Raw genomic sequence first — 144,179 nt, 5'->3', positions numbered from 1 at the left:
CCAGAGTGGTTTTATTTATAAGTAATTGACATCAGCGATGAAGTGTTGGTGCCTTGGTACGTGTTATGTTGATTGGATACTAATGCTGCTCCAAATTCAAAGCCATTCCTTTCTTAATAATATGTACTGGAGAATATCAGTCTAAGGTTCTGAAGCGCTAATGTAATTGTAGTTTAAGAGATTCTTCAGGAAATGCTGTGCAGATTATTGCATAGCCTACTTAACCTCAATATTCCACCATATTGTTTCGATCCCCACTGACCGCTAGAGCATATTGACAAACGATTCACTTTTATACCCTCGTTACCATCACCAACTATCGACGGTTAGCAGATTGTAAAGACCACATCGCACTCAGCCATCAGTAAGCAAGAAGTTATCGTCATCCCTACCGCCACCATCTGAAATAGAAATGTTTATCACGCCCTCTCCGAGCATAAAGTTTTCCAATAAAAAAAGAAACCAACGACACTGTTCTTGGTCGTGTGCTGTTTGTCATAAGGCTGCAGTCGCCATGATTGTCCAGATCCAGGCGAATAATGCTACAAAAATTCGTAAACAGGTCACCCAACAGCCGGTGATGTAGGCACACAGCCTGCCTCCCCCGCTAGCCCCAACAGCTCCAAATATTACGAGCAGTTTTTGTTCTGTTTTCCGAACTTTTTTATTTACTTCAGAAATATGCTTCTGCTTTACCGACCCCACAAACACCCGCTAAATGCGCATAGTTTACAAGTTGCGTCCCTTTTTCGAGGGCGACCCGTCTGCTTAACAGCAACAGCTACAGCAGCAGCACCATCGAGGGTGAAGAGGATCATTATAAAACTTTTCCAATTTAATCCACACATCTACACAGCGCGTTCGGGCGACGGTTCGATCGACGGTTATTACGAATGCTATGGAGGCATATGATGTACGGTGTTTCTTCGTCACTCCTCCTCCCGACTCCTCAGATAGCACCAGATGGAGACACGTTGCACGTTTTCAAGTAGTTTGAGAAGCCATCATTTCGGAAGGGACAATAAAAACCGTACCACCCGAACACTCAATTTTTTGGGGAACGTGCTTGTAAGGTGCCGTCGTTAAAATGTCGCACATTTCAGCCCCAGCAGCATTACAGAGTGGGATAAAAATCTCATCAAATTCACATCGCAATCGACAATCGGTATCGGAAGGTGCACAGCACAGCGTCGAATTCTGACCAGCAGCAGCGACGGTACAAAAGCCACCCCGACGGAACGGTTTTGAATGGATTGAATCTTTATGTTTGGCGTTAAAAAAGGACACGCGAATTGCGGAGGATGGCGTGAGACACCATAAAATAAAGTAATTCCATCCATCCGATCGAGACACATTGCAGGGATCGAAGGGATAATCGGAAGCTAGTAAACGAAAGCATTTTGCAAACTCTCAACACCTTATCAAGGGTTTATAAAATCGATTCGGGTTCTTTTTTCGGGTGTACTCCAGGGGTGGTATAGCATAGCTTGCATATTTGCAAGTGTAGGACGCGTATCAATGGCGATCAAAATTCTTCCCTTTTGAAGGTGCTGGTGTCCAGGCTTTTATGATGTTGCCAGGTATAAAATTTGACGCAAACAGGGGCCCCTTTCTTTAATTGTACGCTATTAAAACAAGAGCAAAGGTTGACTTGTTTCACGTTCCTACTGCTGTTCGATCTGATTTAAACACTTTATAGCAAAAAGGATAGCGAAAAAATACGGATGTTTGTTGAAGAAAACTTTAATTTCAAACTACCTGTCGTAAACTGTGCTGTTTTACCCTTGTGCATCCTTCGCTCTGCCGGCACTCAAAAGTACTCAGGTTCAAAGGGATTCAGTTCCGTGTGGTTGGTGCATAAGGCTGCTCTCGCTCTTTCTCCTAGCACAACGATCGCAGGTATTGGAGCGAATGTGTCGATTTGTTTGCCACTTTTCTGACTTTCCTCCCCCGGCAGCATTACGACCGCGGGAACTCTGGAAAGTCATAAATTTATCGTATAAAATTCGCCATTCACCAAAGGGTGTAACAGGGTCTCGAACGAGTGGTAGTAGCAAAAAAAAGAAAGGGTAACACAAGAACACGTACTCTCTGCGCGTTACTGTGGCGGTGTAAAGTTTATGGGGAGCGTAGGACAAACAATAAGGCAAGAAAACGGAAAAACAACGGCGAACGGGTGTGCGGAGTCGTTCGGGAAGTAAATAAATTTTATTAGAATGAATCCTCTCACGGGCATCAATGGCTTCCGATGGGTTGGCTCGTTGGAAATGCAAATACTTGCCGGTGAACTTTGTCAGCCATCGAGACCGAGTGGTATCGGTGTAGGAGGTCGGTTAAATCAGGCACGTTTGCGTATCTTTGCATCGCCCGCCTGCCCGGGGAGTATCGTTATCGCAGTGTGCCTCGTGTCTATCTACGGGCTACAGGTTGTTATAAAAAAGACGCCCAGCTCATGTGGTGGCATGTGAAATCAGAAACTGTGTGTTACTTTTACAACGAGTTTTGATGCTGTGCTTAAAGGTGGCTTGAAAGTGTCAACAAGGGTTTAGAGTTGTAAAGTTGTTTTTCAATATTTTGACACGAATATTATTTTAAATTGTTTCACTCAAAGTCAGATTTTTTTAAAGTATCAAGAACTTGTTACAAATATCTCCAAATATAGCCGACAAAGTATCATCCTTCATAAAGTTGGTAATTTAGATTTTTTTAAGTCCTATTACTTTAAGATCGATTTAAAAAAGACTTAAAACTCAGCAAGGTAAACTGAACATTTTACTTATTTAGTTCAATAACTGTGTCCTCTCTTCAACCTTTGGAACTATTTATTTATTTTTATTCATATATTAATCAAAAGACCTCATTTCTTTTTCTCTAAAACTACGTTGTTACGAAATAAGCAATTAAGCTGCAGATACAAATTTGTTTTGAATTTTTACCCATTATAAACATCAAAAGCAAAAAAAAAGTAAAGTACGTGGATGTTCTACAAACTTGTGAGCATGATGGTTACCACTGACACTTTTACACTTCAGACCTTCTCCATTGCTACAGTTAAAGTAGTTTTAATTAAAACTATTCTAGAGCAATTGCAAATATAAAGTTTTTGAAATATGTAGCCATTCTTATAAAAACAACAGTTAGACAGGTCTAGGTAAAGCAATAGACTTCTTTTTCATCTCCACCAAGCTTTCAATATTGCTTAAGACATAAAATTATGTCTTCAAAGCTCTTCAAAAATGGCATCCTAAGAATAATCTTGATCGATTTAAGCTATTTTTAACATCACATAAAATATAAATTATAAGATAAGACGCTTAATGTTTTAGACAAAGCTCAACCTTAAGAACAATTTATAACAGTCACCGTGCTATAATATCTGTATTAAATCGATCAATTTGGGATGCTCATCTAAGCGCCTATCTCGTGCGATCCATATTTGAAACTCTTCTGGGCAGTGCATAATGACCTAATGGACATCAAGTTTGGTCATTGTGACATCACATGCACATTTAAGCAGAGGCTTGGATACACATGAAAGTTTCTTTAGCGTTAATAACCAAACTAAGATGAGTTAGTGTAAATGGATATCTAAATCTGCCCTTGCTTCTTCAAATACGGTAAATGCTATAGAATAACTCAAGCCAACTTATTCCCTTAAAAGTGTTTCTGAACATTCAATCACATTTATAAATGTCTCTTTGCCATACGCCCAAATAATAACAACCAGCTGTGAGCCAACTATTGGAGTCACCTTGCCACCAACAACCACCCAGACAGTTTATGGAACTGATTTTCCTATCATATACCTATCATCATCTGCAACTGCATAGCAAGCAGAGGTTACCAAGGTCGTTATCATCTACTTCATCATCGGCGCTGATTGCTATAGTTATGATTATCGCTCGTATTCATCGATTTCGATGGTCGTTTGTTTCTTCATACGGGGGCCTGGTATACGGGGGACACATCTTTCTATAACTACAATACCAGGGCAGGCCAGGAAAAAGAATAGAAGAGACAATCTCTTTGAAGATGCTCATAAATGTCCCCCGGACACTTCTCGCGTAAACGACCGAGATTAGCAGCTGGGGAGTATGTGCTTAAAACCGGCTTTCTTCAGCAGTGTAGGCTCTCGCACAGAGCCGGAGGTAGTGGAGCAATGTCTGGAGATGCCATTTACCTTTAACGGTTCAACCACCAAGGGCAACCGTTGTCCAGTCAGCCCGCCACTGTCACTCTCTAGTTGACCTAATGTGCCTGTCGGAGCGTATAGCCCAAGGGGGAGGGACGCTGTATTGTCCATCGTGCTAAATTGTCAAGACAAAATGTTTATTGTTTGTGTGCCCCAGCTTCGGAAAGCCTCACCAGGTGTGTATCATCGATACATTCTTTTTTAGTTACGGGTGAATGGTGGAGAGCTTTTCCCCCCCTCAGAGCTTCGCCCTGTGTCCACTTGTTTTGTGAAGACTCCGTTTGAAGTCTCGCACGTCGGCTAGACCATCGACCGGTCTCCCACCGGTCCACCGTGTTCCACACTATGCCACTTATTTATGGTTATTGCAAAGGACCTGCGACCCAAGTCATTTACGCTCGACTTCAATCCAAGTGGCTCTTTACCGATCATCATCATCATCACCGGTTGCCACCGGTCGCTCGGAATTGGCTGCGACGAGGGAAGGGTGGGCCGTTGTGGCCGTTGTCTAACACATCGACCGCCATTGACATCGGGCTTCCAAGCTCGCGGTAGCGGTTGTTTGAAGAGGTTCCTGCGAACGTGCCCGTGTGTGTGTCTTGTTGGAAGTTGTTGCATACTTTGGCCCAAGCCGTCTTTCGAACGCACTCGAGAATATCGAACGTGGCGCGAAGAAGTGAAAATAAACAGCTAAACTACCTGAAAATGAGAGTGCTCTTGTGGCCTTGCTGTGCCATTTAAGGAAGCAACTCCTTTTAAAGTATTCCGCGTGCTTGTGCGCTTTGCTCAGGGCTCCGGGATGATGATGATGCCGTACGGTGGCGGCGTTCTAGTTTTATACCATAGCGATTAATAATTAGGTACGGTAGAGGGTATTGCGGATGGAAGTTACCTCCGAAGCTGGTTTTTGGTAGGGTTTGGATGCAAAATTTAAAGCAAGATTAAGGAAAGGACAGCTTAGAGATGGTCTGGGTGAATGGGACTGTTATTATCATTGAAAACATGGCAGCATTTTGACTTTTTGTTTATGGAACTAAGGGTTATATATACAATACAATTCAAAAAATTGTATGTGCTATACACAATATAACAATACAGTCATTTAAGTGTAACATATCAGTCAAGTTCCCAAAAATTCTTACAAATTAGGCTGAAGGTTAGGCTCTTAGATGTATGTTGTAAAGTAAATAATTTACGTTGCTCATCAAATGCTTATTAAACACTTGGTCTATGGCTAGGATCTTCCAGGAATTCTAGTGGATATTGGTACTGGTACTGCTAAAGATACAGACCTCTTAAAGGGTTATGCGTAGTTTTCAGGGTACTTTTAACAGTCATCTCAATAGGAAAACACACAATTGTCGTAAACAGACTGACTTTTGGTACGATATGTACCTCGTGCAGATTAGCTGTCGTAGTAATTATAAAAACAACGGGCTGTTTTTGGCTTATTTTTATAGAGATTTCGAGCCAATTGACCTTATTTGCCTGTTTAAAACAACGAGCTGTTGAATACATCTCGAATAGATACAGAAGATAACACCAGATAATGCCAGGAACAGAGAAAAGGATAAAATGATATCCCAAATGCGAGATAACTGGCTGATCCAAAAATAGGGCCAATTAGGAACAAGTTCGCGTAAGGTCACGAAATAGGATCAAAAGAGTTCAAGACGGGCCAGTTGATCGCCCAAATCGAGCCAGATAAAAAAGTTTTGTGCAACAAATATTCAATATAAACGAAAGTCAGTTCTAAAAATATCTATCAAGCTACTCAACAAATTGTTATTAGGCGTAACAACAGGGATAGAACTATGGATAATAATTTGTATAATATATATGACATCCAATATGAATATGAATATGAATATAAGCACCGAGACTTACCGAGGAAATATAAATAAAATCTGAAACAATCAGGCCATTACAGCAACTTATAATCACGATTATACATCGGTTCGGAACAGCTCATTAAATCTAAAACACAAAAACATGATCTTACAGATGAATGAAGACGCTATACAAATCTTATAAATATCAGGTGGATAGAGTTCTCACGCATTCGATTTTGCTGAGACGACATTCTGTACAAGATAAGAGCATCAACAAGCACTTTGTATGATACAGATACAGAAGGTGAACATTTGCATCCATTTCATTATAAAATCAAAACAAGACTATACATTTTTGTGGTTCTTTTAACGCATTCTAATCCCCCTAAGTATGGTCAAAATGTTCACAAGGAACAAGGAAAAACATTAATCTTTCAATCGTATTCCTCGAGCGAGCCGGTGATATACCAACAGCAAACATCTCATATGCAAATGTAGTTCGGCCTGATTTATGCACCGTCTTCTTGTTCAAAACGCCAGTCCATCATATCATATACCTTTGCTGCCAATACTGTTTCGACACGCGGGTGGGAGAACAAGTGTTCTAGAACCTACTTCTAGAGAACAAGTGTTCTACGACAGCGCAAGGAAAGGGAAGAATCTGTTGAATTGTTTTTAATGTCAGATGCTTTCTGACACGAAAGTGATTGCAAATTTCTACACCCTGCCACATAGGTCCATTTGCGAGTGTACCATCCATCGGCGCTCAAGAATTCAGAAACTTCACCAATATGACGTCCAAAGGGGATATAGTCTTTCGACACAATTTTTCATCACACACACACACGCGCTGCATGCGGTCCGGGTGCAATGGTTTTCGTTCATATGCAGATTTTCTTTCCTTGCGGTTTGCAAGACATCCATTTGGCTTGACGGTACAATCTATGACAGCAACGAAACGACAACAGGAACAAGCGCACACACAAAAAAGGCTGGAGCCACAGTATCGATGTACATCGAAAGAACATATCTTCTCCGTCGACATACATACACACAGTCCCATGATGGGGTCCAACATTCTGTGCAGACCTGCTCCGGGACACCAAAAGGTGAAACCCGAGCTTCTCCAGTACAAATATGTATATTTTATTCGGCAAATATTGTCTTGCTGAGAGTCGTCCGCATGTCGTCCGCAACGAGGACGCAAAAGCAAGCAGAATTGGTGGGTTTGAGGGGGGGCGAGGTTTGACATTCTGCTCACTTGCCAAAGACTAAAAGGTTTCGATTATTCTCTCCAAGCTTCGAGTGGAAAGCTTGGCAGCTTTTGGGAAGGAGTGGAGCTAGGAGGGTTTTTAACACACACAAAAAAGCGTTCTCCTATTGGAACTGTCAGCATGTGAAATGGATATTTGCATCAAGTCCGTTGAGCCTGTGGAGGATGTTAGTATAGTACTGAAGGCTTTTTAAATTTTTTCGTCCTAGAACCAGCAAGGGGAAGAAAAAACGGACACGTCCGGGGAAGTGGAACATAAAATAGGCGTTCCAATAATGATTGCATAGCAACTAGAGAGCACAACTAACCACACACACACACACACCGAATAAGGTCGACATCTTGCTTTTGCAGCATGGCGTTGCTACTTGCCGACAGTCTTAGATATCCTTCCTTTTTTATTTGGTATCGCAATTTTATAGACAAATTTTCCTCAAACTCATTCTCCGTGCAGGAAGTATGATGGCAATTTTATGCCCCGGCATGGGTCACTACAGTTTGGTTGGGTGTGCGCTTGTGTACGTACCACATTTTCGGGCGATAAGGGAAATAAAGGCGACCGTTTGCAGCTACCAAGAGCGTATAAGCAATTATCATTCGGTGAATGTATGGGAGGAAGCTTTATTGGGTGAATGTTTCGGTCAATTAAAAATTTAATTAACATTCTGCTTTCGGCACAATTTGCCGTAAATAGATAAGAGCGAAAGGGCTTGTTTCAATCAAGATGCAATTTCAGAATTAGCATGTTTGGAGGACCCATTTTTTGTCTCTGCTATTTTAAATTCCTAATGGTCATTATGAGACATATGAACTGTTTTAAGTTGAAGTTTATAGCTAATTTTGCTACCAACATCAAAAAAACCCTCAAAATAACCTTTAAATTACCCTATGCAGTGCAGTTTAACCTCAATTCGTTTCACACGACCCGCCAAACAGCATCACCAAAGGTAGCAAGGTGAAGTGTTAGCATTGACTTTGACAGCCACAGCCAGCTTGTACCGTATCATTATCATTTGTTGGGAGGTTAGTTTTTTTTTCTCAGGGGAAGTTACTTGCCCAAACACGGTACCGTCCATCAGCAGTGATTGTTGTGCGCTTGGACAGCTTCTCGCCTCGAGGCACCTGGAGGCAGTTTTGGATGTCCAATGCGTTTGTGTACTGGTTGACGGTCTGCTAACTAGCGCTCAAAGCTGCACATCTAGCGGTGTGATATTTAACCAAAGGTTCCGATTCAGATTAGGATATCCTTTTGTTGTGAAATTAATAGGCATAAGACAAACGGCTCAAGAGCAGTCCGAAAGGGCACGGTGTCAAATCGAATTACCGAGAAGATCATTAAGGTCATTTGCATTATTTGGAGGCTGTCCGTGCGTGCGTGTGTGTGTCTTGCTTATCAACAAAAGGGCACAGTACTGTGATGTCTAAACTCTGTAAAGGTACTTCTCAAATATTGACAACTTTAGATCGTATTTCATACAGTCTTTATACTATAATCATATGCTTAAAATACACACAAGTGACTGGCTGAATAATAGCGCTAAAGCCAAGCCTCAAAAGGCAGCACATGAATGGAGTGGAACATGCTCCATTCAACCATCAAATTTCTTCACTGGCCGGTCGAGTTTTCACCTTTGCCAAACCCGCAGTGTAGCCGGTTACGTTACCCGGGAACGCTATAATTACTAGTTTGATGATTTATAGAAGCCTTTGCCGTGCTATTTGATGCTTGTTTCTAACCCGTTCCGGTCAGTTAGGTTGCACATCTCCCATCTGGCTTGACGCTTGACACATAATTGAATGCTCAAGCTGTCCCGGGTGCCCGGTGCCGGAAGAGGATACCTGTCCAAGGTACAGCGTTGCGTCCGCAGAACGCCAACTCCCCTGATGGATGGCGTAGCGAGAGGGAGTTTTTATTGATCCCGGGATGGTGAACTATGGCGGCTCACCTGGGGCAGTTGCAGGTTTATAATTAATATCGCACGAAGCGTACACACATGTACGGTGGAGATACGATCGGTAGAAAGGTGAAAGATGGCCTAAGAGCAAAAAATAAAAAGGAGATATCTAGGAGGAAACGGCGCTAGGGACGATGCTGTTGACCCACATAAAAGTGGATAAGGTAATGTGTGAGCTTTGCACGTCGCTTGGAGCGTGCAAGACAAATTGACTTATTTGTATTTAATTGGCTAGGTTGGTGTTTATATCTTTAGTAACGAATGAACGAGTTGGAAACTATTCGGAAACAAAATCATGAGGTTAATTTAAGACGAGTTCAATTAAATATTGGAGCAACAAACTGAGTTAGTTTAATACGCTTCAAATGCTAAGATTAGTTGATTTAGCTGAGAAATTCGGCATTATGTATTTGGACATTCGTTTTCATACATTGGGACATTCACTGTTTGTTCTTAGTATAATCAAATTGGTTAAATATGTAAAATAGAGCTTTCTTGATTGATTGGGCTTATTATTTGTAAGTCCAGCATCAGTTCAGTAAGTTCATGACAACCAAAACTAACCTTTACATTTGAAAATGGACAAAAATTGTCAAATTTTCAAAGAATTATCTTCATCCACACTTAGGTACCTCTATCAATAAAACTTTAGCCATGATGGCCAAAAACGTGAAACAACTTCGTTTAGAACCTTGCGCCACCAAAGAATAGCACTCCGTATCGCCTAAACCGGACTCGATGCGACAGTTTGTGGACGACATGTAAGCCTGTTCCGGAATCTATAACATCTTGGCACAATTAGACAACGATCGGAGCATCGACAGAAATCCCAGTTCCAAATGGCTGACAAACCCGGGCGATTTGAGGTTGAGGAAAGGAAGCTGAAAATGAAGACATAGGGACAAGTGGCTACATTGCTGCGTTTGCTTGGCCGGCAGGTTGATACAACCGGCCAAGTAGTGAAACCTTGGAAACAAGAACAATCATATCAGGAAGCAGATCTCGCGTCCACTGGCTTCGCAGCGGCAAGCATTGACGACAATACTCAATGTGATCATTTCAGGCGAATTTTGGCTAAATTTCAATATGACAGCTTAGTCCGCGAACTGGTCCAACATCCCCCAGCTGTGTCACCTCAATTTTTTCGGGACTAACATAATGCAAAAGCTCTACACCCACATTTTTGTCGCGAAAACTGAGGAGGGATTAATAAAAATTGAAGATTGATTTTGAAACAAGCCTAAACGCATGTCTTCGTTCGCCATAGCGAATATTTCGGATGACGGACGAAAAACAGTAATTCTTCTTCTTCTTCTTTGGCTCAACAACCGATGTCGGTCAAGGCCTGCCTGTACCCACTTGTGGGCTTGGCTTTCAGTTACTAATTGATGCCCCCCCTTAGCAGGATAGTCAGTCCTACGTATGGCGGCACGGTCTATTTGGGGCTTGAACCCATGACGGGCATGTTGTTAAGTCGTGCGAGTTGACGACTGTACTACGACTAAAAAACAGTAATTATCTTTCTTAATTTTCTTCTACAGTCAGCCGAAAAAAAATCTATTTTCAATACAAACTTTACTTTGAAGTTTGCTTCTAGGAACAAGAGGATCGATGGTGTCATATAATAGTATGCGGCCTACTGCTTCAAAGGACGTGCGATCAAACCTGGACTGGAGCGGATTATCATTAGCCAAGTTTTCCAGTTTTTGCCAAGGTAATTGCTACATAAGGTATTTTAAAACACATAGAAAAGGAGAACAAAAATGAAACGGAGGAAAAACATTGAAATACATAAGTATAGTAACGTTTCTTTCGAACATTAAAAAAATAACTCCAGTTTTGGTCACATATATATTAGCATAAGTTAAACGATTGCACTACACAAACAATACCACCAACCTTTTTATCTACCTTAATCCTTACCGTTTATCATGTTTGTTTTAATGAAATGTTTGCACATTGATTGCATGGTTGCGCGCACCGGCTTAAAGCCACGCGAATCAATTATCACGCACACAGGGTCCTTTCCTTTTTATTCCCTCTCTCAATACTGCATCTTTTTCTTTCACTCTGGTAAGCATGATCCTTAACAAAAAAAATAAACCTGTTTAAAAGTGTTACCTTTTGTTATCCGCTGTTGCGAGGCGTTGTGGTGGCGCGCCGAGTAAGCGTACGAGCAAATAATTATGTTCCCACGAGGGAATGCACAACCCCCTTACATCCCTGTCAGAAGGAGAGAGGGAGGGGGGGGGGGCAAAAACCCACCCAGCAACCCCAAAAAAAGCTTTCCATTCTTTGGTTGCTGCGAAACGGCGCCAAAGCATAAAATTGTCGCGTTGTGTCAATCGCGGACTCTCTGGAAGCACCCGCAGCTCGCGCCATGAATGAATGAAAGCCAAAACAAAGGCTCAAACTTCCCTTGGATGGATTTATTTATAGATCGGGGAAGGGCAGCACAACACGCACGCATGTACGCATGCCGACACAGGGCGGTGGGGCTGTGGTGTTGGGAAAACATTAAAGTGAGCGCCGAAGGAAGAACGCGGACAACAGCAGTTGAAAAGCAACAACAACAAAAACGCACCCTTACGCCGTATGATCAAACAGCATCAGCCGGCCCGGTCCCGCTGGTGATGGTTTGCGGTCAAGCCACATCACGTGCGGTTTTTGAAAATGAGCTCGTTATCGTTATGCTGCCCGCATGCTGAAAATAATACTTTGCGCTTTCGGGAATGCTTTGTGTGGTTTTTTCCTGCTCCTTTTTGTTGTTGCTGTTTTGTCATAATGCGTGATTAGTAACGTGATATGTTTTAAATGTTCAAGCACGACGGGCCAGCTATGTGTGTGTGCGTGTGTGTGGTATTATGTATTGCGCGGTTGGTTCGCGAAATGTTGCAATAATTCGCTAATAATGGCGCCGGATCATTAGAAGCAAATTGCAGCGCGGCTTCTAATTCAAACGGTATAATGAGTGTGCGGTGAGCTCGTATGCTGTTTGCTGTGGAATAATGTGAGTGATTCTTATGTTCTGTTTAAATTTTAATTGCAATACCTCATTTGTAGCATAATATTCTACTGAATTAATTTTCAGGACATTTTTGCGGCCATTGGATTCATGTTTAAGGCGAGATTTCCGAAGACATCTCTAGGAAAATCAATCTAAAGCTTGGATCATTTACAAAACTGGTCCTTAGGAATGTTTGTATGTATATTGCTTTTTATACCAATTGATATTGTTACTAGTGGCTGAAGTACAGATGATATAAACATAAACTTAAGGTAATTTGATTTGAACTAATTCTGGGATATTTTAGATATGTTGTGTTATGATATTCACGAACTAATAATGCACGAACGAACCAAACAAATAAAAAGAAATTTTAAGCCAACAATGTTGTCCATGTGCAAGTAAAACGTTAAGCTCTGGTCCAAAGTCAATCCTAAATCACACACACGTTGCCGACGAAGTAAAGTCCTACCTGCGAGAGAATAATCGAATTCAATGAGGTGTTTTAATCTTTGAAGGATGTTATTATATTATAATACATGTAGCTTTTGTCAATTGCGAGTTCTAGAGCATTATTTAGGCACCAAGGATTAAAAGAGTCTATGTACTGTTGTACTAAATAATAATCATCCTGAGTTTTAACAGGCAAAAACAGTTTCACATCATCAGCATACATCAGGTAAGCATTGAGTGTAAAACAAATGGTAAAATCGTTGATAAACAACAAGAACAACAACGTCCCTAAGTTACTACCTTGGGGTACTCCAAATAAACTAACGAACTCGTCAAACACAACATTATCAATTTTTATTCTGTATCGACGATATGATAGGTATGAATTAATCGATGAACAGTATCATATGAGAAACGTATGTGGAGATGTTTCTTTTCAAGTAGTTTACATATGATTCACACTATCAAAGGTAGCTTTAAAATCGGTATATAATGCATCTATGTGATATCTTTGGTTAAAGAAAAGCGTAAACGTTGAAATAAATTCAAGTAGATTGGTATGTTAGTAGTCCCAAATAACCAGCTCGAACTCCATAGCTGAATTTGAGGCAGATTAACGAAAAATCGTTCCGATGTCGTACTTTGTGGGTGATTAAGAGATGAAACGGTACTTGGTGTAACCATAAGGCTTTTAACAAGCACACGATACTCTTTGGAGCTTTGCGGCTGACTAGTACTATCTGTAGGGTTGACGATGGAACTTTAAGGCTTTTTAAGAATGTGTACCGAACTTGGTGGAACTTTCGATACAAGGTGGATCTTGTCAAAGTGTCAAAGACAGACACCGTCAATCATGTCATTGCTGCTGTACAAGTTAGATAAGTTGATTGAAGAAATTATTTTGAGTGAAGTGATTGTGGTTGTACAGTAAATTGTGTGAAATTTTGTGTATTTCATGAATGTTAAGGATTTAAAAATAATCACATGTACTTAAACAAAACAAATATTGTTGTAAATCGACAATTATTTCATCGATGACGCTTGCTTGAAAATAAAACACAAAGAAAAATAATAGGCACTGCGGCATAAGGAAGCTGCTTAGGCGCTATTTAGTATGACCTCCTGGAACTTCCACGCTGTTTATCTACTGCAAAAGGCGAATTCAAGCAGCGATCTTTAGCATGCCAAAATTAGCTGCTTAAGCAATTTTGGCTATTTGGGAGTGGAGCGTCAGGGAACATATCTACGTTGGCAGAATGCGATGTAGGGACTGCACTAATGCATGATAGTTCTTTGTACAGTCAGTTCGAAAATATAGCTCCAACACACACATAAGTAATGCCACGATAGTTACCGATTATGCCTTTATCACCCTTCTTGTGCCGGTACTCCATCAGGACCCATTATTGTCCACGATTTAGTTGAATCATGGTCATGGATTTGATCCACAAGTTTTAATAGTTCTTCAATCTGATTACTATACTTTGCGATTGCTCTCTTCATCTTCAATTTTCATAATTCATCAATCTCTCTTCATAATCCATCTATTTATATGAAATTGTGGGCTGTAAGACAGCCTTACTGTACTGGCAATTTGATTGAATTTGAGCCTTTTTTATTCATCAATTTACGTTAATTTTGCAATGAAAAATATTGATCGTTAACAATGTTTTTTATAATATGCAATCATTTTATCCAGACGTTTGATTTGCACCACAAAAGTAAGAACACAAATTTTTGGTCAGCGCACTTCATGTATTGTACTCAAACATAACAATTGCCACTTGAAAGCTTTTACACCTTTCACTACCCTCTTTTTTACACTGCTAAATTCGAAGAATTAAAAATACAACATTCTAAGGCGTGCGAGAAATTAATTGTTTTGTGCAATTGCAGCATTGTCTCTTGTTTCTTGTACCCGCACCTTCATGAAGCTTTTTGATAAAAGAAAAAAGCCACACATTCTTAGTGCCGTCTTGACAGCCGTAACAAAAAGTAAAAAATTAACGAGTCAAAAGATGGCTACAAGATTGGTGTATGGTGGTTTTTATTTCGCTGGTAAAGCTCTCGTTACCGCCCTAAAGGCCCTATCCCCAGCGCCCACAGCATTCGTGCCGTGGGCAGCAGCGGCAGACGGGCGACACTTACGGGGCCGGCGGGTCATTCGCAGCAGAAAAGTGCGTACCAAGAGCAAGCGTATCGCTTTACCTTGCCAAAGCCCTTGGGGCTAGGGACTATAAGGGAAGCAGGTAGAGAAAAAAAGACCCTTCCCCAGATGGAAATAGGTGTTGGGGGGGTTTTGTCTCAACCAACGCAAGCACCACCACGCCATGGCTCGTGATAGCTCGTGATCGACAATGTGATGGGCGTTTGGTGTAAAAAAAAATTAGCATTGAATCGTAGTGTCGTAGTTTGTTGTAGTGGGTTAAGTGTTTATTGTTTCTTCTGGAAAGGTGTACACATGGTTTGATTGTTTCAATAAAGAGCGTAAAAATAACCTTAACAGGCGACATAACCAGATGAAACTTAGTGGAGTGAATGAAAGAATAAGGCATGCAATCGATGTTTAGTATGAAATTGACCATTATGTTAAATACTCATCATGAAATTTTGCTCAAAAAAGCATAATTCAACCCATTCGAAGGCACAGATGAACATCATGTTATCAATTCAATTTTAAATGAAATTAAAACCTTAAAAACCCCTCACACACGTTGGCTGAACTTTCAATCACAACCTCGAATTATCTTTCCTCGATTGTCAAAAATGGGTGTAATTACGATAAAAAATATGAGCCCAAAGTATACAACAAATAGCAAATATAAAAATCAATTTTGCTCGATTATTATTTGCCCAAAACAACCACCACGAGATGGAAACCCTTTTTGCAACAGCAAACAGCAACACGCGGAAGAAGAACCCAGCCTGCATGGGCGTTTCGAGTTCGAACTTCCCGAACTGGAAGCGTCAGTTGCGAAACCGAACTACCCGCGCAAATGGTTCAATGAAGGGGCAATAAATATCAAATGATTGGACCACGCGCGTCTGGCCTTTTTTGTGTGTGTGCATTATTTCTGTTATTATTTTTGCGCCAGCCTCGCTCCCTATACTCTGTTGTAACTGAACCTTTTTTATCCCCGCTCAACTGGGAGTTTTAAGTTTCGGCAGGTATCGCGGTACAAGCTTTTTTGTTTATCGTGTGGCGCGTGATTTTGCGTGTCTGTTATGCAGTGTAAGCAATGCAAAAATGGGAATTTCGAACGTAATTTTAGTGTTGTAAATTTCGCGGTTTGATATGGAATGATATCAAGCAAGAAATGTGTGGGAGATACTATCGTTTTACGCTATTATGTTGAAGATGAATGTAGAACTGAAAAGAGCTTGCTTGCCTGCATAAAATAAGGTAAAAGTCGTTTAAATGTATTATTTTACATAATGGTGCTATATTTCACAATTATTTATGTTATAGAATGTTGAAAATATGTCAATAACATCGTATCAAAACCAATGGATGGCAAGATATTGAATAATGGATGACAAGAACCAAGAATATTGTCATTAGGAGTAGAACTCATTCCAAAGGAATTCTGGAATAAAAGGAAAATTCTTGAAAAACATTTTTTGAGTATCATAAATTACAAAAAATGTAAGATTAAAGGTACCTCCTTGTAAAATATCTTAAATGTTGGATTCAGTTTAAATAACCCAGAAAGGCGAAAAGGTGCGAACTATCTTTACGCCTGTATTTATTTGGCAAACAATCTCATTGCACTTTACGCCAAAGGGACGCCTGTTTTGAGTCCGTCAACACCAACGTAAGGGTGGCCCCAATATCCATCTCCTCCCTTCACACCTTCAACCGTTCCCTCCTACCTTCTCTAATCGTGTGTCGGCCATCTCGGCCATGTGCCAAGTTTCACATGCGGTCTGTTTGAGACTGGCCGGTTCGTTTTTTTTAGCTTTTTTTTGCTACCCAATCTGTCGAAACATAACTAATTAGTTCCTTCAGTCTCGCGACCCGTGCAACGATAACGACAACCTGTCGTCGTCGTCATCTGTGGTCGTCCGCACGGTCCCGCAGGAACCGCGAGGGCGAAAAACCTTGAGCGGGCGATGCGTTGTCGCACAATTCAATTCGAGGAAGTCCGGGACCGCGGGTCGTTGTCGATCGGCGTCTTGCCATGCCCACGGATGCCAGCCCACCGACACCGGGCACTGCAAACACCTTTCGGGTCGGGGTGCCCTCTTGGCCAGAGAAAGTTGAACGATCGGCAAATGGTGGTGGCGCGCCCGCGGAAAAAAAATGCTGTCAAGAGTTGTAGTTGGCGCCCCGAGTGTGTAGCTGGTTGGGGCCACATGGCCGAGGGAGCAATCGAGATCAAGAGCGTGGACCACGACGACTTGGTTCGACAGCGTTCGAAAGAAAGCCCACGCGACGCTGGCGAGCCTTCTCGCCTTCTGGCTGACAGGGTAGCCCGTTGGATAATGGAATTTTTGTGCCGCAAAAATGCTTGCCTTTATAATTTGCACCAGTTTTCTAGCGGCGACCGAGCGCACCAGCGGCTCGTGAGGTAGGTGTTGCATTGCAAATGCAAATATGCTGTACCCCGTGTGTTTCTTTTTTTCTTCTGCTCTGTAGCGAGGACAGATCAAGTGGTTGTTACATTAAGATGTTGTTGAACTAGAGCATTACTTACGCGCTGCCAAGATAAATGAAGACAAACTTGACTTTGACTGAAGTGATCGTTCTTATTTAGGTCTTGTGAGGCAGAGAGAAACATAGATAAAAACATAATGCTTTTCCGAAAAGGAAATATTAAATATGTATGTTGTTAATTTGTTCCTGCAATTGAAATCAATTGAATCACAATTATGTACATGCCTAGGACTTAGAGTGAAATAAATAATGTACTCAAAGGACCAAGCAGCTTGAGTTTGATTTGAAACGCAAAATGCAAAAGTGCAAATTACAACCATTAATTTTGGTTGGTCGTTAAAGACTTCCACAATTTAGTATTTCAAACCCTAAATATACATGGAAAAATTACATAATATTGAGTAAGGACCTAAACAGTAAAGAGATAGCCTAAACAGTAAAGAGATTCATATAACCAGTCTGTGCTGAGTTGAATCTGTACATTGATTTCGAGGATTCAATTCCACTTACTTACTTTTACTCGGTATGCAGATCTGTAGTAGTGAAGAAACTAAACTTAAAAAACCCACAAAGGCAATACAAATAATTCTTCCAAAAGCTTCAAAAAATGTTTCAATTTTCCTTCGTTATTTGCAACAACGCAACTTCGACAATACTGTTCTTAATGAATACGTCAATTTAGAAGTCATACAAGGAGATTTACACTAGATTGTGCCAATAAAAGTAGAGTAGAGATTGTGGGGTTTATTATTTTTATTTTTTTCTTTCGCTTACATATCATGTTAGTTCATAAAACAAAGTCATAAATTTGACGGAATTTATAATTTGAAGTTAGATACGAAAAACACTTTTTGTATAATTTCGATTTTTACTTTTCGTGAATTTATCATAACATATTATGAGCTTGTAGCAATAGTATTGTATTCTTAAATTTCATAGATTTTCAGGTACATATGCGGTTCGTCAAATTGACGGGTGGATTTCAAATTTCAAACCACCTGTTATCATAAAATTTTGACTAAAGCGGCCCAAACCGAAATTGCTTATTCACTTACTACTCTGGTTTTAGAAACTCCTGCCAACATCGGTCAAAACGTGGCATCGAAATTATATCGGCTCATATATTCGGTGAAACAATAACAAATATTACAATAAATTAGCATTATGCAGATAAATTTATTTGGAAACCAAAACTTTTTAAATGTTCCATTATTTTAAAGAAATATATTTTTTCATGATTTTAATGAATGTAAACAGGTATTTATATCCATCCGTCAAATTGACTGGGTTTCGTAGAGATAGGTATAACGCCAGGACTCCACAGAGCATAACACGGAGCGCAACATAACAACTGACAGCTGCCAAACGCTTCAGAAAACGCTTCTATGCTGGTAACATATTTTGAATATCCTTAGTAGGCGGCTCATTGCTCGTAGAAAAGCTACCAACCTACTGCGATGACCGACAGTTAATGAAACGCTTTACTTCCTTTCCCAAGCGTTTTGTGAAGCGTTTGGCAGCTGTCAGTTGTTATGTTGCGCTCCTTGTTATGTTCTGTGGAGTCCTGGCGTAAGAGAACCGCTCATAAACCTAGTGTTAATAGTTTTGTGGTGGATTGCTTATAGCAATGTCTTAGTTGTAATCAAGTAGCCATTGGTTACAGCAACCGTGGTTACACTGAATATCGAATAAATGTAGTTAGTCTTAGTTCACTCTTAGAACGGTTTACATCGTCTTTTAATCGCTCCCACATTGGTGACCCCGACGTGATCTCCGGATTGTTATTAGTTCTCCTAATTTGAAAATTTGTGAACGAACATGTCTACCGAAAACGTTTCTAACGAAGAAACTTCCCCTGCTACTGCAGCCGTTTCGGTTAAACTTCCGGAATTCTGGAAGAACGATCCATCGTTGTGGTTTTCGCAAGCTGAAATTCAGTTTTTGTTGGCCGGCGTTCATAAGGATGAAACAAAATTTTATCATATTGTCGCTAAACTCGAACAATCAGTGCTTTGTCATATCGCCGATTATGTAAAACAGCCTCCTGCGACAGGAAAATATGAAGCCGTTAAGCAGCGCCTCATATCTCGATTCGAGCTCACGGAACAAGCCAAAATGGATCAGCTACTTGGATCGTACGATTTTGGAGACCTTCGTCCTACGCATCTTTTAACGAAGATGCAGGAACTTGCTGCCGGATTGAATGTGAATGATTCCTTGTTAAAAAGACTATTCCTGCAAAAACTTCCAGCTAATATACGTGCAATACTTAGCATCCACGATGGAAGTCTTTCGAAGCTAGCGGAGATGGCAGATAAAATGATAGAAATGGCTCCTCAAACATCAGTTATCCATGCTTCTGTGCAAAAAGAAACGACGGAAAATTTAGCAGAAGAAGTTGCTGCCATGAAAGTAGAGCTACGCCAAATGAAAGCACGGCAACCTGAGCGCGGTCGATTGCGTTCCACTTCTCAAAATCGTACCAATGAAAACATCTGTTGGTATCACCGGAAGTATGGAAATCGAGCTACGCGATGTCGAAGCCCTTGCCAGTATCATCAGTCAAAAAACTAGATTTCCGCCCATCCGAAATCGGCGAGGTGGGCGGATTAAGAATCAGTCGCCGTCTGCAAATCTTCGACAAATCTTCAGGTATTCGGTTCTTAATCGACACGGGATCGGATGTATCGATAATACCTGCATCCAAGATAGAGAAGACTCGAGAACCATCGCCGTTTTTACTCCATGCAGCAAACGGAACGAAAATACGAACGTATGGGAGCAAGTTTGTTTCAGTGGATCTCGGACTACGCCGAAAGTTTTCGTGGAATTTTTTGCAAGCCGACGTTACTTCAGCAATTATTGGTGCCGATTTCCTCGCGCATTTTGGTCTTCTTGTAGATCTTGGAAACAGAAAACTTATTGATGGTGGTACGAAATTACACACTGTTTGTAAATTATCGAAATCTTCGGTTTACGGTGTAACAACTATAGCAAAAGATCATCCTTTTCGAGACTTGTTGGTCGAATTTCGAGAAATCACCGCCCCGCCGACAATGCGCACTGAGGTAAGACATAATGTAACCCATCATATTCAAACCACTGGACCTCCAGTTGCATCCAAACCTCGTAGAATGCCGCCAGACAAACTTCAAGCCGCTAAAAAAGAATTTGAGACCATGATGGAGCTCGGGATTTGTCGCCCTTCCAAAAGCAGTTGGGCATGTCCACTTCATTGCGTACCGAAAAAGAATGGTCAATGGCGCTTTGTTGGAGATTACAGGAGTTTAAACCGGATAACTGTGCCAGATCGTTATCCTGTGCCACATATTCACGATTTGCTAAACAATTTCTTAGGTAAGAATTGTTTTACCACTCTAGATTTGGTACGAGCATATCATTTTGTTCCGGTCGAGGAAAGCGACGTTCCAAAGACTGCTGTAATCACTCCGTTCGGGCTCTTTGAATTTACCAAGATGCAATTTGGATTATGCAACGCGAGCCAGACATTTCAGCGCTTTATGCATCATGTCTTCGGTGATTTGGATTTTGTGGTGGTGTTTGTCGATGATATATGCATTGCATCGTCTAATGAGGAGGAACACCTATCGCACGTGCGAACTGTCTTTGAGCGTCTCAAATCAAACGGCTTGGTACTGAACTTGGACAAATGCAAGTTTGTCCAAAAAGAAGTCAACTTTTTGGGGTATCACATCAATGCATCTGGTATCAAACCTCAAGCTAATCGCGTTCAAGCCGTTGTTGATTACAGTCGTCCGATTACGGTGAAGGATCTTCGACGATTTTTGGCATTGCTGAATGGTTACAAACGCTTCATCCGGAATGCTGTCTCATTGCAACAACCATTGCAAGCACTCATTATTGGGAATCGAAAAAACGATACAAGAAAACTTCAATGGACGATCGAAGCAGACGAAGCTTTCGTGAAATGCAAGGAAAGTTTAGCAAACGCAGCTTTATTGTCCTATCCTGACTCGTCAAAACGAATGGGACTGATGATTGATGCTTCGGATACAGCGGCAGGAGCTACTCTACAACAAAATGTCGCTGGCGCATGGCAACCGCTGGGGTTCTTCTCGCAGAAATTTTCCCCTTCACAGAAAAAGTATTCTGTCTTCGGTCGCGAGTTAACAGCCATGAAATTAGCGGTGCAGTATTTTCGACATCTAGTGGAAGGGAGAGAATTCACTATTTATACTGATCATCGTCCGCTCACGTATGCTCTGAATTCTAATTCAAATCATCTTCCTCATGAAGAACGATATTTGCAGTACATTTCGAGTTTTACAAAAGATATTCGGCACATTAGTGGCAAAGACAATTCTGCTGCAGACGCATTATCCAGAGTCAACACCATCTCAGCTCCTTCAACAGTGGATTTTGAATTATTATCGAAAGCGCAGCATGACGATCCAGAACTACAGAAATTACTTGCTGATCGAACTACATCAATGAACTTGCAGTTAAGATCATCTGTTTCAACTAATCAATTGCTGTATTGTGATGTGTCGGATAATGTACATGTCAGACCGTATGTACCAGAGAAGTTACGGTTAGAAGTTCTTCGCAACATCCATTGCCTTTCTCATCCCGGTGTTCGAGCAACGAGAAAAATGGTTGCGCGAAGGTTTGTTTGGCCCTCAATGAATCGAGACGTCGCCCGCTTCGTCAGATCTTGTATTGATTGTCAACGATCGAAAATCCATCGGCATACATCTGCGGCGCTCAACGAATTCGAGCTTCCAAAAAGTCGTTTCCGCCATGTTCATATCGATTTGGTTGGACCACTTCCGACGTCGAACGGAAAGCGGTATTTATTAACGATGATCGACCGGTTTAGTCGTTGGCCGGAAGCAGTTCCTTTGCCAGATATATTAGCTGAAACAGTCGCTAAAGCATTTTGCGAATGTTGGATTTCTCGGTTTGGTGTTCCAGAAACAATCACGACCGATCAAGGACGACAATTTGAATCCGAATTGTTCACGGAATTGACGCGGCTTCTTGGGGCTCTCCGTATTCGTACTACAGCGTATCATCCCGAAGCTAACGGTCTTATCGAGCGTTTTCATCGAACGTTAAAAACTTCGCTCACTTGTGTCGATTCGAAACGTTGGTGCGATAAACTGCCGTTGGTCCTGCTCGGTTTGCGAACTGCTATCAGGGAAGATATCGATTGTTCTGTTGCCGAGATGACATACGGACAGCCACTGCGAATTCCTGGCGATTTTTTGGAACCCTCGAAGACGGAAATATGTCGCTCAGAGTTTGCCAAACTGCTTTGCCGGACCATGCAACAAATTGGACCAATCAGAAACTCGCATCATGACAAACGATCGGTATTTGTTCCGAAGGACTTGCAAAGTTGCAAAAGCGTTTTTGTTCGAATCGATTCAGTCAAGCGGCCTCTTACACACCCATACGAGGGACCTTTTCAAATAATCGAAAGGCATGAAAAGTATATGGACTTAAATATGAACGGTGAGAAACGAAGGATTTCGATTGATCGTATTAAACCAGCATATATTTGCGAAAAGGATTCGAATGAAGATAACGAAAGAACAAAAGTTACGCCATCCGGTCACCGTGTTCGGTTCTTGGCGTAACTGAGGGGGACTCTGTGGTGGATTGCTTATAGCAATGTCTTAGTTGTAATCAAGTAGCCATTGGTTACAGCAACCGTGGTTACACTGAATATCGAATAAATGTAGTTAGTCTTAGTTCACTCTTAGAACGGTTTACATCGTCTTTTAATCGCTCCCACAGTTTCAAAGGTATTGTCAAAGGTAGTAGGTACTAATGTCTTAAGAAATTATGCATTTATATTCACACAATTATCAACCTCTGTCTTCGAAACCATGTGTCGAGTTTGATGGATTTGGAATTTCCCATGTAGGGGAAAGCGGGGCAAAATGGGCATGTTAAGCAGTTTACTGAATATTCCTTTGAATATGCCACAAAACACAATTTTTCTTTCATTATTGTATGCCTCCACCATTTATCTATGGATTAAAATTGCCACATAGAATGAAAACAACTTAAAAACAATAAAATAATGTAAAATAAAAGTTGATGTTTTACGAGAAGCTATTTTGACACACGGGGTAAAATGGGCATAGCCCTGGGGCAAAGTGGGCATATGTAAACAAACTGTGAAACGTCAAAACACTGGGGCAATATGGGCCACAACAACTGCGCTTAGGTAATGGTCTATGCTTTTGCGCACGTTTCGTGAAATGTATTTTTCGTTCTTTCTTTTGATTTGCTGGTCAGAAAAGCCCTTAAAATTCTTCCAAAAATATGTTATCAAAATTATAACAGTTTTTACACGTTTAAATCTACAAAATCGAATGTTTTGAAGCTGTGCCTGTTATCATTATTGAGGCGACAAATACAACACCATAGCCTCACCAAGCGCCGTATGTCAAAAGCATCTGCCCATTTTGCCCCAAGAGTAACTGCCCATTTTGCCCCACGTGTAGCATTTTTGTATTTTTTGTTATATTAGTAAAAATACGAATTCAATCGCCTTGATTGCTTCCGACAAATTGTAAAGAAATATCATATCTTTAAAAATATATCATTAAAAACTTCAACGCATCCCTGTGACACACGTTTATGCTTATTTTCGAAGTGGCAAAAATTACATCAATATGCTGCTAAACCTTATTTTGCATTTTTCTTAGTTATTTGTTATGTAAGGGTTATGAAACTTACATGGTGTTCATAGAACACTCTAATGAATACATTTTGAGCATTGGAAAGTATCTTTGTAGTCAAATAATGCTTAAATAGAGGGTGCCCATTTTGCCCCACATGCCCATTTTGCCCCGCTTTCCCCTACAGTTTTTTTCCCAAGCTAGGAAATATAAGCGTTCCGGTGACATTTTTCTTTTTTTATGTATTGTTGTTTGCTTCGCGTAACTGCGTAAACCTGATTTTTGCGTAATCAATGTCAACCAAAATTTAGTTGATAAATTTAGCGTTAATTTGCTCAATTACACATTTAATAGAATGCATATTAAAAATCTGGTTGATAATGACCTTTTCGCGATTCTACACGATTAAATTTTTTTTTTTTTTTTTTGGCATTTGAAAATTTTTGGACAAAATAACTCCTTGGCGATAAACTGAACATTAAATAAAATCCGGGTTTTAGTCCGGCATCATTCGTTACACTCATTACAACATTCAACTACATTTACTGGAAACGATTCAAGGCACACATAGTCGCAACGAATCCAAACTAATCGATTTATTAATTGATTTCTAGAGTAATAACTCTTTCCAACACCTTCCAGTAGATTTGTAACGCGTTACGCTTTTCCCTGGGTAACGCATCACTTTCTTCCCCGCTGGATGCGACATTCGCTGTGTGCTCTCCATGCATTTTTTTACTCTCCTGACGAACCCTGCTACCCAAAAAACGCACAAAAGAGAACAAACACGACACAAAGAAAAAAAAGAATTCCAGCGAGAGCAAAACTGTCCCCAAACACGAGAGAGAGAGTGAGCGCAACAACGCGAGCAAAGTTTCGTTAAGCTCGTGTTGTTTACGATTTTTATTTGCTTCTCTCTCGCTCTCGCTCTTTCAAACCGAACGATGGTTCGGGTCGCGCGAGGCTGGAAAACTGAACGAAAGCCGCTCCAACGCAGCGGCGACCGAAAACATTCGTTTAGTTTCTTCCCTTCGGTGTGTGCGGAAGCGTGTGGTGCTGTCGAAGGTTTGTTGCCGGTTCAGCGCGCGCGTGTGTGAATAGTGTGCGCGGTGTGCAGGCTCGGAAAACAATACGCGGCGTGTTTTGTGCGAAATTTGCCACAATACCAACCGGACACCACCCGGGGGTCAACGTTCAACGCGGAATCATTCCGTTTGTGTTGCGTGCAGGTAAAAGAGATGTTTTTGCGTCAGAATTGTGTGTATTGTGTGGTGTGCCGATATAAAAACCACGTTTGAAGCAGTTTGCTTAATCCCTAACCTCATCGATAGTGTGTGGCTAATGCGGCCGGGAGTTCTAAAATTAATCCTTGATCGTTCATGTTCCATTAGTGTTCAGGTGCTGATGCGCTCCTCTTCCTTTTGTATGCAAAAACGTCGATCGTTGTGAGGTTAAAAAGTGCTGAAAACTGGGCAAAACTCCGAAAAAAGTGGTTCCGTATGGTACTGCCAGTGCCTACTTTTCACCATCAATATGGACGACGGAGGCGAGGATTCGATCGACGGTTGCAATAAAATGCATTTTACGACACCGCGGCGATGTGCGTGCGGCCGGTGCAATCCCCCCCCCCCCCCCTCCTTTGCCCTTACCACCGTAATCTGCCCCAAAAGGGAGCAAGGGAGAGTTATTAATAGTCACATTTTCACCCAGGAAGCAACTCTCGCGGCAGAATGTGCTCTGTTGTGCCCTCCCAAGTATGAGATGATGAGACCCACGGGGGAATGGTTTTTATTAGAGAAAAGGAAACCGTGTGCGTACCGAATGCGTGTCAGTGTGTGAGCACGTGTGTGTGTGTGTGTGTGTGTGTAGAGTGTGTGTATGCTAATGATTTAATTGCTGCAGAAGATTAGTGCAATAAGCAATTTGGCGAGTGCCGGGTGTGTAAGGGGCAAGAAACGTGAAGGCAAAATTCAGATCGTTCAGAAATTTATTAAAAGGGCAAACTGTGCGTGTTCTTGAAGCAATCGTGAGGGAGAATCTGGTGGTGTAGTTGTTGGTGCCTTTTTGACGTTTTGCGCTTTTGACAGCACCGCGAATTTACTGCACCGGCTCGTGCTCTAATCGAAGTTGGCAACGGTACGCGCGTTCGTCGTCTGCTAAGCGCGAGCAGAAGGATTTCGTTAGTGCCGTGTGGTGGTTCAGTAGCTCCCAAGATAAATGGCGGAAGTGTGGTGTTCAAAAAGCGGCCGGTAGCGAGATGGAATTTTTGGTGAATCTTTTTTAATTACAGCAGAAATAATGTTGCGAACAAGTAGACAACGAACCCGCAGTTTTTTTTTGCGAAGAATTCATTGGATCCTGTGATACTGAAATAGCGGTGCTGAAAGGTGTTTTCACACAAGGGATTGCATTCCAAGGAATACTTGCGGAACGATCTGCGTTATATCCATAACCTCTCTTTTATTTCCCTCCGTGTGTGTCTGTGCGTACCTACGCTCAATTTATTTGAATTATGTGTGTTCTTGCAGTGTTTCAAACGAAGATTTATTTCCACATTACACGTTTGTGTTCCGTCGGAATGAAACGATAAGCAATGGCGGAATATCATCCTGTAGGTTGGCTCCACCGCCTACTACCACACAAATACGCGTATCGTCAACGATCGTTAGGAGAGGAGGAGACCCCAGGGTTAACCTTCCTTTATTTCCATAAATCAAAGGATTTATCAGACGGTGTCCGTCCGTGCCGCGTCTCTCTCTTCCTGATATGTGTTTCCCTCCATCCACACAGCCCCATGGTGGTGTGGTAAGGACGTGTCAAACGTCACACAAATCGTTAAATCATGGCTTTCTTCTTTTTGAGGCTTTCTGCGCTTAGTTCCACGCTGTTGCCTTGTTTTTTCGCTGACACACTGAAATGTCCTCCTGCACGTGCTTCTTTTGTGGGAAATTTGATTTTTTCCAGTGAAATGATTACAAAAGGCAGTCGTGTGGCGGACGTGTGTGGTGCTGCTCGCTTGAGCTATTTTTCGCCTTTTATCGGCATGCGCTTTTGGGCCATTTTAACCAAACACAAAAGAGGAGATTGCATACCCGAAGGTGTGTGCTGCTGCTACAATGTGGTATCACTTTAGGCCATTAACCTCACTCCTTGCCCGGGCAAGCGGATTTAAGAGGTTCGCCGTCTAGCGCGAGAAGGACGGTTTTTGGTAGTGTTTTGCATTTTTTTTCGTTAGAAAAAACACTGCTACGATACAGAGACAGACCAAAACACAAAAAAGGGAAATCCGTGAAGGGGAAACGGAAGGGAAAGGGAAACGCAATACACGCATGCACACGCACTGCGAAAGCGAAATGCTTTTATGTGTTAGGGCCATTTATTATTATTGATGGCGATTTATGGGACTCCGGGTTGTGTTTTCTGGTGTAAAACGGTGTCATACGGTTTTTGTTTTTGATTTTGCTTTTTTTTTCGACGGGATTTTTATTTCTCGGGCATTGTTTTGGCTGGCAGGGAAGAAAATTGATGATGCGTGTGTGTGCGTGTGGTGATGGAATGGCCAACGCTGTATTGTTGTATTATTTTCTTCCCTTTCTTTATTCTGAGCAACAATGAGCAACAATCAGAGTGTTGGTTTGTCCACGTGCCATACATTTGGTTTTCCGAGATATCCATGATGGACGACCTTGTTGATGATGTCTCGGCAAAAACACCTATAGCTTGAGGTGGACACGAGTCACAAAAGCAAAAATAATAATAATAATCATAAAAAAATGATTAAAGTGGATTTTTTTGCCAAAGATAATAAGTAATTTAAAAAAAAAATCGATTTTATTACAGCAAGTGAATGTATGTGCAGTTCTTGTGCTAGTTGCTGAAAGTATGTGAAATAATGTTAAACGTAAATTGAAGAAAACAGAAGAAAATGGCATAAAAGAAGTGCAAAAAATAATGAAAAATGTAATACAAGCTGCTGCGTGAAGGCGAGAAGTGCGTGAAGTATAAAGCAACGTTTTTTGTGTTAAAAAGGGAAATAATTTCATGGTAAAAAGAATTTCCCTTTCTAAAGATCATGAAATATAACAATCGAATAGAGTCCAGCTGATGAAAGAATAGTAAAACCGCAATCGAGATATAGGAACCTGCTCCATCTTCAAAAGATATTCAAAACATCGAAAAATGGTAAGCGAAATGAGTGTGATTTTACGATCTGTTTATTTAGCACTTAAGTTTAATCAAAATATTATGCTCGGCTTTTAGCTCCAATGCAAAATTCCCAGAAGAAAGAGCCCATTGATTCCCAAAATTACTTCTCATCCAAGTCGAGAGCAATCGGGAGGCTTTCAAATGGAAAAGCGATTGAAAGCCCTTTAGATCTGGCATCATCGGACGGTTGTTGTTGAATGTTGATTATTTGCCTTTCTATCTCGCATTGAATATATTGAATTTATTAGAGTAAGAGTGTAGTTTTGGTGCAAATCAACTCTGTGCGCCTGCTGTGTGTTGTGTGCCAAAGCGGTCGAATTTGGCTTTTCTGCTGTTCACAACGGTGCACAACCTATAATTTAGATAACCTCACTCCGCTCTGCTCCGTTAGGAAAGAGAAAACGTAAAAAATGCGAAGAAAATATGCTTCAATTTTGGCAGCGTGTGTAAAGGGTTGGTTTGATTTGATTGGTGATAATTTATGAGTGCGAGTCAAAACGTAACAATTTACCGCTCTTTCGATGCGCGTGTCTGATGAGGGGGGTTAAGCGATTTTAAACTAAATTTTTGCTCTTCAATTTTGATATCCCCCCAAGCGCTCCTGTCTGTGCTGGTAGCACTCATCTCACATTTCAATAATGATAATAAAATGGCATCTGTGTGAGTGCAAAAAACCAGGGGAACATCTTTCGAAAATCGTTAACAATTTCAAGCACAAACCCCACACACTAATGCAAACATCGTTACGAATGTATCTTTCTTACACTATATCCCACTGTCTGGTCTGCGCCCGCCAGACGCGGAAGCTCGCATTTGCAACGTGCAACGAAACATTTAAAGGTTCCTTTCCTACAACTTCCCAAAGATCCTGCTGTGCTTGCTGTGCAAGGCCTCACAAGACATAAATGTGGTATCGATGGTGTGGAGCAGCATGAGGGCAGGTTTTGCGGGTGGTGGATTCCTTGCCAAACTTTACGATTCCCGCTGGTTCTGATGATGCTGCTACTGCATGTCTGGAAGAGCTGGTGGCAGTAAGAACCTGGGGAGAGCACATTAAAAAAGGAAACCACAACCACCACCCTGAAAGCCAGCGAGGACCATTAAAAATATCTGACTCGGCCGAGAGAGGCGGCGGCTAAAGCACACAGACGATTCACAGACGTCTCACCAGAGTGCAATTCGATGCTGTTAGAAGTTGTTCATTAAAATGGCATAACTGAAGTAACGCTTTTTGGGGGAGGGGAAGTAACATCAGTTTCCTTTTCGGAGTTGAAATTGACCGGAGATGCTGGGATGCCTTCTTGCAGGATGCGCTCTCGCGTACACACCGAGGTGAATGTCTGAAGGTTCAATAGTTCCAAACATCTCATTACGATGGAGTTGTATGATGTACACACGGGATGTATATATATTATTCTACAATTTAAACTGGAATAGTATGCCCGAACATCCACATCCATGGAGGCACACTATTCTTCAATGCACACTCTCTCTCGTCGTTAATGTAAAGCAATATATCCGGTGTGTCCTTCCATTTCCTGAGGAATGCAGCTGAATAAAATATGCACCATTTGTGGTTGTGTGTGTATATGTGTGTCTTTTTGGCCTCTGGATATGTTGTATTTGGTTTACCAAAATGTACACGCTCTCTAATGTTATACACCTTCGCCCAGCACTATTTCCCCCATTTTGCCCGGAGATGTTTCTCCGCAACCGCAACGATGAATCCGTTGGGATTTGTGTACCATGCGGTGGCCGTGGAAATTCATCGACCGAAAACCACGATTCAGCAGCAACAACCGCCTCCGGCGCGCGCTACCAGTGACTTTCATTTCCCAAGTCCACAACCAAGAGTGCAGCGGTGGAAAACTGGCCAGTAAGGAAAAACTTTTTACACCACCGAAAACGGGGAATTATTCGCCCTCGCCCGAAAATTCTAGGCGGCGTCACATCCAAATTGAGCTCATGTTTGGTCGTCGGGTGTGTCTGGGTGAGAGATGGGGAGAAATCGGGATGGGAAGGATATCTTAGTGCGCTTGGAAAGGGAATAAAGTGTATATTAAGTCCGGTGTGTGGATTAACCGCACAAACCATTACTGGTACAACAGCAACAACACCAACAACCGGAACCGGAGCTGTGTCTGGAAAGGGAGTTTTATTTCTCCGAGGCACGTCCCGCGGGACCTAACAGTGGTGGAGCGCCATGTTTGGCTCTAAGTGTTTGACGATACCACATACACACACACAGGACTCGCCTTTAAATTTGGTTCCTGTGAGTTTGTGTTTCTTTTTCGGTTTTTGGGGGAATCTTTATAATGCTGGAAGCGGTGTTCTTCAAGCGGTGTGTCCTGCAGGCGAAATAAAAGTAAGCGCGCCCCGGGGGGAACAAGGAGAATTGCTTGCAATCTTCGTCTGGAGGGAGCGGACGCAGTCGTCGTTGTTTGGTATAGGTTTCCGATGGGCAACATCTTTCATGGATGCCATGTGGGTTTGGTGAGGGAACACTGAGAAGGGTGGAAGAGAATCGTTTAAGGGTTCGGAGGGAAGAGGTGTTTTATATGCTTCCTGGTTTAGTTGGGGGATCAGTAATGTTATCCTAAACTAGTGCAGTATTTTATTTCCGTTATTTACTGGCATGAAGAATTGCTTGTTGTGTTGGTTTTGGTGTTATACTTAAGATTTTATTCCTGTTCGTGTATTCTTCGAAGTAGTTCAAGAATTAGTATAAAAAAGAAATGAATATCATTTGATCATTTCTTGATGACCAAATGCAGAAATACTTCAATTACCTAGAATCAATATTTTCGTATCCGTAATCGTTTTCTGCTAAACCACGGATCCTGAGGTAATTTTAAAATCTCCAGAGATTTGTTTATATTCATAATTAAGACTACCAATCATTCTTCTCACACCTGAACTAAGCTAATGGAAACTACCGCTTAAATTTTGAGATTGTCAGATTTTAGGGTCTTACATTCTGAAGAATACCTCTTTCTTATGTTGTCAATATTGTGTACTACGTATGTGTACCGTTGATGTGCTCTCTGGAGCGCAACCACGCTTCTGACCCGATTCCGACTCCGGGTGACTTCGACTCTGGACGACTCCAATTCCGGGCGACTCCGACTTTGGACTACTTTGACTACGACTCCAAATGACTCCGGCTCGGTCTTTAGACTTCTCTGACACTGACTCCAGACGACTTCGACTCCGACTCCAAAAGATTGTTTCATAAATTTTTGGAATCGGATCGGAGAGTATTTCTTTACTCATCACTAGTAACGTTCATTATTTATTGATTTTTAGTGTTGGCCCCCTTTAGTATTTGCCGAGGCTACTTTAAAAAAATATGTCAAATGAAGTTTCTAATAATCCTGTACACTGCTCAATGTATTGCCTAACAACGTGAAGTAATTGTCCCATCAATCCATCAGACAAATATACAAAGCCAATTTGAACATCTTGCTCAATCATATTCCTTCAGCATCGTTCGTTTCTCTTGAGAAACCCATCGACTCCTCGCAACCTCCTCGCAGACACCTCGCACCCCCTACACACTCTCACATATCAATTAGTCCTCAACACCTTTTAGCGTATCGGGCACGCTCGCGCTCACATCACAATCAATTTACACTTTTTGTGTTCGGGGGCATATCATCATGTGCCGCCGGTGTGGTGTGTGTGTTGGGCGCGCGAGAGCGGTTCGCATCGCTTTCCGTTACCGATATGGTTTGGTCACGTTTTTCCCGTCAAGCCACGCGCCGGAAAAATGACACACTGCTGGATAAATGTCGGAGAGAAGAAGTGACTCCTCTCGGCTGTGTGACATCGTCTGGGCGAGTGGGAGATGTCTGCGACAGACGACAACGCGCTCGGTAATTGACACATCGTCCCCGTTTTGTGTGCAGCAGAGGAATACCCGTGCGGAGTAAGCAGCGAACCGTTAAATGAGGCTGAGATTTAGCATTTCTTTGTAAACGGTTCCTTTGCAGTGTGTGTCGGTGACGTTTATTTTCCAATAGCGTCAATTTTCGGTTGCTTGTGTCTGCCGGAGACACATGCATTTAATGCCCAATTTGAAACCTTGGTGAAAAGCATATTTATGGGGGGAAAATAATTAAGGAACCAATTGGATGACGTTTATTTGCCGGCAAAATGACAACTTCAGATTGAACCAGATCTTCTTTTGTTGAAAGATGATTGGTATGACATATAGATTTAGGGGGTAAAAAATGAGAATATGTGGAGTTGGTTTATTCCCTCTCTTCTTGGGACAAACTCAACCGTTAATTCTATTATAATTCTAAATGTCGTCTATCTCTCAAGCCAAAGATCCACAGTGACTAACAAATTACGATGCCAAAGATCCACAGTGACTAACAAATTACGATGATTAAGCAATACGGCCTTTTTGGACCGTTACTCCTTAATAAAAAAAAAAAAAAAAACAAATTACGATGCTCTTTTTCTGAATTTCATACCTTGTCTTGTTGTCCCGAAAATTCAAGTTCAATGACATCAAGAAATCCCGTCAAAATACGCCAATGAACCTGGAACCTGAGCAGAGGAAATTTGAGAATGGTATTTTTTGTTCCTTCCCTATTACTTACTATCCATCGGCTTTAACCCTCCGTAGGTACACGAGATATATGCCCCGTGATGGTGATTTTCGTGGTGGTGCCCCCTTTGGTCTTTTGTTGTACAAATGCACGATCGTAAAACATGAAACTCTGGCCCTCGGCCTCAGCGTATAGCGCATCGTAACCTTGCTCCTGCTGCCGTTTCTACCAAGTTCCCCTAAGTTTTGACTCCGAAAAGAAGAAGGTCGATAGCAGGAGGGTGTACTGCGCGGGGAATAAACCACTACCCTGATGTACGTACAATCGTGGCGTGCGCACGGACTAATGAAGGAATTAAAGATTACCGCATGGGCTTTTTTTCGGGGCCTGGAAACACGAAACTTTTTATATATCGGTGGCTCCCCGTTGTCTGACAATGATGACGATTTGATATCTTAGTCACCAGAAAAATCGCGCCTCCTTCCAGGGTGGATTGGGTAGGGGTTTCCCTCTTGCACAATCCCCGGTGGTGGCTTTTCGGGCCACGGATTCCGGTGTTGTAAATGATGCCTACTTTTGGTGTGTTGGGGTGGTGGTGGTATAGGCGTGAAAGGAAGAAGCAATGATGAAAAGCATTAAAAAGTATTATCGAAGAGAGTTGGTGGTGTTGGGTGGCCCTTGGTGTGGTGGTCGATAATCTGTTTTTTGTTGGGCCAAGTTCAAGTGGTAAGAGAATGGTTAAGGCGGGACATCGAAATGAGGGCTTGATTTGAGATAATCTGTAAAAGTTACTAACTGTTTGTTTCGAGTGCGACCTCTTGGTGAGGCGTGATAAATGATACATTAATTATAATATCGTGGATTGCGGAAGTGAGAGGTAGATTTTGGGTTTCGGGAGCTATTTTTTTGTGCATTTTACAATGCATTTAAAGGCATGAAGTAGCTTAATTTACTTACGGATGGTTTGGATAATTATGAATATAAATTTAACTTCGAAAATGTGACCAGCATGAATTTGACATTTTATTTATTGCGAATAGGGTAGAAGCTTTATTTATAATCTGTGGCATGACATACATTCGTTATTTGCTTTTTTCACATCACTATGGGTCGAGTGCCTGCTGTTTAAGATAAACTTATAAATCATCATAACGAGTCGAGATCGATTGTTGTCTACTTGAAATGAACATAGAAACCACCACTGCGATCCAAGTTAGAGTGCCACTTGCTTAAGATATATGAAGAATTCATCATGACGAGTCGAGATACTGTGCCACATGCTCGAGATAAACCCATACATCATGTTAAATTGGTTTAAACATTATAGATCCAGTTTTGAAGCAGTTCAATTGTGTTAATAGATTGAGTTTTGTACATTATAGGCGATATTTAAGATTGTATTTGTTTAACAGACATAGTAAATTAAATATGAAATTTTTTTCAATTTACTCTTGATGAGTAGTGATACTTGGCCCTAAGTTCGTCTTTTAAACAGGTTTAGATGTATATTCGACTTTTTTTGGATTCATTTGAGTTATAAAAGTATTGAACTAACAATATATGTAACTAACTATGCATGTAGATAAGGTTTCCCGTTTTGCTAAGAAGCTAATCCCAAGTCGCCTCCGATTACCGTCAAAGGCTGCAATGTTTACATTAGAAACATCAGAATCTAAGCGCAATATCTATTTAAATCTAGCACTGTCGCGTACTTGTTTGTGCACACGGCTTCTCAATTATCGACCAATTCCCCCCCAGCACTGTCGCATCAGCTAACTGTGTCTTCCAGCCGTGGCTGGCATCGACAGTAGCATCTCGCATTTTTCTGTGTTTCTTTCCGGAACGCTTCCATCCTGGCAGCAAATGATGCTGGGCTCATCTAGCATCAACTCCTCCTTACATGGCTGGTGTGGTGCAGCAGCTGTTATTACATCCATGATTTTTCCATCCAGGGCACACTTACACACGCCACCAATAGTGAGGGAGAAACAGAGTGTAGAAGCAGAAACAAGAAGGAAAGGGCCCCGTGCAACATTCCGAGACCACGGCGTGTTGCCGCGTGCGCACTATGGGTTGCTTGTTGTGTGCGTTTGTGTGTGTGCGTGTGTATGTATGTCATCCTGACTTTGGGCTGGAACAGCGGAACATATGTGCGCTTTGTCGTCAGCGAGACCAATTCCTCCTCGCATTTCGAGTTTCCTCCTCCTCCAGCCTGTTTGTGTCATTGAATTGCCGCTGTTGTCCCGCGTTAACGCTTTCTGTGCGACCCTAGGCCACAGAAGCGGGCACACATTACAGGAAATTCGATGCCTTTGAATTGGAAAATCAAAGGTGCTGCTCCGGGTCCCCGGTGCTCGATGAAATCCCCTGGAGAGAGACGAAGGGCTGCTGCAACTACTACTACTACCGTGCCCGAAAAGAAGGGTCTCGATATTTCTGGGTGTCCCAAAACTCTGGTAGCCTTTGCCTGACGGTGATGCTGATGGTGTGCGTTACACACCAAAATGCAGTTGATGCTGTGTGTCGATCCTTGTGGGACAGGGTGAAGCGACGAACGCATCGAAAAGTGTGATCAACTGTGACGCTTTGGGACGTCGGAGGGTCCTCGGGACACAGAATCCCGTAGGATCTTTATGCCACACGGCTCCGATCGATCCCTTGTTGTGGGCTTAACTGGGGTTTTGGTGTGTGTGTGTGTGTTTTTTTTATTTTCCTCTTTCACTTAGCTGTGTGCGTGTTATTTTAACTCCCTTCGCTTCACAGATTCTTCAACCCTCATCATAATAAGCTGCATTTTGTTGTGCGCGCCCATCCTTCAATTGCAGGCCATCGTGCCGAGAGAAGATGAAAAGAAAGCAAGCACACACAGAGAAGGGACAAACAAACCCCGAAAAAACTCTCTCTAATTGATTGCCATTTATACCAAACGTATTATTTTACCCGTCTATCAGCTGAGAGCTGCTGCAGTGAGGGAACACAACCACTACTACTGTCAGCTGGAGAGGAAAATTTGCGTGAAATTACTGCATTTGGATTTGGGTTTTTTTAGGGGGCCCCTTCCGATATGATATCGGCAAAGCTTCAAAGAAAAAGTTGGGCTCGCGGAAGCTTTGAAAATATGGATTTGCTTCACACAAGATAAAAGGCGCTCTGTCGGATTATCCACGCTTTTTGTTCACTGTGTGTGTGTGCGCCAGGTAGGGTATTATTTAAAGGTAAGAGGGGCACGCTTTTTGTACCCGTTGCTATCAGGGGTAATAATTCTCTTTAACCGATGATTTGACGACAGGAGGCTGAATTTTTGCGTTTTCCCTTTTTTATCTAAATACGTAGCTGTTGGGTGGTCTCTACTTTGGGGTATGTATTTTTTATGTTTTTGATGCATTTACACAGCTGGTTATGGTTGCAAAACTGTCATTTTAATTCATTTTTTAAAATTTTGTTTAGACAAGTTTTCTAGTTTAGACAAACAAGCAAGGTCTCAAGTGTTAATACTTATTTAAGTATTTTCTGTTGTTTCATTATTAGTTTTGATTTTTGTAATTTATTCCTTGATTATCTATAATTAAATAAAGGTTTTTCAGTTAGTTTAGTTACCATTGATTAAGTAGGCTCGAACTCATGTCCTTTGTGTTGTTTTATCCGAGCACTCTGTCCTCTCCTACCGGGTCGTCGCCGAGTGATGAAGTTAATTGTCGATCTGTTGATTCACGCAATATGAAGGTTCTTTCTTGTCAAAATGGTCTTACATAGTGTTCACATTTACCTTTACTAAAAGGACAAACTTCAGGAGAGTTTTGAGCAAATTTATTGTGCTGCTTGTCACGTACTTTTTTTATTCGTTCAGTGTAAATATGCCTTAAGGCATTGATTACAACAGTCAGACCATCCACATTTTATCTCCACCCTTCGGATAAGCATTTTTCTCCCCAAGGGCAGAAACCAGCGCGCAAAACCACGTAAAATGGCGCCTGGATGGTGAAAGGAAAACACATTCTCCTTCAGCACACACACATACAGAATGTCACCGTTCGTGTGCGCATGCAAAAGAAAGGTCCCCGGCTATATGCGTGCGTGCGTGTACTTACAAACCTCGGTAATAAATTTTCTGCACGCTCCCAAAGTCATACACATACACACAAAGGGAGACCAGAACACGCTGCAGTAAGTCGAGCGTCGCAAAAGTGAGATGTTATCAATTATCAAATATTTTAATAGGGATTTGCGCCTCAGGGGGAAACGCAGCAGCACACGTTCCGCATTTAATCGTGGTTTGTTTGGTAAAACTGTTTTTTCGTCATGGTTTCGTCACCTTTCCCTGGCGGGCATATATAGGCGGCAATCCCCTCGGAGCGGGCGAGAGGCCAACGCACAAACGGCACCGAATGCTAATCTGAATGCTAGAAGCGTTTTTTTTTTATTTTGGAGAAAGAAAAAACGTGTATGAACTGTTGTTTCTCGTCGTTCGCTGGAGGGTGGCGCTCCCATTTAGTTTTCCTGCTGCTAATCACTCCACTTCTTGCTAACAAATTGCCAGACCGGTCGGAAATTGAGCGTGGTGTGGGGATGATGCACCTTACTTGTAATGCTTGAAGGATCTTGTGCATAATTTAATTCGCTTGTGCGTTACTATTCGTGAAAATAACATGCCCGTTCTTGTGCTGCTCTGCTTTTGAAGTTTTCTACGTTTTTTTCTTCTTCTTTTGTTTGACCATCCAATAACAGTCATTCCATCACGGTGTAATTATTTTATCCAGCCGATTGAAATGGAGGCAATTTGTTTTTCTGTTTCTCTCCCATCTGCAACAAACTTTACCGGAGCGTGGAGTAAGAACATTAATTAAACTGAACCAGAAACAAACTTTGCCCAAGAAGAAACTAGTATATTGGGCAAAGAGCATTTTCTTAACTCAAATCTTTTCCCGTGTTTGTTGCTAAGCGAATCATTGTCCTTCTGCGTTTTTGGCCGTAGGGTGATGAGATGGCAAACATCGATAGTAAACTTTGCTAAACGATTTATGTTTGCCAAGAGCAGAGGAAACACGTGACACGTTTGGGTGGGAGTCGGTTGAAAGATAAAGAGATTCGTACAGCTTGCGGGGGACCCGGACCGGCAACGAAATTGTTGTCCATCAATAAAATAATATCAGATCAGTCCGGAGAAGAAGAGGAAAATTAAAGCAAAAAGGGACACGTGACGGTACAATTCCAACGCGCAGCAAAAGGGGTGTGTGGAGTGTGTATATAGGGCCGCCAGCGTTCGAGCAGAAGTGATAGGCATGCGATAGGATTAGGATGTAATTGGCCTTGCTGGGCCAATTACTTTAACTGGTCGGGCACGACGGTATTGATGTTTGTTGTCGCGTAGCATCTTTTCGCCCCTCGCAGATCGGTGCTCTAATTGGTTGATACGAATTAGTTCAGTTGGTATGATGAAGTGAAAGCATTCGTCATATCGAGGCTATAACGTATTAGAGATGGCGTTTGCAAGTTGTTGTTTGTTCTACAAATCTCGTCATGTTTCTTATTTTAAGTAGTAGATTACGTATTGTAGCCTCATTGTCTTCATTATAAAGACAAGAAGGATGTAGTTTTTCGTATCATTACGATGAAGTATTAATTGACTGACTACTCGCTATTTTCAACGAGTTGAATCAGAGCAAAAGAGTGACAACAGATATTTAAATCTTTTCATATTCATATTGCGTTTTACGAATCTTCTCATTACTCCTTTGCGAATCAAGTAACCCACTCTTAGTCTTCACTCTTTTGTGATTCAATACACTAACTCTCCAGGCTCAATAACCACTCGTTCTTTTTGTATGCTGCTTACAGAATCAGTGTCAATGTGCTCATTGATAACCAAGTTAAAAGTGCTGAGTTGAATCTTCGCAAGAGATGTGCTCCCTGAGTAAGAGTGAGCGAGTCAGTAGAATCCTGCAAGTGACGATTCGGATATAAATCAAAATATAAATCAATTTCAAAGAGTCAGTTGAGTGATTTAAACACGTTCAGCCCGGCGCTGATTTTCATAAACATTCCGTTTCGCCGGCATCTAGAACGCAAGCAGTGGATTATGAACCAAACATGCATGTAGCAAAAATGAGTTTTTTCGCTATAATTTCAACTCTACTCTGTTCATCAATACTGTTGTGTGTGGGATGAGGTATTTATCAACCGCAATAATTCCTAGAACACTATTCTTTTACTTGCCCGCTGCTGCTCCGAGTAGAGTACAGTTGTTCGCAATGTTTGTTGTTTCCCTAGCAAAAGACCAATGGCAGGCCCCAGGGCCTGCCACCGGCATAGGGGAAAGTTCACTGGGAGGCCCTGGGGCCTGCCACTGGGCTGAGCGTGTTAATCCCAAATGAGTCAGTGAATCAGTCGGAGAGTCCATGAGAATTTTCTTTTTGAATGAATCTCTATACTCAATCTTATTATTCTTCTTCTTTATCACAACAAGCGTTGTTGGTCAATGCCTGCCTATACCCACTAGTGGGCTTGTATTGCAGTGACTTTTTGATTACCTATCCATAGCAGGATAGTCCGTTCTACATATGGGGGCACGGACCATTCGGGGTTTGAACTCGCATACAGTCTCTTGTAGGATCCAACTCACTTACGCACACGCTCTTATTTACAGTGATCATCTCCAATCAAAAAAATATGAATTATATTATAAATTGCTAATAAATCATTAAGCTTTTATTCATATTTCATGTTTTAGCATTGCCTTTCAATTTTACATAGGTTGCTGCAATTGATTCTTCGTCTTTTCCTTTGTTTCATATTATGATTTTTCTTCTCAAAATAACTGCCTAGTTGCACATAAACGTTACCAGCATCTTGATGTTTTGAGCTCCGCTTCCACCTACCTTTTTTAATCATTCCTGCACAATCACGTTGTTGTTGGTCGTTGCTAGTGCGGAAACATTTAGCATACTGCCTTTGTCCCATTTCGGTATGCCTCAATCTCTGCTCCCATTTCTAATCCCCTGGCACCAGGTACAAACTAGAACAATAACCTCAAAACTGAAGCGAACCAGAGTGTCGTCGCCCGAGAAAACATCAAAACAAAAATAGTTCTTCCCCCGCCTGATGCTTCTCCTATTGCTGCCCGGCGTGGTGTTGCGACCTCTCCGGACTCTTCTCCTCGCGTCTGTAGACACAGGGTCTCGGTTTATTTCAACGCCTCGAGGGTTTATGCATGTCATTGATTTGTATGCTCTCTCCGTTAGCCTTGTATGGAGCTCTGGCAATGTGTGCGTGTGTGTGTCTTCCTTAAACAGAACCATAATCGCTCAAATGCATACGAATTGAAGATGCTCTCGAGTGAAGTGAAGGAGAGCTCTCTCTCTTTCTCTCTCCACCTCCTTTTGGTCACGTGACTTTTACGCGCTGACACCGGAGAGGACACAAGATGACTTGAGGTACGCGTGGTGTGAGATACGGGAAAGAGCGCGCTGGTGGAGACCACTCGATGCAAAAGAGGGCTCCACAAGGGCCTCCCTTGCTCAAGAGGAGCATCGCAACCAGCAGAAGAGGTGCCGGTCGAAGAGGAAGCAGAAACAGGTTCATATTGTAATGTTTTTGTTCCAGTACACATGCACATTGGTATTCAAAACAAAAACAAGAATAAAAGAGAGAGAGATCCCCCGGCGGGAAGCCTACGTTCTTTGTAGAACCTAAAACCCAGCCAGTGGTCCTCTGGATGCCACAGTTCCTTCGTTGGAAGAGGTAGTGCAGATCGTGCCTGCTGTGTGAGCCCTTCGCTCTGGAGAGGAGGTTGGTGGACCTTTTCAAAGTGGAAGGGAAGATCCACTAGAGCCTCATTGCTTTTAGCTCATGATCATGGTTGTGGTGGTGATGGTGTCTTCTTCAAATCATCCACCATATGGTTAGTGGTTTTTATCATCGTTTCGTTTGCTCTCGTTTCGGTTGCATGTGGTTTTTTTTATAGGTCCTAGCTTTTACTTCTACCTTGCATCCACCATTGCAACTACAACCACCATCCATCGCGCGCGCTCTATGTGGTGGTACTTTTTATAGTAATGATATGCCTAATGTATGCACACAGGTCCGACCCGAAATGCATATGTAACGACGACCAACGGCGGCGTTGTCTCGGTTTGTCGATCCGCAAAAGGTATTGTTTCGGTGGATAACAGTAGTAGCGCGCAGACCCGGAGGAAGCATCGCGTTCGTCCAGACATGGAACAACGAGAAGCATAAATGAATGCATGAGCGCTCTCGGAAGCTCTTCTTTTTCGGTAGGGCAAACGGAATGTGTGAGTGTGGTACTTTTCTGGTGCTGCCTGCCTGCCTGCTGTTATTATTATCGCTCATGACCATGAAAAGTAAGTCGCCGGTTGTTTGTGCGGCAGCAGCAGCACCGTGCCCACCACCAGTGCCAGAAATGCGAATGTCGATCAAAAGAAGCGAAACAAAATCGCAAAAATAAAATGCGCTGCATATTATGTTTGTGCTCGAGTTTTGTGTAGAAAGGTACCAGGAGACGCCGAAACATACAGCCCGGTCGCATTATATGTTTATGGGGTGTTCTGACTTTGCAGTCAGACTTTGCAGCACAGAAAGAATCCTTTCGGTAGCTGTTGTGTGGTGTTGACTGAGAAGGCCTGTTGTTGGGTTTATGCATCGCGTTCGCATTGTTGCTTCCAGAATTGGTGCTGTGTTGAGGCATGTGAAACGTGCTCCAAAAACTTCCTTTTTTGCACACTTCTTTTGCTCGCTTCACATAGCAAAGCTTCTTATGTTTTTTTTGATTACCATGAGGCAGTGTCAGCTTCATACTTTTTTATGCTTTATTAAGTGCGATGATATGCAACAATCGTTCCGGATCAATTACATTTGTTGGTTTGGGTTTGTTGTGTATGCGGTGTTGGATGTAAACACATGGGCGGGTGTGTATATGTGTGTACATCGGGCCGCTTGGGGTGTTAAATGGTTGAGATGAAAACATCAGCCACATTTCGTGTGTTATTTAATTTGCTTTAGGTCCGACATTTGATTAGTTGGCAGATGCATGGGAAGCATTTTTGGAGAAAAGCCTTAGTATTTTTGTTGCAGCAATACATATTTTCTTTAACAACAAAAAATAGTGGTCATTGAAGTGTTAAATAAAGTGTTTGACACTCGTATGCATTTTAAGAGGACATGTTTTACACTATCTGACTAAAATCAAAGGACATTACAAAATTTAATTAATTTAATATTTGATCTAATGTATTTCCTTACGATTAATATAAGTTAAAGAAAATCCGTATTTCAGAAAAATAATGCAATTACAATTTTATTTCTTAGTTTTGTTCCGGTAAAATTTTATTTTAGGTGGCGCTCTGGCAGCTTTCAAACAAGATATCTCCGACAACCAAGACATCGGAATGACTCCGACAACCCTCGGACGATTCCGGACGACTCCGGGCGACTCTGGACGACTCCGGACGACTCTGGATGACTCTGGACGACTCTGGACGACTCTGGACGACTCTGGACGACTCTGGACGACTCTGGACGTCTCTGGACGACTCTGGACGACTCTGGACGACTCTGGACGACTCTGGACGATTCTGGACGACTCTGGACGACTCTGGACGACTCTGGACGACTCTGGACGACTCTGGACGACTCTGGACGACTTTGGACGACTATGAACGATTATGAACGACTCTGGACGACTCTGGACGACTCTGGACGACTCTGGACGACTTTGGACGACTATGAACGATTATGAACGACTCTGGACGACTCTGGACGACTCTGGACGACTCCGGATGACTCTGGACGTCTTCGGAGCCGGGTAGGACTAGTGCTTCGAATTTTGTCGGAGTCGGAATCCGAACAAAATAATCGGAGATAAAGAATAGATCGGAGTTGTAGGTGCGCTTTAAAAGAGCACATCGTTAGTCGATACCCATCTATGCTGTGGACACCTTGACTGTCAAACGCATCATAGCTATATTTAGTTTAATTTAATTTAATAACATTCGTTACTTTTCCAGATTTCTGTTCGTAGTTTAAGCTCTAATATCTAATTCCTGTTAAGTCTATCACTTCAGTTAAATATGTTATTATATATCAGGAACAATGTATTTTCGCATATACTTACGATTCAAGGTTCTTGTTCTCGTTTCCTTTTTAATTTTAATTTTAGTTTTTTGCATTTGCAACAAACCAAAGAATATAAGAAAAAAATATCGTTTCAATATCTACGTTCTCTGTCTATGTTGAGCTGCGTTCTTTCTTATCCACATTTTTCTGAATAAAAAATTCTTTGAATCTTTTTTCTGATCTAAAATTTGTATGACCCTGTATATATTTTTCATTTTTCCTTACGTCACAGTTATGTGCATGCGAACTCCGGCAGCTTCTTGCAAACCATTGCCAAGAAGATACACCGTTATTATTAACCGGGCAAGACAGACTCTTGATACGGAAACGTTGAACTCCCCACTTCGCAGTGCCTGGGATTAAATCGGTAGGAGCACACGAAACAAACACAAAAAACCCATCCTTCACGATTTTTGCAATGCTGCGAAGAATGCTACTCTCCGAAACGCGGGATGGGTGGCTTTTCGGGCCGGGGTTTACGCGAGGTGCGGTTGTTTGTAAACAGCGCGCGAGCTACATAATTATTATAATAATCAAATGATTGTAGAGCAGCAGCAGCAGCAGGGGCGAGCACGAGATAGAGAGGTAGATGTTTCCACCCTCTCTCACTCTCTCTGGGCATGAAATCGCGCGGACTATCTTCTCATGGATTGGAGTGTAGATCTGTGTTAGATCTGTTGGTTTGCATTAGTCGGGTTCTCTAGGAACTCGTGTTGTGTGTCTGTTGAGGCAAGGTGCGCAGCGTTTGTTAGTTCGTTGACCAGTCACACCAAGGCCTGGGGAAGTTACCCGGGTAAGAAGCTCTCTGTGCAGAAAGAGTTAATAATGCTCTACATTTTGTGCGAGCACGTCTGTCGGATGTGTTTCCTACTCGCTTGCGCCTTTCCTAGAAGGCAGCAGCGCAGCAGCATATGCTGGGTGCCTCTCCAACGGTTGCTCCATTTCGTCATTGTGGTCAAGCCAGAGCCAGCCAAGGCAGAGTCCGCGCGCGCACCGTCCATTAATATCTTTTGGGGGCCACCCGATCACGAAATAGAGCTCCTTCCCACTGTCTTTGGGGCAGTGGGATAAGGGAGCGGATGCAATCGAAGGAGAATGGGGGAGACAACAGACATACAAAAGGGTAGCTGTAATTTAGGTTGAACATAATTTTTGCTTTATGCCGTGGAATTTGTGCACTAATGTTGGGCGCTCTCTCTCTCCTCCTCTCTCTTTGTGCTTTGTGCAGCAGCAGTCGCGGCTGGTCAGGCGGCAAAAATGGAATCGTGTCTCCTCTACCTGTGCTCTTGTGCACCAAATAAGGGATTGAGCATGGCAATGGTTTTTAGATCGATTTGGTTATGATTGAACTTTGCATAAGCGCGCTCGCGCGAACCTTTCGATGGGAAGGCATGAAGGAGGAGGAGGGGCGACTTGCGTTGAGGGGTTGCACACGCGAACCCGATTTGCTAAAGAGAGTGATTATTGAACTCCTCTTCCCCCACCATTGTGTTGTGTTGCGTGTTTTAGAGCGAGCTGAAGGAACGGAAAGACACACAAACCCAAGACATTCGGCTGTTGCGCCAGGGTATTGCTGCTTCTGCCATTGTAGTGGTGTGTGCATTGGAGTTAACCTTCCCTTTTACTTTTTTTGTTATCCACCTTTAAGCCACCAGGGGCACACACATAGGGCGGCAATCGAAGCAAAAGGATGATGCGCGCGTCTCTTGCAAACAATGATCATTTATGGGAAGAGCGCGCCTGCGGAGGGATTTGTATCCCGGCCGTACACTTTGCAGGCAACAACTTCTCTGGAGGAGGAACTGTTGTACCTTACACTGATGCTGCTGCTGCTGCTGCACTGATGCATAACTGCTGTCGTCTCCAAAAGGGTTTGTTGCGGTGTGATATTTTACCCCTTTGGTGGTTCTGTTGCTTGCTAGTTTTGTTTTTAGCGCTGCTTTCCATTTCAACGTGCTCTCTTGTGTTTTATGGATGATGGGCAAATGGAATGTCGTGTTGTTTCCTTGTCCTCGGGGTTTGTTTTATACTGCTGCCTTTTCACCGAGGCTCCATTCCCCCCTGTGTGGTGTGGTGCTGTCTGTGTCCGTGTGGGGGTGTCTTCTTCATGTGCCCGGTCAATAATTGAATGCGGCCGCGGTATGATGCATGCATGCAGCACGGTGTGTAATTGGAAAGGTGTTACGCCGGTTGTATGAAAGCTGAGGGACGACGCGTGTGTGTTGTTTTGGCGGGCGTGAAAAGCGTTGAAAAATTGCAGCAAAACATGCGTGTACGACGGCGTGTGCGATTGAAGTTGTCTCTGTGCAGTGTGTAGACATTTTTGTCGTTGAACTTTTGACGCCCTAACGGGGTGTGTGTATGTGAGCTGGGGGCCAAATGGTGTGTCATCTGCTTAATATTGCTTGCAATGTTCACACGCATTGCTGGAAACATTGTCAGTAGATTTGTTTGTTGAACACCACCGTGTAAGATTTATTACTGCCCATGGTTACAAATTGAAATGTGTTAACTTGTATTCATTATTCGAATGCAAAGTGTTTTACCCCCTGTAATGCTGCTAACTTAGATAAATTCGCTACGTTAGAATTATGGTAACAGTGATGGTGAATTAATTTTCTTTTAAAATTAGTTTAATGTGGCTTCAAACGATATTTTATTTCTAATTAAATTATTAAAACTCATTTTGATCAAACGAATAGCAAAATGATTTTGAAACGCATAATTATTTTTGAATAATGAAAGTCAAAATACAATATGGCGTAAGACAACTGTCAATAAGATAAGACAAATATAACTATGTCGAGGAATGTTTCGCTACCAGTGGATACTCATTTTGCTAAAACTAGTTTACTTAGTCCGGTAACAGGGTAGTGCAAAATTAAAAAAGAAAGTTTTTAATGATCTCCTTTAGATCAAGGAGGAGGAAATGAGGAGTACGCGGAAATTACTATCCTCGACACCCAACTCAAATGAAGAACCCATTAAGAGACCTAAAATAAAAAAAAACCCATTACGGTTCTGAAACCGATGTAGTATACTGCATACTGATTCAGGACCTGATTCTGGTTCATGCCGGTGATGGACTTGTCACTGAACTTATAACAATTCAGGGATCGACCAAGAGTCCATATCGGTCATGTACTACAACGGATACTGAACCTATTCTGATCCTGGAACTGATATTGAATCCAATCCTGTATTAGACCCTATCATGAACCCATATCGGTCCATGAACCGATCTTAGACTCATACCAATCCTGGAACCGATCATGAACCGTTACTGGAAATGATCATCAAACCATACCGTTCCAGGAAACGTTCATGGAACCGATCATGAATCCGTTCCAGTTCTGGTACCGATCTTCAAACCATATCGATCCTGGAACTTATTATTTATTTATTTATTTTCTTTAACAAAGTTACCTACCCATCCTTGCCTTAACTTAACTTAACTTAATAACCTAATTCCTAACTAACATAAACACTGAACTCATGAGCAAATAAATAAAAGCTGACCACAAAAATAAATTGATAAAGATAATAAGAATTTCACTCGTCAGTAAAGGCTTCGCAAAGTTTGTTTTAGTACTCATATTCCAGGATTCCAACATTATGAATTTATATTGGTATCGAAATATCTTTTTTCTCCTGGAACTGTACCCGGACCCTTTCCAGATTCGGAACGAAACGGGTATTGAATTGATACAGACTCTGTTCCGACCGAATAACTAATTCCGCTGGTCGACAAACCATACCGACCCGGTAGTATGTGCAGGGTATGACAAAGTGTAGTAACTAAGCATAGGAGGAATTCACCATGAAAATTTAAACATTGGACATTTGTTTCTATATAAGAGACTGATTTTGCCGTATCGCTTAAAATATTTGGACATTTAATAAAAACATATGCTGTTACTCTCTTTTTTATAGAGAATGGCTCCTATTTAAAAATGAATGTAATTGAAAAAAAAAACAAAATCAAACTAAATATACTAAATATAAGCAGAACTTAAGAAGCCACAGGATTAAATGAAAAATGTGCATAAGACCTATGGCAAAAATAGTCAGTTTTTGTTTGAATATTTCTCTGCATAATTATAAGGTTTTTTTTAATGTTTTACGCACTCTGTATTAAATTTTTCTATCGCTAGCTCTAATGTGGTGTACAATAAATCACTAACACGCTTTTTCCCTCTCTGTAATTCCAGCCCTGTGTACGGTTCCAGTAAGGCGCACATACCGTTAGCATCAACCAAAGGTAAGGTTTATATTTATGTTTAAGCAATCCCTAGCGGGTTGATTTTTTGGTTTGCAAACCAAACAACCAAAAAGCATTAAAATCCGCATCCGCACAATTAAGCACAAGCGCCGATAAGAATCTCTGCTCCATGTCGGCGTCCGGGAGTAGTAGTAGTAGTAGAGTAGGTGGTTGCGAGGGGCAAAACTTGCACCAAACACCGCAAACTTCCCTGCGGATTTTTCAAGAGGTCGTGCATAGCCTGTGACCGTGACGTGATTCCTCTTGCCTCCTGTCGGCTTGCTCCTCCTGCACTCTCATCTGGGCAAAACTTTTCCCGCTGCTGGTCGTCGTGGCGCGCCACCATGACGCAGTATTTCATGTGTTGTTGTTTTTTGCTTTCCCTTGTGGACATCAGCGGCAGCAGCAGCACCCTCTTCTTACTCTGTGCTGCATGACGTGATACCAATTAATTCGCCGCCTTATGACGCCACACGCGGGCGGTAGACACACGCTCACAGAAACATTCATGGATATACTAAACCACAGTTTCAAAGAGAAGATAGAGACAGCGAGGTGAGAAAGGTTGGGAAGAAAAAGTTGGATACTTAATTTTAATTTTTACGAAAAGCCCTCGGCCTAGCGCGCACGATTGCGCATAATTCGCTCCTGGCGGGAGGTCTGCTCGGAGTTCTGTAATTTCTTGTACCCCACAGAAACACACACAGGCAAAGGTCGGGAGGCGGCAAAGTTTTTCTTGTGGCGGCAAAAAGTTTTGGAAATGATTTGAAATTATACGTGTTTTTGTTAACCGTCGCCCCCCACTTCAGCACAACTAAATACCAAACGAATATGGCCCAAATGAGCAGAAGAGAGCCGCTCGTGCCTCGTGATGAGTGACGAACAACCTGAGAGTGTTTAGAACAGTTAGAACTCGCGCCCCCTTTTTCTCTAAATCCCTGGAGTGTTTTGTTCGAATTCTGACCAGCGATTTATCAAACCGTTTTCGAAAGTAATTGGAAGGCGCACACTCCAGGATGCCGTAAGCATTAAACTACCGTCTTCAGGAGTACATGAGGAGTGCAGAAGAAGTAATGTCCTGCTGGTATCTTCATTGGATTTGGTTCTAACGGTGGAAGTCGTTTCTCGCCCGCAAAACCCCTTTTGGTGATGAGCGCGTGATGAATGTTTTCATCGTTTTAACAGTTTGATATGCGCGCGCGGGGGCTATCAACGCCCGAGAACACAGTGCGTGCGATTCGAACAAACATTGCCAAATCGTGAGTCGACAGAATTGATGAAAATAATCCAATTAATGTCTACGACCCCCTAAAGGTGGTTCAGAACGGCAGACACATACATTCTACAGAAACTCCGGAGTGTGAAGCGAATAACTTGCGGTGAGGTGATCTGTACTGAAGAAGTTGTCTGAAGGATCCGCCATGTCAGCATTCACAGCCAGTCGTGGCCTTCTGCGTCAAATTAAAGTCGGTGAAAAATCTTGACCAATCCACAAGATACCTTCCTGTTGTTGCTGCGGCTGGACCAGAGGAAGTCTTCCATGCTGCGAATGAGGGCCCTCTGTAATTAGAGTGTTTTAGCTAAATAATAGCCATTGCGGTGCGGTTCCCCTCTGGGCTGAGTGACGAAGAAACGTGCACGCGTGTCCAGCTGATTGCGAACCGAACCGGGGGAACAACCCGCCCGTCTGTGTGGGGAACGTCCGTTGTTTGCGGATATCGTTCCGTTCCTCTCATGGCTAAAGCCGTGGAGGTACAACGTAGGACCCGTTTGTTTGGAATTTCACCCAGGATGAGTGTCGCTTTTTTGACAGCTTGCCGCCGCCTCTTCTAACGCGCGGCGCTCTTGACGGCCGATCTCGGTCGATGCTGTCCGGAGTATATCCGGACGCTGTGTGCTCCACTACTCGACACATGATACGATGATGATGATGATGGTTTGAACGCGAAGCGTCGTTTTTACACCCAAACGGGGGAACAATGCACCACACAAAACCTTGGAAAATAGCCGAACAGCTCTGCTGAATCACGCAGTGGCGAACAGAGTGAGCTCTCCGTCGGACATGATATTCCGCTTTAAAATCATCCCGCCTGATGTGTGAGATGCGACGCGTTTTTGGGAGACGCAAGACGCTGAGATGTAGTGTTGGACATACCGTAGTCACGAGTGGTGACGGTACACACAGACTGAGGAGATGTGGTGTGCTCTGATGCCTCTGCTATCTGCTATCCAAGACATCGAAGGTATTATGGACGGCGGCGGCAGAGAAAGACCCGCCGTGTGTAACGGGTTTTCAAACGCTTTGCGGAACGTCAAGTGCGGAATCAATTACATTCGCTATTAGAGAGGTTGTGAATGCTGTGAATACTTGTCGAATTTCGCCCCCCCCCCCCCCCCCCTGTTCGCTGTACCAAACAGCTGAAATACGGTGAAGAAGAGGTTTTGGTGTGGTGTCTACGTTTTGGAGGAATGGTTGTTTTGGGAAGCAAATTGTCCTGTACCGTGTGAGATGAACCCGTTATCGCATGCCTTTGTGGCCCTCGAATTGTTGTGCCTCCGTCCGTTGTGCGTGGGTAATCGATGATCCGTGAAATGGGGAGAAAGGTTCGCCTTGCAGAATCGCAAATAATGTCAAAGTTTTGGAGTTTGGCAGTGTTCGTTTGATTCATTTAAGGTCTTTTTTTTCTTTCTTTTCTTCTATTCGTAACTTTTGCTTCAGAGCACCCGTCGTCCGTTCTGATACTGATCTGTTGATAGATGGCCAACGAACGTCTCTCCCAGCGCGCTCCGCGTTCCCATTTCTCGGATATGGTTTGGTGCATGTCAATCGAATTGGAAAATTGGGATCGTGGTCGTTTTTTTTATGTCCGCTGGTTTTCCCGTTTTTCCGTCCTCTCTCTTTTTGGCACAGCATATCATCAACAGTTCGTCCCCAAACGTCAGCCGTCCTGTATTTGTGTACACTAGCTCCAAGTTTTTCCGATGTCGTCAAAATGCCTAGTCCCACTCGTTTGTGTGTCTGTAGTACACTCAAACTCCTCAGACTCCACTTCCCTCTGGGTCCTCTGTTGGCTAAAACTCAGGGTTTTATAATTCCATGCGGAAGTAAGAGGCACACGCATCGGTTAAATAACTTCAACTTTAGCATGAAATAAATTCGGGACCGTTTTTGGTGATACGACAGACGCACACACAGACAGTGTGGGAGATTTATAGTACTTACCCTCATGCCCGCTTTTCGCTCGTTTACTATCACGGGAACTCATTTATTCGACGGGAACGCAACCACCCCCTGGAACTTCCGACCAGCCCCGTCGGTTGATGATACTGCTGGTGGTACTTCAACTCAGGGAGATGTTGCTGCTCTGGGTTATATATTTCCCATTCCCTTATCCTTCCGCCTTCCCACCGACCAGAACTTCCCGGACAGCAAAATAAGCCCACTTAGTTGCGAGGATGGAAAATGAAAACGTTTCACAAGCGCGCACACTCTTGTGTGTCTAGTTGTGGGACGATGAAGATACGACGGCAAACGGCAGTTCGTCCAGTAGTCCAGCAGCAGCTTGGTTACGGGTGATGATCAGTCGTCCACTACTCTCTCATGCCCCGAGATTCGCCAGCAGTAGTAGCATTGCCCGTCCGTTGCTATCTTTCATACGGCAACTCCACACAGGCTCGCTCCCGTTTTCATGATGGTGAAAATGAACATTTACCCGGACATCCAACTCCACCTCCTCCCACTCTAAGGTGTGGTCCTCTTTGGTGTGATGTCCTTGATTGCCACTGTGCTGCTGCTGCTACTACTACTACACTCTACAACTACTGCCCTTGCGCTACTAACGCTCTCTCACCACACACCATCATCCCCACAGGGGAACAATTTTTCGCCTGATTCCCTTTTCCATGGCTTTATTCGATCAAACTAAGAAGATTGCTTTCTCCTCCCACATGAACCTCCCACTCTGGTGTCGGTCGGTCAAAAACACAGCAACGAAAAACCGTCTCTCTCTCTGTCCCCGGACATGTTTTCTCTGGTTCCTTCTTCAGACTGGAGTTTTTGGTGTGCTTGGGTTCTCTTCTTCCGTTGTGAAGGCAGCCAGCCAGCAGACACTGGACGGCTTTTCCTGATTGCAAGTTTCACTGCTGGAAACTGTTTTCGTTGATTTGGCAACGAGGAAATAACCATCAAAACACACCATCTCCTCCTATCCTCTCTAGTCGGCCGCTCCTCTGCGCGTCATCAATCCGTATTTTTTCGCTTTCGCCTCTTCCACCAAAATGTTTGCAATTTCCCCCATTTTGGTGCTCTCCAGTGTTTTGGTGGGACACTGTCGTCAGTGCTGGTGCTGAAAAATTGTCGAACCTCTTTCCGGAGTTTTTTTTCCGGTTGGGCCAAACACCATTTTCCTCAACTGTGCTCTCCCACCGCCCCAGCGTCCGACACCAGTTTAGAACTTTAGGTCTTCTTGTTTGTGGCTCTCTGTCCGTTCGAAAACAGTCTCCCTGTGGAGGAAAAGAGTACGCTTAGAGCCTGTTAAAAGGGAGCAAGTGTTGGTGGAGGACGGTGTCGTTGATATCCTTTTGGGCCCAATCGTTTCAAAGCGGGGCGAGAGATGTGTTTTGGTGTGCGCAAAAAAAGCCGGACGACAGAAATCGGGAAATTTATATACTTTATGCGATTTTTTCCATTAAATTAAGGTTTTTCTTTTGCAATTTCTCTCCCCCGGTTTTTTTTGGATCAAACTCGTTTTGCATCTTCTTTGGTATGGAAAAAAGGCACACAGTTTCACCGATTCATCCCTGGAGTAATTTATATCCAGATTTGTCGTCGGAATGTGCGTTACTATTATGTGAAGCGTTTCTTTCTTGCAAAACAGGCACCGATTGTGTGAGGGCTTGTGATATTCGGAATGATTACAACGCCGCGTCCCGTGTACCTCCACACTAAAAGCCCAGAAGCAATTCTTTTCAACCTTTATGTGTGCTACCGTATTTGCGATATGATGTGTTTTTTTGTCTTTTTGTCCTTTAGATGCCATAATATCCATAAGGCTCTATTGGGAAGGTTTGTGTATGCCCGAGATGGTGCTGATGTTTTTTTTTTGTTCTGTCCCATCCAATTTGGCGTTTTTTTCGTGCGTTAAATCTTTTCAACGGGATTCTTACACACTGCCGGCTATGTTGGTTAGGATCTTTTGCTTTGCCAAGAATCGTTGAATTGAGTGAGAAAAGTTTTTTCGGGTCAATGGAAAACGTTGTTTTTGTGGCAAACAGTCCCCCTGAAAGCAGATAAGCGCCCAACGATGACAGTGACAAAATCATGTTTTTTGTTTTGCTCTAGAACTTAAGTTAGCGTGTTCAGCTAGATGTCTTGTGCGATGGTTTTTTATTTATGAAACATTATATTTCTTCCAACTCAATTAGGGATATACCTTCAGGTAAAGATTTGGTTTTCTTGTGCAGTTTTGATGTCTGTTTGTTTTTAATAATCCATCGTAAAATGGCTTATGAATTTTAAACTGAGTTTACACAGAAGCGTGAAACGAAATTAAACATGACTTTTGCATTTGCAGCTTCCCTTAATAGTAGCTCTTCTTTCAATTGCAATTTTACCCTCCGTCCGTCCTGTTCATTTCACAGTTACCCCTTATGTGCGTACGCTATTATCATAATTCGAAAAAAAATAATCCCACTTTTTCTCTATTCATGGATGTAAACATTGCATCTTTCTCGAAAACGGTGTATGTGCGGCTTAAGTAAGATTGATGTAATGTTTATTATCCTGTACTGAGTGATTATGATGAAAAAAAAACTGAGCCTTTTTCTAATGTTAGCGATACAGGGTTACATCAAATGACTCGATTATATTATATATCCATAATATAAAGCCTTGCTCAAGAGGAATTTTCTATATAAAAACTGATTAGTTTTATCCTTCCAGAACATTGGTTTGTGTTACTTCAGGATGCAGAACTCAATCTATTTAAAGATTTAACATCACAATTTTACAATGCTGTGCTCTCGTGACAGCTTTCACACACATCCCTTTTTCACATAGCAAATCGAATTCGAAAAGTAATTGTTTACACTTTCATCCGTTTGCCCGTTCGTCGCATGCCCCGTCTCACAGACGCTGCACCGTGTGCCAAAATAACAAAGTTTAAATTAAACAATAATATTGCCGACACAATTTCTTCTCGCAATCGAGCGCGACGAACACATCTTTGAGCGGATTGTCGATAAAACAGGGACCGTTGTGTGAGTGCGTGTTGCTGAACGTTTGTGTAAGCTCTTTTTCCGATAGTTTGAAATTTGTGCGCCGCGCCTCCTCCGGTCGTGTATATTTTACACAGCGACAAAAAACAAGGATCAGCGGCGCAATATTTTCTCTCCCCGCTTTTAATCCATTACAAAAATAGGAAACTGTTTTCATATTGGGGGAGAACGTGTCTGTGTGTGTCTCCATGAAGACACACAGGATCACAGTTAATCCACAAAACAAACAAGTGACACACACAGCAGCAGCACACACCACCAAGCAGCAGGCTTTTCCTTCTGGGCAGACTGGCTGGCGGCAATGTTTTTCATTTTGTTCCGCTTAAGCCATCGCATGAATATATTCTTTTCACTCGCGTTAGAGTTTCACTCCTGTGCCTTCGTGTACTGGGGAGATATGACTGACTTCAACCACAATAAGAGTACGCTTGCTACTGTGTGTGGTGGAGCGGCCCAGAAGTTTCATGAATATGTAAAAGATATTCGGGGTGTATGATTTATGGTTCACTTTATTCCAGATTTCAGACAAGGAGAGAGAGGAAAATGAAGCGCCTTAGGCCTGGGATATTGTGGTGATGGTGGAGGTGTACGCGCGGTGCGTTACACTAACGATTTCTCGCGATCGAGCGTGTCCTGCCGAAGGGCCAATTAGTTTGGCTGGTATGTGTGCGGGGTTAACATATTGCATAGATCAAAACCCGGGTGTGTTTGGGTGTATTAGAATGACAATAAATTATTGTAATTTTTGTCCCGTCTTGTTTGCTCCGCAGCGCGTTTCCTTCCCCGGTGGGTGTCATGATTTTATTTTGTACTGAGATTTGTAAAAATTAAGCGTGTATGGGTGGTCTATGAATATCTATGGAAGATTAGAAGATGCATAGTAAAATACATATCTTGGGAATCTAGCGTTTTAAAATATTGAATTCTTTTGGTTTATTCTACTCAGCATGGCTCAATTACAGAGGTTTTCACTTGATTTCGCAAGCGTAGCAACGTTGAAAGCAACTGCAGCATGTGATAGGACAAGCACATCGGTTGTTTTCAAAACGTCATCATGCTTAAGACAACCTTTGCACTTGATATCATAATTCTAGTATTGCGGATTCAGTATTCAAGCAAGTACTCAACTACATGTGTTTAAATCACAAAACCCTTTGTGATATTGTGTACCGCGCTTGTGATATCAAGTGCGAAAGTTGTCTTAAGCATGATGACGTTCTAAAAACAACTGATACGTTTGTCCTGTCAAATGCTGCTGTTGCGTTTAACGATGCTACGCTTGCGAAATCAAGTAAAAATCCTGTATTTGAAATAAATTTGTCTTGAAATTATACCAGCTCCGATATTTTGTGACATTAACTGAAAATGCCTTAAGATTAACGTAAGAAACGTATTTTAAAATTATCCTACAAATCCAATTAAGCGCTCGTTTCCAGCAAACCATTCCATCAATCAACATCTGCTCTGTAATTTGCAAATTATATTCAATAATTTATATAATTTATTTATTAGCGAACACACCATATCAGTTTGATGGGTCGTTTCGGTTTGCCATCTACGGTGCAATTTCATTATATTTTTATACCAACCTTTTTGTTGTGCCCTTCCCCAATCAACCGACATCAATCATTATTAACACTTCCCGCAAAAATGCTTGCGGTTTGTATCGATTGTATTCAAATTGTTTTATGGAACCACCTCGTGCAGCGTGCACCACCACCGCCTAACCAAAAGAGAGCTCCTTTTCATGTTAATATCAGCGGTAACATAAATTTATATGACCCGTGTGTTCCGGCCCTGCTCAGTGCACCCATCTCCCCAGCGCAAAACGGGGCTGTGAGAAAGATGGCCCAGAACAGGGGAACAGCGAGCACAGGGAGGTGTGGTGTATAGGAATGTCATTCGATTTGGCTATACTTTATTGCCCTTTACATGCATCGTTGCGCCGAACTCTGTGGTCCACATTGGCAGCTTTTAATGCTTTAAAGTGGCATCAAAGGCTGGGGAAGAGAGTGGAGAGATTTTGTTACCAATTGTGTGTGTGTGTGTGTGCGGATGAAACAAATGTAAATAAAGCCACAAAAAAGCTTCATAAACTATGGCATAAAATGCAATACCGCTGGTTTGCCCTGTTGTGCCGCCCTGTGTATGTGTGTTTTGTACCATTATAAAACGTCACTGTACATAAATCATCGGCTCCTCGGGAAAGAAGCGCGCATATATATATATATATATATGCACATGTGGAGCTGCTGCTGATGTGTATGCATGCACCGCCGCCGTATGCTTTTAGGGTCGTTTATTTTCCCAGAATCAGATCATCTGCCGGTCGCGCGCGTTCCAGTGTGCCGTAAAACGCGCATAACACAACAGAACGATTGCAGTGTGAGCAGCCTCTCGCTCGAGTGATGCTGGAGCAGAGGGAGAACAACTTACAGCCGAGCATTATCCTAATCCTCGTCTTTTTAAACTCGTTCGAACCGCTTTGTTGCTGCTCTCGAACGTTTCGCACTTGCTGGTGATGCTGTGATAGAAAGTTTGTTTAGCTGCGATTTATCAATATTTAATCAACAGCCAGTGAATCATAATGATTCTTACTCCGGTAATGTTTATTCCGGCTCTTTGGCGTTGTTGTGTGCACTTCGTTCTTGCACTTTCTTGCACTTTCCGGTTTTTGGACCGGATGTTTCTCATCATTGTTTTGCCATGCGAGAGTGCGCGGGAATCTTTTTGTTTTCTTGCGCTGATTTCAACAGCTGGAATATTTACATCGTCAGAAAGATTGAATGTTGATTGTAAACATTTCTGCAGAATTTTATGTCTGGAACATGCCTTAGGTTTAATCATTATTCTCATTAAAATAGGCGCTTAGAAGCATAGATTTTGGGCGTTTTTATACACCTACACCGAATACGACCACAAAGATTTTCACTGATTAAAATCCAAGTTTTACAGATGAATACACAAATGCATCCTTTATTAATGGATCTTCTATTTTGAAATGAGGATACAATTTATAATCCACGAAGTAATTTGACCCCAATCTCTTTAATTCCCAGATCCAAGAGATACATCAAAAGAAACTAATTCTGAACCCATACCCGAGCGTATTTCCGGCCCATAATGATCCTTAGAACTAAAATTGAACGCATGTTAGTCTCTATTTGATCCTTAATATTTCCCAGAAGCTATATAAATATGAAAAATACATATTAGTTGCTATCACTAATTAACCATGCGTTATTAAAGGCGGTTTTTGAAACAGTTTACTCTTTGCAATTTTAAATGAAACATTTATGATTTCTACAAAATAGTTTGTGACTTCTATTGAAACATTTATCCTTTTTTCTTTCTTTGTGACTATGTGGTGTATATATATTTCAAATATTTGAAGCTGAAATTACTTGTTACTAACTTACAAACCATGTCTTAATTGCTGCTCTTAATCCATCAAATCCAAATGCACACTCTCGACACCGTCATCAACCCCCTTGCACCATGCCAATATCATCGTTAGCAACCTGCTTATGCTAATTGCAGTTTCACTCTCGTAATTTATTCAATTGCTCAATTGTTTAAGCGAAATATAATGTCATAAAATTCGCCACACCGAGATGAATGTGGCGAATTTTCCCTTTACCCCCACACATACTTCTTCTTGCATACATATAATTGCTGCACGCCAGGCTGTGCCTTTCGGCAGGGAAGGAAGGCATAACACTTTGCTTGCTCTGGTCGTTTTTAGTGCTTTTGTTTACTTCGCCCCGGTTGTTGTTATTGCTATGGATCGGTTCTTTTTTATTATTTTGCTTCCACTGCCAGAGGAGCCAATAGTGCACTCGTCGGCAGGCAGCGCTCGAATATATGCTGGTGCAGTGGTGTGCAACAGGAAATGACTGACAGACGAAGCCCTTCTTTCTTTTCGCAGTGTGTGTTGCTACGGTTTTTTTTTTAATCTTCTGCGCTCTCTCTTACTGTGGTAAATTTAATTTGCATTGGAGGTTAAATGTTTATTTTCTGCTGATTGATTCAGCTTTATTGCGTGCAGTTCGATCCCCCTAAAAGGTACTTTTTGTGTATTTTTTTTTGCATGTGCAAAAATGTTGCACAAAAACAAGAGAAACAACGAACCTCGTGTGCCTCAATTCTTTTTATTTTACTCCACTCCGCGTCTAAGTGACAAATTATCTTGGGGCATTTAATTGACAGTTCTTTTATTTTTTTATTATTTGCCATTGCTGCTAAAGCGCATATAGTAGATGGTATGGGACGGGACAAGCTTCCTTTCGGGGCCTTTCCCTGCTCATTATCAGCACCATCATCATCATCGTCCTCATCATCTGATGCTGCAATGCTCACGCCCATCCCTTCTTTCAGCTGGTTTGTTCTGCAACAGCAGGGTTGTTCTGCTTGCATTTTACCTTCCCTGTTCACTACCACCCCCTTACATTTGACGCGAAATTCTGCCAACGTGTTCAGCGGCGGCGTACTGTCACCACCACCACCCGTATGGTTGTCAGAAATATGAAATTGAGCATAATTCATTTTTTTTTGTTTCTTTCCATTTTTCGTCGGAAAGGAAAGGGAGGGGGGAATAACGGCAGTTCTTTTTCTTCTCCTCCGTGACATACAAAACCCCCGTAGCGAAGGGAAATTCTTGATCTGGGAGAGATATAATGTGCACCACTGTCGCCACCATCACTCCCCTGCCTGCCCCATTTCCATACGGTTTGATATTTGCGCGTCATCTTTGGGCGTTAGGGAAGGACAGAGTGGGAAGAGCGAACCATGCGGTGCTGCTGGCAGCCAGCGAAACAACACCAGTCCAACTAGCACACATTCTGGTTGACATAAATACAACGGTGCTGAATGGTCCGCTTGCAGCAGAGGAGCGCGCCAGTGTGTTCTAGGTGCGGTGGTGCGATGTGGCACGTGGTGTGACACACATGGTGTTGACATGCTTGGGCTGAAATATTTTTGCCACCCTACCACCACCACCCCATAAAAGGGAAGAGGGCGAAATCATAATTGCTCCTAAATGACTTCTTCGAACTCTCCTCTCCCTCACGGGGATGTTTTTTCCGAGATGCAAACAGGGCACGAAAAGCAGTTTGATGAACCTTTCTCAACAGCCACCATCATCACCACCCGAAACCCTTTTGTCTCTGTGACTGCAAAAGTCGATTGAAAACGAAGGGGCCGCCACTGACAGCGAGAGAGGGCTGCGCCCCGATGGCATCAGCAGCAGCAGCAGGAGCATATTGGAACAGCAGCGCATAAATGTCAAGCGTCATCATTAATAATGCCTCTCCTGGCGCGGTATGGACTCTAAATTTTGCACATCCTTCTTCACCAGCCCCGGCGGCTGGTGGACGGAATGATGATGAGCGGGAAGAGAGGAAAGTTCAATTATTATTGTCAGCAGCAGGAGCAACATGAACTCCTCTGTTCGGGCGACTGCTCAAGATGGCAAGTGGAGTGAAAGGGAAAGTACGGTCCGGCGGGCGATGCTGTGTTGAGTGAATTTCTTCCGTCGTTTGCCTCGCCGCCATCCGCTCGTGTGCATTTCTAGAGTTGAATTTTCGATACACCAACAAATCAAATACCAGCTGTTGCGTTCGTGTGCACCACCTCTCCTACATACAATTGCTTGCGAGAGAGGGCGGATGCTTTTCTCACTGGTACACACACACAACACCGGGTGTGCACAGCACGACCTCATTCAATGGGCGCGCAGTGCGTTACATGATCTATGCGCTGCCCGGCGGGTTCTGTTAATGTGCTGAAGAAGGAAGAAAAAAACACTAGCATGGAAAACATGGTTGTGCCATAATCAACTTATCTTTGACACGGGGGTGAGATTTATTTCTATCAGCACATAATTTACTAGACACGCAATTATGAAAATTGAAAATCAGACACGACCAAACGCGCAGAGGTACGATTTCTAGATGAAATGATTCGTTTATTATGAATCATGTTCATGATTCGTTGAATCATGTTGAAATTTGATTCGTAAGCGTTTTTTAATGCTTCTTATCCTTAAATCATGCCGATTGAGTCATGAATAGTCATGCCTGTGAATAAAATGATAAAATTGAAATGTAATTATTCGTATCAAAATTAAGTCTATTTAGACTCGAAAAAGTGATATTATTGACAAATGAATTGCTTTTTGCTTTCAATTATTATGCATCGAATCATTTACGAAGAGGAATAACTGTTGCCATTACCTAGATACAATGATTGGGGTCGGTCGGGATCGGTCAGTGTCTATCTAAACGAAAAAAAAGAAAGAAAAACGAAATGCCGGCTCAAAACTGATCGACTCCGACTCCATTTTGATTTGAGATCCCGGCTAACTCAGATTGATTCAGACACCGAACGACTCCTACTGCAGACGACCCCGGATGACTCCAGACGACTCCGGATGACTCCAGATGACTCGAGATGACTCCAGACTACTGCAGACGACTCCAGACGACTTAGGATGACTCCAGACAATTCCGGATGACTTCAGACGACTCCGGATTATTCAAGATGACTCCTGATTACTCCAGACGACTCCGGATGACTCCGACTCCGGGTGACTCCAGATAACTCCGGATGACTACGACTCTGGGTGATTCCAGACGACTCCGGATGATTCCAGACGACTCTGGATGACTCCAGACGACTCTGGATGACTCCGGATGACTCCAGACGACTCCGGGTGACTGCAGACGACTCCAGATGACTCCGACTCCGGGTGACTCCAGACGACTCGTGATGACTCCGACTCTGGGTGACTCCAGACGACTCCGGATTACTTCAGACGACTCCGTATGACTCCAGACGACTCCGTATGACTTCAGACGACTCTGGATGACTTCAGACGACTCCGCATGACTCAAGACGACTCCGGATATTTTAGGACGATTCCGGATGACTCTAGACGACTCCGAATGACTCAATACGATCCCAAGAGAGTATTATTCACAAGTGAAGAGCGAATGAGGTAAATCACAAAAAAGTGTTTTGCTCGACTGGGTCGCTGGGACTGGGAGTCGCTCAGGAGTAGTGAGAATCACAGAAAAGTGAGTTGAATCTCCCCCCCCTTCGATTCCAATACGTCTCACTGAAATACGACTTTTTGAAACAATTTGACGAACAAATAACAATCAATGAATAGGATTGCTGTGTTTGCGTTCCGTTCTTATTTATGAAAGTTTGTTTGTTTGAAGTGCTTGGTCGCTTTCATCAGCGAAGATACTTACATTTCGGTAACCTAAACTTATCGCACTTTCCTTGGGTGCTCTTTAAGGTGAAAGGGGAGCTCATCAGATAATAGTTTAAAAACGGCAAGTGCATAGGAAAAAACTGTTAATTAAAACAAATCCCCCACTAACTACCATTCTCCAAACCCATCCCCATTATCTTAATTGCGCTAATGAACAGCGCCCTTAGCGTTGTCAATTATCTTCGTATCGTAAAGAGCACTTCCTGGTTACATGTCGTTTTACGGCGGGTAGCGTTGCATTGCATTGTATGCAGTGATCGGTTTTCTTCGCAGCAGTAATTAATTAAAAAGAAATCTCACCGAAATAAAATCCGGCTCTTAACAATCTGCAGTTGTTGCAACCCGAGAGTAGTAAATCCGAGTGCTTATCACCACCAGGGAGCTCTTGTTTGCGACCACCCAGTAAGGCCAACGGCAGCGCAGCGCCTGTAGGTAGAGAGCACCACGGACACAACAGGTGGATGTGATAATCAATGCGAAAATTGCACGCGGCACCTATAACGAATCTTTTATCTCGAATTAATTGTGGCGAAACCCAAAGTCGAGTATAGAGAGAGAAACGTTGCACAGTGAACGAATCGTTTTACCTACTGTGCAGTTCTTTGCTTTTGAAACATCATCTGCGCAGGGGTCTTGTTGCTAGCGTAAATTGCATCTTTACCGATTATCTTCCCGCCGTAATCAAAGCTGATGGAGCGCGAGAGGAGGGATTTGTGTGGTACACCCCCCGTGCACGTTGCTTCGAGCGACATCGTGGCGTATAAAATGCCTCATTTTACGGACTCAAACTGACAGCATCCGGTCCTGATCGTCCGGTTCGCGCGCTGTCATACCCCGGAGGGAAAGGAAACCCATCCAGCAACCGGTCACTTAGGATGTAAATGTTCTTGTGGGGAAGAAATTCGTTAATATTTAAATGCACTGTCCCGTTTCTGTCCGGTTTGTATCGGAAAGCGTTTTTCCAGTCTATTGGAAGACGACGCGTAATGATGTGCACAGGGGCGCCCTATGCTCATTTGCAAAACAGTGTTACTGTACGTAAACTGATTTATAAACCATAAGAGGTGTGCTTCTAGCACTCATAAATATTATTTCGCCAGTGGAAACATAATGTTGCTTGTAATTCAAAACAGATTCATAGAAAATGAGAGTAAGAATAAAAATGAGAAGAAGAATAAACCTGAAAACAAAGCAGGTAAATATTAAAATAATAGATGTAAAATATATTGTATTTTAAGGGAAAAAACTAAACCAGATCAAGTTGAAACATATTAAAGCAAAACAGTTAATCGTGACAGAGATAAAAAATGCTACTTTTTGTAAACCAGAATAGAACTGAACGGCAAAAACATGTAACCAGAGCAATGATAGCGTGGTGTAATCCATTATGCTAAATTATATCGTCAGTTAAAAAGAATCATAGAAAATAACGAAGAAGAAAATAGAGACTACAAATAAACAAAAAATAAAACAGGTAAATATGAAACGAGTAAATGTAAAATAGATAACATTAAAAAGGGAAAAAAACCTAGATCAAACTGAAACTGGTTAAAATGAAACAGAGAAAAAAAAGACAAAGACAAATGTTACAGAAATAAAAAATACCACTTTATGTAAGCATGAAAATAAGAGAATTACAAAAATATGCAACCAGATCAATGAGAGCGTCTAGCATTCTAAGTTCATGCTAAACAGTCTTATTGTTCTCACCAACACACCAACTGACATTTGCAGTGCTTGCAGCTTAAAAAAAAAGTATTTTTGCTTCAAATAAAAGGCTCATGCTTGTTTACATATTCATGCAATTGTTTCATTTTACGACGCGATGCGACCTAAGTGCGTTTGTTGTGGGCGCACGATGAAGTGTTTGTTTTTATGTGCTTTTTTATTTTGAATGCCGGAAAGCATCTTTTATTGCTTTGTTTTGTAGCAAGTATCTAATTATTTTTAATTAAATTAAAGTTGCTGGGTGTGAAAAGACAACAGCCGTCGATGAGATTTATTTGCTCATTGTTTTTGTTTCAAACGATTGTTCAAAACTACTTGAAATAGAAACACGGTGTAGTGAAAATGATTTCTCTTTTTCCGCGCGTATTGCCAAGTTGCGTTCATGTTCTATACACGCCAGTCTTGAACCATTTTGATTAATTCAATGTTTGCATTCACCGCACGGAAAGGAGAGAGACATATTGCCGTGTGTTGGGTGCGTAGGTTTTGAAAACAAACATGTGCTTTAATTGAAGATGCTTGTTTTCAATGATCACACCGTTTTATTTCCCCTCCACATCTTTGTTTTCTCCATTTAAGGTTAACCACTGAAATTTACTTCAATCACTCGAAACATTCAATCGAGCCATAAAAATAATACTCCGTTCTAGCTCGCTGCATACTGCAAGGTCTAGCGAGACGACAAACGGCGTGAGGAAATCTAGTTCTCTATGGTTTTCGTTTCGTAGCCTTCCTATTCAAAACAATCGTATCACGCACATAATCAGCCCCACGAAGGAGGATTGGACAAGCGCGCATCGCCAGAAGAAACGAACACAAGACACACCATTGAACCGTAAAGCCAGCGGTCTCGTGGTCGTCGGTTCCTCAAATTTAATAATAAAATAAATGTACGTCGATCATTTTACCACCCGACCGGCTCTCTTCTTCAATTGCGGTGTCATATCAAACCGCTGGAGGGACACGACGACCCAGAGGGAAGCGAAGGCCCGCCCGAACCCCTCTTGGAAGACACATCAGGGAAGCGGTTGTGTACTACCTTCTAACCCCAACGCCTTCGCTCGCTCATCGTTTTGACATTCAATGCTTACGAGTAAATTATGTTTATTTATGTTTAAAACATACATTCACGCACACAACACGGCGGCTAGTGCTCTGCTGCACGTGGTGGTGGTTCTTGTTGTTGTTGTTGTGCGCCTTCCATATACACGCGCTTTGGCTTTGCGTGGTGTCTCGAGAGGATTACGACCACGTACCACCACCAACTCGCCTCCCCGTATCCCGTGTGTACACTCACACCTAAAGTTGCATAGCTTGATGTTTTCCGTCAAAAAAGGCCATTAACCCTTTATTGCTTTATTTTTCTTGTTTGTTGCTTCGGGTTACACACACACATTTCTCTATTTCTCAAACGCGCATCTCTCTATCGCTCTATTGTGCGTTTGTGACCGTCCGAATAGATTGAACCGGCGGTCTCCTTCTCTGTGCGGCTCTCTCGCTCGGTTTGTTTACAACTTACCCACCCACCCACACATCTACTAGCTGTGTTTTGTTAGGTGTATTTTGCTCCCGCTGCATACTAAATGTGAATCGTAATCGATTTTCTATTCCTCCCCGGTTTTATTTGCCATTATTTATTGTTGTGCGATGGGACAGGAACACAGGAGTATCGTAACGTGGGGTGACTGTGGGATGATATTAGTTTGGCTTTTGGGGTAGATTAGAAGTTTTAATTGCTTTTAAAACGGTAAAGTAACTTTCTGATCCTCCAAAAATAAAATTTTATACTTGTAATAACATATTTACGCCGTAACATTACGAAAGCGGTTAATATCTTGTAAATATATTGCAATGCCATTGATAATATCCTTCAAAAATATAAAGATTTCAGTTGAAACCACAATTTCATCACATGATATCACTAAAACATATCATTAAGATTCCATACCGAGTTTGTAATTAATTTATTATTTAGTTATTTATTTTCCAATCTTTTCTTTAAAGAAAGTTTTATTTGATTCGTTATCAAGTTTTTGTGGATGACGACCAAGCTGTACGAAAGTTAAGATGGATTAGACGCAACTGCAAAAAAGAGCCAATTTGGAGCAGCAATATGGCTTAGAAGCAGTGAAGCATTTCGTTCTAAATCTTGCACGATTCACACACCAACACAAACACATACGCTTGACGATAATTTACAGAAGGTGTGTAGAAATTCCACACCGTCTTCTGGTAGCACCTGATAGCATACCATACACTTAACCCACACAAAATTGGTCATGGAATCGGGGAAAGTGTGGAATGGGAACCTTCAGAGAACCTTCTTATCGACATCTCTCCACTTACGACTGGGCGACTAGAGAACTCCTCTAACCCACGCGAAAGAGGTTACGATTATTGCTTTGCGAGAGATTGAAGACTCGCACCCGCACAACACAATCACACCCCGTACCTTACACTAGACCGGTCTGAAGAATCTCACCCGGTGAAGGATTTCACCATTTTCTTGAGCAGAGGATCCAAGGTTCCTCGAACCACATACACACACACTCTTTACGTAGCGCTCTGCCGCCTGTATTATTCCCACAAAAGGAGGTTGCCGACGCAACAGCAATCGGCTGGGGAAGGTCCGAAAGGATATATGCACGAGATGGTACGTCCGGACGGAGCTCCGATGCGGCGGCAAACGTGTGGAGAAAGCAGTTTTATACCACCGCCGGTCCATCGGAGGAAAGGGAAAATAGATGAAACCGGCTTACCGAAAAGAGGCGTCATTAGGTTTTATGTGTGTGTGTGTGTGCGCAGTGCAATGAGCTAAAGGTAAGATAACGGAAATAGATAGGACGGGATGGAAGCGCACGCAAGGATGGATATCGGTATTTTATTTCACGTATTTTCAACGTTCAGCGTAGCTCCTAGCAGTAGGGAATGAAGCGCGGACGGAACTACGCAGTCTTTCCAGTTGCGAGAAGAAGGTTGGAATATGCGTCGAAAGTAAAAAAGGAGAAAGGATCTACTCTCCTGTGTGCGAAGCAAGATCCCGGACAGGGGGGGCACACACAATGATGATGAAAGATGGCACTCTACAGGGACGACGGATGAGACTCGTCGTCATCGGTGTCCAACAACGAAAAAAGGTGGCAGCAGTGCTTGAGCAACTTGAAGATGATGCTGCTGCTGCGGATGCTCCTGCTGTATCCGATGTGTTGGGAAAGAAGGAGACACACGGTGTAGGTATCGCACGTATATGCACAGTCTTCGTTTACACCAATCCACTTAGGAGAAAAATGTGAAAAAATTGTGCTCCCAAGATAAGAGCCCACTTTATGCCATATGTGCCCTGTTCTTTTGCTGGAGAAGTAGTTAGTGAGGTACATTTCGTGCTTTAGTTTTCGTCTGTTCGGAATAGACTAGGAAGACTGAGAGCACATGGTAGCGGTGGGCTCTTCGTTAAGCTCTGGCGACGAATAGAAGGGGTAACAGGGGATGTGAACTAGAATTGATCGCCGGTCTTTGATCCACCGTTTATTCCGGAGTGGCTTTCCGCGGGAGCTCTCTCCCCGGCGACAATAAAGGTGGAAAGAACCTTTATGTTGGCGGAGTACGAAGAGGACAAATGTAAATGATATTATTCTCCCTTACTCTATAAGCCAGATCGGTATATACGACCGTGTAGAGGCAAGCCAAGGTATCATGGAAGTGTTGAGGATGGCAATTAAAATAAAGTTACTTAGTAAGGGATTTACTGCGCCGTATGTGTGTGTCTTAGCGAAAAGTAAGTTCCCCGCTGATGCTTGGGAACATGCCCGAGAACCTTCAGGCGTTCTTGGGAAGTTAAACAAAACCAGACTACATACTCAGGGTGGAGAGAAGCACACGAGAAAAAGCTCATTTCCCTTCGATTTACGACTAGCGCTGGTGTGGTGCTAGTTGGTGTCAGTAATAGCACTCCACCAGGCAGGTTAAATCAATGTACCATTTTATGGCCACGCTTATGACCAGCATGAATGTCCGTCCAGGAAAATAGTTACTGCGTGTTTTGTGCACTCGTTTTACGTCTTTCACGACAATGGTAGGGTTTACTTCTTGAGTGGGATATATCCGATAGCACAGCTTCTTCTCCTGGTGACTGCTTTAATGTTTGCTTCATCTTTACGAATCGATTCCTGTAAACTGTCACTATTGCTACGAAGTAGACAAGTGGAGGCACTGTTCCGTTGAGTAATGAGCGCTCGGCACAACAACCTACCCGAATCTTTCAGAATGCCCGATAATGTTCCTTTACGCGAGCCTAACAGGTTTCTGAGGATATTGAAATGACATCCTCTCTCGCTCTCGAAAGGTCTTGAAAATCCATTAATTCTACGTTAACGTTTCCTCCCGGTCGACAATTTTCGTCGTCGATGTTTCTTCTGGATCGTTATGCGTTTTTGAGATATTCGAGCTGCGTGATTAATGATGTCACAGGTGCCGTCCGGAATTTTCAGGCGTGTTTCGGCCACACCGAGTGCGATTGTAAATGTTGTGTCGCTCGATTTTAAAAACAGGCTTCGTTTTGGAACTTTACTGCACGCGCTTGCTGTTAGGCGCCCTTCGATATCACTTCCCGGGAAATGCTTCAGGTTTAAAACACGTCCCATTTAAAGACGAAATCACCTTAAAAGTGAAACACAAACACACTTCAAAGATTGTTTTTTTGTATGTGCTCTCTCCCCGGTCCTATCCATTCAATAGCCGTCGCCGGTGTCACGCTAAAGAGAACATCAAAAAGGACAGCAAACACTCACAATCACACACACATACATTGGAGAGGGAGAGCTGATGCGCGGCGACCCTTTGGATTGGTTTTGCTGGTTTTTCGCATTGCTCCCGGCTATTAACTGTCCTTCCGCTCGGTAGAATTTATTCAGGTCTGGAGCTGTATTAAAGTCTTTGGGCTGTTTTCTTTTTCATTCTTTTTTTTTTGTTTTTTAGAAATTCCCAACCGGAAATGAGAAGTCTCCCTAAGTGTGTGTGTGTGGTGGCGTAAGGGGGAGAGCTAAGATCGTTAAGGAAATCTAATTTCCCTGTGGAGGATGAAAAACAAAGGAACAAGAAGCAGAGGACCTAAAATGAATGAAGTAGCCGAAACCAAAAAAAATTGAATGCAAACATTCCCTTGTTGATTCAATTTAACGCCAATTTGAAGGATAAAACCATTTCTCGCTCAGGATGTTGGTTTTGTCCTTTTGTTGCGGGAGAGTCTCTCGGTATAAAGGGCACAGGTAGACAGATAGTGATGTGTCTTCTAAGACTTTCGTCTTTTTGGCGGCGCCATGGCGTTGGGGTTTATTTGATTGTGGAGGCTGAGGAACTCTTGAGGGGTTGTTTGTTTATCGTGATTATTTAAAGGTTTCTTTGATGCATCCTGTTTAGTGTTACACTTTGAAAGTCTTTGCAGAGCATAAATTATTTTTGTTTAATACGGAGATACATTGAAATCATTTAAAAAAGCTCTAGGAATTTCCGCCGAACATCGTTAAGATTAATTAAATCCAATTTTAGATATTGATGCTACTGAGGACATTTTTTGCTGCAAAATCAAACGAGACTTCTTTTTCACTGTTGACTACCTCACAAAGCTATCGGAATGCTTACCAGGAGAACCTATTTAATATTTTCTCGCCTTTGTCTGATATCTGGTAATATTTTTAGGTGTGTGCGTCGTCGCGCTGCCTCACAAAATATGGTGCGCTCAAATTTATTCAGCTCGATAAAGCACGGTAATAAAATTTTATTGCTCTCTTACTTTCTGCCACTCACTACAACACAATGCCCGATGACGACGATGCAAAGGCCTCGCCTTAAAGTCATTTTTTCATCTCCGCATCTTTAATATTAGCCGGAAGAGACGAGACGACCGCGGAAGAGTTGTGCGACATAAAATTAAAGAGTATAACTCATTTTATAAACGCTTGAGAGGGACTCTTCGCCGTACCAGAGAGACGTTCCGTGTGTGAAGGATTCTAATGTGTTATTAAAAATCAATTATAATCTCAGCGGGGGAGGCAGCCGCTGGTGACTTTGGTCGTCGCGTAACTTTGGGCGGAACAGTAACATTGCTCCATGTGGCCCCCCAAACGAAAAACTTCTCCGACCGTGGCTGTGGGGTCTCCCTATGGTGGAGGGGTAGAAGAAGGAAAAATACGACATCAATCCCGCGGGACAACGATCAGAATGCGTCGTAGTATATTTCATGAAAAAGTGGCGTTTATGAAGATTCTTTCGCACCTTTTTTTTGTTGTTGAGTTCGTGTAGAGGACCAAGGTCCTAAGAGAAAGAACACATTGGCCTAATCGGCATTGGTGTGTTCACCACCACCCCAGTAGCGAGCGGGTTTGAACGTTCCTCTACTGCGCTCTTATTCTGATACTGCATAAGCTCTGGTAGGAAATTTATGCGATTGTTTATTAAAACGTACCCCATGGTCACATTTAAGCGTCGAGAATCGGTCGTTATTCGTGTTGCCTTTCATGGCCTATACACCTCGGTCCCGGAGATGTCTTTTCCGTTCCGGGGCACTTTTTGGGTGGATGGCTTGAAGAAACAAAAAAAACTGAACACCAAAACACTGATTTTCGTTTTTCTTTTCAGTTTTATGTACATTCTATGTGGACGGGGTTCATACGGATGTCTGTGTCTTGGTCGTTTTTCGGGTTGTCCCTTGTCTATGTCTGTGTGTGTGTGTGTGTGTGTGTGTGTGTGTGTGTGTGTGTGTGTGTGTGTGTGTGTGTGTGTGTGTGTGTGTGTGTGTGTGTGTGTGTGTGTGTGTGTGTGTGTGTGTGTGTGTGTGTGTGTGTGTGTGCGTGTTTACAGATCTCGGCAAAGGCGGCTTCTCGGGCATCGTCAATGAAACTCTTCCCAGCACTGGTTAGAACCATTAAAAATAATCGGTGGCAACGTTACCATATGTTTCCGCGTGGCCCGACGAACGCGGAGCACTGCGAAGGAAATGTTCCAAAAACTGGAATGAGAAATGTAAAGGAAAAAGGCATCGATGGTGGTGGATTTGAAGAAAAAGCGATAGAAAAAACGAAGACAATATTTAAACAAAATTGAAGATCCCTCTTCACACACTCCGGGAGAGAGAAGCTGTTTTGTGTGCACTTTTGTGGTCAAGATAAAGAAAAAGAGTTTTGTAGTTTTCGATTACGTTCTACAGCGTGACCGAACCAAATTTGACGCATGGCGCGTGAATGTAGTCTTTAGCATATGGGAAAATAAAAAAAGTATTAATTTACAACTGTTTCTGACAACTGTTTTTTTGTGTTTGTATGCTGTAGACAAATTTTGCACCACTGTAATAAACCATGAATTTATGACTGAAACAATTAAAGGTTCTTTTGCTCCCAGCTGAAAGTCAGCTTGCTTTTGAGCTTATTTTATTGCCCGAAGAAAAATAACCTCCTTTTAACCTGCCCTGTCACACACGTGTGTGTGGTGGCGGCGGCTGACCGTGAAATGCTGTGCTAATCCTTTTGCGGCGGTTGTATGTGTTATTTTCGGCTGACTTTGACGAGCTCTCCGGGCCGTTTCAGCTGTTGTGAAATTGAAGAAGAAGTGTAGCATTTGAATTGTTTTGTGCAAATGCTCTTGGGTTTGGTGCTATTGGTGCGAGGCATATGGTTAATTTGTTTTTGTGTTTTTTTTGGGCAGTCCCAGAGTGTGTTATGTTGAATTTCTACTTCTGCTGCTGCGGTGTCCATCATTTGGATGGACGTTTGGTGGCGGCTGCATAGGGTGTTTTAAATTAGTTTTTGTTTGCTGTTGTTGTTCTGTTAATGCTGCACTTTGTTGCGGGGCTTAAGAGTTGTAAGCTATATTCAAAGGAGTGCATTATTGAGCCCTTGTTAGGTATATGTTATGCTATTACGCACATATGGTGAATAATTGTCGTTTGTTTTGAGGAACAATGGATGACAAGTTAATCGAAATTGAAGTTTTCCTGATTTGATGAATTCGGTGGGCTACGTTATCATAATATTAGTGAACATTTAATGATGTCTTTTGATACCACAAACAAACCTTTCGTGTTGATTGTGGGATTTAGTGGAAGCGATCCTTTAAAGTTGTATTCACAGTATTCACACATTCCCAGTAATATCAATTGATAGGTTTGTGATTTTTAATAATAATTTTATGACATGAAATGATGAATTTGTAACATGAAATGATGAATTTGTGATTTGAACTGATAAATTGTGATCTTAACTGATAAATTTGTGATTTTAGCTAATTCATCTGTAATTTTAACCGATACATTCGTAATCTTGACTGATAATTTTGTGATTTAAACTGATTAATTTGTGATTTCAACTGAAAAGATTGTGATTTTGGCTGAACAAATATTTTATTTTTACGGATACATTTTTGATATCAATTGGTAAATTGGCTATGATAGATGAATAATGTTGAATTTATCATTTTTTGTTATATTTTCTTGATCCAGAATTAATAGGATCATGCCTTTTTTGACTTTTATGTATTGTCGTTTATGAAAATGTTACTTTTATTATTGTTATTTCAACAGGAAACCCCCACGGTTTCAAAATAAAAGCCATCGCTGCACTGCCGTGTGTTCTAGATATTTTAAAATGAAATTATAATATATGAGCAAATCGTGATCCATAAATTCTGCATAACTATTCCGTATGCAAAACACCATAGAATGTGTGTGTGTGTGTGCGGTGGTACCAGTGAAAAGCCAGCTGCTGTGCAACTCTCGTACGTTTGCAGCCTACTGCGAAATGAAGGTGGCGCGCGCAGCAATCATAAGCCCGAGGGGATGGAATTGAACTACCTTTTAGCAGGGGTGTGCTGCATGCAAGATTTTGGGTCGAATAGCCTTTGCCACGGATATGAACGGGGGAAAATGCTTCCAATTGCCCCATCCACGCCCCGTAACGCCACAGGGTGAAAATCTGTCGAAGCGGCTACACACATAGCGAGGTGAGAGGAGGAGGGACCATTTGATTTCGCAGCCGATCTGCTCGCGCGCCCGCACAATCTAAACTTTAACATTTAAGCTTCTGCGGTTAGCAATTGTAAAATCTTTCTCTTCGCGCTCCTCGAACGTTTTTCCTTATTGGTAAAATATGACGGCGCCTTTTGCTACGCCTGGAAGCTCCGATTGGCCTTTGCGTGTTTGATCTTTAACGTGCGCGTCGCGCCAGCTCACGACTTTATTTTCAAACTTGGCTCCGAGTTGAATTGAGCGGGCGGTAAAATTATATAGTGGCACTGTTTCTGTGCAAACAAAATTTAAACGCTTAGTGTACTGGTTATATTTTTTTAATAATTGGTAGATAGCAGAGGTTCTCTTCTGCACTGTGGCGTAATAAACGCTTTTGATCTGATTGTAATAATCAGATAGGAAGAGGCTATTTATAATAATTTAATCAAACAGCTAAATTACACATTTAAATCATAAACTTCTAACAAATTGCCATGGTTGGTTGTGTATCTTAGAAAAACACGACCAAAGCCGATGATTTACATATCTATACACCCTTAATAAACTGATCCCATTTGTCTGTTTTTCTAATTCCAGCGTGTTCCTGTCTAAACCATTCTTCTCTTCATGCGGTGTACCGAACGGAGCTTCCGAGAAAAACGGAGAGTGGAAGTGAGAACAAACTTGTGTAAATAGAAGGAAATAATTGGTAAACAAATTTGTTCTCCCCATTTACTACGACGCATCGCGGTCGTTTGTCGTGCATGTCTACGCATCCTGCAAGAACAACAGACGGCAAACCCGTGAAACAACAAAAGGCGCGCTGATAGCTTCTCCGAGCCAAAAAAAAGGGTCCCAATTAGAGGCGACCACAGTGTTTTGGTTGTGCCAAGTTCTTCTCGGGCGACAAGGTGTCGAATTCAGCATATACAGACACACGCATTCTCCCAATTCCAACAGCAACAATGTTATGCGATCGTTGCCGTCGTCGGCTTTTGATGTGTGGCGTCGGTATATATTTGGAAGGAGCGCGATGAAGCGCAAGGATACACGTTGCTATGCTTCCTCCCAACATCGTCGGCCCTAGCAGGACGAACGGAGCTTGAGCGAACGTATTTGTGCGGGATCTGTTTGTTCAGAAAAGCATAAAAGTATGATAATGATGAGCTAAGGCTTTCGAGCGATCCCGGCGAGACAACACGAGACATACACAGTTGTGTGTGCGTAGCGCCAAAGCAAAAAGCGAAAGAAATATCTGTAACCACGATTGCTCCAGGTGAAACACGACTGTCGGTGGCGGCGTGGTTTTGTGAATTCAATGTTACGTGTTGTAAAGGTGCTGTGTGTGTGATACAAAAAAGAAGGTGCGAAGTGTGGTGTGATATTGAGGGAATTAGAAAAATTAATGTCGAAAGGTTCTGTCGGTGTTGTAGCTTCCGGATAAAGAGCGGGGTTTTCAGGTGCGTGTGTTGTTAAAAGCAAACTGCTTTCTGTGTGAAACATCGATGATGTAAAATTATTCCAAAAAAGGAAAGCTTTGGAAGTGATCGTGAGCGTATAATAGGCAGTGTTTTTGTTCTTTGCGTTTGAGGCGGCATAGAATAGTTTGATGTGCTTTCGATGTGCTTTAGATATATAGTGTAAAGTGTTAAAAATTGAGGGCTTATTGTGTGCCGCACGGTGGAATTGAATATTCCACCAAGATTCCAACATGGGTTATCTGGTGTTGGTAACGACGCTTCTGGCACTGCTGATAAGCCCAACCATTCAAGGTAAGCTAGAGTTAAGATACTCGGATCAATTTGATACATTTCACTTTTTCGCGTTTGTAATGTCGTCATGTATCACACTTTGTTATTTCATGTGCTACGATTGTGATAATAGCTATTAGATCCGACATCCGACGATTTATTTGTGATATCAGGAGCCAAAATCACAACATTATATGTTAAATTGCTGTGACACGAATTTGTGATATCAAAATTCCTTTAGTTTAGACTGGAGCTTCCCATTGAGTCACTTAAAATTTCAAAAAAGCGTGCAAAATTATGGTAAATTTTGAATGAAAAGACAGAAGTTTTAATATAATTTTCTAGAATATTTGAGTAAATTTTGCGCTGGACAGACGCCTTGACAGAGTTAATCTCCAACCATTACACCCTTCTTTTTCAACACCGTGTACACTCTGTAGTGTTTCGAACGCGCAAAATGGAAGCGAAAGTCTAGTTAACTCTCCGTACCGCGCTAATTAATTTAACAATGTCATCTCGTTGACATCAATCAGATTAAAGGATTTTTTGTTGTTGTTGCTACCTCCTTAAAACACCTTCTAAGAAGAAACCAAAAGTTGTGAGGAACTCGCGAAGTGTCTGGGCTTTGGTTTAAAATGGTAAGCGAGGATGTACGACTGGGATGTGCTCCACGTGCTTTCGCGGACAGGTTGGAAAACGGATGAAATATTTAATTTAATTTGAGAGCACCTCTTACAAAATTCCAAACCCGCGCTTAAGACGGGGTTGCACTGCTTCTTTTCTACCCCATTTCCCATTCCCTCAACCCTTCAGTGGTTGAAACTTTGAAGGCGAAATGTGAAGAGTTTTTGGAGAGAGTTTGTAATGTCCTGGGTGGTGATGTGTCTTGCGAAAAAGGGAAAGGATGTAACATCCGCGGGCAGACAACTGCAATATCGTCGTTTGGCATGGAGGAGGAAATATTTTTTTGTCCCCTGTTTCCTTCGTTGTGCTCTCTTGGAGAGCGTTCTCTTGTTAGTAAGCTCAAGCGTTAAGCGTAGTGGTGTGCTTTCTGGAGGACACTAACGTCTCAGATCCAACTCTAATTAATGTTAGTTCGATTCCAACTACGGCAAAACCGGAACCTCTAGTTTCACCTGGAGTCGTTCGGAGTCGTTCGGAGTTGTCCGGAGTTGTCCGGAGTTGTCCGGAGTTATCCGGAGTTGTCCGGAGTTGTCCGCAGTTGTCCGGAGTTGTCCGGAGTTGTCTGGAGTTGTCTGGAGTTGTCTGGAGTTGTCCGAAGTTGTTCGGAGTTGTTCGGAGTCGTCCAGAGTCATCCAGAGTCGTCCAGAGTCGTCCAGAATCGTTCAGAATCGTCCAGAATCGTTCAGAATCGTCCAGAATCGTCCAGAGTTGACCGGAGTCATCATTTCGGGTTTTTTCCTCTTTCAAGACTAAACGGTTTCGCTAAACGATGAGGTAAACGGTTTCGGAGCCGGCTCCGGAGTAGTTGGTGCGGCACCGGCTCCGGGAAAAAGTCGGATCTGCTAGTCCGGAGCTGGCTTTGGAGCCGTTGGTGCGCTCCGAAACGCACATCACTAATCTCCAGCAAACTCTGGACGACTCGGGACGATTCTGGATGGCTCTGAATGACTCTAAATGATTCCGTATGTCTTCGGATGACTCTGTACGACTCCAGACGGCTCAACACGGTTCCACACGATTCCAAAAAAAATGCTGGGTGGACCTTCATTCCAGTTAATTCTAAAAAAATCCGGAATCGGATCGGAGTTGACTCCGTATTTTTACCATCTTTACCCATCACTAGTTAAGAGAGAAAAGTGTTGTATATCAAGTAGCGAAACTGTTGTTTTGCAAGGCTGCAAGGCTTGTCTAAACTTTGTTTCTATCTTGTTTTATTTGCACTGAAGAAGAAAATCCAATCTTGCCAGAAACCTTCCCCAATGACCTACCCAAGAGTTCACAGAACCCGATTGTGCAGCTTCTTAGCAGCTACGCTACTCGAACGTGCCACTGGGTGGAAAAAGTAATTGAGATCAAAGTTTGTGCCGCGAGCAAACTGCTGGAAGAAGCGGTAACAATGCTCCCCAAACTCTCTCTGCAATGTAACGGTGGTGTGCCTGAGCACCAAGCACCAGAGGAATCATTTGCGGTACGGAAAAGGACCTCACTTCAGGCTTTGCCCGTGTGCTGCTTTGTCGTTAGCATCATCTCGAGCCCAAGGAACAACATTTCCGGTTTGCGAGAAAGTGCAAAACATTTTGCCTCTTATCGCTGCCTACCGATCGTACCCGATTCTGACGTTGGGTCGCAGAGCTAGAGGGGAGAGAGGTTCGTTTGTGCGCTTCAAAATGATGTATACAAGCAATAGTCTCTCTGCTCCTCGTGTTTTTGGGGGAGACGGCCAGCGCGGTTTTGGAGATCTTTCGTTAATGAATTTACTTGTGCAAAATTTTCGGGAGCTGCTCGACTGGGCTTTAAATTAAAAGATACTTATCTGCATAAAATTATCTCCGATATCTCCAGTTGTTTCAGCCGTTGGCCGGGGAGGAGCTTTGGTTTCCCTCCAGGCTCCGGTGGTGGTGGGTCCTCCTGTCTGATGCGTTCAATGTAGTATTGGCCTGGCCGTTGCTACTTCTTCGCGCAAGGGAGGTGAAATTTTCGAAACACCTTCACCATTATTTTGCGCCCTTGTTTGGGTGGTGGATTCGACGCCGGTCGCCAAAGCACCCGAAAAGACATGGTAATAATATTCCCCGCTGTAGGCAGGCTCTCGCTCTCTCTCCTTTCGCTGTGCCTTTGCCCTTGGTTGGTTGGTGAATTTTTAGCGCCTCTGGGGGTGAAGGCGATAAGAACAATTTCCTGCATCTTATGCTTCACGAAAACTGGGTGGAAAACGAATGGCCGGGAGAGGGTGTTGTTAGCGACGGCAGATCATAACGACGGCAGGCGGCTGTGTGAGAGCGCTGTGGGATGAAGAGACAAAAAGAATTTAATGAAAATTACCCGAATTAAACGACAGTTTCCGTGAGTTTGTCTTTCTTTCGGTAGGCAGACAAACTCACGATGAGTGTGGCGCGAAGGAAAATGACTGCGGCTAGTTTGTTAACCATTGCTGCTGTTGCTGGTTGATTACACGATTAAAGTCGTCTCTCCTTCCCTCGATCCTGAGTGGGGACTAAATCGACAGTCAACCATTTTAATCAGCTTTTGCGCTTGAGCTGAAAAAAAGGTTGTTAGTTGGATGCTTGCGGAGCGCAAATTATGATTTTTTTTTCAAGCAGGAAAATTTCAGGATACCGTTTGTAGGATTACTTTTTGCATTTATGTTTCAGTAAAGAACAAGTAAAAAATGAAATGTTTATCTTGTATCAGTCACTTTGTATCGTTTGTTGATGACGATATTACACAGAAGAAGAAAGAATCCGGATGAAAAGAGGCTAAAGACATTCGGAAATCTTAATGCTTAATGCAATCATTGTGTGGTTTGTTGTAATGGCGTGTAGGTTGATGTTGACGATAATATGCCATAGTTTCCTGGTCAGGTGTGCATTCAACATTCCACGAGCTTAATCACTGCTTCTTTGCTCGTTATGTTTTATTTTGTACAGAATTTTGTGCCCTATTTTTTTGAATCATATTCTTTTGCAATTTTTTATGTTAAACAAAACAGTTTTATACCTTCCTTATTAGAGTCGTTATTATTGCGTTGTGTCATGTTTGAAACATGTTTAAGCGAGTCGCAAAATGGTGTTTAATAATAAACTTTTACTTTAAATACAGCTTCCTCTGACAGGTTTTCATCGATGCATTGAAGTTTTCACATAAAGTAGCTTTAATTTACGAAAGCATCGAACTCTCCTCACGTTCTGTAGATGTTTAAACATTTTGTACACTTTGAGTGTGCACTTTGCTGCTCTGTTCTGTGTTTTGTAAACTTTTACACGAAATCGATTGTGCGAGAAGCAATGGCCAAAGTTCTTTTGGGGATTGGGTTGAGAACAAAACTTTCCTCCCTCACTCGTGTGCGCTCTCGATAACAATTCTTTCTCGTTACTGGGCAAATCGATAGGAAAACTTTTTATCAGACTTTTTTAAATTAATGGTCAACAAAAAGGACCTCCAAGCAGCGAATGAATGAGTGTAGATTTTGTGTACGGTACCAGTCGGTGGCCTGGCCTGGTACGTTGCTTGAAGCTACACAAAAAAGCTAAATAAACATCCCCTTAATACTTCTCGCAAGCAGCAGCAGCAGCAGCAGCAGGAACAGCCTTACACCACCAACACAGCTTTCATATTGCTTGCTCTCTTCTAGGGTCAGAGAAGTTTTGCCTCCTGATTTTGGTTGGGGTGGTGGGTTTGGTGGTTTGAAAAACGGAATATTTTCATTTCCTTTCAGGAAAGCCGCCTGGTGCGCGAGAAGGAGGGATGCTTTTTCTTCCCTACGACCGTCAGCAGCTATTATCAAGTGTTTCGCTTTCGTTTATTAGATTGCGAAGCAAAAGTTTAGAAAGTGCAGGATGAACCGAAACAACAAAAAATCAGAAAAGAAAAACACATCACCACGCACCGCACGGACGGGAGAAAGGATGTTTAGAAGCCAAAGGCATCTTTTTTTTTGGTGAGCACATGAGAAGATAACTTCCCCAGCAGCCTTTCGGAGGCGTTGAGAAGAAATAAAGTGAGGGAAAAAATCAATAAGAAACTTTACTGCCCGGCTTTCCACATTACCTTTACACGCAACCCCCCCCAAAACAAGAGGTGTGGAACTTTTTCCTGAAGTTTTATTTGTGATTTTTACGCGTTTCTCGGTTTACTCGGAAGCGAAGCGTGTTCGGTTAGCGTTTCCGAATGGTTTATGTTCGATTTTGGTCGTGGGTTTGATTATAAATTTTGCTTCGTTTTCATTAAAACTCGTAAAAGTGAAATCAATTTACGGGGCTCGGTTCTCTCCCACACTTTCTGTGACTGTGTGTTTCCACAGTTGTGGGGTTTCATGTTTTACTTCTTGGGTTTTTATATTGATGTGGTTTTCCTTATTGCTTACGGATTGTTTTGGTGGCTTTTGTTTTGTTGGTTGGTAGCAATTTTGTTTTGCGAACTTCTTGAAATAAAAATAAACAAAATAAAAAAAGAAATAAAACTGAGCAGCAGTTGCAGCTTTTTTAAATGGAAATAGAATAAAAGCGCCTGTGGCTATGCAATCCGTGTAACAAATTCCGATTTTTTGGATGCTTCTTTCAAATTTGGCTTTAGTTGTGTTTCTAAAGTTTTCATTTTCATCTTTTTGAAGATAAGTCTTATTAGTCCCCTAGTAAGGCTTCTTCCCTTGTTAATTTGAATGCAAAAAAAGAACAATATCATCAAACGTGCCCGTTGCAAACGTTTGTTGTTAATTCGACAAGATGACCTATTCTTTTCTGCAAGATTTATGTACGCTGCCAAGCTTTCTTCCATTCACTGCTTTTTTAGGTTTTATGCGCAGACAGCAATATTGAAAGGAAGCTTAAAAAGATATCTTTTGCCCTGTGTGGTGTCCATTCAATACCCATCGATATCGCGTTGCCTTAAGGATAGCCACTGGTGTATCGTTAGGTAGCAGGTGGAATTGATTAACTTTAATTTTCCGTCTATTGTGTTGGATTGGGGCGCGCGCAGCGGCTGTTGGTTCCCATCTTTCCCCCTCCCCGTACCACCTTCACCCCCTGCCTGGAAACCTACGGGCTATATTTTTGATATTATTTTTGCCCCCGGTTTTCCTTATTGCCCTTTGTCAATAATTTATTCCAAACAGTCATTTTCGTACAAGGCTGAAAACATGCAGACCCAGGAACACCGCAGGACAGGTCAATAGAGTGTGTGTGCGAGAGAGGGAGAGAACGAGAGTCAGTGTGTCCTTCCTGGCACTGGAATCAGTCGATAATTCTTTGGCTGGGGCCGGTAATTTATGACTTCGGTGGCGCCCCTTCGAAAGCATTCTTCCCTTTTTTCTGCGAAGAACGCGTAAAAAAAACGGTGGCGAAGAACCGTGCCGGGGCCCATCCGTTGGACAACAACCAATTACACTCTCGCGGCTCGTCCGCTCCCTTCCGTGAATTTTACTGTTTGCTTGAGGTTATTTCGTTAGCTCTCTGGCGTCCCCCCTCCAATGAGCGCCAATATTCGATTTGTGTGAAGCACGATCCTGGAGGGAGGAGAGTGCGCTGTGAGCATGATGGAGTTTTGGACCGTTTTGATAACAACCAACCTGCAGTCACGAGCGCACCCAAGACTTTCAGGACGCGCTCGTGTTCTGGTGTGTTTTGGAGGGATTTTTCGGTAGCTGTGGTAAAAAATGGAAAGTGGTATTCTCCTGTCAACAACAAGCTCGGGGAACAACGTGGTCGGCAAAAACTTAAGTCGGCGGTAGTCTTTGGCAGTTCGGTGTACATTGTTTCGACATGACAGCATCTTTACTGCGGCATCGTAAAATTGGCGTTCTTATTATTAAAGGTACTTACATTTTTGGTGACTGTCGATAGCAGAATGAAGCGTTCTGTGCATGAAAAGAGCAGAGCTATCTTCTTTTTGTTTGTTTTTAAGTTGAAAGTACTTCAATTTTTCGTTTTCAAATCAAACATCAGTAAATGTCCTTGTTTCGTGATCCATAAACTCCATACAAGCCAAGCTTTGCTGTATAGTGTCTTTTACACCTTTGTTCCTAATCTGTCCGTTTTCTAATGCAATGAGTTAGCAAAGGTAGACGACAAGACCAGTACGTGCTGCTACTGGCCCAAACCGAGCAGACAGAAGCATAAAGACCGAAAAGGTATTTTTATTGATTCAACCTGCAGTCAACCGTTTTCGGCCAAATACTACTACACCCCCACCATCACGTCGTCTGTCGGTGGTGTCGCTTTTCGTCCTTGGAACCCTTCGACCATTTTATCACATTACGTGGCAAAAGAGAGGGAACGATGCTACGGAGGAATGGTGTTTGGGTGATGGTGAAGCACGTGCGCGCTATTCCTGCATTGTGATCCCGCTACACTCCCGTACACTAAATTCTGCCCCAATCCAGTAGACTATCAGCAACAGCACCAGCAGCAGCACCATGAAACTACAACCCCTTTTGTGCCTATATAGGTGTAGTACACATGCGCGGTTAGGTCCCCTGCAATCGGGAGACAGAGCAGCATGTTGTGTGGACATCAGCGCGTGCAAAGGGTCGTCGCTTTTTTCGGGGGTTGCCTTCGACCTTATCTTGAACTTGATCTTGGATACCGGTCGCTCCCTTGTGGAGGGTAAACGTGAAATTCCACTGTGTTAGTGGAATGGCAAGCGGCGTACGTGTACAAGGAAACCCCTCGGAAACTGTCGTCAGTCGTTTGAGTTTGGGGGGGTGGGAACACAATGGATATTTTCTCGCCTACTTTTTAAGGATGAGCTGGCCGGTGGGGGTTGATTTCGTGTGTGAGGTTGTGCAACGGCGGAGTAGAGGAAAGTAGCTGGCGTGAAAGGATGGCGGCTGTAACAAAGAATAATGTACAGTGAGTAGAATGAGTTTGACAAAAGCGTTTAAATTTTGGCTTTATAAATATAACTTTATGCATAGTACTGATGATGTTTTCATTCTAAGTATATCTCAAATTAAATTAAATAATTTCGGAGATCCACATCACTGAGTCTTTGTTGAATAGATTTACAACACAGATCTATAATCCAAAATCCAGACACCGTAGAAATTTTCATCATTCCTTCAACATTCTTTAACACATGTCCTAGACATCTTTGTATAATCCTTTAATCCGTATTTTATCCTTATAATCTCAAATATATGTCTTGTGGATCTTCAAAAGATCTCCACAGTATTAATATTAGATTTCCAAAAGATCACCAAAACATCTCCAAACACATGTCTAATATATCTCCGCAAGATCTCCAATAGGTCTCCAATAGGTTTCCAATAAGTTTGGACGAAGTCTGCAAAAGATCCTTGATAGCTCTAAAATAGATCTCCAATAGCTCTGTAAGGAATCTTCAATATATTTACAATAGCTCTTCAAGAAGTATATATAGGTTTCCAAAAGATCTCTTAGAGATTTTAAAAGGATAATGAATATGTTACATATTCAAATGAGCATCAAAATTGTCAATAAAACTAATAATTTTTCTCAAAGTTAACATAACTATTTCACACACTGTACTTCCAACTGTAATCTACCATTCCATCAGCCGAATGAGGAAAAATGGACGCTAAACTCATTTTCCCAATTTTCTTCCGAATTTTTCTTACCTCCTCCCTATATCGTGCGTCTCCGCGAGTTAACGGTTTCGTCCTGTTCCGGCTTCTTCTTCGTATGATACTTCGAGTGAATGTGAAAATCCTTTGGAACAATTTCCTTCCGACATGCAATCGTGGTGTGCGGTGTGGATTTTCTCTTTTTTTTTCGCCCTCCCACTGCAGGGTTGTTGTTACTTCTTGAAAACACGTAAAAGCGCACTATGTGCAAGCCAAACTGCTGCTGCTGCTTCTTCCGTTCCGCCTGGATCTCCAGCGCGCAACAACTCTACCTGTGTTATCGTTTCGGTGGAATTTTCAATTCTGGTGGCGCCCTTTTACTCCATGCCTTAACACGTTCCGCGTCCGCCTTACAGGGTTTACCCCGGTCCTGTAAACCAAATTGTATCTCTTTCCTTGCCACGGACTAATACTCCCGAATCACGTGACAAGAATTCGTGAAAAGTCCTGCCTTGATGAGACAGAGTTGTCGTCGTCGGTGGGTTTTCATTTTTTGTTGTTGTTGCTTTTGGTGCGCTGTAACTTAGTTCCAACGGGTCCTGTTGTGTGTGTTTTTTAACTCTTGTTTTGGGTTGGTGTCCTGGTCGCTGTGTGTTGAAACTCGCTCGTCCCAACGGTTTCTAGACACGCGCACTTCTTGTGTGCTAGAGGCAGGAAACGGTAAGTGTATATCTCCACACTCTGCCATGTGTGTGTGCAACGGGCGTGGGGAGTTCGTTGGCATGTGTAGTGTGTTTGTTTGTCTTCACGACGGCTACCCACTATTCTGGACGAGTGGAGCGTTTACTCAACAGTAAATGTACTGGGAAGGGGAGTTTTTTTATGGCCCAGGAGCAGCTCAGAGCAGGAAACAAAACACTACAAGCTTCAAGTGTTGATGGGTGTTTTCTTTGTTTTGAACGTACTCTCTTGTACTACCGTGGGGTGGTGGGCCTTGAAAGAGCGCACCTATGTGCAGCTTTTAGTAGCAGTGTGCTTCGTCCTTCTTCTAGTCGCGCCACTTTTCTACGCGTAACACGCTTTCTTCCACTAAGGAATGTGATGACAGGATACGATCTGCTTCGTTTATGCCGCGTAATTCAGGAAGGAACATGTTGGTGTTGGGAATGGGCACTTGGTTATCTTTGCTTCGTGCGTTGTATGTCTTGTATGCTTTTTTGTGGTATGGCTCTGTTCTAGACATTTAAAAATCGATTTTTTTTGTCAGGATCCAGAATAAAGAAGAATTTTTCTGTCTTCCTAATTTGATGTGATTAAATAAGGCTTTTTGTATGTTTCGAAAATTGAATCTAAATTAAAACTGGTTTGCAATTTTTCGCCTGAGGCTGAATTGTTCATAATTATTACTTAATATTTCAAGTCTTACTTGACATTTCAAACATAACTTGATACCGAGATATTCTAGTATGACATCTTAATCATCCATTAAAACGATATTTAAACGCTGACATGATATGTTGATATCTGGGGTCTCCTTTGCGGTCAAATGTATGTCCGTCGTAATTTACATCAACCGCTTCGGTACCGTTGCTACACGGCCACAGTCGAACGCGTCCGAGGTAATGAAGCGTGTGTCTACTAGCCTTTGAAGTGACTCAAGGTGGTGATAATTTCAATGTTGCTTTCTTCGACTCATGTGTGTGCGTTTGTACGTATCGGTACTGCTTACGCAAGTTTATTGGAGGCCACCGAACAGCAGGGCAATTTGATATGATCGAGGTGATTAAGCGAATGGGCCATAAAATTAAACTCCTCTCGCCCAGTCCAGCCAGTCTGCAGGTAGGCAGGCAGTGGATGGTAAGCGGTCATCTGGCGAAGAATATCAACTTCATCAGTTAAATTACGCACATTTGTAGCCTTTCGCCTGCTTCCGATGCTCTGGCCTCTAGGTTGTTCCGAGTAATGCTCAGCACTGAACTGGATTGGGATGTGTGGACCTGGTTGCAAAGAATCCTTGAGCGCAGGATATCGATTTCATTCGTAATAAATGGCATTTTTCGAGGTGTGCGTTGAAATCGGTGCCATAAATTTTTGCGGACAGTTCCTCTCCAAGTGAGTACCACCTCGCTTCTTCACACACAATTTCTCAACCTTTACGGGCAATATTGACATCGGCTGTCAATGAATAGCCGATCATTAAGAAAATAAGTCATTGAAAGTGCACCGTATCGACTTACCGCGGTTCAGTTGAGGGCCTTTTTTTCTTACTAGTACAGTGCGTGCAATGCATAAAGTCTTCATTCTTATGATCGTGGCGTGCTTGAGTAAATACAAAACGAATGTTTGATGGTGGTTTGCTTTAGCACTCTTCCAGGCGGCACTTAAACTTCAATCGAATTAAGCATGCGTGAGCGAAGCATCTGCGTGCGGCAATCGATATTCCTGTGTGACAACAGCGCGCGTATTTCAAAACGATCCCAGCAAAGCCCTTCTCATTAATCGCCTGGCCCTAAAATGGGGGTCCCATCGTGCCAACGAATTGCTCCACTGTGTGTTTGTTTGATAAATTGTACACCAGCGGAATAAATATGCCGTTCATGCTCGACAAGTGTGTGTATGTGTTTTGGGAGAGTTAAAAAAAAGGGGTACACTCTAACCACCGCTCCCATGATTCCCACATTCCCACACGGTGCAGATCTTTGTCGTCGTGGGTTTTAAGCGCTCACGGGATGTGATCTGGATTACATCAAACCTCCGATTTGTAGAGACTGTCATGGAACCGGCGGTCGCTGTTCTCTCTCATGAAGCGCAAGAGGCCACGAAGAGAGGTCACTTTTTGGAACATGCTGACATATGCTTTTTCTCCGACTTTGAGTGATGGTCAGATCATTGACACGCTGTAGCTGCCTGGGGACATGTGTGCGTGTGTTGTGATGCATTTGTGGGCAATGCGGGTGAGTGTGTGTTGTTAAAAAAAAGTGTGAACATTTTTCGTTTACTCAAATTTCACCAGGGCGCTCTGCGTCTTACGCAACAAATTAGTCATATCAATTTATCAAAGTTTTTAAGGGATGAATTATGGAATTATGAAATGTTTGGTTGGAAAAGAGCCATATGTGTTTTTATTCTACATTATGGGATATGTTTTGTCAATCCGTGAAACACATTTAGAGCATTCGTATTTGTGTTATTAAATAGTCTAATTTCAAATGTACTAAAAATGACTTTATAAAAACATTGAAATAATTTTCAGAGCGGACAACTCCTGGGAATGATTTTCAACATTATGTTCCAAGCTCCCAGATTATCCGCTAATTAGATGCAAGGGTATAAATATGTTTGCAGTCCGAAAGCTATGACCACATGCTGCATTCAGCATTATTAAACGGTTGGCCCGCTGCGAACACGTTTCGACGCTAATGTGCCCCCCGTCCTGCACTTACGTTCTAAATGTTTCCAATTCATTTTATTACTTCATTGCAGACAAACGGCAAGTAATTAACATACACACAGCCGGTGGGAGAGGGGTCATATTATAATAGCGTCATATTCCGCAAATATTCACATATTACTCTACTGGGGGAGAGCAGTAACTCTACACGCTGTCCGTGGTGTCGTCGTGTATTTAAAATTCCACTGATGAGCGATTCACGTTTGTCGATGACGATGGTGATGATGATAACTGCCCCACATATTATCCCGTTTAAGCGTAGCTCGGAGTGCAATTATCGGTGATTTGTGTGAATTTACATTTTAGCAAATGTGTTGCGTTGCGTCTGTGCGCTGTATGAGCTGCAAATGAGCAAAGCTCAGCCTCTCGTGGGGTCGTCCCGGTAGTCCTGTCCGGGAGTCAATAAAAGTCAATTGGTAATCGAATAATGATTACGTGGAAATATAAGCCAGCGATAGAAGTGGGAAATTGGACATTCACATGATTGTTTAAAAATCAATGTTGAAATTGTTGAAGTAATAAGAGGATTGACTGCAGGCCTGAAAACAATATTCTTTAAATACAGACATGATAGTTGCCTGTACATTTTGCTACATTTGGCGCAATAACGAGCACACATTTTGAACATAAAATACAAAAAAAGGTTTCAAAAGAGACCTCGCCTTCAAGTTGAATTTTGGAACGTTTCGATACACATTTTGCCTGTGTTGTCAGAATAATCATGTTTATTGCATTGCTTCCCACGCATCCGCGCTTGTCATTTTATTCAATATCTATCCAGCATAAATAGATCCACACACCAACTGACAGTGTGCAGCACAGTGCGTGATGCATTGGCAAAGTGCAAAGGCAAATAAAAAAAAACGTTGACAGAAAGTAATTAAAATTCGCCGCAATCGCACGATGTGTATCGCAGCGAAAACGATCGCATTACGGCAAAGCACTTTTGTTTTTAATTATTTGCAATTAAAACCTGTTATTTTCACTGCAAACTGTATCGAACGGGGCCGGTGTGTTGTTGTTGGTGAGGTGAGGAAAATAATACAAAATATCAGCTACAACTTTCCCGTTTTATGTGTGCATTGTTGCTAGCATAATGCGTAAAACTACTGCTACTTCACGTCCTCCATGAACAATAATTTCTCTGCAGTTTCAATTTTCGACGGACATTTATCAGTAGCGAACAAGAGATGCGTGTGAGTGCGTGGCAGAAAAATGGTTTGCTGTTTATAGTATGACTCAATGTGTTTGGTCCACTCCAATGCTTGGAATGCTAGTAGAACGCAAAAGCTCTGTAGAGATCTGCGAATCCGTAGCTTTTATGATGGAAGCCGAACGACGCGAAATTCCAGCCACCTGAACCTTCGTCTGCTCTTAGCGTTACAGCCCATAGGCTCTAGTGTCTGGCTAGCGTGTAAAGCTCTCTCTCTGTATGGTACATCGCATAGGTCTGGTATTTTTTTTTCCATTAAAACTATGCCCCCTGAGCAGCAGCAAATCTGAATCGTGTTGGAAGCAGAAAAAAGAACCCCCGACGAGAGAGGCCGAAGGCATGCAAATTTGGGTCTTTTCACGCGCACGCCGGCTGTAATTTTTATGAGTACACTGTTTAACGGCGCTCCAAACAAGCAAACATACAATTTTACCGTCTCGCTGTGTTGTCGTTTATTTTTTGTAGGCCCCAGTTCCCTAACATGCTTGCTACCAGATTTTTACACGAAGTATGTTAGTTGGTTCTTTTCTTTTTCTGCGTTGTACAGTTGCTTTAGTGATTTACGATAGTGGTAGGTCTGTGATGTGTGTGTGTGCTCTAGTGTGGTGGAGGAGCTCTGCCACAGGCCCGGGGTTTAGTTTTTATGGCACAATTTTATATACGTGTGTCTCGGAATGTTATCATGTTTTGGCAAAAATATACCCTAATAAAAGCATTTCATCAGCCTTTTCCTTCCCCCGGGGGCGGCGGTGAGTTTGCACGGCCTGTTGTGTCACCACCGCCGATGGTCCGTGATTTTTACCGTGCCATAAACTCGACTCGTCGTTGTCCATGTGTACATGTGGTTGGGAAACGTTTCACGACAGAATAGTTTTAACTGCTCGTTTCTTACTTGCTCTGCCCGACGATGTTAGACGAAAGTTTGTGCGCTGTGATTTCTTAGCTGTGACACATGTGTTTTGGTTGGGGCTTTGCCGGGTGAGAGGAAGATGTACTTAACGGTGCTAAATAAATTAGCATTGTGCATGCAAATGAGAGGACATACGGTGGAGGGAAACGGAATCCAAATGTGTCTCTCAGGCGGTAAATTCTTTATGTACCGCAAAGCCAACCGTGCGGTATTTGCTCGTGTTTTGGAGAGAAATTTGCAATCGTGTGTACGGTGTTAGGTCCTCGATTTCTGGAGCTCAAGATGATGCCTCAGGATCTCCTTTACTTTAAGTGCCTTTTTTTTGGTAAGAAGTTGTCGTGAATTACAACATTCACCTACTAGCGCCATTATTTGTTGTACACATTACCATCGGTGTACACTATGTATGCGTTTGCTTAATGGTATTTTCTTGTTTTCTTCTACTCCACACTCCAGGTATGTGTCGTCTGCATCTCATTAACTTTCCCATGTGCCGCTGTGTGTGTGTGTGTGATGTCGTCGTCCCCGTTCATCTCCATCGCCGCGCAATGACCGTGTGAAGAAGATCTTCGATCTTTTGAGTGCTATTTAATTTGCACTAGGCAGTGTGAAATCTTCCCGGTAGGGGTGAGTGAAACAAAAGACCGTGAAGGGCCTAACATCCGATACATAGGCTCGCCTGGGACACTGGAGGTGACCTTATGTGTGTCTTGCTGCAAGCAACAAAGTGCATAAAATTAGTGATGCATTCTATTAGCTCTCCGTCTTTACGGCGGGATGTACGCCTCCCCGATGCCAATAACATTACCAGCAACACCTTCACCGGCTACATCTCTCCAGGCCTTGTGGTCATTCGAGGTCTCCACCGTCTACGTCCTGTGGTAAAGACAATGAGCGATTCTTCTCCAAGGTAGTTCGTAGCGCCGCCGGGTGATTATCATTTCTCGTGCCAAGATCATTAGCACGATCTGATCAAGTGGAGTGTTCCGCACACCTTGTTTCGAGAGTTGTCTTTTGATGTCTCAGCGCCCTTTAGCGGAAATTCAGTAGCAGAGAGGAGGACCCAATCAAAGATTCCACAGAGAACCTTTTGTGTGTTTTTGGGGGACATTAAGTAAATTACTGAGTAACTGTAATTTTAACATCCTTTCTTTCTTTCTGTTTTTGCACAAACCACATCTTCAACACCTTCTCTGCAGATGTAGATGTACCTTCTCTGTAGTTCTCGAGCGATAAGTCTTCTCAGGATGTTGCTGCGCCCTCGCCCCCTTATTTTGCATATAAGAACTGCTAATGACCTCGATCCCTTTTGCGTGTGCTGTACAGCGCTTCTGCAGATTACCGATTTGGATAAAACGGTTTGTTTTGGGGTTTGGTTTCTCCAACTCAGATTCCAGCCTGAGAACTACCTCGGAACAACACCGAGCCTTAGATGGTGGTGTTGGCATTTTCGAGCCGAAAAATATTGGATCTTTTACAGCAGGCGACCCCGTACCAGCAGCAGCGGCGGGTGTATGTCACGATCGCGAATCGTTCGACTGCATCTCTGTCCACCTCTGTGTGTTGATGGCTCTATTTGGGCATTATTTTGTTTCGTCCCAGGCACCACTCCCCTTCCATCAGCCGCTCCGGGGCACGCTGTACGATCAGAAAGGAAAGAAAGAGGGGTAGGCTACTGAGTGTGCGCCTGATGACCAAATCGTGATATTAGCGATCGCGCTTGGACAAACGACTCAAATGTTTGTCCCCGCTTCATTGGGTCCTCCGCGGAAACCGTTTACCTTTAATCACCTCAAAAACCGTTTTGCAGAGTTGGGTGGGTGGGGAAGCAGTGCAGCCGGCGGCAAATGAGATCGTGTGTAAAACTGTCCGCTTGTGGTGGAGTCAGGTCGCAAGAGAGGGGGCCCCCGCGAACGGAAGAAAGATGTCGTCAAATCGGTTTTTGGCCTGCGGGTTGGCACGATTTCAATAACAAATGTTTCAATTTAGCCGGAAAGTTCGTGGCTTTTACCTTCCCTCTACCCGTGCGCCCTTTACCTCCGTGACGGCTTTTATTGGTTTTCACTCAGGTGGGTGCGTGGGAAAGGTAATTTATTGTTGTAATTAGTTTTTGCCTAAATTACTTTACAGCGGCGGGCGCGCTGGATTTGTTGACGGCCTACGGTCGTCGTCCCCTCCTCCTGCCATAATGGTGAAAGGCGCAAAATCTGGAGCTCTTTCTCTCGGTTGCTCAGGTTGCGCCACAGCGACTGCTACTAGCAGCATGTTAATGATTGAACCATGGAGGGCAGAAATGGCAGCAGAAGAAGAAATGGCCACTATATTAGCCATCTTTCTAGTGCGCAGAAATGTAACAAGCGCGCGCTTGGAGAAAATAGTTTTACTGCTTGCGTTGAAATATTTGCCAATTAACCGGGGAGAAGTATGCTTACGCCGAAGAGAAGCGGACTGGTACAGTGGGTGCGAGAGCGGGTAAAGTACTTACTTCCGGGGGGAGCCGGTTTAGCATATCTTTCGAGTTTAATTGCATAGAAACGTTTGAAAAATGAAACAAACAACAACATTATAAAAGATAGGCGCTCTCTGTCAATCCTTTTCCTCTGCTAATGAAAGTATGATTTATGTCTCAAATTTTATGCTAGCCAAATTATGTACTATAAAACTGGGTTTTATGGTGTAATTAAATTTTTAGTAATGTGCACGCCGCTCTAGGTGAGGCATCAAACGCTAGGTCGCCCCGGTGCGCTTGCCCAGGAAGATGTCATTCCAGTTGACTGGTTTATGGTGATGGCTACTGAAACTTTGGACACATTATAATTTTCCAAAAGCGCCCGCACTGCTCTCGTTACATTAGCTATTAGAGGGGCTCGGATGATTACTTACCGCTATGTGTGTGTTTGTGTTTGCGCGAAAGCTCTCTAATAAACTTGAGTTTTATGTTTCAATTATTTTATGGGAGTGTGGGTGGGACGGTGTCGAATTATTAGGCGTAGTGTTTCTTCAACTACGGTAAATAAAGTTAATGACAAGTACCGGCTAGGGAGATAAAACATTAAAGAAGAGAATTAAAAGCTACGTTACGTGACGATGTTTGCAGACTTTCTAGAACACTTGCAAGAATAATGCTGGACTAGATGGGCCACAAAATAAGAGAAAGATGCTTAAATATTTTAATCTTTTTAATTTATTTAACGAGATCCGAATGAGATTTCGTCTAGCACCTGTTATGTTTTGGCTGAAGCGCTTAGCACGACACTGTGAGCTTTTGCTCAGTAATGGAAACATGATGTTTGCAATTGTTTTTACTAATTTGTATTTGAGTTTTGTTTTAAATTTGATGGACAGTTGCATAATTGAGGTCAGCATTTTTTTTTATCGTATAAAGCATTTGCATGTTTCGGTAGAAAATACAAACCAGACAATCAACTTTACTTTTAAAAATTGAGATACGATTAACTATAAAACTTAACAGGACATGTAAATTCATTTTAAGAGCATTTAAGCGCTTAAAGAAGAAACCGAATCTTTGAAGTCTCCACAATCCCTTCGTATCATTAGTATTGAGTTTGTTCATTGTTTACATTTGCCAATAAATAAGAAAAATGTAGCAATTAATTTTTTTGACTGAGAGTCTTATTATCTTTTTTAAATAAACTTATTGTATTATCTTTTCTACTTTAGTTCCGATAAACTATTACGTTTATAGTTGTTCTTATTATATATTTTTGTAGCAACTAAGTAAGTCTGTAATATAATTCAACTTTATTTCATATGATCAACTTTTATTTCATGCACAACTTACTATTCGAAGAAATACGTTTACCGTTCTCTAATCAATCCAACTTATTTATAAAATAGCTTTGACAACAACAAAAAACCCAAGGTCGCATAACAATCGCCACCACCCATATCATAAGGAGTAAATGGTGTTGTGCGTACAAATGAGCATACCAAATGGGCTAGAAAGTAGTAAAAATTGACTGAGAAAATGATAAACTGCTGCTGCTGCCGGGGTGGTGCTGTAACTAACTGCTCCGTTTACCATGCCCGACGGTGGGCGCCCTCGGTCGGCGAAACTTTCATTCTCTCCAGCGCAGCAACGAGAACAACGGCCCCACCGTTCCGATGTCCTGTTGCTGCTGCATGCTGGTGCTGTTGGCTTCCGTGGGGACACATAAACTCAGCCACCTAATCTGATGCTGATGGCCATTAACCAACCAACCAGCTGGGTTTGGCTTCCTGTGCAAACCCAACACGACGAGAGTGGGTCGAAGAACGCGGGGCGACGACGCGAATCGGGCGTAAGGGTGCTTCGGTCGTGTGTCGTCCACACACTGTACACATACGTCCGGAAGCTTTACTAGTGTGTCGTTGGTGCCACTTTTTTCCGCCAGAGGATACAGCAAGAGATTCCGAACACCATCGTTGGGGTCGATCATCTTTTTGCTCGTATAATTTACGAGCCGAACACACGTCGTCGCCGACGCGATATGAAGGGTGTGTGAAATCCCAGAAACGGAAGGCGAAGGAAAGAGCTCTTTCCTTGTCCCTTTGGGGTAGCCCTGCAACGCCTGCTGCTACAGGGAGGCGTTGATCAATTAAGCATTTTACGAGTTTGTATCTATCTGAGGATGCGTTAGGTTTGCTGTGTTGGCGTCTGCCGCAGACCCACTTCAACCTGTCTTTCACGTTTCGTTGGGTCGTTGTTTTAAGCTATTTTGTTAAATGAGATATGTTCTGCAACTGCTTCCAGCGAAGGTCTCGGTCAGGTTCGATAGACGCGCGCGCGCTCACGTTGGAGTTGTTGTTCTTTCAGTCATTTCGTTTTTGAACCCTATCACGTGCAACCACACCTATAGAAAGAGGAGATAACAACTCATTTTTGTAACGGGAATGGGATGTTTTTTGTTGTTGTTATGTGTGCATCACCACGAGGTTGCTATAAAAAATCGAGACGCCTGCCCCGAAAGTATGAAAGTAGCAGCCATCAAAAAAGCACCTGAAAGACACAGACCTCCGTTAATCCGCGCCACGAATTAATCTGACGCTCGTCTCAGATGCTCTCAGCACATAAAACATTGTGCCTCTGGCGGTGGCTTGGCTAACACGCGCGCTCGCGGAAGTATGCCATAAATAATTATCAAAACAAATAGATGAGAGCAGATGCCGTCCGAAATATGGTTCATTATCAATTTAATGTCTCTGTTGCGCGCGCCACACGGTGTTGGTGAGCTGTAGTCTACACCATTCTTCTGCGGTGTTTGGAATGATTTTGGTATTTTTTTTTACGTGTTTGGGCGTGAAAGTAGCACGAGGTGCTGCGGAAGCTCTCATATTTTCGCTCGTTAGCTGGTTTGTCGCTGGCTACTATACGAGAGCCCGCGTCTTCCCATCACTGCAATAGCGGGGCGTCAAAATATGAACGATTCTGCGGGACCTTTAATCCGGTAATTAGTGCAAAGAAGGAGAGAGAGAAAAATCGCACAAAAGTAGTGCACCACTTCCCACAATTGCATTTTGTAGCTAAATTAATTGCTCGCGTCCGCCTTCTCTTCCACCTTACGGCGTATAAATCCGTACGACCACCACTCTCTTCTTCATGAACTTCAAATCATGGTGTGGTTGCTGGTGTGTCCATCAGCATACAATTGCACTTTTCTTTGGTTTGGAGCAACAAAAACGAGGCCGCTGCTGGGTAAAACAACAGCAAATAAACGCGCCTCGGGAATGTGGGGTCCACGATTCCAATTTGTTGGTCGTGGCCCGGCGTGTGAGCTGCTGCCTGGTTGACGGGGGGTTGGCTGGGTATAATTTAACCCCGACTCTGGAGCCCACATTGGGTGTCCAGAGACTCCTCCAGAGGGTGGTGGTCACGACGCCGACGACTACATGAAGAGCGATTGCGCTGATGGAAGCCTTCACGTCTTGCAGCAGCAAATAACAACGGCTAATGGTGTGCTGGAAATGGTTATGGTTTGTTGATAAAGCTTCTCCCCGGTGTGGTGGCTTCCAATAGTGCAACGCTTGATGCCCTTTAACGTGCCATTCAATATCAAACCAAAGTGCAAGAGAGCAGGGCGAAAGATTGTGACGAACGCGGCGGGTTGAAAATGGTACATTATTTATTTTGATTGTGTCACAAAAGATGTTGAACTGCTCTCGTCGCGGTCAATTTATGAGCGAAGAATACCTTTCATCTCTGCAAACAATGGGACGATGATATTGCATGAGATAAACGGCGAGAGGGAAACATTGGTTGTTACACGACGGCACTGTGAATGCTACATTGTTGTGCTTTGGCGAGTTAATCTGGATGCTTGGAAAGGGCTTCGGTTTTGAGTTCTCACATAAGAGAACTCCGGGGAAGTTAGAATTACTATTCTAGCTTCTCGGAATTGTACTAGATCAGTAGTTCAGGAAGGTTTGCTGCTGCCATTACTATAACTAACAGCCGGTGTGTGTGTGTTTGCTGATTGAAGATATGGATCCAGCAATCCTAAATGAGGTTTTGCAACCTATGTGATGTGTGTGGAACCTTCCATTTGCATACATAATCCTGGGAGAAGTGTCTTTTGGCATCCTTGGAGCTTGTGGATTCTAGTAATGCGCCCAGTTCGAATGGTGGTAGCTTTTCGCGCTTGGCGTGTCTCTGCTGCTGTGCACACCTCTAGAGACATGTATCGTATTTGCTCTTCAATTCCGGTGGCAAACATCGACTTCAATTAGCGCGCACTGTACCGTGTGTACCGGTAGCACGTCCGCCGACGCCAAAGGAACCCAATTCCCGGGAGCAATTACGTGGGAGATGTTCCGCTGTGAACGCTTTTCCCTGATGTGCTGCTGCGCCTGTCAAACGTAATTCTGAAGTCGATGGCTGAAGTCTGAGAGCAATGGCAGAGATGTTGGAAGGCAGACGCTCAAGATATGTGCGGTGGTGAGGTGTTTGGGTGCATTATGCTAAATCTAAGATCTCGCCGTTGTTCGCTGGTCTTCGTTGTTAGACACGGTTGGGTAGGAAATGATTTTCATATACGTGTGGGCGACGACGGACATTTATTTCATGCCCGGGCCGTGTTCGGTTGGATCGATCGGCGAGAAAACATAAGTTAGTTGTTGGGGAGAACATCTTCGCTAACCTATTAGCACCTATTAACCGCATGCTGTAGCTCTCGTGGGTGTTTGTACGGGTCTTCATGTTAGCGGAGTGCGTTTGACATATCGATACTAATGGGGTATGTAGTGCATACAGCGAGAGAGCTTTGTCATTGGTGAGACGTGCGAATGCTGTTATCCCTATTTTAGATTGAGTGTGCATTAGACATGAATGCAAGAGCATAATAATTGTGTCTCAAGAACCTACAGACATAGTGGACTAATAATGTATTCCGATTCCAGGCTACGATCAGGCATTGGGATATATTCTGACATTGAAGAATCGTATCACACAACGTTGTAACGAATGTGGTGTCAAATTGAATCAGCAAGCAAATGAGACCATAAATTTTCACACACTCCATTACCTCCAGCCTTCCCACATATCTAGCCAATCTATCAACCCCAGCAGCTCTCGGGCGTGAAATGCAAATGTTGAAATTTTCGGGCATTTTTCCCCCCAGCGGCAATTTTTGGAATACAACTCTGGAAACCTCACTTTATATCCCAAAGGTGTGTGTGCCCCGCGCCATGTCATGTAGGCATAGCGACGGTGCGGGATAATGAAAACATAGGATACATGGATGGGAGGTAAAAGCATGGCCTTCCATCCACGTGTCCTTGAGATCCGTTTTCGGAGGAGTTTCTTTTTTCTCCCACCGTCGAAGTTCATGCTGTTTGCTACTACTGCGTGTGATTTTCTCTTGTGCTGCTGTTGCGCTCTCCTTATCAGAAACGTTGTTAGTAACGGTCGGTACACTTTGGCGTTCTATTTTGTTGTGGCTGTGCCGAGAAAGTTGTACCGTTGCGTGACGCCATATAATTTGCCAGTTTCGTCTGAATTTGTGTACACCCATTACTCACTGAATTTTGGACGGCTCGCGTAATGGATGATAATGGCAGTTGACACATAACAAAAAGCAGCTTTTTGAGGTGTGTATGTAGCGGCATTGTGTGATCGTTTGTACTGCGGGACTTGTGTGTACAAAGGCGTGCAACAATGGGACGTTTGGTGTCGGTTTAGTATGATTTATGGAAAGCTTTTTGAAATTTGTTTTAAAGCTAAAAATATACGGATTTTCGAGCTACCTGAAGTGTTGTCAGAATGCAGAAGGTTTTGGCTTCAATTGAGTTATTTTCCAACAACTAATTGTTTGATGTAATTTTTAAATTTCCAATTTTCTATTTTGTTGTCTATATGCTCTGTTCAATTCTTTATCATTGAGTTTCCTCAAGAATTGGTTATTTTGAGATAGAAAATTGATGGTTTTAATCTTTTCAGACACAACAAAAAATAAAACAATCAAAATAAAATACAAAAAACGAAAAGCCAATTCCCTTGAATGTTATTTTAAGACAGCTTCAAATCATTTCGCATAAAGAGTTTGATATGTGAATTTGATGCCATCGTTGAGTGAACAATGCCTCATGAACAATCGGCAATTAAATGGGTTGAATAGAATCGATAAAATTATTGACCATTTCTCTAATTGAAACGAACGCGCTTGATTGAACGCGTGCTTTATTGCTTTGTAAACATTGGTCTAACAAAAACAGATGTTCCTGATGTTCGAGCCCCTTTACCTTTTTCAAGCACACCGAGAAACATTCATTAGCCTAGAGAGGTAATAAACCGTACCGTCCGTACCTCGTCAAATTTCATGGTGAATTTTCGTCTTCCCGTGAAGAAGGAGACCGACCGACACTTTCCACTCAAAAAATAAAAGTTGTAGGCGGCAGAGCAAAAACACACAAAACACACAGTTCCGATTTCCTCCCCGCTTTTAAAAGGGAAAGGTATTGCACCGCGATGGAAAGAGAACTGAGCGCGAGTGATCCTGAAGTACGTGTGTGTGTCTGCGAGCGCGCGCTTGAAGTGCAGCTGCAACAATGCACAATTGTTGTACGCGAACAAACAAATATCGCTGGGGTACCACTCCTGCTGGTGTTGTGTTGCAGGCATCCTCTTCAGACTTGCTGAGTGCTGTCAAGCCAAAACTCACTGATTCAGCAATACACACATTTACAAAACTAGCAGCAGTGTGGGGGAGGGAGTAGAGTATTTGATTGCGTTATGTTCTGTGCACAGCTTCGCCACGCACTGCACTGTTTGCGCCAGCGTGTCTCCCGCGCAGCGTAAATAATAAACTTCAGATTTTTTAAAGCGAGTGTGTGTGCGCGGTGCTGCTGTGCGATGTATTGCAGGTTGTGTTGGAGAGATTTTTCTTTTCATTCAGACCTTTCCCTTTTATTCTTAATTTGAATATTATTTTTCTCCCTCTTCTCGCGAACTCGGATGGTGGGGATGATTTTCATAGCTCTTTTTTAATGAGAATTTTCCAAACAAAATGGAAAAAGGAATAATTAAAATGGAAAATTAAGTAAATATTACGCAAATAAACAATAAATTAAGAATAATAAATGATAAATAATAAATAAAGAATAATAAATATTGAATGAAGAATAATAAATAATAAAGAAAAATAAATAATAAATAAAGAATAATAAATAATAAAATAAGAATAGTAAATAATAAATAAAGAACAATAAATTTTAAATTTAAGAATAATAAATAATAAATTATAAATAAAGAATAAAAAAATAAAAAATAAAAAATAAAGAATAATAAATAAAGAATAATAAATAATGAATAATAAATAAAGAATAATAAATAATAAATAAATAATAAGAATGATAAATAAAGATTAATAAAGAATAAATAATAAATAAAGAATAATGAACAATGTATAAATAATGATAAATAATATATAAATAACAATTAATAATAAATTAAGAATAATAAATAATAAATAAAGAATAATAAATATTTAATAAAGAATAATAAATTATGAATTATAAATAAAGAAGAACCAACGAACAGATGAAGATGAACAGAAACATACAAAATACAAAACAAAAAACTCTTGTCTGCCAGCACAACATATTTCTTGGCTCGTTCCTTTTTGCGTGCACTTCAACCAGAAGAAAGGGAATTACACGTTGGATGGAAAGTTTCATGCGATAAGGATAAATAAGAGCTAAATTCGTAATTTATTCCGTTCACCGCATCCCGTGCACAAAAGAAGACAAGAGCAACAAAAACAAAACAAAAATGGCTGGACAAATTGTGGCAAAACTTTCATAATTACTACAGCGTCTGCAGATAACAAAGCTGCGAAAGGAAACGATGATGGACCGTGTGTACTACTTCCTCTATTTACTCTACCGTTGGAGAAAAAAAAAAAAAAAAATAACAGCATCTTTCAAAGAAAGCAAAACAAAAGCGTGTCCTGTCGATGGTGCTATTACACTTTCTCTATTCACTTGCGGCGCACTTGCACCTCTCTCTGTCTCGGTTGGGTGTTGGGCACGAAGAAAGTGAAAGCACGAGAATAAATATCAGTATAAACACCTGGTGTGGTGTGTGTTTGTGTACGTTGATGATACTGTTTTGCTGTGCCAGTCAGCCAGCCCACTTTTTGCGCGTCTGGTCACGAATAACTCGCGGGGATTTGTTCATCCAGACGCATACACACGGCAGCGGCTCTCTGGTATCTAAGGTATTTTTTGCTTCCGGTCCTGCTGCAACATGTATCTTCTCACTGTTGGCCGTCTGTGGTTAGTCTATCGGGAATGTTGATGATCCCTGCATCACCATCATCCCCCGTTGGCCATTGCCATCGTTGCATCTCTTTTTTATTTGTTTGCTGTACAGTAGACAAGTTCCTCGTCCTCCTTTTAGACGTGCTTTGCTAGATTGCAGCGCCATGTGAACCGATGCTTTTGTGTTTGCCCGTGGATAAAGTTTCTCTCCTCCGGCGCGACCGATCCTGTGGTATTTAATTATTAACAATGTAATTATGAATTATGTGTCTAGTTTTCTAATTAGATTACCAGCCCGCGGGAAACTTTCCAAGAGGAAAAATAAATGAAACGCCATTGAAACGATGCAATTTACTCTTTGTGCTGACGAAGAAAACAGTACAAAAAAGCACGTGGGTCGTATTGAACAAGATTATGCTTCAAATTTATGAAACGTAAAATAATTAAATCAAATTATTTGCATAGCCAATGTAGTCTATCGGGAAAGAAAATCGATTCATTGGACCAAAAAAAGAGAACTAGCTCGCTTTCCGATCTACGTTGTTTCACACACCTGCAGACAACATTGGAATGTAACGGCGCGTTTCGCTGTCATAAAATAGCGTTAAATAGCTACAACAAATTACACGGCAGCACCTTATACCGAGGCGGTGTCCTCTATTGGAAAGCCCAACCCGAAAAGGATCACCAGCAGCCAGCCGGATTTTGCTGATCATAATTAAAGCATAGCTGCAGGGTCCTTCTTTCGCTCTATTTCACACAATCTCTCGCTCTTTGGGCTTTTAATTAAAATACAACTGCGCGAAATCGGCCGGCGCTGTTGTGCACGATGCCTGCGGGCCAACACCGTTCTGTGTGACACTGTTTACTCGACACTTTATTGCACATTAAATTTCAGGCTGACTGGGTTGCTGTTTCCCCTTTGCAGGCTCTTCTTCTACTTATACCGTCTACCTTCATGAGTTGGTTACGTGAAAAACGGTGAAATTGGAATGTAACTTTATGTGTGCTGTCGTTTTGCCATGCGCTTTTGAACGTGAAATTTGTTGTACGATACGCGAGGCTTGCACGTGCGTGTGTGTGTGTGTACAATGCTGACAACGATCTGCTGATGCTGCTGTATGAGTTTTGGGGAGGAAAACAATGTTCTGTATTTTTGCCATGGTCGTCCTCTGTGCTATTCTAATTAGACCTGGCACCGGTGTTTACCTATAAATACGTTAGCAGTTCCTATCGGTGGTAGTTGCGTGAAGTGTAAATGCTGGGTGTGTTGTTTTGCATTTGCGAAAAGGCCGTGGCGCACCTGTTGCGTAGAACTTTTCCGCGAAAAGTAATTATTTTCGCCCTCGTATGTGGAAACCATCGTCACAATGGTTTACAATAATTGCATCAGGTTTTTAGATAAAGTGGTTGGAAATTCATCTGTGTTTGTTGGATGCTGTTGAAGAGTTAAAAGCCTTGATGTGCGTTCTCCATCTAATTTCAATAGCTCAGAATATCTAAAGACTGTGGTTATGTTCGCAAAACATTGAAGAATTCATTCCACTTCTATTCCTCTAACAACGCACTTGCGTTGATTAACATCCTTCACACGTATTCTGCATACATTTCGGTTTGCATGAACTTCAGCCAAAATATTAGCATTGCTTCCAAAGTGGGACCCAAAATTTGATACCCAGCCGGAAGGTCAACCAGCGCGCGATCCTCCAGAAATGGGCATCGGGGCGGCGTTATACACACGCGCGTTATCGATATGCGTTCGCTGGACTCTCTGGGTGACATCGTGTTTACCGCTCCGGTTACTTTGGCGTGCGAGAGAGAGCAGTATGATGCGCCGATTCGACCCTGTGCCATGGCTTTATGGGCGATTTGCATAATGCTTACTGTTTCGTGCCGCTGCTGCTGCATCGTGTATGGATGGAAAATATGCATGAAAAGTAAAACATTTAAATAAAACGAAACACACACCAAAAGAGGGCATAAAACCAAATTCAAGAACGTACTACAACGCCAACAACGTTCAACTGCTGAGCAAACATGGCTCTGGAGGCTCTCAAGAGCATCTCAAGCATCATTTGCTGTGCAGAGGAGTCCGAGAGAAGGAAACATATACGACGCGACATATATACATCAAACCCCTTTCAGCCGTCCACTGCGGAGCGGAACAATTTGTTTGCAAATGAGACGATCTGCTTTTTTAGATGGGTAGAGACATTTCACTCTCTCCCTGGTGCTTTGGAGCAAGATTGTGCTTTGTAATAGCCATCTTTGGCATTTTTAGCTTGACTTGGAATACGCACATGGTGTATGCATGGTGGTATGGTGAAGAACATCAACGTCGTTTGGGCGTGAAGATAAAACTTCCTGGAACTTAATCTATCGATGTGGCGGCTCCACAAGATCCCTACGACACAGTGGGACATGATGGTGTGCCTGGGGAAGTGTAACGTATTTAATAAGGGAAATATGATCCAATTCCAGCAATGCTCACCCGAAAATGTATGGTCCAGCGCAGCAATATTTTGTCCAAACTTTAATTTATTCTGAAGGTGAATAGCAAAAAAATAAGAACACTGGCGTGTGTCAATCTGTTGGGTGTAACAAATATCTTGAATATATGGTAAGTGACCCAACAGAGGGGAAAACCAGCGAATGTGATGCCGTACGCCTTACACGATTTATACACATGATAATAAGACCATCAATTCCCACTTCCAGCTAGTTGGTCACCAAACTTTTGGCACATCCGTTATTCTTTTGGCTTTTCACAACTTATTAAGCACACCGTCGTGAACTTCGCCTAGTTTTTCGCCTTACGGAGGGATCTCCACTAGGAAGGCACTCTACTGCGTTGGACGCCCCGATGCGCCTGTGAAACGAATCTGTCAAGTTACGATGATAGATTGTGCTGTCGGTTATGCATGATGATAGTGGAGTCAAGCTGCTGGAACAGAGACTACTTTTTGCACTATCCCCCAGCACCATCACCCCAAGAGGGTAGGGTATGTGTTCTAGGTTAGAGAAATTTCATGTTTCAGCTGCGTTCTAGTCGAAAGAAAGTTCGCAAGTTTCGTTTGCTCTCTGTTCCTCGTCATTTGAGTGTGTAGCAGCAACCCCGAGCAGCTACATCACTCACGACTGAGAATGCAGCAAAATTCTGGAAAATTACTTTTGGCGTTAATCCGAAAAAGATGGAATGGTTTGGCAGTGTAATGAATAGTCGTTGTGTATTCTCGGTGACAGATGGGATCCCCGGTTCGATGCGAGAGATGCCGGAAACTGGCACTGCAGATATTTCGTGTCGTTTTTGGGGAGAGTAAGATTGGGTTGTGAGCAGCGAATCGAGATGTTAGTTGACGAGATGGCAGCAATCTTTCTTTGTCTACCCAAAAGGGTCAATATCGTATCTTTCTGCTCACAATACAACGGCGGTATACGATAAGATCTGAAAACGATAGCCCCCGATGGGGTAGATTTTGCTTTTAGTCTGAACAAAGTCTGAAGGGTTTTTTCGGTGTCTTCCGTGAGGAATTAGAACACAAATCTAGCTTTGCACACAAAGCTAGGGTCTTCCAAACTTTTGCGACTACATCTGCCCGTCCCCAGTTCTGAAGATGTACGCCCCAAAATCTACGATTATCATGTGGCAAGTGAGATTGATTACATTGATATGCCAGGCACGTCCTCCCGTCCATGTCGGGCTCTCTACGTTTGCAGTAAAACTGAAGTAGCATCTCAACATAACCCCAACTAAATCCAAAACGATTGTGCGTTAGCTTAGTGTCTGTCGCTAAGAGTGGGCCAAACGGCCGTGAGGAGAAGATTGGGAGCTCGCTTTGTGGGTAAATTTCATCCATCAGCACATTTTTTTACGGCACACGACACAAAGCGGCTAATTTTTCTGCGTCTTCGACAACCCATACGGAAGGAGCTGGTTTATAAGCGGTTGGCGTTTTGTTTTTATGGTGAATATTTACATTTTGCTGAAACTGAACCTTCTTGGCGCGTTCGTTTGTGCTTTAGAGCTCGTCATCCGCATACTGCGCCGGGGAGAAATAATGAAATCGCAAGACGTGCGCATATATTTACCCCGCCGGTTTATTGCTACGGTCTTTGATCGAATGTGGCTGAGCTCTTGAAGGAAATAGCTTATTATTTTGATTTGTTTATATTCAGTTTAATGTAAACATTCCATTGACGTCTCTTCCTGTTAATGCTTTTCTGCGCGTGCAATGCTGTTTATAGCACGCGGCAGATGGAGCGAATCTTTGGCAACACTGCAAGCAGATTCGAGATGAGAAACGTTTGCTTTTTAAAGTTCGATTTTGTCATTAGGTTTTTGACAGCTTCATTAAAACTGCTCCTCCGCTCCATTTTATCTTTAACCACATCAGCGAGAACTCTACTCCTATGAAGCTGAAGTTTTAATTTTTCTTCTCTTGCTATCGACATTCAACCGTCGTCTGAACGGAAGTTGGTTGAAATGAAGCAATTTGATTATCAAAAAACCTGTTTGATACTTGAGGCGCAGTAAAATAGTGAAGTTTTCTGCTTAGAATTTGACGATCGATTTTTTTTCTCTATTGGTTGTGCTTCAATGTCACCAATGTTTTGTTTAGAGAGACGAGGAAGAAACCAGTCGCCGCCCGCCAGACTGTCGATGAGCATGAGAAATAACGATGAATTTTAATTGGGTGATAAAGCGAAACTAGTCGATCGCGCGCGCGTATATCAAAGCCACGATCTTCCGCGCACGACGAGCGGAAAAGAAAGGCTACAAATTCGAAACACTTTAGGTTTGAGTTTGCTCCCCATAATAATTACCACGGTGTGCGATTAAAGATTAGTGGGGCATCGTAAATCATTCTGTGTGTTTCTCTCTCTCTCTGTCTCTATTCTGTGGTGTTTGTCCGACCGGTGCTGCAAGCCCACGCGTGTCGCGCGCGCGAGTATTTTCACATACAAAATATGCGATATAAAATTAAACTGGACACACGACATGATGCAGGGAATATCAGGGGAGTGCAGCGCGTGTGTAGACTGGTGTCCGTTGTCAGAGTAATGCTTCCCAAGGATGGATGGATGGATACAAGTGCAGCAAAATCTGCTCGCTGTCTGGAACCACCATCCACCACCTGCGCTTTGCGGTGACTTCCTCCCCGGAGCACGTATTGCTCTGACAGTCATCGAAATGCCTCGCAACCCCACTACCGTATATGTGTGGAGATATTTCAACCAGCGTTTCGCTTTCAGCCCACCTCACGTGTATGCTATCCAGAGGAAAAGTGTGGTGCAGTGTTGGGAAAGGGGCAAAACGAGTTCAAGCTGCCGGTTTTACCAGATAAAATGATAGACAAACAAATTGGAATGCATTACTCGTAGCAACATCAGCTTTTTTTTCGTAGGTTGTGCATGTTGTGGAACTACGATGTTGCTTGGACGACAGGTTGAGTGATGGTTTGTTAAGAATTAATAGACTAATTTCACAACCCCGGAGTGAGTGAGCTGGATTGGTAGGGTTGATGTTAATGTTGATGTTGATGGAATGCACAGACAGTCAATTTGCACAGGTCCGTGTGATGAAGAAGAGTTGTGAGTTATTTTTTCTCCGCACTGAGTTGATGGTAGTAGCTTAGCGGGAAATTAATTTTAAATTCACAGATGAAACTTTATGTCGTGCACTCAAGGTCTTGCTAAGCCGAACTTTAAAAGGAGTTAATGCATCGAATTTTATTTACATTTGCAATTTATTTGGAAGTTTGCTGATGAGAATTTCATTTCGAATAGTAAGAATACATAAATAAATATAGTACATAACAGTGGAATTTCTTTGGGAGTATGGTTTGAGACCTGATCGCCATTACAATTGTGCTATAGTAGTCAAAACCTTACTAAAATTCTTGATGTGTTCCGACCGCAGAGTTGGATCTAATAAATTCCAGTATCTAATAAATTATACCAATTTACCTTACATCATCCTACATCGAAGTCGAATAACCAATTTCATGGTCCAAGACACTCAGATGCAAAGATGAGGTATGTTTTATGCCTCACAAATCATTTACAAATCAAATAAATTTTTAAACGGCATGATATGCCCAGATTTTACATTTCCGCCAAAACTTGAATTCAATGAAGAATGTATAGGACCCGCTGATATGATACTTCTTGCACACACTATTTTCACATAATGAACTCCAAATATTATTTCATAAAAATGCTTTGATTTATGTATGTTCCCATATAACTTAATATTTATTGTTGCATAATTTCGTCGTGGTAGTTTCTGGTAGTTTGATAGTTACTGGAATTATTCATTTTAAACATTTTCCTGGTTAATTATCATCTGGAACACCATCCTAAAGTATGTTCATTCATCAGAATTATGCCTTAAGTCTTGAACATACCGTGATTCTGCTTTTCAAGCAGCATCTTATCGTTACTATCGGGCTACACCTCAAAAGAGTGAACCCGGAAGTGTTAGCTCTCTTCCCTCTGAGTTGGGTGGCGACATAAAATCAAATGGGCTCATGATTTTGGATTTTTTCCGGCTCTGCGCACACACTACCCTTTCCGTCGCTGCTCCTCCTTATGATGCAGTCATTTACAGGAATCAATTCTAGACGCTTCCAGTTTTGGTAAAGCGATACGAGGCTCAGCCATGAAGGAACGATGCGTGGCGTTTAAAGAAACAATTCCTGTTCCTTCATCTTCCCGTGCTGTGTGCGGCCTTCTCCAATTAATGGCTTTCCTTCATCGTTTGTCGCCACCACTCCCGAGGCACGCAATCGCTCGTCCCAGTCGCAATAGGAAACATCTCATTTTATTTCATTATTAAATCCGATGGAAAGATAAACACACACGCCGATGGTCACAGTCGCAGTCGGATCGTGAACACACTTGACTTGACATCGTCATCATGATATGTGTGTATGTGGCTTGATTTTGGAGAAGGAGAAAAACCTCTGCCCCGGCGGACGCCCAGTGGACCTAGGAAAAGAACCCCCTGGGTGACTGTGCTCTTTGCTGTGGTGGAGTTGACACTAAGGGAATTTAATATCTGCTTTAACTTTGGACTCTTCCAGGGCGCTTATGGTTGCTTCAGTCTTAATATGTGGACATCCGTTTGAAATTAAGCTCGCAGCAGTAACACCAAGACCGGAAGTTATCCCCAGCCATATCGACTGATGGTGCTGCTGCAGTGTGTGATATCGCTCTGTCGCAAGTGTCTTATCGGGCTTTGGCAATCTTTTGCCGAAATAGCTATAGGGGAGCAGAGATATCTCTGAAACCATTTGGAAAGCGTATTCCCGAGGCGAGACCACCACCCTGCCACAGTTTCGAGCGAAATATATATATTAATCTAATATTCTTTTAGGGGGAGAACACTTTGTCATTGTATATTCCTTAGCTTGTTCACACTTTTATACGACTGTGTGTATCGATCGGGGATTGTTACTTCAGCGTTTGGCGGCTGTTCTTCTCTGCCCCGGAGCAGCAGTCTACTGCTACAAGCGGTGTCAATTTTGTGGTGTCGGAAGTTAGATTCCGCAGTTAGATTAAACGGGAGCCGCTCCAAACAGTAACAACGAGAGCGCTGCTATTAAAGGCGCTCCCGGGCTCCTGTGTTTGGTCGATTCGGGCGCACCGACAAAACAATGGTGGTGTGCGACCCTTCATGAGGTTGAGGCATTTGACGGAAAATTGATAGCAGACCCAAAAGGGCGGCATACAAACGCGTGCAAAACGAGACGATATGGCAAAGTTTAAAAAGGGGAGAATTGCTGCTAGCAGCAGCAGCTTTTCATTCTGAGTTTTAGTCGGATGAGGGAGAGGTGGAGTAGTGTATTTGTGTGTTTAATTTTAATTTTAAATGCACGAAACGCAAATACACACCCTCACAAAGCGCACACAGCGCTGGAATTAAGTGAACAACTAGATGGAAGAGGGCGTATGGGTGCTATAAAACTGAAGTTCCTCGTGAGCCGTTGTGTTCGAAAGTCCACCAGCCGCGTTACTAAAAAGGGGTTACTCTGTATACCGCGCGTTTTGCTACAGTAGGCTACACAACTCGACAACAAAACGGCCCTGGAATGGAAAATGCGAGTTTTGGAACTTTAAAAGCCTATCAGTGCTCCACCAACTGTCGATCCCCGACCACTTACTTAAATCAGCTGTAACCGAAGACGGCGGAGTTGAAACATTCCAGCAAAGTCCCGAAAAAGTGGTGAGGCGAGTAGTAACGATTATACAAATCCCTTTGCGTGCACCTCACTCCCTCTCAAACTGGGAATCGGGGAACATCCCTTCGAGTTTGTACGCCTAGGTGTTGTTCAAACAAATGGTTCCGGTGTTGTGTTGGTGCGCAAGATCCATCCCCTCTCCTTAATGATGATTTGCATTTTAGATTACAATTTTTCCGACCGTCGCTCATATTTTCACAATTTAATTTTCACCATCCTCCTCCCGGGTTTGGGTTCTATTCTTCCTGATGCGATATTTTAAAACGATTCTATGATGCTTCTCCGCTTACACACGGTCGTAGTGCTCGTAACACGTAATTGCAATGGAATGATGGGTTGAATATTAAGAGGCCTCCTCGGTCTGTTGTTTGTTTATCCAGCAATCGTTATTTCAGGGCAGCTATGGTTCTCGTTCTATCTGTGCAATGATGATGATGTGTTAACTCTCTTTCTATGTGTTTTTTTTCTATGTGTTTCCTAGTAAAGTGCTTAATTTTAGAAATCTGGCAATGTCTTTATTACCCCATTTCGGATCCTGGAAACGTGACTTGCTTATACTCTATTCCCATGGAATATTGATGAGTGTGGGGGACACCATGGACAATCAAAATCTGGAGCATGCTTGTTTGTCATTTTTAAGCCACACAAGCAAAATGGACACACTTTTGAAGCTCTCTCAAACTTGTTCCTACTCGCTGCGGACACTCATATCTTCACCTAATGACATGCGAAGTTTTCCACCGCAGAACCACGAGCCTTTGTTGACTAGTCAGACTGAGGGTTCTTTTGGTCGTCTGTTTCAAATTTATGACTTATTGACATGTTGTCTCTCCACTTCACCTTTCTTTGTGTCTTAGTGTGTAAACTGTAAACTAACGAATGTGTGAGGAGCCTGTAAGCTCAAGATATTGTCATCAATATTTCAGCAGGATCTAGTTCCACTTGGAGAGGAATCGGGGCGAGAGGTGTACGTAGAGCAACTGGTTAGGGGATTATGTGTAAGGCTTCCGCTAACGACCCCATCATTGCCATAATCCTTAATTTGTACCAATCACTCCTATCAAGCAAAAACAAGTTCTCCATGCTCAAAAAAAAGCACTCCAACATACACACGCACACACCGACTAAACTAAACTTGATAGCCAGATCATCCGCTGTTTGGCGCTGCGTGTGACTTTTCTTTCCCTTGCCTTCGGTTTGTTTTCGATGGGGCTGCTGCAAGCAAAGGCTTAACACACGCACACAACACAAGGATCGAAATGTTACACGAGTTACGGACACACGATTTCTTGCTTCACAAATCTTCCCTCTTCTAGAGCCTGGTGGACATTGTCCAAAAGTGGTCATGAGGTGGAAAAATAAAATCAAGAAACTGGATCACAGAGATTATGTTGTCCACGCAGTCAAGTGTGCGCTGTTGCTGGAGCTTGGCCTCTCGAAGATGGTGCTGCTTTTTTTACGGGTTCATAGTGTTTTTTCCTTCTCGGAACGGAACGGCACGGGGGAAATGGAAACATTGTCCAGTTGTTCTTCGGGGTCGCTGTTCGATGGCTATCTTCTTTTTTGCGAATTAATGAAATTATGATAATCCTTTTGCGGTTGGAGTCGGCGTCGTTCGGAAAGATCTGCTTACAGTGGAGCAGATTTTGAGTGGTTTTCGGTTGCTATCTCTTCCTTACCGCCGTATGCTTTTTGCTGCGTTTTCTCTCCAACACCTTGTGTTGCTGCTTTGCGCCCGCTTATCAAATCTCATCTTTTAAATCGCAGCGAGAACAGAACCGTGCAGAATATAATTAAGTGTGCTAATTGATTTTTATGCTTTTTTCCTTTCGTTTCAGGTAAGAAATTCCTCCCATTTGTGATCGACGTAAGAATGTGTGGACTAGCTCAAAAGAGGTTTGCTTTACGGAGGTTATGGCTTAATGTTGGTTCCTTGGTGAATATAATTTAGCTCATAGTGAAGTCATTATTGAGATGAATTTATTAATTTTGGTGTTGCAAATGTAACCTTGTCATATATTGTTTTGCTATTCTAACATTGTGTTAGTAATTGATGTTTAGTTATAGAACAATGTTTTATTATCAAATGGTGTTTTATAGAACAACAATATTGAAAGAATCAACAAACCCTATTGTAGTTCAATGTCTGAAGAGTAAACGTTTTAAGCCAATGTTAGAGGTTAGAGCGTAAAACATTCTTGTAACACCATGATGGCAGTTATTATTCAACAATTTCGCAGTATTATTTTGAGATACCTAGCGACCTGAAAAGAAGTTTCACCTCCAATAAATTATTTTAATTGTACGTCAGTGCAAATAAATAATTCAAATGAACTGTCCTGATTTCATAGCTCCCTAGCAGAAAAAGGTGTGTTTGCCGTCGACTCATGACGAAAAGCAGAACTGAATTCGGCTGAAACTTCCCGTACCCGCGTAATGCCGCGACCATGACGACAAACCCAAGTCAATCCTGTTTCCATTTTTTCTCTAACCCTTGGACCACTACTCCGTTCAAATCTTCCCCCCGCGCTGGCGGCTCAACGTGTCAGCACGCTTTTGAAGAGACCGCGCGCGCGGGTTCTGGGCTCACTAACTCGGGAGAGCCCCAAACTCCCGGCCCCGAAACGTCAAGTTTTCTTCAAGTGTGCTCCGACAAGCTGGGAGGAGTGGGGCTTCGGCTTGAGAAGATGCCTTTGGAGCCGGTTTTCGTCACGGATCGCTGGGTCGCGTCTTTCGCGTATGTTTAACCCGCTCACGGGGCGGCACGGGTCGGCGGCACAATCCGCCCGTGGTCCACATTTTCGGGGTGATGAATCGTGTACAGCGCAAAGTGAGACATCCCGGGAAAGATGGATGATCTGGCCGCTTAAATTTAGCATTTGTTTTGGCGTTTTCAGTTGTGTTTGCTGAGTTTCTTCGGGGTGATGTCAACAGGCACACGAACGTGGTGGAAGATACTTTTCTGTCGTGTGAGTGCTGCAAGAAGAAGTTGCACGTGCTCTTTTGGCTAGACAAGAAGGCAAGAATGTTTGATGCAAGATTGTTAGCAGCAGAACAACACTACTTCGATGAAATGTAGAACCCACTCGCGGGAGACAACAGCTGAAGGGCCGAAGGGGGTGTGAGAAAAAGCTGAAATTGTTGGTCCCGCATCGACCCTGGGTCCTGGGGTGAGTGTGTGTGTGTGCTTGTGTACATGTTAAAAAATAGCTTCAAATCATTCAAATAAGACCAAGACCTGGTTGTTTTCGGCTGAACGCTGCAATTTTCAGTTCGGTTGTTTGCTAATGGGATTATTAATGATGATTTGTTTGGGGCAGCAGCAGCGGCAGTGTTCAGCATGTTGCTGTTTTCCTTCGCTAGCGAACTCTGGAATGAGTTTTTAATGTCTGTTGTACGCTTTTTTATTCTCTCTTTGCAAACAGGTGTGTTTGTTTGTATGGGAAGATGATAGGTGAACATTAGTTTGTTTGGCTGTTTTTGATTATTTACATTTTATTGCATTCCGTTTCCGCGATGGGTGTTCGTTTGGACCTGTCGAAGTTGTTGATTGAGCTGGAAGTTAGGATTTCAGATGAATCACTTCATAATGTTTGGAGGTTGGAAGAAGTTTTTGGGCAGACTTTCATAGAATTCGAGGAAGTTCATCGATTTTTTTAGGCATCGTCGTAGTAGACACATCTTTCACGTTGAATACTTCATAAAGCTATTAATAACAAACATGAAATATTTTTTTTACTAATGCAAATGGCTTTAAATTAGACTGCGTACGTAATCCTGCTTTAGTATCTGTAATCGATGACAGTTTTATTTCCAAACGGTTGCTCGGACATCAATAAAATGTCGTCTTATTTATGTTGTGTCAACAAATCAACGCGCCGCGTTGCAAAAGCACAATGCCGTTCCACGATTTGGCTACAAAAAAAAGTAGACGTCTCGGATACAAGCGTATACTACTTTCCTGACAGATTTGACGATTGATATGACCGTAACAACTTTAGTGTGATACAAAAATACTACACACACAGGTTTCTCCTGTCACCAGTGCTCGCCACCATACCTACCACTAAGCCACTCTTCAAAGACTTTGAGTGTACGTTAAGGCTCCGCTGATGTGAGTTGCTGCCAGCAAGCAATCAAAACACGTTTTCGCAGTCACCTTTAAAATCTGACGCATAACATACACCAATTCTCCAGTTGTTTTTTTCTCTCCTTGGGAACCAAAAAACAAAACCCGTCTATCCCAACTACTGTTTCTCAGGATTTTTTTAGGACACTTTGGTTATTAGACGCGGGGGGAAGCGAAAGAAATTGATACTTGGAAAAACAGGGAGCATGATGTAGGCGGCAAAGCGAGTGGCGGCTTATCCTAAACGCACCGAAACTTGTGTTACTTCTTGTCATTGTCGCAGCTTGGATAAGTTGGACGACGCCGCCGTCGTGTCGGGAGTCTCCCCCGGCGGGCGCGTTAAAGTTCGCGAGGCAAATTTTTGCATGTCGTGTGTTGAAATTAGCGTGAAGCTGTGGTGTGTGTGTGTGTCTGGAGCGCAAAAAGAGGGGTACCTCGTTGCCTTTGTATAGCTTGGTTGCGAGGAGAGAGAGAGAGGTAGAGTTGGAATTGTTGGGGCTTTGGAGTTAGGATACAGGTACCGATGAGGCCATGGGTAATACAGACGCAAAACAACAGCGAAAACATGCGAACCCCTGCTGGTGCGTGTGATGCCCACGTACGGCCACGATTTGCTACTAGCCATTGATGCTGATTTATTGAAACAGTATGTTTCCCTTCAGCTGTTTAGCCGCACCAGCAGTAGCAGTAGTTGAGAGATCCGGAGATGGCATCATAGGAAAAGAAGGCTGCTGAAACAGCCAGCAAGCGAGCGGATGGTTTGTGGACAGGTTTCAGACCTCGGCAACACATGTACGCCCTGAGGCCAGCATGTTTTGTGTTATAAAGAACAGCTGTTGCTAATCCAATCCTTTTATGAACTCTGTAACAGTCAAAATGGGTTAAGAAGTTCTGAAAACTGCTTTATTCTTCAGAAATCTCCAAGAAGTGTTAAGTTGTGAAATTGATACAAGAATAACATAATATGGCCTAAGTTCTACGATAGCTTGAAAGTTAACCGTCATTTTAAGAGGCCACCGTGCTTATTATCTTAACTATACCCTCAAACCAAATTCTTCTGAGATTTCAATAGGCAGTCGTCGAACTGAATGTCCGATAGTTCACAAGCCTCGAACAAATTGATGGACCGTTACCGTCCAGGAACCTTTCATCCCAAACCAGCTTTAGTTGAACTCTCCCTTCATGTGCCGTTGAAAAGACTCTCGGCGTATATACTTTGTTGTACAAACTTCTATGCCACGAAGAACCGCACAAACCCGCATTCTCGATGTGTCCAACCGTATCGAGTAGTTGATCTAAATTATAACTTGCAACTTCGCTTTTGGCACCGGGTGTCCGAATACTTTGGCGACTTCGCGTGCCGTACAGAGCGCTCCCCACAGGGTGAACTAACGCAAAACCGTGTGGTCTGCGAAGGTTCGCGAAGACCAGCCTAGACATAGTTGCACTTAAATTCGGTCGTGTACAACTTACCGCTCCGGTGGTATCGCGTTCGTACGCCTGGAGACAGTGTGGAGTGTGCGAAATCGAAACGACGACGTCCACGACGACGGGAAGGATGTCTGGAACGCCTCCAGAAGTCCGGCGGTAATCCACTAGCAGCAGCAGCACCACCATTTTTCCTGGCCTGCATATTTTCTGCAACCAGTTGTTTTAACGTCTGTATCTTCACTTTACCGCCGATGTACGTATCACCTTGCCGCGCATGGTGTGTGGAATGTGTATACAAACTGGCGTTGAAATTCCGTTGACCCTTCTGAGCGGCGGCCCACTCAAACAACACGATCATCCCGCAAAGCGTTTGACTGGATGGGGGAAAATTATTTTCTTCTCATGTGTATTCAACACAAAAAAGCCCATCACTCTCTGTATTTGGAATTGTAATAAAAAACGCATAAAAAGCGGGCACCCCCCCCCCCCCCCTCTCCCCCAGCAGTACCTTCCTGCGTGGTGTGTCGGCTTATCAGCGGGTGGTTGGTGTGTTTGCTACGGGTCAGTTTTGGTGAGTTAAGAGCCTCTCGCCGGGATGGGATTTCTGTGTGGCAGAAGTGTTGGAGCCGCCGTATGATCAATGTTTTAGGCGTGGATCATGAGTATCATCATCATGCATGTTGTTGTTACTATTTGTGCTGCGGCCATGAAATTGGACACTTTCATGCAAAGTTTAACGCAACGGGAGGAATTTGTTGCTATATTACCAGCTGTGTTTGTTTGCTGGCACAATCCGGGGGTTCACTACTTAGTCCTCATGTCTGGTTTGCTGATTATGATGAACCCTACACGGGACAGCCCGGTCAATGTGTAATCAAATTTAGTGTTATTTTCGAGGAATAATGTAGTATTTTGGACGATTGACTCAAATGTACCTATCAGAAAAACGAAAAATAACATTATTTCGTGAAGAAAGTGGGATATTGTTGATGGTGTCTCAAAAACATGTAAGTGATTTTACGTGGTTATTTGCATTGCAATCAAGTATGTGAAAGTAAAAATAACCTTGCGATGAGAAAGTACTGCGAAAATAATCTATATAACTCAGCAAATATATTTATCCCTCCGATGATTTGGTATATATTATCCTACCCACGTTCATTTCACTCCATTTTCGTCAATCTCTTTTATGAATTAAGTTCATTAAATTTGTTATTTAATTAAATAATGGATGTAGTTGTCACAATCAATTCTATACAAATATCCTGTGACGTTTGAAAGCGTGAAATATGAGGTTCTCGTCTTGGAAATACTACCTACTGCAGTTGACGTTGCCCCTGAACCTGGACAAATGATTCAAACAGTGTAGTTTTCAGAGGTTCTATAAATGTATCTTAAATCGTATTATGTGGTCTTTAACGATACTAGACAGCGTTTTTATATGGGTTTTACAGTTAAAACCACACACAAAACTAGCCTGCAATTATAACAAAACTACCGCAAACAAAACTAGCCTCAAAGCTAGAATTAGATTCGAAAACCTGCTCAAAAACTCCAAACAAGGTCGTGTTTTCATTTATAACAAGGTGCATTGTAGAGATCAGTTGGTGGAATCTAGAGTCCAGGTGGTCTAAAAACAGGCTTATGAAAAAATTGAACGTCTTTTTTGGTGTGAAGTTTGTTGAATGGGTGTAAAAATTGCTCAAACGGTCTTTCTGGTACCTTGACGAATACACAAAACACTTCTTCATTCAGAATACACACTAAAATCTTCATTCAGTAGGAGAAGCGATAAAAATCAGCCTTTTAAATACATACACTATGGGATAAGTCTACCTGTATTTTATATCAACTTTGATAGCTGCTCGAAAACTGCTTTACAATGCAAATAGCTGCTAGGCTGAAAGTTCAGTCTACGATCTTAAAAGGGAAATGGGGCCTTATATCTAATTTTTAAGCTATTGGTGCAACCCACAATCAATAGAACATATTGTATATATCACTCGGCTGTTCCATTTGGATGAAATGTTGAAAATGTTATAATTCATCTACATCTCTAACCTGCTTCATTATATTCTACTAGCAGGGATAGTAATCTACAATAGGACAGTCTAAATAGCTTGACAGCTTGAAATATTGACTGATCAACAACTAGGTCCTCAATTTTGGGCCAATAACAGCCTTGAAACTGTTCCACAGTCCTTAAACGCAAGTTTGTTTTTACCACCCGTCGAACCACAAAGCTAAAAAGGTTTATAAGCACATTCTTGTCCCAAAATAGGTCAGGATCGTTTAGGGAATCAACTGTCTAATGGGGCGGGAAAAAAGAGGCAGTCGTCCAACAGCCTGGGCGGAAGCGCGGACGACGGACGCTCCTCGGTTAACCAATTTGCGTAAAAAAGCATTAGGCAATTAAGGGCGAACGCGAGCGTGGGCGAGAACCACCAGCATAAAAAAGCCTAACCAAACGTAGCGCGCTCTCGTTATGCTATGCTGTGCGTCGTCGAGGCGGGCTTGCGTTCGTGGAAATCACACTCTAAATATTCTATGAATATGAAATGATACGCAACACCGAAATGGGGTTGGCGTGTCTGAAATTAATTAAAGCCTTAAAATGGGAGCCTCATTCACGCACGAGGAAAGGTGTAGGAGTGTAAGGACAGCAGGAGGTGTGTGGCGCTCCCATTTTTACCGAGGGCAGACCGGAACAACGCGACCGGGCTAATGGAAGGATCAGCGTGAGCTTTTGCCGTGTGGGTGAGGAAAAGGAACAACAGCCCCGAGCCGACAATTTTCACCGAGCCATATCGACACACTGTGTTTGCTTTTTTGCGGTGAAGCAGTCGTGCCAACAGTCGTGTCCTTGCATTCATTCCCTCTTGGCTTGGTTTTGAGGCTTTCCTCCTAACACATGTGTGTGTGTGTTTGTTTCGGGATGAGCAGCCAGTTGTTGTGTGGTATAAAATGGCTTACCTCGCGAAGGCAATTTAGTGTACATCCGCATCATTTCCCTTCAGTTTTTTTTCCTGTTTAGCACGGGAGATGGCGAGGAAAAGCATTTATTTGTCCTCTGCCCGGCTGGAAAACCGTGCTCCTGTTTCCGTTGTTTTACGTTTAAAACCGTTCGCTCCTGCGTTCGCGGTGTAGGAATTTAGGGCCGCTTGGAATTTGGTGACTTCCCTGGGGGGAATAGGAATTTTTGTGTGGAGCTTAGAGAATTAATGAATGCAATCGATTTCCCCCCCAAAAGCATCGTCCAAGCCCGCCCCCGTTTCTAGGGTCCGTAGTTTGTACCCAAATTAGTTCCAAATTTTCGAAACCATTACCAAACTCTTAACGTTATGCAGTCAGCCGCCGGGGAGGGTTTGATGCTGGTGGACTGTTTATGTGACGCCAAAGTGGGCGTCATCATCATCCCTTTCAAAAGCCATCCTAAACCATCTGCTAAAAGTGGTTTTGGCGGAGAATTAGCATAGGCCATAAACCCCCATTATTGATGGCTGGTTAAATTGGGTTATGTTTGCGTTGCGTTGCTTTTGTCGCTGTAGTTAGTACGTCCGGGCGTAATCCTCACGGTGAGGCTTTTTTTTGGAGAGGCGATATACATTGACGCTTATTTTGGGTGGGTGTGGGTGTTTTTACCTGCTTTGAAGATTATCGGGACACTTTCCTGTTTTATTATCGTGCTTGGTGGCACATTGTTTTTGGGAGTGGAGAGCAGCTCATTAAATTGAGCTTTAACCCGTTGAGATAACCTTTGATCCGTGAAGTTTGATTTCAAGTTGTTGTGTTTTGGATGCTCCACAAGAATTTCATTTGAACTTTCTGATGCCAAAATGTTGTATAGAAAGTTGTTGAAAGTGTGATTTGAAAAATAAATCCCCGGCAGAGCACTTAACAGTAGAATTATCTCACTGTAGTTCCCACTTTTATGCTTATCTCATACAGTGAGAAAGAAGAAATACTCCACCAATCTCTCCCCAGTGTTCAAACCACGACAAGAAAAATGGAAAAACTTGTACACGTTGACAGCTTGCAAGCTCATTATATACCCGGTCTCCCGGTGGTTTCCACATCCAGTCTGCATCTCCCTTGGTGTACGAGCAATGGACCCGACAGCGTGTCACTCGACTCGGTGATGTTGGTTACCTTTGCCCTGAACTCTGAACAGTGACCACATAGCGCTCCCATCTCCCCATTCTTTGGTGCACTATTTTTCAGCTTCATCTGTGCTCTCGGAGTGGTTTTGAGGTAATTTTTCAACGATTGAACTGAAACCCCTTCCCTTCGCTCCATCTGCCTGTCACTGTGCCACTTTACGCTGCACTAAATGTTCGACTGGAGTGGTGTGTGTTGCTCCACGTGTTGTGCTCTGTACCGTTTGGCAAAGAGCCGAGTCACGAAGAGTCAAAGAAGTCACGTGTTGTTGTCCGGGGTGTTGATGTTGATGATGATGAGCATTGAATGTGAGCGCGCGCGAAGCGCGTTCGCGAAGGAAGACGTATGACACGGATCGTTGACCACAATTTCTGTCCCTCACACACTCTAGGTGTGGTATGCGTGTGTGTGTGTGTGTTGGTACACTTAACCCACCGTTGTTGTCGTCGTCGTTTTCGCTGTGCAAGAGAGATGAGTGATTAACCCCGGCAGTCAGTTGACCCGACAGAGCATCTCTGGGCGAGTGCAATAGTTTAGCGTCACTTCGGGGGTCGCCGGTGTTGAACTGTAAGTACTAATTGGTACTCCCCATTATCCATCAGTTTTGTAGCTCATTTTGTAGCAGCTAAGCACAGTGGAAAGTATAATTTGTTATGTACGGTTCACTCCCACCCCCGATTAATTTAGGATATGTATTTATAATGATTCATTCACTTCAGAAACTTAATGTCAGATGTCGGTCAGAAGTTCATGAGCTTCATGAGCTAAACATATTTCATTGGACGTTTGTCACTTCATCATATCTGCATAAAACCTAGTCGAACTTTATAGTTGACTTGGTATAGTTTGGAGTTCTCTTTGCATGGTCAGTCTGTCCTGACTGGAACCTAGGATCATGGATGCTCCAAAGTTTCTACTTTATTTGACCCATCTTCCTGTCATGTCGCAAACACCGTAAGGTTGCACTAAAACGTGCATATAACGGCGCACATATCCAGCCGCTTCATCACAACTTTATCGCCATAAACAATGACCAACTCTCGAGTGTGTTCCATGATATTTTCGAGCACAACCGAACGCGCCACGTAGCTCTAAATTGGGGAGTGAATCAGGTCGCGTCGGCGGAACTGGTGATGATGATACGCTTTAAGGCCCCGGTTTTTGTTCTTAACCCAAGAGCACGGGAAGGGACGGCGGGGAGTGTGTTAGCTGGGTCGTTAAATTTGTCAAAGGCACCGCCATTAAAAACTATATCAATAAAATTTCTCAATAAAAACTAGTGTAATGCCCCGCAGCGCAAAAAAAAGAGTCGCCGCCGCCTAATTCCTCTTTGGTAGACAAAAACTGCTCTGGTTGATGATGGTGGCGGCAGTTGGACGGTTTCCTGTTCTGTGTGCTCTGTGTATCTGGTGGATACGAGATGCAATAAAAGTGCAAAAGGGGTATCCCAGCACAAGCTCGCGACCACAGAGAAAGAGCAGTCTGGGAATCGAATGTACGGTGGAGTTTCTATCATGGTTTAGATCCTCGTGCGAATGATACAGATTTTGGAGAGGCTTTGCCGTCACTGGGGATACAATCTCCAAGACCGATCTGCTGGGGGAGATAACTCTGCACTAAGGTATCGTATGGGGAGTTCACATGCATCGTCGTCCATCGTTTTTCGGCGCGGGCTAACATCTCTCACTGTACAGCTCATAAATTTTCGGATGCAAAACAACACATTGCCCAGAAGAAGACTCTGTTAGTTCTTGCGATGGAGGGAGATGAAGAAGGCACAACGGCATCCAGAGTAAGGGAAGCGCACGGGTGTAGTGGAATTTCTGTGGCGTAGTTTATATTCGGACCACACAGTGGCGCCTCTGGAATGTGTCATGCTGGTGGAATATCTGCCGGATGACACGAAACACGTCGTCGTCGTCGTCGCTCACACGTACTCAAAGACGTTTTACGAAGTTGTCCGTTGCAGCCGACGGCACTGTTGTTGATGATTAGGTGTGCGCTCTGTGTTGATAACGATTTTAATTAAATTTGGTTTGAATGTTGTGCCGGGCAGCCGTTTAAATTGAAGGAAAACATTATATCACCCAATAACCATATCGTGGGAGAACGCCACAGTTTGACAAATGCTACTGCGCGCACCGGCTGCTGCTGCTGCTGCTGCCTGTCTTGTTACTCCACTCACCATAATTTCCTACTTAACTGGATGATGAATGGTCACCATCAGTGCGATCATCACATCATCTGGCTGAGTGTGTTAAAAAAATAGAGTACACGGCGGTGGCACCACGAGCATTGTGCGGGCCACTTTTGCTTGTTTTTTGCATGATGATTGGCGTTGATTTATTTATGGATGCGAGAGAGAGTCGCTTTCCGCTTTTCGGTGTGATGTAGCGCATTCCTCCATTTCGCTACTCCATAACACACCCCGTGTGGGGTTAACTCCATCCAAGCTGCATACTGCCTGAGGAATTTTGAACTATTATGTCGAGTGGAAAAGCTGAACGACTGTTGCTGCTGCACGCCAGGGAAGGAGAACCGGCACGAAGGAAAAGAACGTAGTCAGCAGTCGACAGTTTGAACAGCTTGTGGAAAGGAAAATATTTACTCATCGCAAAAGTGAACGGCGTGCCAGGCATGATTTCCCCGATTTTCTCACTTTGTTAGTGCGTTCCGGCAAGGAGAGTAGTGTGTGTCTGAGGTGTGATGGCGGTGGTGGTGAAAAATCAAAACAGACTGCGAACTCCAAACTGGACCAACAACACGCTGCTGTTCTTGTTGCACGGACCCCTTTGCGTACTCCCGGTGTATGTAAAGGATGAAGCTGTCAAAAATGTCTTCATCAAGTTCGTTTGGTGCTGCTCTGGCTCTGGTTCATAATGCCATTCATCGTCGCACGGGTATGGGAAATTGAAAACGGCACAAAAAATAAAGCATTTTTGATCATGTTTATAATGGAGTGGCAACGGAGTTGTAGCATTCGAGCACGACGTAATGTAGCACTTTTTCGTGAAACAAGATTTTTGCTCCGAAGTTTATGGGCATTCTGGAAAGGGAAATTCATTGGAGGATGTCATCACATTCGCGTCGTATCGTTTGAGAATGATATAACTGTGGGTCCTTCTTGAATAATTTACCAACATGTTATGATATGAAGATCTGAAAGTATGAAGACATAGTTCTGTATACAACAAATTGTGAAAGGAGCGTGGAAAAAACGAAAACATACAAAACGTAGAAAAATGTAATTAAAAATAGCTACTGTTATACGCTTTTCTACTTCAGTATTCGATAATAAGGAATAACACATAAAAGAGAAATACATTGAGGTACAACGAAATAAAGATACAGCAAAATATTCTTCACACTTTGCTACTGAAGCATAACCTGCCTCTCAACCATGTAAACCTGATTTTATTCTACTTTATTATTGTTTTATATTCTATCAATACTAAAATATCAATAGCGTCCTAACGAATACGGCAAGTTATAACGTTTCGCTGAAGGCTACCTCTTTCTTAATGTTTGACTAATTGGGACTAGCATATATCTTTACTACTTTCCGAAGGAGTAACCGACTATTCATTGCGGCAAAAAAATAGAGGCAGCTAACACACTCAGCCACGTACCACATCCAACTACACAACATCTGCAAAAGCTAGGCGAAGGTAGTTGCTCGAACTTCCTTTCCAAGCCAACTCCGCCTGAAGGTTTTGTGCAGGTTTTTTGTTCGTAGGCAAGTGTGCCCATATTAACGATGCCTGCAGGATGTAGTAAAGACCCGATTTCTTAACGCTCCTCCTACCCATCGTCTCAGTTAAGGCATGGTTCTTCCACCATATGTCTTATGTTGGCTGAAGGCTGTGGAGCGAACCCCTCCGACCGATTATGGTGCATTTTCATACCACGCACACACAAAATGACATTTCCACCGCTGAGAGAGAGACAATGGCTAATAAATGTGCAATTATGGTGCCCCGGTGCTTTAGGCGGTTCCATCCCACGTACGGCGGAGCAGAAGGTTGGGGATTAAAGCGGGTTTTGCGCTTGCCACAAGCGCTCTTTTGCCTCGTGTGTCTTTACATAAAGCGTGCATAAAACGTGCAGAAATTGGCAACCTTCCCTCTGCTCGCTAGGAACCGCTGCCGAGGCGATAATACGCCCGGGTCCACCTGATTGATCTTCGATCTCGGGTCGGTTTTTCTCGGCTCTTTTTTTTTTAGAGTGCCTTTTGCTAGCGCCATCTTTGGCCGTAGTAGTGCGTCGTGCGTATCGTAGATTCTCTGTTTTGGTGCGTCAAAGCGGCGTCAAACTGGCGCATATGCATGCATGTTGTGGGGGTGAAAGCATTGACAATTGCACTCGTGTGTGGGTGGTGACGGAGGGGGTTGGTGCACTTGGTGTGTAGGTTGCATATGCGTGGCACTATTTTAGACCGAGGTACTATCCGTTGCACTGTCTTTTGATCAAAAGACACACTTGCGTGTGCCCTCAATTATTGCGAGTTTTTCTTCTTCATAGATTTCTTGGTCGCTGTGGTCGTATGCAAAGCATAGGCGTGTGCTGTTTTTTCAGGTTGTTGCCCTTAATACTGAGTATTAATATACATTTGCCATCGTACGAGTGGTTGCTGCGGCTTTTATATGCTCATATCAGTAAAGACATCCGTTGACGAAATAAACAAACTTGAAATGATGAGTATAAACATTCTTAAAGCCTCGACAGACGGTATGTTTGGTTTCAAATTGAAACTGTCTCGTCTATTCCACTCATCTGACAGATCAGACAGTTTTCGCATAAAATGAATTAAATAATGAAACAAATATTTTGAAAAGCATAATCTCCAGCAGATTTCACGCTCAGAAACATACAACAGTCGCAGTCTTCTTGAATGCCCTCCCAACTTGTGCATATTTGTCTGGGCAAGGTTCAACATTATTATCATCAATGCCATCACCCTTCCGTCTTAACCTTGTGTGTGTGTGGTGTCGCAACCGCTGTGTGCACTTTCGCTGCAGGCAGAATTGTGCATAAACTTTACGACGACAGGTTGCAAAAGACACGCCACCGCCATGTCGTCGGGTGGTGATGGTGGTGGGCGCCTTAATCCGCAAAAAGCAACAAAAAGGAAGCAGCAGCAGAAGCTCATTGGAGAAACCCGAACCAGTTTGGCGTGCTGTTGGCGGTCTCTCTCGAGTCATTGAATTGCAGTTGCTAAGGTCTTTCTGCAAGGAAACTTGAGAAAGTGCAACGCGAACCCGAAGGCGGTGTGTTGGCAACCAAGATGACACTCGCCAGACTTGCGTTGATTAAATGAAGCTGTCAAATTGAGTGTATATTAAACGGGCGTCCATTTGCATGGGCCATCCATTGCAGACGTTCGGAACGGGGTTCGCTCGCTCGCCTATCATCCTTCCGGTTGGCCGTCTTCTTATCCGAGCTGCCTTTACTCCTATTCCCATGCTTGCTATGCTTGTCCTCTCATGTGCTAATGTTGTTACCGCTGCTGCTGCTGCACTTGAGTTTGCTGTCTAAGATATTGGGATCATGAAATGAGAGCTTGTTATTACAGCAGCAGCAGTGAGCTGCACGGCTGGATTAAGAATTGTGCCTGTCGATTATGAAGTCACTTGCCTGGAACTTCCAGTAGAAGAACCTCCTCTTCTGTGTTACGGACGGGGGCCCAGTATTTAAGCCTTGTGAGCCATTTGAAATCATTACGAGAACATGGCGCTATCAACAGTTTCACAGTCGTCGCACTGAAAACAGACCCGCTCGCACACACAACACAGGCTTTTGGGATTAGTTTTACGCAGTAGTAGCGCAACGAAAAGGCCGAACGACAAGGACTAGGTCCTCCCTTGTAAATTATAACTTTATCAACTTGCTGCCATTTTGCTGAGCGCCTCCATGGTGGTCTTCCAAGGTTTTTTATCGCTCCCTTGGGGAAAGCCTGGGAGAGAGCTCCCGTGCTGAGGAAAGGGTTCTACCGGATTATAACCATTTGCCGACCGGAAAATGTGGCGCAAGCTTTCCTCTTTGCAGGTGGAGCTGGGAGGACTTGGGTTATAAAATTTGCATATTTGACAATGATCCGGATTTTGCGCTGTGTTTAATTCGTGAAGCGTGTATTATAACATCTTGGATGTGGGGAGGGGGAAGTTACGTTTTCCCGTTTCCAAGGAAATATTAATCGATCGATTCTGTTATCTCTCTGCTCTCTTCCCCCACAGGCCAGTACCGTGCACCACGGATCGTCGAGCATCCCAACAACCAGATCGTGCCGAAAAATGAACCCGTGACGTTGAACTGCAAAGCGGACGGGAAACCGGATCCGGCCATCCACTGGTACAAGGACGGTGAGCCGGTGAAGTTTACGCCCAACCATGTCCTGCTCCCGACCGGCTCGCTGTTCTTTCTGCGCACCCTGCACAGCAAGAAGGAGAACGATGCCGGTGTCTATCGGTGCGTCGCATCAAACCTCGCCGGTATTGCCGAGAGCCGGAACGCTACGCTGCAGATTGCATGTAAGTAGACTTGTAGAGGAAATTGATTTTCTGAACCTAGAACAACACCTCTTTAGACGTCATTGGAGAGCATCATGGTACCTGACGCTTGGTGTTATGATCGGCATTCAATTAATTTTTAAAAGAAATCGTTCTTTTTTCACACTTTCAACAAGAACTGTGAGCTCTTATCGAGGTACTAGTTTCATTCTTAAAGAGATTTATATTCAATTTTTGAATATCTTCTAATATGATTAAGATAAATCCTGTTACGTTGGCTCTACACGTCATGTTGGCTGACCCTTTTAAGGTTTAGAATTCCAAAATCGGGAGTTCAAGAGTGCTGGGTTCGTTAGGGCATGGTCACACCTAAAACGCACCTATCCCGCATGTGACACAGTGTTCAATAATTTACGATACAAAGCACTTTAGAAGATAAGCAAATACGTCGAGTCCCGAAAAACAAATGGAACGATCGTTCCCTTTTGTCAAGGTCCTACGGATGACCCTACGATGCATCAATCTATCTCTCCCGGAACCCGTCGTAATGTACTGGTGTCGCGACTGCATCATCATCTTCTCCTATCCTCGCCGCACACATCCAATCTATCCTTGTTGTCGGCGTTGAATATGTGTAGCTTTTTCCTAGCCTACAATATATATGCAGATAGGTTTTAGACGGGAAGGAGATGTATCATGGCGCCATCGGCTGCCGCCTCTTCTCCACCTCCGTCTCGCACTGCTGTCACACAAGGTGCACACACACACACCGCAACATCTATGCGCGCTGATTTGCATAATTATTTATTACAACAATAATCCTACCTGATCGGAACAGCGCGCTTGCATGTGGCAGGCAGCAGCATCGGCAGCGCACCTCAAATGGCAATTCCGTTCAAACCACTTTGTCTTGTATCTCCGTGGGGATTGCTCCAACACGTTATGTTGCCCCGTGCCCCACATCCCCACTCTCTTTCTCTCTAGTCGAGACGTACACTATCCACCATCAGATCGCCACTACAGCGACCCAGCAGCTGAACTTACTCCCAGGCCCATCTCATCCATACCCAGTATCTTTGTTCGAGGCGAGAGTAATGATGATAATGGAAGAAAGGCACAGGAAATTAAATGATACCACACTCTCTCTCTAACCGGCATCGGCGCAGTATCCCTTACCCATGTCGAGCGACATGCAATCGGCCCTGTGGTTGAAGAGATTCCACCGCCAGTCTTCTTTGTTTATCCCATTTCGCTAATGGTTAGTGCTTCCTGTGTGCCGCCAACCAGGGAAGAAGACACAGGAGCCTCTTCAGGTGGAGTGATGTTGTGTCACATTGAAATTGATGCTTTGTCACTTTTATAAATAGGCATGAGGTGTCGCACACGATTGATGATATTCGATTTGGCCTGGCCTGGTGGCAGTTCGGAAAACCGGCAACGGGCAGTAGGTCTGCTCCAATCGGTGGATATAAATCTCTGACAGGAGGAGAGTGAGAGAGTGCGCGCAATACACCATACACCTCTGGTCGATGTTGTAGTCTATGCAGATTGAATTACGCGGATGTGAAACAATGGCATTGTGTTTGGTTTATTGGGGGCAAAATACGTAGGGATTTCTTCATAATGGTATCTTTTTCCTGTGTGATTGTTTTTTTATATTGTGAGTTAAATCCTCAGAGATATCGAAACCGAATGCCAAAAACATGTTTTTTAAAGTAAAATTATTATAATGTTATTGACGAATAGATAGTAATGATATTGAAGGATAGATCTGATGATTTTACAAATATTTTACCAGATAGTCTCATGAATCAATTTGATTACTAGACAACAACGACAACAAGAGATTATGTCAAACAATAATGCTAGAAATATGTTTAACAATTGTATTCTTAATATGAGTAAGATCATATAAGATGATATCAGAACTAGAAGTTACCACAAAGTCATTCACATCGTGTATACGTTCTTCTTATGATCTAGACAGAATCATGATATAGAATTTGATAGAGGGAGTGATATTTTACAATTGCATTGAAATTGTGACTTCATTTGGTTCTTGTTGTGCTAGTATTGTGATGTTGTATGCAAAATTTGGAATGTCGTCTAAAAATGTTGATATGCATTTGTTGAGTACATGAACGAACGATGTACGTTTACCCATTTTTAGCTTGATAGCTCGATGACTGATTCCAATTCTTAATATTTAAATTTAGGGAAAACTATTTTTTGTCTTCGAGAGATTTTTTTTATTCCAATTGGTTTTAATTCAATTTTAATATCCAAATCCCAAATTTAACTCAGATATAACATCATACTATACATATAACTCATTAGCACAATTATTTTTGATGAATTTCTACACTCCATTGTCGATTGATCTGACAATGACGTCGCAGAGCAGTAATTGTATATTCGTGTTTTTCAACCAACCCTGTTTTTTTCGTCATTTCATTTACAAACGCGTATCTACATATGAATATTAATACAATGTCTAATTAGAGCGCGCTCTGATGTGTACTCTCTTTGCCTATGATGGCATTATTTGATCGACAGGTTTCCCCGGGCTGTGTTGATATGTATACGGTGCTTCAACCGCTAATGAAAACAAATCTGCATAAATTATGCGTCGCTGTTTCACCTTTCCCCAACAATTCACCGTTGCTCGATCGACACTTAAGACAATGGAAAGTGTTCTCCATGTAGTACGGCACTGGCTTTGGCAACAGGGTCCACACGGCATCGGCTTCGCCCCGTCAAAATGTTGATTAACAAAACCGGTGAAGTGCAGAAAGGCCGACAGAGAGAACCCACCCTTGTAATGACACTGGATAATGACATACTTGACATGCATCGCACCCAGAACGGTGAGCGCACATCGGGACGACCGACCCCTTTCCACTCCGGCACCGTTTCGCGCGTTCCGCACCATCATTACACAGGACAGCGAAATGGGTCTAGCTAATGCATCGTGTGTTACGTTTTGTACATGTCCTCCCGCGTCTGTCACTTGACGCTTGCAGATTGCATGTGAACATGTGCACACGGAACAGGTTGCGATCCGTTTAGTATGTTGGCTGACTGACGGCGGGTTGACTTACGTTACGGTTCATCGACGGCCGTTTCAACATAACCATTAGAGAACACGATTCTGCCGGTTGCATCTCAACTAACCTTTATAATTGAGCTCCCGTTCCGTTCACCTGAGCTCATAATTACCTGCAAGTGCGCACGGATGCGCCATCGATCCTCTGAACTACATTGCTGCATTTAACAGTGCACCATTGCAGCAGAGAGTCGCCACCGCTCGCGCTGATGGTGTTCGCCTAACGCGCGCACGCGGGACAAATCTAAGTACCTTGTAAAATGGTGTCAATTCGATGATAATGATAGCCGCTAATGACAGCAAATAACAGGATTTTCAGGAGGTCTCGTCTGTTTAATTTCTTACGTGTTTTCGTGTTCTCTTCTCTTCCCCACCAAGTGCTGCGCGACGACTTTCGGGTGGAGCCGAAGGATACGCGAGTGGCCGCTGGTGAAACTGCGCTGCTCGAGTGTGGCGCCCCGAAAGGCAGTCCCGAGCCGGGCATCCGCTGGCTGAAGGACGACGTACGGCTGGTGCTGGAGGAGAATCTGCGCTCGGCCAAGGAGATCGGCCGCATCCGGATCGTGGACGGTGGCAACCTGCTCATCAGTGACGTTCGGGCGACGGACGGCGGACGGTACCAGTGCGAGGCGTTCAATGCGGCCGGTAAGCGCGTAAGCTCCATCGCCCGGCTGATCGTGCAAGGTAAGTGAGGAGGAGTGCAGGACATGGACATGATAATGAGGCATAGTTTTCCGCAGAGTAAGATGTTACACCGTACTCTGCTTAGTTGTGTTTGACGGCTACGATGGATGCGTATCTGTGGTTAACTTAATAATGCCTTATCGAAGTGGTATGGGAAGATGCGATACTGCACGATGGTTGGTTTGACTTGCAAATCGCTGCAATGATGGTTCAACCGAGCTGACAAGGGATAATTACTTACTTTCTTGCTTCTCGTAGTAGGGCAGTGGATTGAGGTATTGATTTGCTACAAAATAATATAAAATTACAAAACAATCATTGAGCCTTCTTAGGAATTCAGAAATGAGTACATAAAATTGCAGGGATTCCTAGTTTATGCCATCGTGTAGCCAAGCTTAACTATCTTTTGATTTAGTTTTACATACAACCAATCATTTCCATCTAATAATAGTAACTCACAGTATCTTAGTATAGTATTGTCAGTATCATCAGATTTGTAGACCATGGGGTTAGTCCATTTGGGAATAGCTCTTTTGGAATTCCGGCCGAAGTGATAAGGCTAGTTAGAATGACTATGACAAGCGTCATTTGCCAGGTGAAGGTGGATGGAAAACTCTCAGAGTCTTTTGCTACCACCAATGTTCTACGTCAGGAGGACGGTCTTGCCTGTCTCCTATTTAATTTGGCTCTAGAGAGGGCCATCTTGAACTCGAGGATGAGACCACGGGAACCATCTTCTATAAGTCAACCCAGATCTTGCCATACGCTGATGATATAGACATCATTGGTCTGCGGCTCTCCTATTTAGCAGAAGCCTACCGAGCAGGCGACAGAGAACCTGGGATTGTATATAAACGAGGCATAGACCAAACTGATGGTAGCAACATCAGCGGCCCTACCAATAACTAATCCAAACTTACGTAGGCGTGACGTACAGATAGGTGATCGCACTGTTGAAGTCGTCCTAGAATTCATCTGGGGTCAAAGGTCACCAACGACAATCTATATATATAAAAATCTCGTGTCACGGTGTTTGTCGCGAGCAATATACTTGCTAATCGGAAAATTGCGAAATGATTGTTAAAAGCACAAATACTTACCATCTTTTCGGTAGTAAAGAATTTCAAAATGTTTTTCTTCGCCTTTTCTTAGTGCTTCCTTTATAGAGTCCATGACACCGACGGAGGTCATTTGGCCCTGCAGGAAGTCGGTGTAGGCTGATCGCTGCATCACTTCCGCCCTGGTAAATCCCGTCATTTTGCAGAATCCATCGGAACAGAAGATAATGTGGCATGATTCTGGTTGTGCGTTCGCTACTAAAAAACTTCGATCTGCAAGTAGAAACGATAATTCAAGCTCTAGAATTCGATCGGTGCAGCGAAAGTAGCTAGTAGTATGTAAAAAAGTATGAGAATAGTCATTCTAAACGCCTGAGTAATTAGTTCACCTCAAAAAACCTGTCGCGACGGACGAAGCTGGGAGTTTATAGAACCTATATAGTTCCGGAACTAATATACTCCTTTGAGACATGGACACTGTCCAAATCTAACGAAACCCTCTTAGACGCGTTCGTGAGGCAGGTGGATTGGCAGACGAAGGCGCGACGAAGAACATAAAGCGGTTGTAGCGCCGTATAAGTAACTAAGTATGAGATTTGTCATGAACTCATTATTTGGTCCTGATGACCATTTGATGTACTTTCCCTGTTTTGAATTGACTTCTTACTATGTTTCTATAGTCATTTTATAAATGATCATGAATCGTTAGAAGATAATAAGAAAATATCATAAAAATGTATTCTATCATGGAATGATCCTAATCACTGACTGTATATTATAGAAAGTTGCCAGAAGTCTGGATTAGATAACACCAAACCGTAGAAAATGTAAGGAATTTACAAAATTTTGGCTACATTCTAACTAAACCTGCCCAGTTTCTTCAAAAATTACATTGAATATATAATTTTGTTTCACATGGTCTCTTCTAATCGCTTTTTCTCCGTACACGCTGATAACTCGACATTGGCTGAGCTTACTAAAAATGTGAACCAGAAATTTATTTCAACAATGCTTTTATCCTAGTTTAAGCTAGTTTTCAACCACAATTGTTTGAAAAGTCACCCAAGCTTTTGATTGAGGACCAATAATGCACAAAAAAACTCTGTCATCTGATTAAAATATCTTTTTTTTTTGCTCAAAAATCTCATCGAGTTATTTATAGTTCAAGCTCATTGGATTACTGCTTGCATAAAATGAATTAAAAAAAGTTGTTTTTTGATGTTTGTCTATTAAGTACTACCGAGTATGAGGGTACTCCTTTAATGATTTTATCATGCCAAAACCAATGCAAATCTTATACAAATGCCGTTGTTTATGAAAACCAAATTAGCGGAGTAAAGGAAATTAAATCATGCTACCAATATATAATGTACTTCCGTAGGATTACTAAACCAGCTGCACTAAATACACTTAGCAAAGCATTTTTATAAACGAGAGGATGCTTTGCAATGGTAAATGAAGCTTCCCATTTACATCATTCCCCCCATCAACAAAGTAAAAGTGCTGATCAATGCACTGCTGCTACTGCTCGCTTCGAAATGGTTGTAATCGAATTGTAAATTAGCAGCTGGGCCGAGAATATCACCCGTTTCGAGCCACTGTTGCTGCTGCTGCAACAAAGAAAACCCAGCCGTCGGTTTGTTTTCCATTCGATTGGTTTTATCCTGCTCATAAATTTTTATATTACTTTCTTTGTTTACGCCCAGCGTTTCTCTTTGTGTGAGTGTGTGTGTGCATGGGGAGGCGCCGTCCTCAAACACTCTCACTCTCACCTAAACGTTCTCAAAACAAACGGCGAAGGCGAGGGAGACGCCGAAGGAAGATTGGCAAAAGAATTGTTCATTCATCTCCATCTCCTTCCTTCTCTCCAAAATAGGCATGAAACACACCAAAACATAGTCCTGGAATGGATTCGTCCTGGGATCTACCAAACCCAAAGGAGGTGTGTGGTGTACGTGTGTGTGCGCGCGCTCACCTTCTGCGAAGGAATCCATAAACTAATCAAACGAGTTCTTGGGACGACTGGGGTAAGAAGGGAGCAGTGGGGTAGTGCCTTGGGGTTTCTAATGCGCCATCCCCTGCTGCCAACCTTATACGCGCTTATTGTTGTGGGGATTGCTCGTTTCTGGGATTTATTCTTGTGCCATTTGCCGGTTTTCCGGTCACGCCTGCAGTGTTCCGCTTGATGTCAGTTGATTATTGTTGACTTCCGGAGGTATTGGCAGGCGGCAGGCGCGCAGCGTACAACAAATGCACGACTCATGCTGCTGCTGCTGCTGCTTGAGTAATCGCCCAGCCATCCTTCCTCTGCTATCGGAAATAGTGATTGAGAGTTTGTTTCGGATTGTTTCGGCGGCTTTTTCCTTCTTCGTACCCACGATTCGGAAAGAGAAAGAAAGCCTTTTTTCCCATTTTTTGCGGGTAGGGAACGGAATTCCTTTAATTCTGCCTTCGCTTTTGGGAGTCCTGAGCTTCTTAAAGCTGGACTGCTCCTTTCTTTTGCATATTCCCATGGTCCTGGATCGAAAAGATTCTAAAAGCGCCCCACCAAGCACTGAGGCACCAGAACGACCACAAAAAATTGGCCATTCTATGGGTGAGAAAATTGGAATATTGTGCCTAGTCATAAATCAATTCAAACGCTTTAGTTCCGATTCATTCTAATGATAGCAGCGGCACCATCTAGAGAGAGAGGGGGGGGGGGGGGGGGCACGGTGTTGAAAATCGCTTCCTCCTTAGAGGGTTTTGCCCGGCCCGTGTCATGGTGGTGTTGCTGTTTTTATAGCAACGGCCCCGAACTGCTGGCCAACGCAAATGGTCAAACGGCGTGTGAAGCGATTTAGGCGTTTTGACGCAAGGGAAAAGTGGAGAAATATCGTGCGAAAAAGGGTCTATTTTTTGCTGACAAATGGTGGTGGTTTCTTGCAAACATTTTCCCTCCCTATTCCGTGCCATTATGTGTGGCCGTCAGGAGATGGATGGATTGTTTATCGTACCAAAGGTTGAATCGCTTTGGTGTGGATATGTGAATTTATGGTCCTGTACGGCTACTACGTCCGGGCGTTGAATTTCGGAAATATTTTTTGTTGCTTCTTTTATTTTGGCATTTTATGGTGGCGTAACTATATTACTTTAATATTTAATCTTGTAATTGTTTTATGGGACAGCAATGTTTCCTTTCCTTTTCCACTAAAATTATACCGCTATTTATCATAGAAAATTAATAAATTCAGCCTCGAACGAACGGAGCAACACGGTGGCGAATTATGTGCAATTACATTAAGACTGTGTTTCAGTGATTTATATCGCAAATCAATAACTCAATGTGTCTTCTTGGAGATATTATTTATTCTACAGTCCAGTGTGGAGGACATCCGCCGCCAGCCTGTTTTAAACTTGCTGTGCAAACGACCGAGCCTTTCGCTGAAAGATAAATTCCCGTTTCAGTGTCCTGAGGGTAGCCATCCTTTCGTATGAGCATACTTTGGTTTGGCCAGCACCGGGCGGGAACAGGCGTGCTCGATATATGTTATGTGCCGGTGACGGTTGTCCCCAGGAGCTTTTGGGCTTTCTGCACGAACGCTTAAACGCTTTTTATATGCCCTTCCGTCCATTACCGAGCCGCGCCGGGGTGACTGTGTGGTTTTGTACCGGCAAGGAAAAAAAAGGGTTCCCAATGAGGGACGAAACAACACTGAGCGGGAAGCGACTGAAGAGACTGTTGCGTTTTTCGTTAACGTCACCGCCTCCGGGAGCAAGAGACCCACAGATAACGAAACCAAAAGCAACCGGTACGATAATAAAAAAGGATTCCCCCCCCCCCCCCCCCCCCATTTTTCGTAAAGTTTTACCTTTGATTGATTGATATCGGTAAATCTGCGCAGAAGGCGTAATTTGATCGTTGTTTCTGCGCGCTCGCGGGACCGAACGCCCTTTTTAAAAGCATACACGGACGTGTCTCTACCGATTGACCATCGCACCGCCATCATCGGCGCGGTTCATCAAAACTTACCCCGTGCTTCTTCTGCCTTGACGATCGATCTTTGGTTGGCTGCCGTTAAAATTAGGGTTTCTGACACACACACGGTACACGATCGGTGCTTCCCTAAGGGCTCTCGGACGGGCTGCGTTCCCCGAATGCATCCGTCAAACAAGCAAACGGGGTTGAAATTGTAGTTTAAATACCGTTGCGAAAGACGACGACGCGTTTTTTTTGTACTTTTTTAAAGCATAAGTATGAATCAAAATGTATATTTTACAACGAAATTTTTCAGGTTTGTTGCTTCAAAAAATCACCTCCCCATCTTCATCATCGTGCACGAGGGGCGTTACAATGTTTTACGCCTCTTTAATGATTGATTAGTGTTTTGGGCTCTTCTTTTTTTGTTTTGTAAATTATTATCTCGTCTCGCTCTCTGTTGCAGTTGCACTTGCGGGTAAATTAAAAGCAACGTTAGTGTTGTTGTTTTTTATGCTCAGATTTCAGGCGAATTCTCCGTTACACATCCTATGAGCAAAGGGTTATATTTATGGTTAATTGTTAATCAAGGCATTGCAATTAACGTGTGTGTGTCTAAACTGTTTTAAATGTGTTCGTGTTTTCTTTTTGTAGTTCTTTAGTCGGTTTTAATCTGTTCATTAGTTAATTTTCCTTAATAGTATGTGAGGCGTCGTTTGCGTGTACCTTTTAACATCTTACTTAATTTATTACACGCATACATCTTTTGTGTTATGTGTTTCTTCTCTTCGAGCCTAAAATATGCACAAACTATTGGAAAATTGACAGTACATTGATAGGCATTTAGAGTGAACTTTCACGGTTGTTTTTTGGTAAAAATCCGGATTCGATCCCGATCTGACGCTGAAATTTTTGGAACCGACTGTAAAGGTAATTCTGACCAGCATTATCGGAATCAGTAGTCGGAATCAGAGTTATCCGGAGTCACTGTATTTCAGAGTCGGAAAGTTCTCGAAATCGCGAGTCGTCCAGAATCGTCTAGAATCGTTCAGAATCGTCCAGAATCGTCCAGAATCGTTCAGAATAATCTTTCAAAGTCGTCCAAAGTCGTCCAGAATCGTCCAGAGTCGTCCAGAGTCGTCCAGAGTCGTCCAGAGTCGTCCAGAGTCGTCCAGAGTCGTCCAGAGTCGTCCAGAGTCGTCCAGAGTCGTCCAGAGTCGTCCAGAGTCGTCCAGAGTCGTCCAGAGTCGTCCAGAGTCGTCCAGAGTCGTCCAGAGTCGTCCAGAGTCGTCCAGAGTCGTCCAGAGTCGTCCATAGTCGTCCAGAGTCGTTCAGAGTCGTCCAGACGCTGCCGACTCCGGCCGATTACGATTCTAGACAACTCCGACTTCGGACGACTACTCCGACTCCGAAACCAATTTCGGATGACTCCGACTCCAATTTCGGATGAATCTGGCTCCGATTTCGGATGAATCTGACTCCGATCCCGATTGACTCCGACTCAGATTCCGGATAACTCCGACTCTGACACCAGATGACTCTGTACAGAATACGTGTCCGATTTTATCAGAACCGAAATCGTACTTAAAACAACCATAGTCAGCTCGGAGTCGTGTGTGCGATCAAGAGAGCAGATCACTAGCTTTGATGAAATCATATTTTGAACCTACGACTTAATAAGTATTAGAAACTAAAGAATACATTGTGAATAAGAATAGAGACTTAATTTAATGTTTCAGGGTATGAGCCTAAAATACAAACATTTTTATTTTAACACAATTTTGATAATTAACATTAGTTATCGGTCTATTTTCCTGTTCTTTATTTTCGTGTTCTTCTCTCTCTCGTCATTGCAGTGAAACCCTACTTCAAGCTGGAACCAATGGACACAACTGCCCTGGTAGGGCAGCGCGTCCAGTTCCGCTGTGCCGTCGATGGCGATCCAACGCCGCAGATCTTGTGGAGCAAGGAGAACGGTCACATTCCGGTGGGCAGGGCCGAAATTCAGGAGGAAGAGGACCGCAGCCTGGTCATCCGCAGTGTCGTGCCGACCGATCAGGGCATGTACATCTGCGAGGCGCACAATTCGATCGGCCAGATCAGCGCGAAAGCACAGCTCATCGTCAACTGTAAGTATAGTGTTGTTTTCCCCTGTCCAACAAACAAAGCTATTGATTTTCTGGATGTTCTGGGGAGAGTTAACAAAAATGTGTTAATTTTAAACAGCAAACAGTTGGAATAGTCTACACTTTTGTTTGGTGTGGAGCTCGTCTCTTTGTTCGCTTAGAAACGTTCGCCACAAACGCTATCATATTTCACTAGTACTTAAACACCTGCCATACAGTTGTTGCATTATCATTAATCATTTGTGGCCCCTGCTGCTGCCTGTCGGTGGTGGTGGTGGTGTCGTTTTCAACCATCGAGCTTTTTCAAGTTTCGCTTTCTCGCCCCATACACTCTCGACAGTGTTAGTTCATTTCCGGGCCCCGTATGAAGGAAGTACATTTTATCCAGCCCCGGTTTTACCAACCCGTAATGGCATCAACGAAAAGTCCGATAAGAATTAACGTCAAAGATTTACGACCCGGTACATCCTTTACATTGCTCCTCTAGCTGTAAAGGGGTGAAAACACACACACATCCCATTTGTTGGATGTTAAACGTTTCATAGAACTTTCACGGCTAAGTTTTTGCTTGGCTTTTGGTACAGTTGCATGCAGTTGTAATATATACGTTTTAAAGTATCTACCGGTATTATATGTGGTGTATCATTGGTTCTAAAAACAGTCTTACCGAGGTGCGGGATTTGCTATCGCGCGTTCGTCCGCTACAGGAAACTCATGGTTTTATCAAACCGCTTCCTCAACTGTGTCTGTGTGCGGTGGTAGAAAGGCTTCGGTAAATTTATGGTACGAACGGATTCCACGGATTGTTGGAACTGTTGTTTATAGTTTGTGCGTTTTTAACCCTTGCGATGCGGTGGGATTATGTGAGTGCCGTACTTCAGGTGATGCTTTCTTCTTCAATCAGAGCTCCACGATGCCATAAAACAGTAATTTAAAGTAACTTTTTAACAAAAATCGCTTCATAAGATGTCCTAGGCTAAAGCGCAGACATCTCTCCAGTGAAAGGTTCGGAATCGCAAGAATTAAAAGACTCATTTTTGGAATTGAAACAATGGTTGCCTTTCTGAAATGCTTTCAAAGTCACTAGAGAAGATGATACATCTCGCTTGTTTCGTTTAGTTAACTCTCAATCCCCCAAAAACCGAACCGCCTTTGATCTCCACGACATCTTTCCGTCATCATCTGCGATTGATACCAGCGCTCGATGCCCGTTTGATGTCCGATTTCGTTACAGCTCCACCGACATTCCTGATCAAGCCTCAGGACCAGAAGACGGCCCTGAACGGGGTGGCCTCGTTCAAGTGCACCGCGTCCGGCAATCCGCAACCGTCCGTCTTCTGGACGAAGGAAGGCTCCCAGACGCTGATGTTTCCCAACAATACGTACGACAACATGCAGGTATCGGTGCAGGGAACGCTACAGATCCGTGGCGTCCAGAAGGATGACGATGGGTACTACATCTGTTCAGCGCTGAGTGTGGCCGGTTCGACTGTTAGCAGAGCTTACTTACAGGTACGATTGATAGCACCCCGGACACATATGAATCGCTATCGCTATCCCCGTCTCGATAAGCATTGACAGATATTCCAACAACTCAATTCCACGTGTTCTAACGCTTTTCTTCTGTACTGTGTTTTTGTCGTTTGTTTCCCTCCCACCGCACAGGTTCTAACGTCAGAGGACAGCAGTCCGCCGCCGATACTGCAGATCGTACCAGCGAATCAAACGCTGCCCCGCGGCACCGTTGCCACGCTGCCGTGCCGTGCCAGCGGTAATCCGACGCCCATGATTCGCTGGATGAAAAATGCGACCGATATCAACCTTTCCGGCGGTAACGGGCGCATTTCAATCATCCAGGGTGGCACGCTAAGAATTGATGGTAAGCATAAGGCTCGCTTTCGCCTGGGGCGGGGGAACAGACCAGCGCACGAACGTCAGTCGCTTTCGCCGTGGGGGTGAGCGTTCGCTATTTGTTTGTGGTGCTGCTACTACGACCAGCAGGAGTCGTCGTCGCTCCATGCCAAACACTCCGGAACGATGGCGACGAACCTAGAAATATAGTAATTGAAATACAACAAAATGACTCGGAGGGCGCGCTTAAAGCTATACGGTTGGGTTTCCTTTATGTTGTGTGAGGTCTTAGCTCCGCCGTACAGCGTTTGCATGTGCCGATACTTCTACACTACTTCCTCTCCGGGGCTGATACGGAGCTTTGATAAAGCACTGCCAAAGACGCGACGTTCGTGTCGTCCCACCGCCACATTGAACACGCCGCGCCGCGCACAGCAAGCATAACGATTTTGCACAAAAAGTAATCAAACGACGGTCGCATTTTTCTAGCCTTATTTCGTGACGGGTCTCGTCGGCCCTCCCTAATCTTTGTTTACAATGCTAAGCTGGAACGTAAAAATGTAATTTCCCAAGTGCGTGCGAACGATGGATTACAGTCTCCGCGTGCGGTTTTTGTAGCATGTTTGGGCCGTAAAACACAAAGAAAAGGACTACAGCAAGGAGCAGTAAATCGCGCTGCGGAAAGTTGTCCACATGCAACATTGTTTAATTGTGCACGTTTGGTAATGTTTGGGATAATTGGTATTATTTCAGCACGAGTCGACGAAAGCTGCTGCCATTGACGTTAAAAGAAAGGGGGCGCGCACATACAATTGTCGCGAACAATGTTGCTAATGTTGGACGATTTGTTGTGCTTTCATTCGGTTGATTATGCCACTTTTTTGTGTTGGTTGTTGATTTGCGGAGAAATAATGGCCTATTTTGTGAGGCTTTCGTTTATTTAAGCGCTCACTTTTGCATCTAATGTCTTATTTACTTTTGAGCAAATGCATTGAATGTATCTCTTTTGGGAGATATTTAAAAAATATGGCTCCTATTGCATAGAGTATATTTACACAATATATTTTAGTACAGTAACTATCAGTCAATTTCATTACAAAACACCAGCTCCACCTCCAACAAATCAGATGAAACCATTTTCAAAACAGATCCTTTTGTTCCTATCTCCTATCACTCCGCTGTGTCAGGTTGCAGCGAAAAGTCCGAACGTCTTGATAACAGGGGATTTAATTGTCAGGCTTCTCCCGCCACATGAAAAGTGGGAAAATAAAGCGTACATTTCACGGGCCCAGACCAAAGAAAGAAAGCTACCAATGGGATGGGGATAGGAAGAAAATGGCTTTATCATCCTCCACAACAATAATACCGCACGCCCAGGGAAGAAGTGATGGAAACGCGATAGCAAGAGCAAAGCAGGAAGTGAGTTGACTTGGTGAAAAATATAATTACAGCTAACAATGCGGATTACTTCTAATGCGAGTTGAAAAATGGTGAAATGATAAGAGAGGCCAACCCATAGACTGCGAGCAATTTAATGCTGCTGGTTGGCTGACACAAAAAAAACCGCAAGAAAAATGTTGCAACGGTAAAGACACGAACGAAATACGTCAAATGGAAACGATCGTTGGTGTGTGTGTGTGTTTGAGTCTGTGCGTTTGTACGTCTTTATCATTGGGGATTTCATTTTAATACCTGTCTTTACCCGCACTTCAAGTTACTACGGCTGGTGGAAAAACGAACTTAGACTTGGTTGAAAGGAGAAGAAAGACCACAGCACATTCTCCTTGGAGTTGCGTCAACAGACGAAGTGATTTTTTGTTTTTGCCCTATCGAAGTTTCTCTTCTCGAAGAAAAGCCGTGGACGAAGGATAACTTACGCCATAGAACAGTACATTTTTGCCCTATTACACCCTCCCGGAAGCATCTTACGACAGTGGAAAAACTAAAAGTTAATTCATTGCTCCTCTCCTTAGCTCGACAGGAGAAAATAAGGGTAATTAATTTGATTTTTTCCCGTATCTTCATTTACGGAAAGTGGTGCAATGTAATAAAGAAATCGGATTCCCTCTTCTTTAGCTCTTGAAAGCTTTCGTCGGTCTTAGGTATTCAAGAGAATTCATCAAATCTATTGGAATTATGTTGGGAATTTGATTTTAGCTAAAACCTTTTCTCTCTTGAAAGATCAAATTCCCAAGATCTGCTTAAAGACCTCAATATAGTACCAAATTGAAGAAAACGAGTCATTTTTTCTGAGAAATCATATCCCCTGCTATGTCGTCTCGGTCTTGTGATTCTGTTACACATAATCTCGATTGTTTGCAACGATTACTATGCGCTCTGGCGCTTCAAACTCTGCCGGTATTCATAAATAAGGCAAACGATTGTCGGACGAGCTGTGCCGGGGATTGCCGGGGTTGTCGGTAAAGTTCCGCTCTCGATGCGCCCGTACCAAACCCCCAATGCAATCGCCGATTTCCCAGCGGGAGAGACGAGAGTACATGATGCAGCAGTTTGTGTTTGTGCTGATGATGTCCCAGTGCCAATTCTTTCTCGCTGCAGCAGGCAGACCAGGGACAAGTCCCTGCCGTTTGCTCCGCTTGCATATATAAACAAGCGGAAGAACGTAGAAAGTATCCCACCATGCAGCGATCATATCCCCGCAATGCACCAGTGCATCAAAGAGGGAGGGCACTTGGCATACACACATACACCGCATTCCTATCGCGCTTGATCGGGTGATATATCTGACATTTTCCCAAGCATCATCAGCAATAGCGAAGCATGGCGGGCAAGAGCGAACGTGTGTGCGCGCGGGACGGCTTTCTTTCATTCTCGAACCGACTTCGCTCGATCTGGCGCGGAGGACTCTCTGTACCGTTTGTTTGGATGTTGAATTGTTGTACACCACCAGTCTTTCTTAACTACGCTTTTTAATCCACATTGCAGATTTGCGAAATGAGGACAGCGGCTGGTACCGGTGTGTGGCGTTTTCTGAGAAAGGTGAAACCTCATGGAGTGCACACTTAACGGTAAGTTCATTCTTGTGGTGCAGTGTTGCCTCTTTCGTAATCCTAAGAGCGTAGGTGAACTACACTACTCCCCCTCTGACAGGCGCAACCAGTGCATGATGCAAATTTTGCAAAATTGAATATTTTGAGATCCCGAACACCTGATAAGCGTGTAGTGAAACTAACAAACATACACATACACACATCCCGATTCTCTCCTGCAGGTTGAAAGCAGCCTTTCGTCAATGCAGCACCGGTCACACAATGCGGAACTGCTGCCATCGGCACCGGGCATGCCGAAGGCGGTTAATATCACCAACAGCAACATTACGCTGACCTGGACCCGGGGTCAGGACGAGCTGCAGATGAACTCCGTAACGGATGGGTACACGATCGAGTACTACAGCCCGGAGGAGAAGGCGGGCTGGATCAAAGCGATGAGTCGCATCCCGGGCTATACCGCAACGGTAAGCGCTGCGGGAACTTTAGTGTGATGGGAATGGGAAAAATGGAGAAAAAAATGTCAATATTTGTGTTCTTGGCTTGAATATTTTCCGTTTCCAGATAACAAACCTTTCACCTTCCACTTCGTACATGTTCATCATCCGCGCTGAGAACGGGTACGGCTATTCGGCCCCTTCGCCAACGTCCGCCATCATCCGCACGCTTTCCGCCAACGATGGCGTGACGATGCCGGAAGAAATAGAAACAGCTCGATTGCTTCTAAGTGGGCAGGTTAGTGTCTTCTGTTCCTTACTCGTGTCTCTTTACAACTCCATAAAACTGTTACCACCGGTTACATAAAACCCATTTAATTACACTACATACTAGATCCTGGAATTGGTTGACGCGGTCGCAATCAACTCCACCACCATCCGGCTAGAATGGCAGCTCCACATCAGCAACACGAATGACTACGTCGAGGGTTTGTACGTGCGGTACCGGAACCTGTCCGCCGGGGCCGACGCCCAAAGCTACAGCATGCTCACCATACCGATGAATCCCTCCGAGACGTACGTCATAACGGGGCTGGAAAAGTTCACCCGGTACGAGTTTTTCCTCACGCCCTACTTCAAAACGGTCGAGGGACAGCCGACCAGCTCGAAGGTGGTACAAACGCTGGAAGATTTCCCCACGGGCGCCCCGATGAACGTGCAAACCGGCATGGTAAACTTAACGACGGGTCTGGTCAATTGGTTGCCACCGGTCGACTCGCACCTGAACGGTGTCCTGCTCGGGTACAAGGTGCAGCTGCGTGCGGCCAACTCGTCGAAAGTTCTAGCTCAGATCACGCTCAACGCTACGACGACATCGATCGTCTTTCACAGTCTTACGACGGGCCAGACGTACACGGTACGGGTAGTTGCGTTCAACCGGGTTGGGGCTGGACCTTACTCGAAGCCAGCGTACCTCGTGATGGACCCAGCGCATGTGATAGCTCCGCCGAGGGCGCACAATTCGCTGAGCGATTTTGAGGACACCCGGAAGCTAAATATGTGGCACGAACCCTGGTTCACGGTGCCGGTGGTGGTGCTGCTGATGATGCTGCTCGTGAGCGGCGTCCTCACGGTCGTGCTGATTGTGCGCAACCGGGCAAAGGTAAACAAGGAGATGATGAGCGCCACCACGACGGTGTCGGGCAGTGCTGGCGGCGGGATGACGGACCCAAGCCGGCGGCCGATGGTCGTCTCACGGCGCGACTGTCTGTGGATAGATCGTGGCTGGCGATCGACGGACACGGATAAGGATTCGGGACTGAGCGAGGCGAAGCTGTTGGAAAGTTCGCAGAACACGGCGAACTATGCGGACGTTAGTACGGATTACGCCGAGGTGGATCCGAGAAGCATCACTTCGTTCTACAACAGTCGTAAGGTAAGGTTTTTAAGGGGTCTATTGGACATCCAACAGACTCGCTTGTGTCCTATTCTAAGCATACATTTTTCCAATTATTTCTCCTTTTTGGGTTATACAGTCTCCAGACAATCCATCACCCTACGCGACCACTGTACTTGTGAACGGGAACTGCAACGACAACGGCAAGATGAGCTACCAGGGCCTGGACGGGTACATATCAAGAGCGTCCACCAATCGTTCCGATCCGGCAACGTATCTTGCTGGACATCCGAAAGCTTTCACGCCCGTGCCATACAATCAAGGTAAGATTTCCTCCAAAAATCTCAATTTCTTCGTTTAATCGTGTTGCTCTCCAAATGAACTATAAAATACTAATATTTCTTTACAAAAACAAATGATACTAAAATGTTTTGCCGTACTAATCGAAATCAAAACCTCCCCCTACTGCTCCGCTACCATTCTCCAGCTCCTCCTGCAAACTGGATTGATTTCCTTCCTCCTCCACCGGAGCATCCGCCACCGATACCACAAGCTTTAGACCACCATATACATCTAAATCATGTGTATCCCTCGGAACTGATCGGCGGTAGTGGTGGTGGTAATGGAGGCAGTGGCTGTCCACCCACCGCGATCGGTTCCCAGGGATCGTCCGCTCGTTGTGGATCGGCCCAATCCGGTAGTTATAAGTAAGTAGCGCGCCAACTGTTGTGTATATGCTTTCTCTCCCTCTATGGTGAACGGTTTGGTCATACAAAGATACTAATACTGCTTTTTTCCTCCCTTCGCTCGCTTTCCGCGTTTGCGTGTTGTGTGTTGTTTTGCCTGGACGTACTAACACCATCGATTAATCGCACGCACACTCTATTTCATGAATGGAAACAAACCCAAGTAGTGGCAGTGCTCAACATTCATATCAATATGTAGATCCATCCCTGCTAGGACGCGGATCGTCTAGAAGCAGCTCGAACGAGTGCACCATGCGCAATGTACCACCGCTTCCGCTGCCGAACCAGCAGTCTGCAGTTGGCCAGCAACAGCAGCCGCCACACTTTCTCCCGTACATGAACGGTGGTACGCCCGGATCCGCCGAACAGCAGTCACCTTACTTCAACGACGATGTGTACAACAGTCCGGTGAAGAACGGAGACGTCAACTATCATCCGTATCGGATGCCCAACTCGTCGTCGGCATCTTCCATATCATGCTGCCAGTCGAACCATTCCCGGAGCAGCCATTCGGGCGGCTCGAAAAATCACGAATTTCTAGACCAGCAGCAGCAACAGCACCACGCTCACCTGCAACATCAGCAGCAGCAGCAGCAGCTCCACAGCAATATGATGATGCAACAACATCACCATATGAACAAGTAAGTGTAAAGAAGATGTGTGACATGTATTAAATGATGTAGTTAAATATCAATGAAGAAAATTAAATTTTCGGTCGTTAGTTTTTCGAATAGTTTGTTTGCATTCCATAAGATGGCGCTGATGATAGTTTCTCATTCAGTATCATTTTCAACCATGTATAAATTACGTAACGCTCATTGGGGGTACAAGCAGAAGCCAGTCTGCGTTACATTTTGTTTCATTGCTTAGAATGAGCCTAAATTTCCAAATTTTTGGCGCTACGTAATTTATGGATGACCCCCATGAATTACTTAAATTTTCATATTATATTGCGTTTTTTGTCTGAAAATTATAAACAAAAACAAAAATCTACAAAAATGAAAACACAAATATGTTTCTAAGTCAACGACCTCATGAATAACATGAAACAACCTTCTCCAACAACTTGTCTTCTTGCTTTCCAGACTTAATGGTATGGGCAGCTACGATGGCCTAACCCCATCGAAGGTGGTATCGTTCAACGAGCAGTATCAAATGCTGGATGACAGCGGTCACCATCACAACGGCGACAGCAGCGGCGTACCCGGCAGAACGGAGCACGAAAACTGCACCTACTTCACCAACTACTCGGACGCGTCCGGTGCGAGCAGTAGCAGCGGCAGTGGCGGCTTCCGCATGCATCCGAAGTTTGTGAAAACCGTGCACGTAAATATTGAAAACGCCATCAACGGTAACTATCACCAGCAGCAGCAGCAGCACCACCACCTCCACCAGCAGCAAATGCACCGAGATCAAACGCAGCAGCAACCGATGCTCATCACTAATGGCCATCATCACAATCACCAGCAGCAACAGCATCCTCCGTACGTGTACAATCAGCAGCAGCAGCAGGAACCGATCAGCGAACACGAAGAGACTGAAACAGACAAAATGCTGACCGGTAGCTACAGCGAAAACGAAGACCACACGGTAAGCAACGGTTGTTCCGGGCCCGACTCGGACACCCATGACGAGCTGTCGAAGACGACAAAGCTTACCAACGGCGGAAGCCACGAAGAAGATGACGGCGTGTCGCTCGGTCCGGTCTATGAGGAACCGACGGCGGTGCATCAAGCCGCATAAATATAGCGTCTGAGGGGTGAGTGAGAAGCGTTATCCCGTCACAGCACGTAAGTAGACGCAAGCGCTTTTATCTGCCGATTTGTTCTACACGCACACACAATCGTGCGTACAATCTTCCGGAATTCGCAGTTGGGGGGGTTGGTTTTTAATTTTGAATTACGCAGAATTGATTTCTTCGAAATAGGAGCTCGAAATGATACTTAGATGAGCTGGCTGGGGCTGTCCTCTAGTAAAGTGACAGTGCAAAATATACGAGTTTAGGTGAAGGAGGTGAAGTTAAGTGAAAGGTGCATTAGACAATGCTATAAAATGGTCACACAAGTCAAGAGGTACACAACACGACCCATAGGGTTTGTTTTTTCGCACGCCGGTGAACCATTTGAGATACCAAAAGATACGAAGGGAGGGGTTGTCCCTAGGAAGGTAATAATTTATTTAAGTGAAACGTTCGGTACTCTGAGATGAGAATTTCCCTTGCTGTACAGTTGATGTTTCGTTAGCGATGCCATTTAGAGAATAATTTCCATGCGTTAGGAGAGTTAGGAACTTTTTTTTTCTCCGCTGAATTATTATTATTATTTTATTTTTTACTAAAGACCTCTGAAACAAGAAAATTTTGCACTTTTAAACCATTCCTTTCTTTTGCCCTCATTGACACAAGCTGCAATTTATCTTACTTAGCATTGAATTGTGCTGACTGGAAGAAAATGATCGGTGAGCCTGTAGTACAACGGGAGTGTGGCTATGATTAATTTCATCTTTTCCCTGTGACGTTTCACCAAGCAAACATCACATGTGATCTCTCTCCTTCTGTGTCTGTGTTGTCGGTGGTCTGGAAAGCGTTGTGCAGAGAGAGCTCACACAAACTTAATATGACAACACACTTCCGTTGCGTGTTAACCCCGTCCGGCAGTGGGTAAATGTGTTTCGGTGTGTGCCGTTCATCCGTTCCCAGAGTTCGATGACAAGTGAACGCGGGTCGGTCGCCGGCGTTTCGTCGACTAGTAGCGCTTCTCGTACACGGTTCATAATTTATATTTAGCTGCAGAGCTCTGCAGTGTGCGGTGTCTTCTCGCAGTTGGTTGCATCGCTCTTACCCACAGACCACACTGCCGACCATCTTACGGTCGTACGGCCGTGTGAAATGTACTTAACTTTGGCAGAGTGTGTGCGGTGGTGCTTGCTGGTGCATCCGCCGAAACGGAATCCCCGGGATCATGTCAAAAATGTTTACTGTCGTTCGCGTACTGCGCTTCTTGTCGGGTGCGACCCAGACCGAACGACCGGTGGCAGAAATATTGTTCAATAATGAAGACCGTGTGCAATGGGGCCCGGCGATGTCTGGTGCTGGAGCTGGTGCTTCTGCAGTTCATCAGACTAAAATCGTCCGAACTCGCGCGCGGCAGACACATGATGTGAATTTTGGAATGCGATGCAAAATTCCATCGAACATGATTCGCCAATTTGTCTGGTCGTCTGGTTTGGATCTGAATGAGGGAATTTTGAATGAATGTGCGCGAGTCAGCGTGTTTCGATAAAACCCTTCACTTGTTACGTCCGGGATTAGGTGAATCGTCGGTCTTGGATGAGTGAAGTGTTGGTTGGGGATGTCTAGAGCTTTGTTTTTTGGCATGTTGAATTCCAAATACTTCCTTTTGCTCGTACGTTTAACCTTTCCTTTATTAAACTTTTTATGAGATGAACATTCACTATGCTATGTGAAAATTTTAAATCATCATTAAATGGAAAGATGAAGAACATACTCGGTTTACGTCACACACACACACACACACATGTGCTTGGGGAAAAGGGAAATCATAATT

At 43.3% G+C, this 144,179-nt stretch overlaps 1 protein-coding gene across 5 annotated transcripts; it reads left to right on the top strand.

Annotated features, from left to right (window-relative positions):
• The first annotated feature begins 25,071 nt into the window (after window positions 1-25,071).
• On the top strand, window positions 25,072-142,985 carry LOC1270986 (roundabout homolog 2). Of its 5 annotated transcripts, none has more exons than XM_061662651.1 (17): window positions 25,072-25,275; window positions 27,887-28,228; window positions 47,151-47,200; window positions 72,073-73,247; window positions 121,971-122,264; window positions 125,728-126,033; window positions 132,906-133,178; window positions 134,410-134,687; window positions 134,841-135,054; window positions 137,973-138,055; window positions 138,259-138,501; window positions 138,599-138,769; window positions 138,866-139,906; window positions 140,007-140,190; window positions 140,355-140,574; window positions 140,778-141,254; window positions 141,699-142,985. In XM_061662651.1, the coding sequence occupies exons 4-17, from the start codon at window positions 73,187-73,189 to the stop codon at window positions 142,354-142,356; spliced, it is 4,503 nt and encodes a 1,500-aa protein (XP_061518635.1). In that variant the 5' UTR covers window positions 25,072-25,275; window positions 27,887-28,228; window positions 47,151-47,200; window positions 72,073-73,186; the 3' UTR covers window positions 142,357-142,985. The 5 variants fall into 5 exon arrangements, with proteins under 5 accessions (XP_061518635.1, XP_061518634.1, XP_061518633.1 ...); XM_061662650.1 differs by having other exon boundaries at window positions 134,374-134,687; window positions 140,781-141,254; XM_061662649.1 differs by having other exon boundaries at window positions 134,374-134,687.
• The last annotated feature ends 1,194 nt before the right edge of the window (window positions 142,986-144,179 follow it).

The sequence above is a fragment of the Anopheles gambiae genome, chromosome 3 (genome assembly GCF_943734735.2).
Source record: "Anopheles gambiae chromosome 3, idAnoGambNW_F1_1, whole genome shotgun sequence".
NCBI classification, from domain to species: domain Eukaryota; kingdom Metazoa; phylum Arthropoda; class Insecta; order Diptera; family Culicidae; genus Anopheles; species Anopheles gambiae.
This window is presented reverse-complemented; position numbering and strand designations above follow the sequence as displayed.

Coding starts and splice junctions, on each gene's coding strand:
- LOC1270986 (XM_061662649.1), top strand. CDS start 73,187: ATGGGTTATCTGGTGTTGGTAACGACGCTTCTGGCACTGCTGATAAGC. Junction 73,248..121,970: donor GATAAGCCCAACCATTCAAG/GTAAGCTAGAGT, acceptor CTTCCCCCACAG/GCCAGTACCGTGCACCACGG. Junction 139,907..140,006: donor CGTTCTACAACAGTCGTAAG/GTAAGGTTTTTA, acceptor TGGGTTATACAG/TCTCCAGACAATCCATCACC.